The 120,325-nt window shown below is 35.3% G+C and overlaps 5 protein-coding genes and 2 long non-coding RNA genes across 14 annotated transcripts; 4 read left to right on the forward strand and 3 right to left on the reverse strand.

Moving 5' to 3' along the window:
• Window positions 1-1,942: 1,942 nt before the first annotated feature.
• On the reverse strand, window positions 1,943-4,131 carry LOC115959597. Its single transcript, XR_004084933.1, has 3 exons — window positions 4,062-4,131; window positions 3,395-3,448; window positions 1,943-1,965 (listed from the first exon to the last, which is right to left on the reverse strand). It is a non-coding gene; the product is annotated as an uncharacterized LOC115959597 (long non-coding RNA).
• Window positions 4,132-22,992: 18,861 nt separating this feature from the next.
• On the forward strand, window positions 22,993-23,544 carry LOC115961887. The gene has a single exon (XM_031080788.1). It carries the CDS (start codon window positions 22,993-22,995, stop codon window positions 23,542-23,544), a length of 552 nt encoding a protein of 183 aa, XP_030936648.1.
• A 7,198-nt stretch (window positions 23,545-30,742) lies between these two features.
• Window positions 30,743-31,663, forward strand: LOC115961888. Its single transcript, XM_031080789.1, has one exon. The coding sequence runs from the start codon at window positions 30,743-30,745 to the stop codon at window positions 31,661-31,663; it is 921 nt and encodes a 306-aa protein (XP_030936649.1).
• Window positions 31,664-43,921: 12,258 nt separating this feature from the next.
• Window positions 43,922-44,389, forward strand: LOC115961889. Its single transcript, XM_031080791.1, has one exon. The coding sequence runs from the start codon at window positions 43,922-43,924 to the stop codon at window positions 44,387-44,389; it is 468 nt and encodes a 155-aa protein (XP_030936651.1).
• A 15,094-nt stretch (window positions 44,390-59,483) lies between these two features.
• Window positions 59,484-60,664, reverse strand: LOC115960455. The gene is made up of 2 exons (XM_031079375.1): window positions 60,287-60,664; window positions 59,484-60,196 (listed from the first exon to the last, which is right to left on the reverse strand). The coding sequence occupies exons 1-2, from the start codon at window positions 60,298-60,300 to the stop codon at window positions 59,644-59,646; spliced, it is 567 nt and encodes a 188-aa protein (XP_030935235.1). The 5' UTR covers window positions 60,301-60,664; the 3' UTR covers window positions 59,484-59,643.
• Window positions 60,665-63,511: 2,847 nt separating this feature from the next.
• On the reverse strand, window positions 63,512-72,692 carry LOC115958841 (protein FAR1-RELATED SEQUENCE 5-like). Of its 8 annotated transcripts, none has more exons than XM_031077086.1 (4): window positions 72,495-72,692; window positions 70,455-70,490; window positions 69,461-69,995; window positions 63,512-63,868 (listed from the first exon to the last, which is right to left on the reverse strand). In XM_031077086.1, coding segments are annotated over exons 1-4 (762 nt in total). In that variant the 5' UTR covers window positions 72,497-72,692; the 3' UTR covers window positions 63,512-63,679. The 8 variants fall into 8 exon arrangements, with proteins under 8 accessions (XP_030932946.1, XP_030932950.1, XP_030932949.1 ...); XM_031077090.1 differs by having other exon boundaries at window positions 69,461-70,029; XM_031077089.1 differs by having other exon boundaries at window positions 70,455-70,509.
• Window positions 72,693-101,614: 28,922 nt separating this feature from the next.
• LOC115958866 lies at window positions 101,615-107,870 on the forward strand. Its single transcript, XR_004084700.1, has 2 exons — window positions 101,615-101,801; window positions 105,294-107,870. It is a non-coding gene; the product is annotated as an uncharacterized LOC115958866 (long non-coding RNA).
• Window positions 107,871-120,325: the final 12,455 nt, after the last annotated feature.

Raw genomic sequence — 120,325 nt, forward strand, 5'->3', positions numbered from 1 at the left:
TGTATACTCATGGATTGTCTCACCATCTCAACCTTCATGGGGTAGCATTGAAGTTTTATAGGTCAAACCACATACTGAGTAACCCCTTCCTGAAATTTGATATATATTGGAACCACACGCAAAGCCAAACTACAGGTTTACAAATGTCCTCATACTCAACTGCTTTAAATTTCAAATTCACAAATAATAATAAAAATTTCCAACCAAATTCAAAATTATAAACTACAAAATACAATCAACTCTAGAATACAAACCAAATTAAGAATTAATTATAAAGCAAGAAATAAAAATTTCATCAACACATTTTTAATTCCCTATTTCTCTATAATGAAGAGGCAGAAAGTTGGCATTTTAGGTAGCCAAATAATTATTCAACCAAACAGACAATTAAGCTAAGGTAAATCGGATATGCTAAAAAAAAACATAAATAACAAATAAAGCAGAACTTGAAGATAGAGCAAAACCTGTAGGATTGTTGTTAGATTTTGAGGGTTGGGAGGCTCTTCAATACTATCTCCACTATGAAACTGATTCATATCCAAAATATTTTCTTACTAAACCTATAGAATTTGATTTTCTATTAGTGTTTCCCTAACTTTAACAAAAAAGAATAGAGAGGAAAAAAGGGTTAGGAATTGAAATCCCTAAATTGACAGAAAACCTAATTGAAGACAGTAGGAAAAGAGATTAGTCATAGATTAATTGAAAAATACCTAGAGAGAATGATCTGATATGGCGGCCGGGTCGGAGATTGAAAACGTTGGCACCCATGGTCGAGCTTGGGTCTGTGTTTGAGAGAGGAACACCCATGGTCGTGCTTGGGTCAATGTTTGAGAGAGGATAGATAACAATCTTTTGCTTGATTTGTTGTTTCTTCGTTGATTCTTTAGTCTGGTAGCAAAATAGGTTTGTTTAAGGAGTTTTAATGGGTTTGATTTGGGGAAGAAAGAGAAGTTTTTTAATTAAGTTTGTTTCAGAAGTTTTATTGGGTTTGCTTTTGGGGAAGAAAGATAGGTTTTTTAATTAGTTTATTAATTTTAAAATCAAGCCTCATATTGTGTCCTGATCAACTTGAATCTACGGCCCACTATTAGATAATTAATTAATAGTTTATTAATTATTTTTTTACTATAAAAATATAAATAAAAAATGTTGATTGGAAAATTGTGGAAAGAGAGGTTTCGATTTTATATATATACTAGTCGATAACCCGTGCGATGCACGGAAAAGTTCTTAGAAATGCTATATTTTTTTTTTATTCAAATTAAATGCATTTTTTGTCGGGTTGAGAGAAATTTAGTCAACTTAAATGAACCCTTTCGCTTTGGATTTTAAGGAATAACTCACAAAAAGGAATATACAAATTTCATTAAGATTTGAGCTGGTCAACCAAGGTAGGTGTGTGTGTGTGTCTATATATATATATATATATATAGTGACCTTGTCAAATATTTCTTAATCTGCCAACAAAGCAAATTATTGCTCATTTGAAGCAATTTACAATGTTCATTCTAGGCAAAAGCTTACATACTATTTGTTGTTGTGATTTACAATTTGAGTAGATGAAAAATAATATGATGTTCAATCACTGGTTATTGCCTTCACAACAAAAAGGGTAAAATTTCAAATCAAAAGATTACATATCACATTTAAAAGAAACTAACAGAAAGTAAAATATATGATATGCACTAATAACAAATGATTATAATATTCAAAGAGTTTTGTAAATCAACAACAAAATCTTATTAAATTGCTAGTGGCAGCTTCACTAACTATATTTTATCAATAAAAATAATTTTCTTAATAAGACTTGTTTAAGTTATCATATTAAATATGAGAAATTAATATGAGAAAACAGGTGCAAGCATATTGTTGTTGACTCTACACTGTATCCCAAAGAGTCTCTCTTGGATTGCTTCATTCTTCTCAGTGCTATACAACTAAAGCTCCCCCATCTTAAGCTTCCTGCCTTGCAAAATTGTGCAGACAAAAGCAAATTTCCAAAATTTTCATTTCCTACTTTTGAAGCCCTCAACAAAAGTTAAGATTCATGATTTTATCAAAATCTTGCATGCCTTTATTATTAAAATTCTCAATATATACACCATTAGCATAGATACAAATTGATTCAAAAGCAGCCTTCTTTTAAAAACACCATAATGCAGAAATATCACCAACAAATAATCGTAATATTTGAAGAGAGATGAATGAAGCAAAATAAAAATAATTAAAATTCACAAAATGAAGAACCAAATATCAAGAACATAGAGGGAGATTGCTGGAAGTAGAATTAACAAACCTAACATAAATTGTTAAGATTTTAGACTCGATTGGAAAGGAAGTAACTCTAAAAGTTTTAGCTCACCAAGCTTTTTTGCATTGTTTTATACCTCCTAGAGCAAGGATATCAAGGGAGTTACAGGATGAGCAGATAACAAACCAAACAAATTGGCATGTATATCAACCACCAATAACACACCCAAAATTATAAAAATCTAAATAGATTAAAATGTTAGATTGAGAAAGAACTTAATTGTTTATTTATAACTACCAAAAATGTTTAAGAATTTCCAAAACTTATATTCCTTTATCTCTACCTCCACTTCTACTTTCTCCACCACTCCTGCACCTTTTAAAATGCCAAAATAACCCAACGACGTCGTTTAATGCAATATCTTTTAAATTAAAGCATGGACACAATAAAAATGAGTGAAAAAGATCATGAATTTATGTAAACATTCAAAAATTTGGGAACTTAGATTCAAATTTTGTAATAAGAACAAAACAGTCGGGTATATTATCTTAAAGGTGTTGTCTAACACAAAACAGATTGGGTTGCCGAGCTGTTTGGTTTTTCCTTTACAGATGATGTACGGTAGCTGTTTTTCGTTTCTTTCCCATTAACAAAAGTAGTATTGTTTATGAGAAAAGTTTGAGTCGAAGCCAAGAGAAGAATTTTTATAGATACAAAATATTCAAGGGCAGGTTGTATGATTGAAAACAAATATTTTACCTTCCAACCATTTAAAAGAAATAATGAGTATAACAATCGCAATAAACAATATGTTCCAACCGTTTAAAAGAAATATTTCTTTTATTTTGTATAACAACTCAGCTGAGTTAAATATACTTTTTAAAATGAAAATAGTCTAAAAACAAAAGAGTCAATTTTTCTTTTGTTTCTCTTTTTTCTTTTATTTAGCAACTAAACAGAATAATGAACAAATATAGATTCCATAAACAAAACTATCTACATCAAACAAATAGTGCAATATATGTATTAGTAGCAAAGCAGTAAATGATTTGACTAACGGTTTTATATTGACTATTTATATATAACTTTTATGCAACAGGAACTTTTTTAAAATTTTTTTTACAGAAATTGTTAACAAACCTTGAGTCGATGCAATTAAGTATGCAGCTCTTTATCCAAAAATGAAAGTAGAACCTACAAAATAAGTATTTTTTTTAGTTTTTTTAATTAAAATAATTTGTAAAAAACAGAATAACGAAGATCAATAATAGTGCAGTAAATGACCACCTAAATCAAGTTAATACCTACTCACAAAAACAACAGCGAGAGAATTAACTCCTACATCCTTTGTAACTCCAAGCATGCAAAAAAGAAAGTAACATAATATATATATTTCTAAACCTAGACATGGATCAATGTATGTCTGTCTGTGTGTAGTACCAAAATGTTCAATTTCTAAGAGAAAAGAGGTACTGGCTTTGCAATCTTTAATAGTCGGAAACTAATTCACATGCTCAGGTGCATTATGATTATAAAGGTACAGAACTACAGAGATTGCAATCTTTAGGAGGCAGCAAACAAATGTGCAAGATCTGGAAGACAGGATCAAAAACAGGTCATTCTAAGCTTTAGTAGTTGGAAACAGATTCACATGCTCAATAGCTAATGTGATATTGGAACTAAAATCAAAAGTCATATCAAGCATAATTTAACATGAAATAAAAATTGCAAAGTGGAAACGACATTAGAAATTAAGATACCGTAAACAAAAATGTAATCAAAAGAAATCATAATACCATCATTTAACTGTGAAGAAGCCCAAGTTTGAAAAACCCCACTAAAGTATTCGATTTGTACCACAATAAGACAGAAACAATAAATATATTATTAAGTATATGAAAAATTGATAATCACAATCAAATTCAAAAATCAAATGGAAAGACATGTCAATCTCACTGTCCATAGGACTATTTTTGTAAAGAAAAATGCAAGTTTTAATTTACTATGTAGTTTTAGAGAAACAAAAAAGAAAAAAATAGTTCTTGACAATATCTGAGGACCTTAAACAATCATATATTATGAACATTCTCTATTAACAAAAACAATTTTTCTTTCAAAAAATCACATGTCCAAACATAAGCCTAAATTAAAACAAATTCAGATAAAAAACGATATTAAAAACTCCAGCAACCCGAAACTGAAACAAACCCTAGTAGCAACCCAAAATAAATTAATTAAACAAACCCCAGCAGCAGCCCATAACTATCTACAACACACAGCCCATACATATCACTGAAAATTCTGAAACCACAATCTACAACAATATGAATTAATTTTTCAGCCAAAATAAATTAATCATTAGGCCGACTCTTAGGCCTTTCAAAAACACAGGAAAAAAAAAAACCATTAAATCGATACTATCTCCACTATGAAACCCATCAGCGATAGTGTTTATGGGCGAAGGAGATTACCTTTTGAAAGGAAGTAGGCCACAACCCCGAAAATCAAAGAGAATGGTGAAGGACCCTCAAAATCAAATTGCTATCTCTGTCTTGGCATTTCACGGTTGATCTGTGTTTCTTTTTTTTTTTTTTTATGCGGCAGTTCTGTGTTTTTTTGTAGAATAGAATCTGTTTGACAAATCCGTAGATATGAACTTTATTGAACCCAATAAATTTGGTTATATCCTATAGACAAATTTGTAGCAGCCTTACCAACTCTTCCCTACCCCTTAATTTCAAAACACTTCCTAGTATCTTTCAGTTTCAGACCACTATGACAAAAAAACTCCTACTTTGCAAACAGCCACAACTCCGCCCTTAAACCACTGCAGTTCCCTCAAAATTTGAACTTTTCAGAGTATATTCCACGCGGCTCTTGCATAAACAATCAAGAACAGTTTTGTAGGACAACAGTACAATGATAAAACAATCTTCTTGCTCATGAAAAACACAAAACAAAACTACAAAGAAAATCCAAAATTATCCAGGTTTTTAACTTCCAATCAGAGAATAACCCAAAAATAAAAAAGTAAAAAGTAAAGAAATATCAGGGAGAAAGAAAAGGATTTTAATAAACCAAAGAAGAGAAAAAAGATTTATAAGATTCTCGTGAAAACCAAAAAGTCTTTACAATAATAAGCCCAAAAGAGTGAAAGAGAAAGAAAGAGAGAGACCGAGAGAGAAAGTGAGCGTGAATACCAGTCAACTATCTGAATTTGCTATGAAATTTACCAACTTTACACCACGGTTTCACCAAGTCTTAGACTTCGTGCTCGTCCACGATCAGATGAGAATTGACGACTCGCTAAGACAAAACAGTCAATAAAAGAGAATTACCAAACCTGTAGAATTTGAAATCCCTAAATCAATAGAAAACCTAATTGAAGACATATAATTAAAACATAACTTTGAGGCTCTGTTCCATTCAAACCAATTTCAATTTGAATTTTAACCCATATCAATCAAATAAAATTGAAACTTGAAAAAGATCAGATTGGAATTTTTCATACTTGAAAAATCGTCCAACATCAGAAACGGAAAAGGATCCAAATTCCTCCAAGATCAAAAACGAAAAAAGATCCAAATTCTTCAATTCAGTCCTGAAAATCAAATGCCCAAAAAGGGGGCCAAAAAATAATCAATGCCTAGATGATAAAAACTCAAGAACAAAATAACCATGAATCAAAATTGACATCAGCCAGAGGAGTTGTGGCTGAGAAAAGGAGGGAGCTGCATTGAATGAGAGAGTTGAAGAAGAAGAAGGAGATGGAAGTGAGCTTGAAATAGAGAGAGTTTGATCGAGGGTTTTGTTAGGGCTGAGTTTGCGTTTGAGAGATAGGTTTAAGATAGTTGCAGTTGAAACCTATAGTTTGTATTTTGTATTTGGTGGAAAAAAAAAAGATTTATTATTATTTATTTAAGTATTGGCTGAAACTTACGGTTTATAATTTGTATTTGGTGAACACAAAATTTTATTATTATTTATTTAGGTATTGCTGATGTGGAAAATTATGGGGGCTTAAAAAGCTTCGGTTTTGTATATATTTAAGTATTGGCTGAAACTTACGGTTTATAATTTTTATTTGGTGAAAAAAAAATTATTATTATTAATTTAGGTATTGCTGATGTGGAAAATTGTGAGGGATTAAAAAGCTTCGGTTTTTTATATATATATAGACTAGTTAAAGGCTCATGTGTTGCACGGTTTTATCATAAACTTATAGAATATACATTTTATTTGACAAACAATAATCTCCCAAATAATTATTATAATAAAAAAAGGGAAAAAATTGGTATAATAATTATCAAATATAAAATGATAACACCTAATAAAATTATTATTTTGTAACCTACCAATTGTGCTTTAATGAGAATTTTGTATCTTTGGGAGAAAGTTGAATACTTCTTTGTACACTATATCCTTGTTCTTGTTTGTCATTGTTCTTTATTATAAAATTTTATGATTGGTAAAAAATCATGTCAAACCATATTTAATGATTGATAAAAAAAAATAAAAATAAAAACTAAATGGATAGATTGACTTCTTTTATAGATCAAAGTGTACAACTCTAATAGTTAGCCAAAGCTATTTCAATTAGGAAAAAAAATCAAAACGTTATAAACAATTTATAATCAAATTCATATCAAAACATGCTTAATTGTAAGATAAAAAGAAGATTTTTCTCTAAATCAAAATTGAGAGGATGAAAGAAACATATCAACATTAGAACCCATGTCATAGAACAAAAAATAATTTAAAAAATCATACCGAAGCATATTTAATGATTAATTCTCAAACCATAATCATATAAATTGTATAAATCATAAGCAAATTAGGTTAAATGAAAAAAAAAAAAAAACACAAAACCTATTCGATTTAATAAAAAAACATTAGAGCAAACAAATATATACCTGAAAGGTTGGAGGTAGATGAAAAGAAGTATAAAGAAAAAGAACCGTGAAGTACATATTCATTATAAATTATTTAGTATATATACACTCCACATTGAAGAAATTGATATGAATAAAAAGTCTAATGTTAGTCTAATTTGTGGGAGTGTAAAGCTGAAGTCTAAATCTTAAAAAAAGTGGCAAGAGGAAATTCAAAGAATTTAGTGTTTTATTTAAATACTAAGAGTAGTTGCTGTTTTTTTTTTTTTTACATGTACTACCTTGCTGATTTTTTAAAGTGTACAGCGTTGCTTTTTTTTTTTTTTTTTATTTGTACATAAGTAATAATAATTAAATTAAAAAATAAGGATAAGTTGAAGATTTTGGATTGTAATCAAATTGATATTATTTATCAACTTATAAATTATAATAAGAAAATGATTAGATGAAGAATTTGGATTGTAATCAAATTATCAACTTAGAAATTATAGGAGAAGAAAATAAAACAAAAAAAATATGTCTATTTTTTTAAAAAAAATCTAACAAAATTTCTGCAATTTGATGGAGAGTGAGAGAATTTTCAATTGTGTGGAAATTAGATTTCTAATCATTTTAGGAATTATAAGAGAAGAAGAATTAACATAGGATGTATGTTTATCCAAAATCTTCATCTAATACTTTATTTTTACGTGTACTATGTTGTTTTTTTTTTTTTTTTACACGTGATAATATAATTTAAATAAAAAAAAAGGATTGGATGAAGAGTCTATTGATTTTAGACTTTGTTGATAACATTTTAGATAAACACAACTACTATAGTTGAAGAAATTGATATGAATAAAAAGTCTAATGTTAGTCTAATTTGTGGGAATGTAAAGCTGAAGTCTAAATCTTAAAAAAAGTGGCAAAAGGAAATTCAAAGAATTTAGTGTTTTATTTAAATACTAAGAATAATTGCTGTTTTTTTTTTTTTTTTACATGTACTACCTTGCTAATTTTTTAAAGTATAGAGCGTTGCTTTTTTTATTTTTTTTTATACGTGTAGTAATATAATTTAAATTAAAAAACAAGGATAAGTTGAAGATTTTGGATTGTAATCAAATTATCAACTTAGAAATTACAGGAGAAGAAGATAAGAACAAAAAAATATGTCTATTTTTAAAAAAATCTAACAAAGTTTATGCAATTTGATGGAGAGTGAAAGAATTTTCAATTGTGTGGAAATTAGATTTCTAATCATTTTAGGAATTATAAGAGAGGAATAATTAACATAGGATGTATGTTTATCCAAAATCTTCATCTAATACTTTATTTTTACATGTACTATGTTGTTGTTTTTTGTTACACATGATAATATAATTTAAATAAAAAAAAGGATTAGATGAAGAATCTATTGATTTTAGACTTTGTTGATAACATTTTAGATAAACACAACTACTATAGTTGTAAATCAAATACTATTTTATTTCATTACTTGATTTGTTATATTTATCTAAAAAATATGTATATATCTATTCTTAAAATCTAAAAATTTATTAAAATTTCTACAATTTGGTAAAGTCACTTAGCGCAACTACGACATCTAAGCCCAACTTTTATTATATATAATACTAGTCGCTAACCCGTGCGATGCACGGGATAATTAAGAAATGTTAAATAATACACTACAAAATTCTCACCAAAAAAAAAAAAAGAGTCCAAAAACTCTCCAGTCTCCTCCCCTCCATCGACTTCTCTCATGTTGCTACTCATTAAGCCATGCTTTCCACACGCCCAAAACCTTGTTAAACTCCTCAACCTCTATTTATAATAAGTTATTGTCTCTCTTATTAATCATCTGTCAATTGCATATGAGGATTGGATTTCTCAACTAACCCATGCTTGATAAACCAATTAAAATCTCAACTTGATAATAAAAATAATCAAAGCTGACATTGAAGACTCTCTCAAATTTGAATTAGAGGCTAAGTATTACCTATGATGCTATATACTTTGTACCACAAATTTCATGGGAGCTAAACAAAGACTAAAACTAAAGAAAAGCACAAAAAAAAAAGAAAAAAAGAAAAAAAAGAAAAGAAAGATAAGATATTAAGAAAATTACCTGTATGCATATATTTCAATGCACGTAGCATCTGATAAAGAAAAAACTAGTGATGTTCACAAGTCAAGTCATCATTAGCAACATGATGCGCTTAATTTCAACAATATCCAGATGCCGTAAAAGCCTGAGCAACTTGACTTTACATAGGATCCATATGGTTTAATATAAATATATATATATATATATATATATAGATAATGATTTTATATTATATATTTGTTGAAATTTTTGTTATAGAATTTTAGTTGAAGCAGAATTTTCAAGCTCTAAAAACATATATCTAGTAGAGTTTTATTTAAACTAAACTATTGTAACATTACAGGTTGAAGAGGAATAATAAATATATAAGATATAAAACCTAAAATAAAAAGAATCTAAAATAAAATAAAAAATAAAATAAAAAGTGGTGATGTGGAAAATTGTGGGAGTTTCGAAGGCTTCGATTTTATATATATATATATATATATATATAGATGATATATAGATGATATATATGTATATATAAATAAGACCACTGCAATATATACACAGGAGAAGAAATGGCGTAATAATTGCAGCGGTACGTCCACTTTTTTTTATACACTTTTTTAATAATTTGATAATTTGGAGTATTTATTTATTTATTTTTATTTATTTATTATTATTATTTTTTTTTTTTTTGCGTTAAAAGGATCTGCATTAAACAAAAACCAAGTAACAAAAAGAGTTTCTTGCACAGGCCAGCTAAATCAAACTCTAAAACATTTGCTACGTCCACAAGGGGACTTTCAAATAAACTAATCTGTTTCTCTCCCATCCTAACCGAATTTGGGGAGCTAGAAGCCTGCAATCATCCACCATAGAAGATATATAATTATTAGTGTAGCTCAAAGAAGACAAGACATCAATAATAGATTTAGCATCTAATTAAGTTACATTTATTACACAGAGGCCGAAGTTTAAACCACAAATATAGATTAGAAGCAATGAGAAATGCTTACTAATTAATTTACATAACTCTTGATTTCATTTGAAAAAAAAAAGTCTTGTATTGATGATATGATTGAAAAATAGATACTCTAAATATATATATATATATATATAAAGCCAAAGTTCAGAGAAAATCACATTTGAATCCAATTGTACGTCTTGTGTCTTATTTAATTTTTAATTTTTGTGCCGAGTAAATTATTGAGTGTAAAAATCGAAAAGTCCAAATCCAATTAAATTCTAAATTGGAGTACAATTCTACGCCGCATATCCATTTAAAGATGTGAAGTAGTACCATGTATAATTTCAACATCTTCTATAAAAAATGTATAATTTGAGCTGTATAATTGTGATTGTTTTTAATTGTACACGTGTATATGCGCAGGGTTACATACTGGTAAAATTAAATTAAATTACAAAGCTTTAAACTTAAAAGGAGGCAATAGGCAAATAATTGATAATAGCAAAATAAATTAAGTTTTTGGGAATCAATTATCAAATGGAATAAATTATGAATGTGAGGAGTTCATACATTGGAAGAGCTAGATTGCGTAAAATTCAATTCTTCAATATCCAAATTCCACTTTTTTCTTATTTCTTTCAAAGCAAATCTAAATATGGAACATTAATGTTCCCATTTTTAATTTGGAATTTGATTGTTCAAGATCCATATTCTCTTTATTCTCACTCATATTTATTCTATTATTATTATTACAAATGTATTGACACACACATATATATAATTTTTTTAATTAAATAGTTGAGAGAGTGGGCCTTTGAAAATTGAAATCTAGGCAACACTTTTAAACCACCAAGAAGTGTTAGTTGAGTTGCAAGACTCTTAATAATTTTTATGCATGATTCGCTCTAGACCAAGACCTAAGCCTAAGTGCATTAGCATCAGGTGTACCAAATACCAAATATTTGACATTTGACACACCAAACACCAAAAAACCTCTCACATGAAATGTTTCAAAATATTTGGCATAGATGAATAGTATCATTCCAAATTTAGAACAATACGGATAAAAATGCTAAAAAAATTATAATTCATTTTCTCTCTCCTCTTTATGACTTTTTTCTTCTCTCTCTTTCTTTTTTCTTCTTTTTTCTCTGCCTCTCTCTTTTATCTTCTATCACTCTCTTTTTGTTTTTTCTTATTTCTTCTTTGCCTCTCTCTAACACGACCCATTTATTAAACAGGTCAGTCTAGTCGACCTGTTTATCAGATTTTATCAAAATGAAAAAAAAAAATTATGAAAAAACAAACAAATAAATATTTGTAATATAAAATTTAGAACTAATGAGTAACTGCATCGCAAATAATCATTCAAAAGTAAAGTATATCTCAATATCACAAATAATCAATCATAATATGTCAAAGAAAATAAACCACAATAACTAATAAGTTTATATACCTGGGGTTTGAAGGGTATATTAGTAAAATGTTATTTAATTAAACGGGTAAATCAAGTCAAATGGGTTTCATAGATTGAACACTAACCCAACTCATTTATTAAATAGATCAGTCATGTCAACCTGAATATGACACGAACCCATTAAACCTCAACACATAACCTACTTATTTTGTGTCATATCGGGTTCACGGGTCGTGTCCAATTTTGCCACCCCTAATTGTGGGTGGTGGAGGATCATATTTGATTATGGGTGAGTTGGTTTTAGTGGTCATGATGGTGTTCTGGTTTTTTTTCTTCGATGGTGGTAGGTTTCAAACCCAGATAGTGTGATTGTGATTTGCTTAGGATTATGATTTGTATTGGTGGTTGTGGGTTGAAGGTGTTGATGGTGTTTTTTTTTTTTTTTTTTTAATTTTAGTGGTGGGGAGAGAGAGAGAGAGAGAGAGAGAGAGAATTATTATGGAGGAACAAAGAGGAGAGAGTTTCAGATTAGAGATAGTGAGAAACAAAGACTCGGAGAGGAAGAGAGAGAAAGAGAAAAATGAATAAATAAATGAATAAAACATGAAATTAGAACATGTGATATAGAGTGTATTGTCAAATGCTATATTAAAGTAGAAAAGGTTTTGGGTTTATGAAAATAGATTTTATTTTAAGAGACCTGATGCTAGTGCTCTAAGGGCCTCTATCATAAAAAGGCCCCAAAATTTGTGGAATGCTAGTTTTTTTCCCCCCCTTAAAGTAATGGTAGGGACACAAAATTTTCCACTAATTTTTCATGACTACTGTGATTAGATTAACATTACTTTCATATGAGCTCATTATTAACAACATATTTATTAATACTAATTATAGAATTGTACTTGTTATAGTTGTTTTTGCATAAACAATTTTTTCAAAATTTAAAATTGTAAAAAAAAAAAAAAAATGTTAGCAAAACCTAACAAAATAATCTAATTAGTAATTTTAAATCTCAAAGGCATGAAAAATGATTTTTAAATACAAAATTATAATCTAGAAAGTTAATTAAATGTTATTTAATTTATATTAAATATTTTTTAAAAATCACTTGAATCGCCTTAGGCCTCAATCTAGATCAAGCTGCCTTAGTTTTATGTCATGTTAACACTTCGTCTTTCTCTTGTAATAAGCCATGTTAGCTGCATCTAATATATATCTAGGGTTGTTCAATTTGAACCAAACTCAACAAACCTGCTCAACCTGAGTCCATTCGATCCTAAATTTAACCAATCGTAATGGATTCAATGAAAAATGTTGAGACCTTATGATATTGGATAAAAAAAAAAAAAAAAAAAAATTCATACATTAAACCATAACAGCAGAAGTAACCTTGAATAAACCTTTTTTTTTTTCTTTTTTTTTTAATCTTTTAGGACATATTTGTTTCACTTGTTAGGAACATATGTCACTATTTTATGTAATTGGCTTATCCTTTGACAAAATGCACTTTACTTGTATTTGGGTAGATTTAGGATGTGTTCAAATACTTCAAGAAACCATGTTTCAAGATCAAGTGTTGAAGCCTTCAAGTCTATCCAAGAAAACAAGCTAATAGTGCAAATTCATTAAGGCTCGACAACTGTATCTATCGAACTTAAGAAAGTTGTTCAAGCCCCGTACGCTCGACACCTGCTCAACACCTCCTATCTGTCGAGGTTTAAGAATTTCAGAATTTTGATATGATTTTCTTGGGATCCATGAATGTCTTTGGGCTTTCTTTTCTCCTAATCCTAGACATATAAAAGGATTGTTTTAAGGGCCGTCAAATAGTTCACAAATTGCACAAGCATTGAGCAAACTCTGTTCAAGCAAATTGTGACTAGAGACGAAGTTCTTGCCCTAGTTCATCTCTTTCTTTTGAAGAAGTTGCTGTGTATGTGCACCATAGGATTTTGTAACCAAGCATCTTCTTGATCTTCATCGTGTGGATGAACTAAAAAACTTTACAGCCAATAACCTTCTTAGTTGGTGATTGAAGTCGCATATTGGGATCCGGGCAACTCTAAGTTGATAAGGTACTTGGGAGTCCTTTACTTATAACCGCTTGTTGTGATAATAGTGGAGTTTCGGGAGTGGTGACTTGAAAATCACCCGGTAGGGTTTTTGCCATTAGGTTTTCCCCATTCGTAAACAAATCACCGTGTTATTTATTTTCCACTGCATAATTAGTTTATTGGTGATTTGTTTGTGCTACCATGCGTTTGCATGATAAATTGATTAATTAATAACTTGGCTAATTAATTAATTAATTTCTATCACAAAGGGTCATTTAGTTTGTGGCCTATCATTATCCAATACCATTTACTGGGACACATTAGATATCAAAGTGAATGCTCTTAGATTTGGAGGAAAAACAAGTTCAGTTTGGGTCAAAGTAAACTCAAGAAGAAACAAAAGTGAATCAAAGGTTTTTACTTTTCAGATGTTTCCTAACTTTTGTTCTCTGTCAAAGGCCAGGACAACATTAAAATTTGATTTCGTTCCTTCTCATGGTGGACAGCTGGAATCTGCAGCAATGCAATAACTAGGAAGGCAACAAAGTGGGGCCAAAGGATTCCTTGACATCTTTGTACTTTTTCTTTTATTTTAGGTTAAATTGTAAAATTTATTTTCTATGTTTCACGTTTTGATATTTTAGGAAGGTTTTTGCATAATTAGCTGTAGACCAAGACCTAAGGCTAAAAACACTAGTGTTGGTAGTGTAAAATTCCCAAGTTGCTATTTTACAACCAAATTCACTAAAAACTCACTTCATTGGAGTATGTAGTTGTAAAAATAAATGCCACCTTGCTCCAATAAGTTGGCATATTTGCAACTTATTGTAGCTAGGTGGTAAAGTTAAATATTAGGGTAAATTCCAGAAACCTACCTCGAGGTTTGAGGAAATACCAAACACGTCCAAGAGTTGTTGAAAATGACCAATTTGCTCCTTAAAACAGACGGCGTGTAAAGCCGTTTGAGCAAAATATATCAAACCAAATTTTCTCTCTCTTCTTCATGAATAACACCAGAAAATCTCTCTCTCCTTCACGCCCAGAAAATCTCTCTTCTTTACACCAAAAAATATCTCTCTCTCAAGTTCAAAGCCAAAATTTCAGACTCGGGAGCAACAACTCCTCCACCGGAATGGTTTCAAAGCCCATTTAACCACAAATCTCACACCATACTCCGTCATTAAAAGCTTTGTGATTGGGTTATGAATCATGATGAATTGTAGATGGCGATTGCTGGGTCACAATGAGTGGAGATGGTGGTTTCAAGGTCAGTCTAATGGAGTAGCCGTTGTGGGTATGGGTTTTTTATTTTATTTTTTAATTTTTTGATTTGGGTCTAAGGTGTGAATCATGTGATGTTTGGTTGGAACGGGTTGGGTTTGAGGAAGATGGGTGGGTAGTGATGGGTGGTGCCATGCTGGACGGTGGTGCTGTGATGGATAGTGGTTGGGTCACACGATGCTCAACAGTGGGTTTTTTTTTTTAATAAATAATTTTGGTTTTTTTTTGGGTTTGAGGTGTGAATCATGTGATGTTTGATGGTGGGAACGGTTGGGGTTTGAAATTGATGGGTGGGTAGTGATGGGTGGTGCTGTGGTGGCCGGTGGTTGCTGGGTCATATGATGCTCACCAATGGGTCTGGGTTTTGTTTTGAATTTTATTTTATTTTTTGGATCTGTTTGAGGTGTGATGTAAATGGGTCTGTTTGATTGCCTTGTGTGATACTGGATCTAAGTGGGTTGATCTTAGTTTGATGAAGGAAGAATTTTTGTTTTTGGAATGTAATGTAAATTGTTATTTTTCCTAATGAGAATGTATGGTTTTGATTTGAAAAATGGGTATTGGTTTAGTTATTTTTTTTTGTAATCTTTCTCGAAATACATGTTTTGTGTATATCTTTTGGACTGGTTTGAGTTTCAGAGATAGGCGTTTATGTTATGGCGCAAAGAAGAAAGTGAATAGACAGAGAACATGGAAAAAAAAAATCATTTGGAGAGAGTGAACAAACGGCAGTACATGCCATCTGTTTTAAGGAGCAAATTGGTCATTTTCAACAACTCTTGGACGTGTTTGGTATTTCCTCAAACCTCGAGGTAGGTTTTTGGAATTTACCCTAAATATTATTATTTTAAGTAGTATGTAGGTTTGGTAGAGAGAGACAAAAAGGTAGAGAGATGGAAAAGTTGTATTATTTTTATATTATTTGTTAGTATAATTTATATTTTTTTAATAAATTATATGTAAAAATAGAAACTGAGATGTTAAGTGGGTTATAAAATGAGATAGTAAAATAAATAAAATAGTATTTGAGGATGTAAAATGGGTATTTTTATTACATCCTCCATTGCTAGTGCTCTAAGAACATTAGCATCAGGTGTGCCAAATGCCAAATATTTGACATTTGACACACCAAATACCAAAAAGCCTCTTAGAGCATCACCATTAGGTATTTCATAAAAAATGCCATTTAGACACACCAAAGACCTACTTTATTATTTTGACACACCATTGTACAATTCACCAATTATCACATCTTCTATTCTTTGAGTCTAAACATTAAAATAATATATCCACACATTAAAATAATATTTAACTAAAATTGCTACCAAATCCACAGCACCACACCACTGCCCACAACCACAAATCTAAAACCCATTGGCACCATCCCAAATCTCGCCAAAAACCCCAACCTAACTGACCTATCTACTACATTAACAAAGCCCTAGAATTTCAACACACACGAGCAAAGTATTTCAGATGCAATTCCATCAATCAACATGTAAGAGCTCATCGATCGAAAATGGAGAGAGAGAGAGAGAGAGAGACTTATGCAGATATCTCGGGAGAGAGGATGCGAGCAGAACACACCAGTGCAAGTCCGATCCAAAATCAAAAGTGCCTCAACCCCATTTGCCAACTTCTCCGCTCCATTCTATGAATCCGCTGCCGCCGTCACCGCCCCTGATTTCGACGAAGTCACATCTGCCTTTCCTCCTCTCTTGGCCGCCGCCACCTTCTTTTGTGCCGCCTTTTTCTTTCTCACGTCCAATTATGAGAAGAAGAAGAACATGAGTTGGGAGAGAGATAGAGAGACAGACTCTGAGAAGAGAGAGAAAAAATCAAATAAAGAAGTGAGAGGAGAGAGAAAAATCGAATAAAAAATCATTTTTTTTGGTTTGGCACATTTGAAACACCTGCTGTGAGGTGTTTTTTGGTGTTTGGTATGCCAAATGCCAAATATTTGGCATTTGGCATACCTGATGGTGATGCTCCAAGAGATGTTTCAAAATATTAAGCATAGATGAATGGTATCGTTCCAAAATTAGAACGATATAGAAAGAAATGCTAAAAAAAAGTTTTCAATTCGTTTTCTCTATCCTCCTTTATGACTTTGTCCTTCTCTCTCTTTCTTTTTTCTTCTTTTTTTCCCCACCTCTCTCTTTTATCCTCTATCACTTTCTCTTTGTTTTTTCTTCTTTCTTCTTTGCCTCTCTCTCTCTCTCTCTCTCTCTCTCTCTCTCTCTCTCTCTCTCTCTCTCTCTCTCTCTCTTTTCTTTCTTCTTAGACCGCCTCTCAGTTTCTTTCTTTCTTCTCTTTTCTTGGTTTCTTCTTTCTACTCTCTCTCTCTCTAGGTGTCCCACAACAAAGACCCACCACTATCTCTCTCTTGTCCCTTTCTCTCTCTCTCTCCTTGCCACAGATCTTCTCTCTCTCCTCACCTTGGAGATCGGTCATTGTCATTATGATTGTGGGTAGGATCTTTGTACCTTTTCTTTTATACTAGGTCAAATTGTAAAATTTATTTTCTATGTTTCACGTTTTGATATTTTAGGAAGTTTTTTGCATAATTAGCTCTAGACCAAGGCCTAAGGCTAAGAACACTAGTTTTGGTGGTGTAAAATCCCAAGTTGCTATTTTACAACCAAATTCACTAAAAACTCACTCCATTGGAGTATGTAGTTGTAAAAATAAATGCCACCTTGCTATAGTAAGTTGGCATATTTGCAACTTATTGTAGCTAGGTGGTAAAGTTAAATATTATTATTTTAAGTAGTATGTAGGTTTGGTAGAGAGAGACAAAAAGGTAGAGAGATGGAAAAGTTGTATTATTTTTATATTATTTGTTAGTATAATTTATATTTTTTTTAATAAATTGTATGTAAAAATAGAAACTAAGATGTTAAGTGGGTTATAAAATGAGATAGTAAAATATATAAAGTAATGTTTAAGGATGTAAAATAATATGTTATTTGACAGCCTTCTCTCCTCTAGGGTAGGAGCGCTCCCTCTCGTTCCCGTACGAGGTTCTTCCTCCCTTAGTTCCTCTAAGGGTTTGCTTTTTTCTTTCTTTCTTTTTTCGGTGCCATCTTCGTTGAATCATGGAGGACGATGTGAGTAGTATTCTGGAAAACTTGAAGCTGACTACTGACGAGGAGGAGGTTATCCCTATATCGGATGAAGGACGGATAGCGGAGATTGAGAGTTGCTCTCAGAGTTTGCTGGGAAAGTTCCTCACGTGTAGGTCTTTTAATAAAAGGGCTGCTCAAGGAACTATTAAACGGGCATGGGGTTTGGAGAATCGGGTACAGGTGGTAGAGGTTGGGGCAAATCTTTTCCAGTTCAAGTTTAATTCTGAGTTTGATATGAATAGGGTCTTAATAGGAGGGCCATGGACTTTTGATAATCAAGTGTTATTATTGGTTCGGTGGAAACCAGGGATGACTGCTGCCAATGTGAGGTTTGAGACGGCCTCCCTTTGGGTGCAAATATGGGGGGCGCCGTTTGACATGGCTTCTCCGTCAGTGGCCGAGGCAGTGGGTGGACGGCTAGGTGTTGTGGAGGATGTGGAAAAGCGACGGCAGCAGGACATCCCAAACTTTTTCATGCGCGTAAAGGTTGCTCTTCCGTTATCGAAACCTTTTCGGAGAGGGGCCTTTTTAGCAGATTCGAATGGACAGAAGTATTGGGTTACTTTCAAATATGAGCGTCTTGCTCTGTTTTGCCATTACTGCGGATTGCTTGGGCATGACCTTCGACATTGTGCCCAACATTTTGGTGCAACTAAGAATGGCGAGGAGGCAGATTGTCAATATGGGGATTGGATGAGGGCTACTGGGAGCAGAGTACGATCACCAAATAGTCGAGGACGGTATCGGGACGAAACTGAACGCGCGACGGAGACTGAACCGGTTAGTTCGCAGCAGGGGAGTGGCAAGGCACGGGATGAGGATGACGGCGGCGGCGGGGGCGCTGGTGGTAGGGTTCACATGACACAACAAGATGCTGGTCTGGCCGGGAAACACGGGATGCTTCCAGAAAGTCTGCTGCCAAATTCCGTGATTCATGGAGCGAAGCTTACGGAGATAATGGAGCTGGAAGGGATGGTTGGGCCTACGGTTGGGGTTGATGATCAAAGCCCAAGTATGGAGGGGCTTGGGGATTTCTTTGGGCCTACAAACAAGCTTGATATTAAGGGGCTTATGGACCAAGTTGATGCTCAAGGTAATAGGCAGCAGATTAAAGTTAGTGGGCCTCAAAGAATAGAGAAACAAAGCAAGTGGACAAGGCTTACACGTATGGAGTTGGGCCCTGTGGATTTATTCAAAGAAGGGGCAAAGACTATCTTGGGGAAGAGAGGCAGTAAGGGAATGCAGCCGAATATGCATGACAAAAGTGATGAGCGTGCAGAGAAGAAAGTAAAGGGTTGGGATGATTCTGAAATTGTTGAAGCGGCGGGGGTGTTGCAACACCCTTGCCGAGAGCAATGAGGATTTTAAGCTGGAACTGCCAAGGGCTTGGGAACCTTTGGACAGTTCAAAGCCTTCACAAATTAGTGAGGGAACAAGATCCTGATATTTGTTTCTTAATGGAAACAAGATTAGATCGAAGTGGTTTTGAGCAACATTGTGGTGACGTGCCTTTTAGAAATAAGTTGATAGTGAAAAAGCCAAATTCGGGCGGAGGTTTGGCCTTGATGTGGAAGGAGGATGTGAATTTGGATGTGGTTAATTTTACTGACAATCACATTTTGGCTAAAGTGGTGGAATCTGATGGTTTTGTGTGGCATTTGACTGGATTTTATGGGTGGCCTGAAGCGAATGAAAAAAGGAAGTCTTAGGCACTGTTATCTCATTTAAAGACTTTTGTTGAGGGTCCTTGGTGTTGCATTGGGGATTTCAATGCAATACTTCATGCTTCGGAAAAACAGAGTGTTAATGCGCCTTACTTTAATCAGATGGAGGATTTTCGAGTTGCGTTGGACAATTGTGAGTTGAAAGACTTGGGTTTCACTGGGCATAAGTTCACATGGACAAATAGACGGCCAGGTTCAGCTCATACAAAGCAAAGGTTGGATAGAGCTACGGCTAATGAAAGCTGGTTTGAAAAGTTCCCTGCAAGTTTGGTTTCCCATTTATTTAGCCATGCTTCTGATCACATTCCTATTCTATTAGCAACCAGGAATGATAGGCAGGTAAGGGGTAGAGGGGCTAGTGGTTTCAAGTTTGAGGAGTGCTGGTTAATGTGGGATGATTGTGAGGAGGCCGTTTTGGAGGCATGGACAAAAGGAGGGCATGGTAGTTTGGGGTTGAGTGGTTTGAGGGACCAAATCCAAAGTTGTGGGGCTGAGTTGCATGCATGGGGTTCTTCTAAAACTAAACCTGAAACAGAGGAGATTAAAAGATTACAGAAGAAGCTGGAGCTTTTGAATGCTAGCGAAATGACTGAAGAAAGCAGGAATGAATTTCTTTTACTGAGTAAACAGTTGGATGATTTATTATTAAAGCAAGAGGTTTTTTGGCGTCAAAGATCCAGGGTGTCATGGTTAAAGTATGGCGACAGGAATACTAAATTTTTTCACTCCAAGGCTTTTCAACGAAGGCGTAGGAATTTTATTGAGGGAATAAAGAATGCTGATGGGGATTGGGTGGATGAGGTGGAGGAGGTAGCAGAGGTAGCTTCTAACTATTTCATGAATATTTTTAAAGCAGGTACTTGTGACAGAATGGAGGAATGCCTTGATGTGGTTCACTGGAGGATGTCTGCTGACATGTTGGAGGTGCTATCCAGGCCGTATAGCAGTGAGGAAGTTAGAACAGCGTTGTTTCAGATGGGACCAACAAAGGCTCCTGGACCCGATGGTATGAATGCCCTTTTCTATCAAAAATTTTGGCATATTGTTGGCCCTGAGGTGACTGAGGCTGTGTTAGATTTTTTGCATATTGGTCATATGGTATCTGATATTAACTATACTCATATAGTTTTAATTCCTAAAGTTAAGAAACCGGAGAAAACGGCAGATTTCAGGCCTATTAGCCTTTGCAACGTGATTTATAAAATTATTTCTAAGGTTTTGGCGAACAGGTTGAAACTGATTTTGCCACAGTTAATTTCCCCTACTCAGAGTGCTTTTGTACCTGGACGCCTTATCACTGATAATGTGCTGGTTGCCTATGAGACATTGCATGCCATGCATAGTCGAAAGAAGGGGAAGAAGGGGGCTTTAGCTCTTAAACTAGATGTAAGTAAGGCCTATGATAGGGTGGAGTGGGGTTTCCTTAAAGGCATGATGCTTAAATTGGGGTTTCCGGAGTTTTGGGTTGATAGGGTCATGAGTTGTGTCTCTACACCCTCCTTTTCTGTCCGAATAAATGGGAAAGCTTATGGGAATATCACTCCTTCTAGGGGTATTCGTCAAGGAGATCCGCTATCCCCTTATCTGTTTCTGTTATGTGCTGAAGGTTTTACTTCACTTCTTACTAGAAAAGAGCTTGAAGGACGTCTACATGGGGTGGCTTTATGTCGAAATGCGCCGTCTATCTCTAATTTGCTCTTTGCTGATGATTCTTTGATTTTTTGTCAAGCTAATAACGATGAAGTGCAGGTGGTGTCTGATACCCTACAGTTGTATGCTGAAGCCTCGGGCCAATGTATAAATCTTGAGAAGTCCTCTGCTTATTTCAGTAGTAATGTGTCTGTGGAGCAGAAAACATGGATCATTGACAAATTAAAGGTTAAGGAAGTGGCGAGGTTTGATAATTATCTAGGGCTGCCTACTTTGATAGGACGAAGAAAATATGAGACTTTTGCTTTCCTGAAGGAGAGGGTTTGGAGGAAATTGCAGGGTTGGAAGGGGAAAATGCTTTCTAAGGCTGGCAAGGAAGTTCTTATAAAAGCTGTGGCTCAATCCATTCCCACGTATACCATGGGGGTGTTTCAGTTGCCGGGGAAATTATGTGATGAGTTGGACTCTATGTGTGCTAGATTTTGGTGGGGCCAGGTTGGGGAGGAAAGGAAAATCCATTGGAAAAGTTGGAGTTTTTTAACGCAGCCAAAGACAGAGGGCGGAATGGGCTTCAGAGACTTAAAATCATTTAATTTAGCTATGCTAGCAAAACAGGGTTGGAGGTTGTTACAGGATAACGGCTCTTTGTTGTACAGGTGTTTTAAAACCAAATATTTTCCACGGTGTGATTTTCTTGATGCTACGGATTGCCAAAATAGCTCTTATGTTTGGAAAAGTTTGTTAGCAGCTCAACCAATTTTGAAGAAAGGGTGTTATTGGAGAGTAGGAAATGGGGCTTCAATTCGGGTGCTTAAAGATTGCTGGCTACCAAACCATCCAACAAAAAAAATATTGTTTCCACCTGAGGAGGAAATTTGGGAATGGAGAGTATCTGATTTAGTTGATTGGCAGACTCATCAGTGGGATAGAGAAAGAATAATGGCCTTGTTTCACCAGTTTGATGCGGAAGCGATACTTCAAGTTCCTTTAAGTAGGCGGGTTGCTCAGGATGGGTTGGTTTGGTCTTTTACAAAAAGAGGCAGATATACTGTCCGGTCTGGGTATTTTGTGGCAAAACAATTAAGGAAGGATGAGTTAGATGCTGGGGAGTCTTCAAAGCACAGAGCACTTGGGTTCCTTTGGTCACGTCTGTGGAAAGCAGCTGTTCCAAGCAAGATAAAGATTTTTTCATGGAGGGCGTGTCTTAATATTCTGCCCACACAAGATAATCTTATTCGAAGAAGGGTGATGGAGAATGCACGTTGTTGTCTCTGTCATCAAGAAACTGAAACGGTTCTGCATGTTCTTTGGAGTTGTGGAGCGGCACAAGATGTTTGGGCTGGGAGCTTGGGTAGACTTCAGAAATCTGGTACAGCACAGAATGATTTTTTGCAGTTGGTCACAGGGCTTCTGGTGAAGCTTTCTGAGGAGGAATGGAATCTGTTCTGGATTACTTGTTGGCTGATATGGCACCAAAGGAATACGGTTATTCATGGAGGGGTTTTCCAGCATCCCTCAAGATCAGCCTAACGTGCAGTTGACTATTTGAAGGAGTATATGGATGCACAAGACTCTTTGCATGTGCCTATTCCGAATCATGGTCCAGTGCAGCAGACATGGCAGCCTCCACCAGAAACGTTTTTCAAGCTGAACTTCGACGGTGCTTGTTTTGATGAGGGCGCTGCATCAGGTTATGGGGCGGTGATTAGGAATGAAAAGGGTGAAGTCATGGCTGCTTTAGCAGCACGAGGAGGAGCTGTGCGTGACAGTGAGGAGGTGGAAGTGATGGCATGCCGTAAAGCGCTTGAGTTTGCCATTGATGCGGGTTTTACAGAGATAGTACTCGAAGGCAATAATGCTTTGGTGATGAAGATGATTTCTCAGGCCCAACCAGACCTATCACGACTTGGCTTAATCTACGAAGACATCTGGTGTTTGGCTGCAGGTTTCAGGTCCATCTCTTATAATTGTATTAGGCGTAGTGCTAATGGTGTTGCTCATTCTTTGGCTAGGTTTGCTAGATTACTTGACAATGAAATTGTTTGGTTGGAGGAGGATCCTCCACCTGCTGTGGACGCGTTGTATTTGGATTCTTCTTTTCTAAATTAATGATATTGGTTCCGGTTTCAAAAAAAAAAAAAAAAAAAGGATGTAAAATAGGTATTTTTTTTACATCCTCCATTGCTAGTGCTCTAAGAACATTAGCATCAGGTGTGCCAAATGCCAAATATTTGACATTTGACACACCAAACACCAAAAAACCTCTTACAAGAGATGGTTCAAAATATTTGGCATAAATGAACGATGTCGTTCCAAAATTAGAATGATATAGAAAGAAATGCTAAAAAAAAAGTTTTTAATTCATTTTCTCTATCCTCCTTTATGACTTTGTTCTTCTCTCGCTTTCTTTTTTCTTCCTTTTTCTCCACCTCTCTCTTTTGTCCTTTATCACTTTCTCTTTGTTTTTTCTTTTTTCTTCTTTCTTCTTTGCCTCTCTCTTTCTTTCTTTTTTCCTGTCACTCTCTCTCTCTCTCTCTCTCTCTCTCTCTCTCTCTCTCTCTCTCTCTCTCTCTCTTCTCTCTTTCTTCTTAGACCGCCTCTCACTTTCTTTCTTTCTTCTCTTTTCTTGGTTTCTTCTTTCTACTCTCTCTCTCCCTAGGTGTCCCACGACAGAGACCCACCACTGTCTCTCTCTTGTCCCTTTCTCTCTCTCTCTCTCTCTCTCTCTCTCTCTCTCTCTCCTTGCCACAGATCTTCTCTCTCTCCTCGCCTTGGAGATTGGTCGTTGTCATTATGATTGTAGGTAGAGGTGGCAATTTGTGTTCGTGTGTCGGGTTCGTGTCATGTCAATTTATAAGTATTCAACTATATGAGTCAACACTAACTAGACATGTTTATTAAATGGGTCAAGATTCCTTAACTCTAACACGACCCATTTATTGAACAGATCAGTCAAGTTGACCTGTTTATCATATTTTATCAAAATAAAAAAAAATTATAAAACATAAATATTTGTAATATAAAATTTAGAATTAACGAGTAACTGCATCATAAATAATCATTCAAAACTAAAACATATTTCAATATCACAAATAATAAATCATAATATGTCAAAGAAACTAGACCACAAAAACTAATAGGTTTATATTGAGAGTTCAAATAGTGTAAAAACACTCTTGAACGTTTAGACCCCTAATTTACAAATTAATCAATTCAAGATTTATGTCAAACAACAAGTGTGCGGAAAATGAACAAAAGCTATAAAACAGAATTGGTAAACAATCTAAGCCAATTTAAAATCACAACCCATAGCAGATAATAAAAGGCAAAGATAAAAGGAAAGGAAGATGCAAACACAAGGACAACACGCAATGTGTTATCGAAGAGGAAACCGAAGCCCTCGGCGTAAAACCTCTCCACCACCCTCCAAGCGGTAAACAATCCACTAGAAAATATAGTTGGGATACATAGACAGCAATAGACCCTCCAAGCCTAATCTACCCAGTGCACCTAAGCCCTCTAAGCTTCTTGCTCCAACGAGGTTGCGTCGAACCTATTACTTTTCTAGCTTCCCGGATTTCGCTACTTGACCATAGCATCAACCAATATAAATTGGTTCCTTCTTAACTGCTTCCCAGAACACCAAACAGCCCTCTCACAGTAATGGAAATGGTGAGAAAAAGGCTTTGGCAAAAATGCCTCTCAAGGATTTGATAATGGAGAGGAAGAGAGTTAAGGAATATGAAGAGACTCTTATGTAAAGATTGTGGATGATTCAATCTTGTTTTTCTCTAGGGTTTCTCTCTCAAAATTCTCTCTGGAAGCTCTCTTTCTTTTGTAGGTATGAGGGGTATTTATACTAGGGTGAGAAAAGAATGTGAAACGTCAGGTTTTTCAAAACAGTGGTGGCTCACGCCTTGGACTCGAGGCTTGACTGAGTCGCGAGTTCCAACTGCGCGATAACAGAACGGTCAGTTGTCCTATTTTGTTCTGTAGTGCTCTAACTAGCATGACGCTTCAACTTCTGGCATGCTTGGCACGTGTGCTGCTTTTGGCGGCTTGCAGTCGCGAGTCACCCGCAAGATCAAGTAGCGAGACTCTGTTTTCTTGCACACTCTTGAGCATTCAATCACTCTATCTCACTCACTACCCTTACAAAAAAAACCCACCTAAATACATGGTTAACTAAATACTGAAATACAAACAAATTTGGCATGGAATAAAGTCAACAAGATGGTTGACTAAATTCAACCTTACATGTATACCTAGGTTTAAAGGGTATATTGGTAAAATGTTATTTAATTAAACGGGTAAAATAAGTCAAACGGTTTTCATGGGTTGAACACTAACCCAACTCATTTATTAAATGGGTCAGTCATGTCAACATTTTTTTTGTTTTTGTAGAAATAATTACAACATTCTACTAACCCAGCAACTCGAACCCTTTCCCCCAGTAAGTCTCAACCCATAACCTGCTTATTTCATGTCATGTCATGTCGGAATCACGGGTCGTGTCCAATTTTGCCACCCCTAATTGTGGATGGTGGTGGATCACATTTTATCAGGGGTGACTTGGTTTTGGTGGTGGTGATGGCATTCTGATTTTTTTTTTTCTTCGGTGGTGGTAGGTTTCAAACCCAGATAGTGTGATTATGATTTGCATTGGTCATTGTGGGTTTAAGGTGGTGATGGTGATGGTGTTTTGTTTTTCTTTTTGTTTTTTTTTTTTTTTTTTTAAATTCTAGTGATGGAGAGAGAGAGAGAGAGAGAGAATTATTGTGGAGGAACAAAGAGGTGAGAGCTTTAGATTAGAGATAGTGGGAAATAGAGATGAAGAGAGAGAAAGAGAAAAATTAATAAAAAATTGAATAGAACATGAAATTAGAACATGTGATATAGAGTGTATTGTCAAATGCTATATTAAAGTAGAAAAGGTAAGTTTTGGTGTATGAAAGTAGAATTTTTTTTTTTTAAAAAGACCTAATGCTAGTGCTCTAAGGACCTCTATCATAAAAAGGCCCCAAAATTTGTGGAATGCTACGTTTTTTTTTTTTTTTTTCTTTTCTTTTTCTTTTCTTAAAGTAATGGTAGGTACAGTGGTACAAAAAATTTCCCACCAATTTTTCATAACTACTATTATTAGATTAACGTCACTTTTATATGGACTCACTATTAACACCATATTTATTAATACTAATTATTAACAATAATTATAAAATTGTACATGTTATAGTTGTTTTTGCATAAACAATTTTTTCAAAATTTAAAATTGAAAAAAAAAATCTTGGCGAAACCTAAACAAAATTATTTAATTAGTAATTTTAAATCTCAAAGGCATGTAAAATTGTTTTTAAATACAAAATTATAATCTTGAAAGTTAATTAAATGTTATTTAATTGATATTATATATATATATATATATATATATATATATATAAAAATCACTTGAATCGCCTTAGGCTTCAATCTAGATCAAGCCGCCTTAGTTTTTTGTCATGCGAACCACCTCGTCTTTCTCTTGTAAGCCATGTTCGTTGCATCTATATATCTACTCAACAAACCTGCTCAACCTGAGTCCATTCGATCCTAAATTCAACCCATCGGAATGGATCCAATGCAAAATGTTGAGACCTTATCATATTGAATAAAAAAAAAAAAAGCTCATACATTAAACCATAAATGCAAAATTAACCTTGCATAAACCTACCTTTTTTTTATCCAATACCATTTACCGGGACACGTTTGATATCAATGTGAATGTAGTTGGATTTGGAGGAAAAACAAGTTCAGTTTGGGTCAAAGTATACTTAAGAAGAAACCTACGTTAATCAGAGGTTTTCACGCAACAAAGTGGGGCCAAAGGATTCCTTGAGATCTTCGTACTTTTTCCTTTATTTTAGGTCAAATTGTAAAATTTATTTTCTATATTTAACGTATTGTTTTTTTAGTCTTTTTTTTTTTTTTTAGTTTGACTTTCGTCATTTTAATCTTCTAAATTTCAATTATACTCAATTTAGTCATCCATTTACTATCCATTAAATTGCACCATAACTTAACCAAAACGATGCTATTTTATAATTTAATTAATATTTAATTTTTTTATTTCTGAATTTTAGAAAAAATGCTAATTAAAAAAAAAAAAAAAAAAAAAAAAAAAAAAAACCCATGAAGAACAAAGTTTGAGAAACCCCACTCCCACTTAATGAGAGAGAGTGATCATCCTCCACAATTACCAGGGGCGAAGCCAGAAATTTTAGTTTGGGGGGGGGCCAAGTTATGATATTAATATATTAGTTAAGACAAACCTCTACACACACACATATATAAAAATTAGTTTACTAAGAGAATTTATAATCTTCTAAATTTTAATAAGCATACAAGAGTCATGTATTTCTTCTATTAGACATATACAAAAATTTATCATTTTTTACATAGTTTAATTTGTTAAACCTCTTAAATTATGTTATTTTAATATAATTTCTCTCTCTTTTAAGAGCATTGTAGGGATAAGAGCCCAAAATTATATATTGGGCTTTGGCCTTGGCTAAGGACGCTGATTGGTCCGAGGATGAATAAACAATAATAAAGGTGTTAAGTTTAGAGTCTCATGAATAGGTTGCCAATGGAAAGGTTGGGGAAGGTGGTCCAGGAGGAGTATCTCCTTAGATAAACAAAGCACAGATCAAATGTATATCCTATCGTTCAAGGTGACCTTTCAGGAAATTCCACGGATAGGGACGTGCATTGCGAACGTATAGGGGAGATGGGAGCTTAGAAATATCTAAGCGAAAACTGCTACCACCACATTGAATGCTCTGTAGCTAACTGTAGGAGGCATAATTTTAAGCCAATTATAAAATGCCACATCAAAATTTAGTGACAAATTTTAAAATAATAGGTCATTAAATTAATTAAATCAAATGACGACATGTGTCATCCAAATTGGCATCACATTGGCATACCAAAATTTGCCATATGTCATTTGACCCAAAAGATAAAGATAAACTTCCTATTCAAATTTTATGGGAAATTATCTTTATTAAAATAAATAATAAATAAAATAAAGATAAATTTTCTATTCAAAATTGGTAGATAATTATGTTTATTAAATAAATTAAATAGAGATAATTATTTATCTTTGTTGATTATTATCTTTATCAAAATAGATAAATAAAGATAATTATCTCTAAGAAGAATTTGGGCCAATCAAAAGTCTACTACATACTTCCAAGTATATCAATTCGAAGTGGAGCTTATCCTCTAAAATCACTATAAATAGAGGACATCCCTTCTCATTTTGAAGACAAAGTTTTCAAGAGGCCTAAGCTCTGGAGAAATTCTGTCTCAAGAAACTTTGAAGAATCCTTGAAGAACTTGAAGAACATTCGAAGAACTAGAAGAACATTCGAAGAGCTTGAAGAACTTGAAGGACAATAAATCTCTAATAAGCTCGAAGCTAGAGATTTATTGTGAAGACCGATCAATCCATCTTCCAATCAAAATCAAGAAGATTCTTGTTCGAGTCAAATTCAATGAAGATAGAATCAGAGGGTATTCTTTTGTAAAAGAATCAAAATAGAGATTGTACTCATTATACATCAATACAAATTTATATTTGCAAACCTATTTCTTTTCAATTGTTTGATTTTCTACAATTGAGAAAATTTTGTGTTTAAAAATTTTTGGCACGCCCGGTGGGACCATCTCTGCCTCTCATCTCTTCTTCGTCAAATTGTAACATCTTTTAAAGCCCTATGGCTTCAAAGAAGACTCAAATCAACAACCCTCTTTTTGGAACAAGTGAAGTCGATCCTACAATGGATTCAAACTCTTCATCAAGTTCTAACACTTCCTATGCTGGACCTATGACAAGGAGAAGAACAAAAGCTCTTGCAAAGGTCTATGCTTAAACAACACCCATTCCCCAGCCCTCACTTGTTCTCAACACTTCTAAAGTTCAGAAGTCACGAACAACTTCATCTACGCAGGGGGCAAGCAAAGACGTAGTTGGTCTTGTCAAAGAAATGTTATCTTAACCAGCTTTGTCCCGAATTTCGGAATCAATCCAAGAAGTTCCAATAGCTGAAGAAGAAAGCAAATCGCTTAATGGCTCTGAATTCTCTTTTTCAGACGATGTTCTTGCTTCCAGGCTTAGGGATTCTCCTCGCTCTGTTAGCTCATTTGCCATGCCAGTCATGATGACTAACACAACATCTTTGGAGGAACAAGTCTCTACTATAGCCCAGACTTTAGAAGAATTAATGAAGTCTATGAAAGAAAGGGAAGCAATGAGAGATGCACAAATAACTCTCCTAATGGATAAGATGGGGAATACATCTGGACTGAATCGTGAAGATGAAAGCTCTAGGCCAAAAAAAACCCATAATGACAAACCCGAGAGTTCAACAAAGGATCTCAATTTCTCTACAGAAGGGTCTATCTCTCCTGACCAGCTCATGGAGTTAATCAAGGAAGCTATCAAAGACCAAGTTGGGGGTGGAAGTCAAGCGTCCATTACCTATGCTAAACCATACACTCAAAGGATAGATCTCTTGAGGATGCCTCAAAACTATCAGCCACCGAAGTTCCAACAATTTGAGGGTAAAGGCAATCCAAGGCAACATGTAGCTCATTTTGTGGAAACTTGTAACAATGCTGGAACTTATGGGGATCTCATGGTCAAGCAATTTGTTCGCTCTTTGAAGGGAAATGCGTTTGATTGGTATACCGATCTAGCGCCTGGCTCCATTGATAGTTGGAACCAAATGGAGCGAGAATTCCTAAACCGTTTCTATAGTGCTCGACATACTGTTAGCATGATAGAGCTCACCAATTCAAAGCAGTGGAAAGAAGAGCCGGTCATTGATTATATTCAACGGTGGAGAAACCTTAGTCTTAATTGCAAGGATCAATTATCTGAGTCGTCTGCAATTGAGATGTGTATTCAAGGAATGAATTGGGCTATAAGCTACATCCTTTAAGGAATAAAGCCCAAAACATTTGAAGAATTAGCAACACGTGCTCATGACATGGAGCTTAGCATTGCTTCCAATGGTCACCAAGGTCCCCCTGTGCAAGAACCCCACAAGGGGAGAGAAGGGCAAGATACTCGCAAAGGGGGCAAATTTCCTCCTAAGCCAGAAAACAAACAATCTTTAATTGTAACTACTACTCCTCTCAAAGTTCCAATTAAGCCCAAGATGAAAGAACAAACGCCTAATTTCACTCAAGATAAGGGAAGAAGAAGACCAACGTTACAAGAGATGCAAGAAAAGCAATATCCATTCCCGATTCTGATATATTCGAGATGTTAGATCATTTACTTGAATTAAATTTGATTGAGTTACCAGAGATGAAACGGCCTGAAGAAGCTGACCAAACAAATAACCCTAAGTATTGCAAGTATCATCGCCTTGTAGGCCACCCTATAGAGCGATGCTTTGTGTTGAAAGACAAAATTATGGAGCTAGCCCACCAAGGACAAATCACATTTGATGATGAAGCTGTGACTTCTAATCTTGCCATGGTGGCCTCAACAACCACTTCTACTTTTCTCACTAATCAATTTGGTTCATTGGAGCCTATTGAGGTGAAAGTACCTTTCTCTACAGTGCCAATTCCCGAGAATTATATCTTTTCATCTTTTACATGTTATCAAGTAAGTGGTGAAGAAGAATCTTCAGATAGTGAGGAAGAGACAGAACGAGCTATCGTGTATAGGGCATACTGGTCTTCAATCATTTTTACTGATGATGATCGTTTGCTGGGCTCCAAGATTCACAATCGTCCCTTGTTTGTAACTGGGTACATTCGAGAACAACAAGTCAATCGTATCCTTATTGATGGTGGATCTGCAGTCAATATCCTTCCACTCAAAATACTGAAAGAACTTGGAATCTCCTTGGATGAACTACTTCCTAGTAGGTTGATGATTCAAGGCTTTAATCAGGGTGGACAGAGAGCTATTGGGAAGATTAGACTTCATATGCTCATTGAGGAAATGGAATCAAGCGCACTCTTTCATGTCATTGATGCGAAGACCACTTACAAACTGCTTATTGGAAGACCATGGTTGCATGAGTATGGTGTTGTGCCATCTACGTATCACCAATGCCTTAAATATTTTCAAGATGGACAAGTAAAGAAGATAGTAGCTGATGACAGGCCCTTTACCGTAGCTGATCACACTTTGCTGATGCAAAATTCTACTTGGAAGATGATACAATAGAAGAAACCCAAGTCGTGGCTTCACCATCTAGCAAAGAAGAAAAGCCCCACTCCAAAGCTCCAAGGATTGATTTTCCAATTGTGAAGAAGGAAACCAAGCAAACCGAGACTTCCATGGAAGAGAAGAGGCATCATACTTCAAAAGTAACTAGAGTAGCCCCTGTGCTACACTATGTTCCAGTCGCCAGAAGAAAAGAAGGCCAATCCCCATTCTCAGGAGATGAGGAGCCAATATCGAAGGATTTGCAAGGATTAAACTCGCCAGTTACCAAAATCACAAAACCAAGACCCTTAAGTCAACCATTGAAAGGGTTTACAAGACCGTCCCAAGGACCAATTGTTGAACATGGGACTTTGCCCACCAAAAGAACCGAAGAGGGTTTTGACCCCAATGCGTATAGACTCATGGCTAAAGCTGGTTATAACCATGAGAGGCCAAGTGGTTTGGGTAAACTCATCCCTGAAGCCTCTGGAAAAGAAAGACAAAGGACATTGAAAACCAAGGGTGTTGGGGCACCAAGTTCTAAGGCTGGAATTGGATACACTCCACCAACTCCCATTCATATCCCCATTCGGAAAGCTAGTGTTTTGATGATTTCAACAGATGATAAAGAAGAAGAACAACCTTCAAAGCCATCAAAGAAACTATCTGTTTTTGATCGCATCGACCGACCCACTCCCTATATCTCAGTCTTCGACAGGTTGGGGACACAAGAAGATGATAACTTTGTTAATGGCACTCGAAGCTCTGTTCTTACAAGACTTGGTCGTTCAACTTCTTCCCAAAATGGCACTCGAAGTTCTGCTCTTACAAGACTTAGTTATGCAACTTCTTCTCAACTCTCAAAGGATGAGAAGTTAAGACAAAAGCAAAATAAGATGTCAAATTTCTTTCACAAAGATGTTAGCAACACATTCCTCATGGATCAAGATTCAAATGAGGTGCGAAGCTCCATTCCATCTCGCATGAAGCGTAGAAGTATTTGGGAAGTAAATACTGGAGAAGCCTTGACTGCAAAAAGGCGTACAATGGTGTCTACAAAACAGAAGGTGGAGGATGAGGTTGTTGCTTTAGTAAATCATATAACAATCACTGAAGTCACAAAGGAGGAGTCCCCTATTGAAGACGATGCTGAAGATGCTCCACCCACATTTGAAGAAGGTGTACAGGCTACAATTGATGAATTAAAGGAAGTCAACATTAGCACTACTGAAGACCCTAGGCCAGTCTTTATAAATGCAAATTTGTCCCTAGAAGAAGAAGATGCTTATGTTGAACTCCTCAAAGAGTATAGGGATGTTTTTGCCTGGACATACAAAGAAATGCCAGGTCTAGATCCAAAGGTTGCTGTTCACCACTTATCAGTAAGGCATGGGGTGCGACCAACAAAGCAAGCACAACGTAGGTTTCGGCCTGAGTTAATCCCTCAGATTGAAGGTGAGGTCAACAAACTTATTGAAGCTGGCTTTATTCGTGAAGTCAAGTATCCCACATGGATATCAAACATTGTCCTTGTAAGAAAGAAGAATGGACAAATTCGTGTTTGTGTAGACTTTCGTGACCTTAATAGGGCATGTCCAAAAGACGATTTTTCTCTTCCTTTAACAGAAATTATGGTTGATGCTACAGTAGGCCATGAAGCTCTTTCATTTATGGATGGGTTCTCTGGTTACAATCAAATTCACATGGCTCCAAAAGATGAAGAGCTCACCGCTTTTCATACTCCAAAAGGAATATACTACTATAAAGTTATGCCTTTCGGATTAAAGAATGCGGGCGCCACTTATCAAAGGGCAATGCAAAGAATATTTGATGACATACTTCACAAAAATGTAGAGTGCTATGTTGATGATTTGGTTGTGAAGTCGAAGAAGAGAATGGAACATCTCCAAGACCTTCGTCAAGTCTTAAGCGACTTCGTAGGTACCAACTTAAAATGAATCCCATGAAGTGTGCATTTGGAGTTACATCCGGAAAATTCCTAGGATTCATAGTTCGACACCGAGGAATTGAAATTGATAGATCGAAGATTGATGCTATTCAAAAAATGCCAGAACCTCAAAATATTCATGAGCTCAAAAGTCTCTAAGGAAAGTTTGCCTACATTAGGAGGTTCATATCCAACTTGGCCGAACGCTGTCAACCCTTCAATCGCCTTATGAAGAAAGATGTCCCATTCAAATGGGATGAAGCATGTAGAAATGCTTTTGAGAGCATCAAAACATACTTGCTAAATCCCCTTGTTCTACAAGCACCCATACAGGGGTGGCCACTTATTCTTTACATAGCAGCACAAGAACGATCTTTAAGAGTGCTTTTGGCTCAAGAGAATGAAGAAGGAAAGGAGAATGCCCTCTATTACCTGAGTAGAACCCTAAATGGTGCTGAATTCAATTATTCGCCAATTGAAAAGACATGTTTAGCTTTAATGTTTGCCATTCAAAAGCTAAGACATTACCTGCATGCCCATTCAATACAACTCATTTCACGAGCAGATCCCATCAAATACATCATGACTAAGCCAGTTCTTTTAGGAAGGCTAGCAAAATGGGCTCTCTTACTCCAAGAGTTTGAGATAATATATGTTCAACAAAAAGCAATGAAAGGACAAGCTTTGGCTGACTTCCTTGCCGACCATCCTATTCTTGATGATTAGGAGCTGTCTGATGACCTTCCTGATGAAGAAGTAATGGTCGTTGAAACTGCACAACCTTGGAAGATGTTCTTTGATGGAGCTACTCAACGTTGTGGTGCCGGTGCCGGAGTAGTGTTTGTAACTCCAGAAGGGGATATACTCCCGTATTCATTTACTCTCACAGAATGTTGTTCAAACAATGTTGCTGAATATCAAGCACTAATCCTAGGTCTGGAAATGGCAATGGATGCAGAAACAACTGGTTTGGAGGTCTTTAGTGATTCAAAGTTAATCATAAACCAAGTGCTTCTACACTATGATGTGAAGAAGTAGGAATTGATTCCTTATTGTAAATATGCCGAGAGGCTTCTGGGATGGTTTGATCATATTAGCATTACACATATCCCAAGAAATGAGAATAAACAGGCGGATGCCTTGGCAAAATTAGCAACAACTCTTGCTTTACCAGATCCTAAGATAAAAATTCCAATATGCCAAACATGGGTAATACCTCCAAACTTTGATGAGGATGAGATAGAAGAAGAAGTTAATGCAATTTCAGTTTTTGAAATAGAAAGAGAAGATTGGCGGCAACCTATCATTGATTATATAGAACATGGAAAATTGCCCAATGACCCTCGACATAGAACAGAAATCTGACGACGAACTCCACGTTTTGTTTATTACAAGAATACTTTATATCGTCGTTCTTTCAATGGTCTTCTCCTTCGTTGCTTGGATGATGAGGAAGCTGCCAAGGCACTCGAAGAAGCTCACCAATCAGGTCCTAAACTTCATTTTCAAATTAAACGGATGGGTTATTATTGGCCCACTATGGTCAAGGACTGTATGGAGTATGCGAAAAGATGCTCAGCATGTCAATTCCATGCAAACTTCATTCATCAACCTCCAGAACCCCTACACCCTACTGTGGCTTCATGGCCATTTGATGCTTGGGGATTAGATGTGGTTGGGCCATTGACGCCAAAATCCTCTGATGGACACTCATATATCCTCGTTGCGACAGATTATTTCTCCAAGTGGGCTGAAGCTGCTGTATTTCGTGAAGTGAAGAAAGAAAATGTCGTGAACTTCATCAAAAGGAATATCATCTTTAGGTATGGTGTACCCCGTTTCATCATCACTGATAATGGGAAGGAATTCTACAACAAGCTGCTGGAAAAACTTTGCAATGACTTTGGTTTTAAGTAGCATAATTCCTCCATGTATAATGCTCTAGCCAATGGTCTCGCAGAAGCCTTCAACAAAACTCTATGCAATTTGCTCAAGAAAGTTGTAGGGAAGTCGAAAAGAGATTGGCATGAAAGAGTTGAGGAAGCCTTGTGGGTGTATCGTACAACATATCGAACACCTACCCAAGCCACACCCTATTCACTTGTTTATGGGGTAGAAGCTGTTCTACCACTTGAACGTCAAATTCCTTCATTGAGGATTTCCATTCAAGAAGGTCTTTCTAATGAAGATAATGTGCGTCTACGACTTGAAGAATTACAAGCTTTGGATGAAAAAAGGTTGGAGGCACAACAACGCCTTGAGTGTTATCAAGCTCGCATCTCTAGGACTTTTAACAAGAAAGTTCGTCCTCGATCTTTCCAAGTTGGAGATTTGGTTCTTGCTGTACGAAGACCCATCATTGTCACCCATCGTACTAAGAACAAGTTTCTTTCAAAATGGGATGGACCATATGTTGTTCAAGAAGCCTATACAAATGGAGCATACAAGTTGGTTGCTGAAGACAGTTTGAGAATTGGCCCTATCAATGGCAAATTCTTGAAACGTTACTATGCCTAAAGATTGAAGTGCTCCTTGGTAAGAGTTTAAAACTGCCTACCTCAACACTCAAAGGGTACATGATGTTCTCCCATTACTCTTGAAAGTGTCCATAAAAAAAAAAAAAAAAAGGCCCGCTAGGTTGAAAACCTTTTTATAAGGTAGCCTAGGCAAATATTAGGGTAATAAAAGCTCGCTAGGTTGAAAACCTTTAAAAAGGCAGCCTAGGCAAAAGTTAGAGCAACAAAAAAAAAAAAAAAAGCCCGCTAGGTTGAAAACCTTTTTATAAGGCAGCCTAGGCAAAAATTAGAGTAATAAAAGCTCGCTAGGTTGAAAACCTTTAAAAAGGCGGCCTAGGCAAAAGTTAGAGCAAAAAAAAAAACCTAAAAAAACTTTCCCCCTTCTGAACTATGTGTTGACTTGATCCCTTTTCGGGTACGTAGGCAGCTTGGTATCATTTACTAAGTTCAGTCACATCTTCAAAAAAAAAAAAAAAAAAAAAAATCTCTCCTTCTGAACTACGTGTTGACTTGATCCCCTTTCGGGTACGTAGGCAGCTTGGTATTATTTACTGAGTTCAGTCACATCTTCAAAAAAAAAAATCTCCTTTATTGTATATATTTAACAATTATTGAAGCAAGAGCTAGAGAAATAAACAATCCATTGAAACAAAAAAAAAAAAAAAAATTTACATGATGGAATTCCTTTATTGTTCAAAAATAAATAAATAAATAAATAAGAAGAAGGAAAAGAGAAAAGAAGAAGATGGTTATAACGATGATCTATTACAAGTCAATATTTCCAATTGTAATTTTCTAATTCATCATGGGCGGTCCTTAATTCTAGTTCTAACAACTCCAAGGATTCAGTGTTTGCATTGCTTAAAGTATGAGAAGTCTCTACGAAAGAAATCTCTTCTCGGATGTTTGAAATGATTACTTTCTGGCTTGACAGCTTTTCATCATTTTCAAGGGCAGAAACTTCAAGTTCTTTCTTATGGGTGAACAATCGTTTTAGTTCTTCTTGAAGCTCTGTTATTTTAGAATGGGTGTTCACTAATCCATCCTTAAGTGCCTCACCATGTGCTAATAATTCACCCTCTACCTTTAGTTGATCATCAAGTTGAATTTTATATCTTGCCAGCTTTTTGTCACTTTGCTCAAGCGTCATACATGAGGAAAAGGAAGACTGTAGAGATGTAAAAGTATTGGCCTTATCAAAATATTCCGCAACCAATGTTTCTAATGGTGAAGGATCAATAGCTTGATTGGTTGTTATGGCTTCAAAAATTTTGTTAGCCCCATCAAGGAGTAAATACGTCTTGTTGAATGGAGTTCTAACAATCTTTTGTTGAAGACTTTTCCAAAGATTCAATGCAAGATCAATGCGGCGCTTCAAAATTTCATCACTAGGATTATATTCAGAAATTTCAGGAGCACAAGACTTAGTTCTTTGAGGAGATCTTGTAACATTCTTCCTAGAATCGGTATTAGCCACCTCACCAATGCTCCTTGGCAATGCAGTAGATGACCGTGGGCCGGAAATTGAACTTTCACTATCATTTGAGGCCACATCATTATCAATGTCCAATGGCAAGGTTTGCTGATCGGACTAAAAAAATAAATAAATAAATAAAAATAATATAGTACATAGTTCATAAGGAGTAACTTAAAAAAAAAAAAAAAAAAAAAAAAAAAAAGCAAGAAGAAGAGTTAAAGACTAATCTTGAATACCTGAACTTTGTTTCTAGGTGATGCGGCAAGAGATTGTGGATTGGAATTATTTTCAAAAGTCGCCTCATTGTCAACCTCCATGTTCAAAACTTATTGACCAGACTGCAATCAGATACACATTGGTCATGTAAGTTATACTTTGCATAAACAAAAGGAAAGTTTCTTCTTAAAAAAAAAAGATTTAAAAAAAAAAAAAAAAAGACCTGATCCTTTGCACCCTCAAGGTTTTCAGAAGCACTTGTAATGCCTCTAAGGGAATTTGGGTTGCTAGGTATTGTCAATTTGGGCTTTTTAGCCCGATTCCAATGATGATCACTATCGTTATCATCGCTCATTTCTTCAAGGACTGGATTTGCTCCTCCCTCAAATGCATCATGCACTTCTAAGGATCTTTCAACAGATAGGGCCCTTGGAGGAGGCTTCTTCAATTTAGTTGTGACACCTTGAGACTCCTTGGACTGAATATGGTGATTCACAGATTTTGAGAAAGTGTTTGCCACATGAACTTTGGGTAATCGAATATCCTTATTATTATTTCTATTGACAGTGATAGGCTGAACTACCTTACTCTTAGGAGGAAGAGGATGTGCACTTGCAATCAAAATATCTACACCATTATCAAGATACTTCCCATGAATATGATTCCACCATTTTTTGTAGCCACTCATAGTATGAAATTTGAAATTAGCTAGGGTAGGAGTCACTGGAAAGAATGCTTTGCAACCAGTCTTATAGAGAGTACATAATCTCCAAAACTCCACAATTTTATCCAAAGTCCCTTGACGAATGTCCTCTTTAATGGTACCTGGAATGTCTTGGCAAAGCCCAAATTGACGGCTAAACCGAAAAGGACTATAAGGTTCCACTATGAGATGACCATCTTGACGCATAGACAAGTAAGAAGAACAGATACTTATAAAATATGACAATGAATTACGAGAAAGTCCTCCATCATCAAGAAAAGTCTCCTCCCTATTCCTGACATACAAATTTGCGTCCCATTGCATAGAAGTACCTTGTATCAACTTTCTTGCTTCGTGTTCATCAAAGTGCTTGGCCCCTCCTTCCCCAGAATATACAACCATCTTGGGTCCCGGGTCATCAATCTCATAATGAGTCCTAAAATAAAGACCTAGCCAGCCATAAATATAATGAACAGGGAAGCAAGCACCCGAACGACTAATCATTGGTGAAGAATGAGCAATCTTGTTTAGTCCTCGGTAGAGACTAACTAAAACTGGTATTGCTAGACAAAAAGGGCGACCTGTTGCCATGAAGCTTGCAATCTTGAAGGTTCCAGGGCGAATTGTATTGGGATCTTCACTTGGCAAAACAAAGGTGCAAAGCCAACAAGAAAGTAATGCAGCTAAGTAGGTCTCTTCCCATAGCCCATCCTCAATCTTGAGTTCAATAAAAGGATTTTTCCCACATTTAGACCAACCTTGAATTTTATTCAGCGAACCATCAGGATTATGAGTCTTGATTGAACGACTTAACCTTTTTGTCCTTCGACTGGGTGGTTTTGAATATTTCATTCCATATCTACACCAAAAGTTGACCCAATCGTTCGCCAAAACACGTGGGTCTTCTCCTTCTTTTTTAGAATTAAGGAGATGAAAGGCTGCAAATAGGTGCTCACAACTCTTTGGGATGAACCTCTCTGTCTCGTCACTTCCTGTCAATTCCTCATAGCAAGGGATGGTTTCATCATAAAGACGACCAAAGATAGGAAGCCCACCAAGTCGATGCAAATCCCAAAGTGAGATAGACATCTCACCAAGTGATGTGTGAAGAGTGTTGGTTTGTGGACACCATCCTTCGCAAAATGCTCGCATTACATCAGCATTCCGATCATATGTGTACAGAGATGCTGAAACTGCGTCATAAATATGGGCCTTGTTAAGAGTCTTCCTACTTCTGAAAAGAACATCTTCCAGCCATTCCCAATATAGAGGTATGTAACTCCACTCTCCATTGATCTTGAAAAGAGTGCCCCAACGTGTTCCGCCTGAAATTATATGACGGCCAAGAGTCACTAGATAACGAGATTCTGCAGTGTTCTTATGAAGAGAGCTATGCAAAGACCACGCTCTAGAGGGGAGATTAGAATTCCGAGAGACATCATAGGTCCACTCAACAATGTCTCTTGAGTCTTTAAGTTCAGGCCACTTTTCCGCAAATCGGCCAATAATCGGCCTTTCAACGAGCATTGATATGTCTACTTCCTTAGTGTCATTCGATTCTTTAGTAACAACAAGATACTTCTTGCCGAATGAAGAGAAGTCTTTGAAGAGCACCATGATGATAGGGCAAACCTAACCAAAACAAAAATTGTACAAAAGAATATAAATTACGGTGCAAAGAAGGTTAAAAAGAAAAAGAAGGGGGCATGGACATGCAATAATAAAAATAAATAAATAAATAAATAAAGTTATTATATCCTCATATGCGAGTATTGCTCCATTGCAAGATACCAATGGACACACATCCTTGCATAGACAATTTTCATCCTCAAAGTAGCCTTCTTCTTCGATGCAATCTTCATCTTCAAGGAAGTCTTCGTATCACAGATAGACTTCCTTGTCAAGATTGTCTTCGTCTCCAAGGAAGTCTTCGTATCACAGATAGACTTCCTTGTCAAGATTGTCTTCGTCTCCAATGAAGTCTTCGTATCACAGATAGACTTCATTGTCAAGATTGTCTTCGTCTCCAAGGAAGTCTTCATATCACAGATAGACTTCCTTGCCAAGATTGTCTTTGTCTTCAAGATTGTCGTTCAGGTCATTGTCTTGGTAGCTACTTGGCTTGAGGAACAAAATAAACTCTTGCAAGTTCTTCATAGTGCCACTAAGTCATCATATTACCTATTCTAAATGGAGGTGGAACAATACAAAACACTTGCAAGAAAAGAGATTCACAAGTAAGAAAGCTTTGTACAAGAATGTACCTCCAAAGATTTCGATGATGGAACTCTTCCAAAATTTGAGGCTAAAGTATTCCGAGATGGACAGTGGCTGCATAAAAAAAAAAAAAAAAAATGGTACCAAAGAATAAATTAGAGCCATATTAAAAATTAAAAAAAAAAAAAAAAAAAAAAAGAGCAGAAGGAAGATACTCAACCAATATTCGTATAGATTGATAAAACTTGGTGCAATCTATGTTATAGATTTGACGCAATCTACTCAAGTGGTGATGATGATTTTTCTTCTAATTAAAGAGATAAACTTGATGCAAGGCCGGGTACTACAAGAAGAAAAAGAGTAATGAGCACGGCTTAAAATATATATATATATATATATACACGAGGTTTGCTACTTGACTGAGAAAGAAGAAAGAAAAAAAAATATATATTATGCCTTTTTCAAGAATGGTTCTTGAGATTCCAGAACTTATGCTCTATGCGGGGAAAATTATGGGTCATGTGTGGCTGGAGCTGCCCTTTTATACTGCCAGACAGAGAGAGTTTAATTGCAATTAGGACTCATCTAGTCAAAACCGGATTGGCCAGGAAAAGAAGTCAGAATGAAGGAGAATTCTTGTATCTGATTGAAGGGATAAGGCATTGAGAATTCCACTCCTACTTGGAATTAAACTCTCAAATAGGTTTTAGTTGCAACAGACACTAACTCCTACTTGTCATAAAAAGATACGAAGATAAGAAGTTTAAAATAATCATCATTGCAAGTGGGGACTTCTCCAAAGGATAGCGTTTTAGTCCTTATATGGCTAGGACGTTGGTTGATTGGTATTAAGCTTTGTGTAACTCCATCTAGAAGTCATCTAGTCATAGTTAGACTAGGAAATGGAGTCCACCTCGGGTAGAATATGGTCCAATATCCATGCTCACGTAGACCTATTGGGAATTTATGTGCATGTGGAACTATTGGGAAGAAGATTTGGATGACTAGAAGTTCCTATGTATGTCACGTGAAGATATGGATATACATAAGTCAAAGCATTGTATACATCATAGCAAGTTTCCTATGCTTTGTATAACATGTCTGGGGGTACTTCAAGAAGAGCCAAAACTACGAGCTGGACATTAAAAAAAAAAAAAAAAAAAAAAAAAAAAAAATCTAATGGTCTGGATTCACAGTGGAAAAGTTTGGATCCTGAAACTAAGAGAATGGTGTATACAAAATTTGACACTATGCAAGTCGTGACTTCACCCATTTTCCACACTCAAAATTGTGGACATGGTCAAGTCTCGAGGGAGCATTTGTAGGAGGCAAAATTTTAAGCCAATTATAAAATGCCACATCAAAATTTAGTAACAAATTTTAAAATAATATGTCATTAAATTAATTAAATCAAATGACGACATGTGTCATCCAAATTGGCATCACATTGACATACCAAAATTTGCCATATGTCATTTGACCCAAAAGATAAAGATAAACTTCCTATTCAAATTTTATGGGCAATTGTCTTTATTAAAACAAATAATAAATAAAATAAAGATAAATTTTCTATTCAAAATTGGTAGATAATTATGTTTATTAAATAAATTAAATAGAGATAATTATTTATCTTTGTTGATTATTATCTTTATCAAAATATGATATTTATCAAAATAGATAAATAAAGATAATTATCTCTAAGAAGAATTTGGGCCAATCAAAAGTCTACTACATACTTCCAAGAATATCAATTCGAAATGGAGCTTATCCTCTAAAATCACTATAAATAGAGGACATCCCTTCTCATTTTGAAGACAAAGTTTTCAAGAGGCCTAAGCTCTGGAGAAATTCCGTCTCAAGAAACTTTGAAGAATCCTTGAAGAACTTGAAGAACATTCAAAGAACTTGAAGAACATTCGAAGAGCTTGAAGAACTTGAAGGATAATAAATCTCTAATAAGCTCGAAGCTAGAGATTTATTGTGAAGACCGATCAATCCATCTTCCAATCAAAATCAAGAAGATTCTTGTTCGAGTCAAATTCAATGAAGATAGAATCAGAGGGTATTCTTTTGTAAAAGAATCAAAATAGAGATTGTACTCATTATACATCAATACAAATTTATATTTGCAAACCTATTTCTTTTCAATTGTTTGATTTTCTACAATTGAGAAAAATTTGTGTTTACACTAACTCTCTGGCCGCATTAATGAGGAAGTGATCTCTGAACAGTGTTTGTTCAACCTTACAACTACCCCCAAAGACTTCAGGAGGGTGCTGATGGGACAAGGATCAAGATAAGCAATTGACTGTCCACATGTAAAGTGAAGATGAGAAGAGAGAGATAGTATAAATTAGAGGGGAGACCCTGAAAGAAAAGGATCAAGAAATAAAAAGAGAAACACTGTAACAATCAGGAACAAAATTTGTAATCAAACTCAGTAGGAATATATAAGAACGAATCTCCTCGGACTGTGCCGAGGATGATTTTCTTGGGTTGAATCAATCTATCTTCCTGTTCTTATCATTCGAACCCACTTTGTTTGTTGTCCAACTTATTTTAGCTCAGTTTTTCAACCCACTCTCTATAAATTCATTGTTTTGGGCTTTTTGGGTTTAAGTCCATCTATCTTTTAGGCTAAGCACTCAAATCTGGTTCTTACAATTGGCGTTGTCTGTGGGAAATTCTGGTGTTGAAGTGAGTCCAATGTCTGACTATTGTAGGTTCAAGTTCCCACTAGGCAGAATCTATGGGGTCTTAACGTCAAGACCATTTTTGTGATCTTGAACAGAGAAAAGACCAAGAGGAAAGTGTGCATACTACCCATACTAGTAGGAGCCATTCTCGGGGAGATAGTCACCTCTCTCATGAGAAAAATACCAAAGCCATGCAGCTGGAGATTGATCAGTTGAAAAGGAGTTTACACTACGAACGACGAAGGTGAACTCCCTCTATCTCTAACTTCTCTTCTAACGGCGAAGAGGATGGTAGCTATAGGCGCAGATCAAGGACACCTCCTAGTGAGTCTTTCTCATATGATGAGGACTACCATCACGAGCGCAAAAGCAGAAATTCATCTTCTAAAGGCCTGGAAAATGATGCTATGAGTAGAGCACTTAACCAAATTTCCAAATCACCTTTCACATGCAAGATTGAGGGAGGGAGACTTCCTCGGCGGTTCACTCAACCCATGTTTATCATGTATAATGGTCATATAGACGCTGTAGAGCACGTAAGTCACTTCAACCAGAGAATGGATGTACACTCCAAGAATGAGACCTTGATGTGCAAGGTATTGCCATCCAGTTTGGGGCCTGTGGCGATGAGGTGGTTTAATGGTCTGGGTGTATGTTCTATTGACTCCTTCAAGGAGCTCACTCGAGTGTTTGGGTCTCGTTTCGTTACGTGTAGTAGGGTTCCTCGGCTCTTAGATTCCCTACTGTCCATTTCCATGCGAGAAGGTAAGACTCTGAAAACGTACTCGGACAGGTACTGGGAGATGTTTAATGAGATTGATGGGGATTTTGATGATGTGGTTATAAGGACCTTCAAGGTTAGCCTACCCACCAAGCATGATTTGAGAAAATCCTTGACCAAGAAGCCGGTGAGGACTGTTCTTCTGCTTATGGATCGTATTAATGAGTACAAATGGGTCGAGGAAGACTAACAGCAAGTCAAGGGAAAGGGTAAGATTATCCTTCAGGAGATGAGGGATTTTAGGTTGGACAGATACAACAATAATAGATATCGACGGGATTTTGCTGGACAATCTGGATCCACGGCTCCTCAGGTGGTTAATACTATGTTCTGAGAACCAGTGCATCAAGTTTTGGAGAAGATCAAGAATGAACTATACTTCAAATGGCCAAACAAAATGGGAGGAGACCCTTTGAGGCGCAACCAAAGTCTTTATTGCCAATACCACTAGGAGCGAGGGCATACGACTAAGGATTGCGGAACTCTGTGGAACCATTTAGAGCAACTGGTTAGAAAGGGAAGGCTACAGCATTTTTTATAAAGACCTAACGGGCAAGGAGACCAATCAAGGCCGGGGGCTCAGGGGAACGCTTCTTCTAAGCCCTCGTTAGGCATAATTAATGTCATCTTTGTTGCACCTGGAAGGACTGGTTCTCATCCTTCCAGGGTAATGTCTATAGCTCGGCTACCCACTGAGGAGACTAATTCTGAATCGAAAAGGGCTAGAGTGGAGATTCGACCGACGCTGAGTTTTTCAGACGAAGACAAGATAGGAACCATCTAGCCACAAGATGATGCTTTGGTGGTCACCCTCAGAATAGGAGGGTATGATGTGAAAAAGGTGATGGTAGACCAGGGCAGTGATGCAGAGATTATATACCTTAATTTGTACAACGGGCTGAACTTAAAGCCTGAGGACCTGACAGCCTATGATTCACCTTTGGTGAGTTTTGATGGGAAAGTTGTCATCCTGAGGGGTCAGATTAGGTTGCCTGTGTAGGCAAGTTCAGAGGTGGTTGAAGTGGACTTCATTGTAATGGATGCATACTCTCCCTATACAGCTATTATGGCCAGACCTTGGCTTCATGCCCTAGGGGCCATTTCTTTAACTCTACATTTGAAAGTAAAGTATCCATCAAGAGATTGAATTGAGGAGCTTATAGGGAGCCAGTCCATGGCTAGACAATGCCTCGCGACTACAATTATGCATCAACCTACAGTTAAGTCCTCGACCTCTACTGATAAGGGCTTATAGTAGTCAAAGTCTCTGATGTTACCTGTCAATGGGCCAGCCGAGGAGCCAAAGTGTGAGGATTTGGAGAAATTTGTTGTAGGTGATGACCTGAAGAAGTTTTTCCAGGTTGGGACTCAGCTACCTCTTCAGGAGAATGAAGAGCTGGCAGAGTTTTTCAAGAGGAATGTTGATGTGTTTGCATTCTCTGGGGGTGGATCCAAGCTTCATCTTCCATCATTTGAATATCAACCCATCTGTCACCCCAAGGAAGCAACCACCTCGGTGCTCATCTAAGGACCATTCTGACACTGTCAAAGACGGTGATGAAACTTAAGCAGGTTGGGGTTATTAAAGAAGTATTTTATTCTGAATGGTTGGCCAACACTGTGGTTGTGAAGAAGAAAAATGGAAAGTGGTGGGTATGTGTGGACTTCACAGATCTGAACAAAGTCTGCCCAAAAGATCCTTTCCCCATGCCTCAAATAGACCAGCTAGTGGATACCACTGTAGGTCATCCTCGGATGAGCTTTTTGGACGCTTTTCAAGGCTACCACCAGATATCTTTAGCTTTGGATGATCAAGAGAGGATAGCCTTTGTTATTCCTATTGGGAATTACTATTACAGGGTGATGCCCTTTGGTTTAAAGAATGCAGGCGCTACCTACCAGAAAATGATGACCAGGATGTTCGAGCCACAGTTAGGAAAAAACATTGAAATTTATATAGATGATATGGTGGTAAAGAGTAAGGCGAAATCCGAGCACATTAGTGACCTCGAGAATATCTTTGAGATATTAAGAAGACACAAGTTGTGCCTTAACGCTTCTAAGTGTTCTTTTGGCGTTGGATCAGGAAAGTTCTTAGGGTACATGGTCACACACCACAGAAATGAAGTTAACCCTGACTAGATTAAAGCAATCAACAATTTACAGCCACCTCAGAATCCCAAAAAGGTCTAGAAGCTAACAGGGATGACTGCTGCTCTAAACCAATTCATCTCTCGGTCAGCAGACATATGTAGACCCTTCTTCTAGTTATTGAACAAGTGGAAGGGATTTGTATAGACTGAAGAGTGTGTCTTAGCCTTCCAGTAGCTGAAAGAGTATCTATCTCGGCCACCCATTATGTCTAGGCCTGAGGTGGATGAAGTTTTGTTTGCCTACATCGCAATGGCTTCCCATACGGTAAGCTTAATGCTAGTACGGGTTGATAGTGGTGTGTAGAGGCTAGTTTATTATGTGAGTAAGTCATTACATGAGGCCGAGATCCATTACCTACCACTGGAAAAGGCCATTTTGGCAGTGGTGCATGCTACACGTAAGCTCCCCCACCATTTCCAATCACACACGGTTATTGTCCTAACCCAACTCCCACTTAGATCTCTACTTCGGAGTGCTGATTACATAGGGAGGATTACTAAGTGGGGTACGATCCTAAGAGCCTTTGATATCAAGTATATGCCTCTCACCTCTGTCAAAGGTCAGGTACTGGCCAATCTGGTAGTTGAATTTGTCGAAACCTCATTCGAAGAGAAAGTAGAGAAGCAAAACACGGATGAAAAATCAGTTGCTGCAATCTCTTTCCAGGAACCTTTGTCTTGGAGGGTATACATTGATGGTGCTGCGAATCACAAAGAATCTGGAGTGGGACTAATTCTGATATCTCCAAATAGGATCACAATTGAGAAATCCTAGAGATTGGACTTCCCGACCATAAACAATGAGGCTGAGTATGAAACTTTGTTGGTAGGGATGACCATGGTTTAGAAAATGGGTGGAAAAGTAGTGGAAATCTTCTTTGATTTAAGGCTGGTTGTGGGCCAAGTTCAACGAAATTTGGAAGCTAAAGATCTCAGAATGCAGGAATATTTGAACCAAGTAAGACACTTATAGTCTGGATTTGAGTCTTTTAATTTGTCACAAATCCCCAGAAGTAGAAATACACATGCCAACTCTCCTGCCACGCTGGCAACATCCTCGGCACAAAGTTTACCTTGGGTGATCCTTGTAAAAGACTTGTGTAAACTTACTAAGGAAGGGGGAAATGGGGTTCATATTCATCAAATAATGGTAGGTCCAAGCTAGATAGACTCTATTGTGCTATTCTTTAAGGAAGATGTTTTGCCCGAGAGTAAGTCCGAGGTCGATAAGGTACAGAGGAAGGCTTATCAGTTTTGGCTGTCTGAGGACCGAAAGTTGTACAAGAGATCTTTTTCTGGCCCATATCTACTATGCATACACCCTGAAGTAGTTGAGCTACTCCTAGAAGAATTACATGAAGGGATTTGTGGAAGCCACACAGGGGGCAAATCTTTGTCTCACAGGGCCCTCACTCAAGGCTATTGGTGGCCAAATATGTAGAGGAAGGCACAAGAGTATGTGAAGAAGTGTGACCAATGCCAAAGATTTGCACCCAACATTCATCAACCGGGAGGAGTTCTTAATCCTCTATTCAACCCTTGGCCTTTCGCTCAATGGGGCTTGGATATTGTAGTTCATTTCCCTAAGGCAATAGGGACTAAAAGATATTTGTTGGTCGGTACGGATTACTTCACCAAATGGGTTGAAGCTGAACTGTTGGCAAATATCAAGGATGTGGATGCCAAGAGATTTGTTTGGAAAAATATTGTCACTCGGTTTGGAATCCCTCGTACCCCGATAGCAAGGCCTTTAGGAGGCATTGCTATGATTTGGGCATAACGAATAGATATTCCACCCTGGTATATCCACAAGGGAATGGATAGGCTGAGGCTGTCAATAAGGTCATAGTGAGTGGACTTAAAAAGAGGTTGGACAATGCAAAGGGAAAATGAGTGGAAGAGTCGCCACACGTTCTTTAGACATATTGGACTACACCTCGTAGGTCTACTGGGGAGACCCTATTTTCAATGATTTATGGAGCCGAGACTATTATTCCTCTAGAAACTGGATTCCCAACATTGAGAACAAGTTCTTTCACTCCGAGCAACAATGATGAGCTGCTAGAAAAGAGCCTAGACTTAATTGAAAAGCAAAGAGAAAATGTCATAGTCCAATTAGCCTATTATCAACACAAGCTCAAGTAATGATATGATGCCAACGTGAAGTTAAGGCCACTGGCGCTTGGACACTTGGTGTTAAGAAAGGTTTTGGGTACTACAAAGAACCCAGCATGGGAAAAATTGGAACCTAATTAGGAAGGACCATATCGCATTATATCAGTGACAGGACTAGGTGCATATTACCTTAAAGATCTAGATGAAAATACCGTACTCCATCCCTGGAATGTGAACAACTTGAGAAGGTATTATTATTAATGAAAGCAGTCTTTACCTTATTTCTAGTTTATCATGTTATATGTCATCTGTTCTACTACTTGTTGGATGTTAAACAAAACCTTAGTCATGTCTGGCTCCCCGAACCACATGCTTTAAGTAAATTAACACTCTATAACATCTTTCTAAATATTGAACAGAACCTTAGTCATGCTTAGCTCCCCAGACCACATGCTTTGGGTAAATTAATACCTAATGATGTCTTTCTAAATGTTAAACAGAACCTTAGTCATGTCTGACTTCTCGAACCACATGCTTTGGGTAAATTAACATTCTATGACATATTTTTAAATATTAAACAGAATCTTAGTCATGCCTGGCTCCCTGGATCACATGCTTTAGGTAAATTAATACTTAATAACATCTTTCTAAGTGTTAAATAGAACTTTAGTCATGTCTGGCTCCCCGAACCACGTGCTTTGGGTAAATTAACACTCTATGACATCTTCCTAAGTGTTAAACAAAACCTTAGTCATGCCTCACGCCCCAAACCACATGCTTTGAACCTTAGTCATGCTTGGCTCTTCATACTATGTGCTTTGGGTAAATTAACACTCCATGACATCTTCCTAAGTGTTAAACAAAACCTTAGTCATGCTTGGCTCCCCAGACCACATGTTTTGGGTAAATTAACACTCTATGACATCTTCCTAAGTGTTAAATAGAACCTTAGTTATGTCTAACTCCTCAGACCACATGCTTTGGGTAAATTGACACTCTATGACATCTTTCCAAGTGTTGGACAGAACCTTAGGTATGTTTGACTGCTCAGACCATGCGCCTTGGGTAAATCAACACAGTCTATTTATTTTCCTAAGTAACAGAATAAATCCCATATTATACCCAACTCCTCGGATCAGTGGCTTTAAATAAATTAAATTCTGCCCTTTTATTTTTTACAAGATATATTATTCATCTCTAAAAAATTTAGCATTCCTTGCAGAAGGCCCAACTCTCAGTACAAGTATGTGATAATTCTCTTTATTGCTGGCACTTGTTCAATGTATTTGAATTAGTAGTAATACAATACTATCAGCTTTTGTTAAAGTATGAGTAATAACAATCCATTATTGTTAGCAATCTTGGTTAACACCAATAAGAGAGTAAAGGTTACAAGGAAAAAGAAAGATTCATGAAACAAAAGGTAAAGTCTTTTCATTGATCAAAAGGAGAGTCTATTACAAACAGTGGTGAAATACCACAACCAAAAAAAAAAACATATATGTAGAAAGATAAAAAAAATAAAATCCTATAATTATGCCTTTGCTTGATGAAGGTCCTCTTTGGTATTAGCTGCCTTGAACTTAGACTCTACATCCTTAGCCTTGGAGACCACATCCCTAATCGTGAGAGCGTCCTCGGAGTGTTTGGCCTTGATCGGTGGCTGAACCTCCTTACCCTTTCCAGCCCTTATTAGGACTTCAGCATCAAGAGAAGGGGCTTGGTGGGGAGCTGCTCAGGAGGGGGAGAGGATCAGCAACAGGAGGAGGGAGCGTCACTGGAACTTCTCAGATGTCCTCCAAGCGGAAAATATTCTCAGCCCTCCTCAACTCTAAGTCAACAGGGACTCCCACCCGGTTGAGCACTTTTGCCCACGTCTCGGCACAGTAGTCCCTGAACACTCCGGCCACCTCTTCTGCCAATCGGGTCTCCATTTCCTACACCCCACGTTCATAGGATGCCGTCTCTGCGGCCTCAGTAGCTACCCTAGCCACCCAAGCTGCATCTTTAGCTTTCTGTAACTCAACCTTAAGATCTAGAACCAGCTGTCTCTGGGTGGCCAGCTCTATCTCAGGGTGGCCAGCTCTATCTCAGTCATGTGAAGCTGTTTGTGCTAGTCCTCGACCTACATCTCCACATTCTTCAAATCGGCCTTGGCACTCAAACGTGCCCTATCTACAACGATCAACTTGTTGGACAACTCTGTTTGCTCTTGCTTGAGGGCCCCCAAGGACTTCTCAGTCTCAACGCGGGAATGGGCCTCAGCCCGAGCCTCATTATAGGCGTCCTAGGCATACTCCTCGGCCACAAAAACTTGTTGAGTAATCTGCATAAAAATAACGAAGGAATCTCATATATATATATATATATATAAAAGAAGAGGAAGAATGAAAGCACAGCTTAGCATTTAATTCAAAGATTTGCTTGTTAACTTACCATGGCAAGGTCCCTCTTCAAGGATAGGAAGAGGTCTGGCTGCCTCATGCACCTAAAAGCTTTCATGTCTTTAGGGAGGAGAAGAGGTTGTTGCTCTAGGGCTTCAGCAATGTAGGCTAAATGCCCTCTCTGGAACTCCCGAACTGAAGCGTCCCATGGGATGGTAGTACCATCCAGCTCCAGCCAAAAAGCCTAAATGCATTGCTGTCGGTGCACCTCGACCCCAACGAGGCCCTCCCTACTATCTGCTGAAGAAGCTCGTTTATCTTTGGCATTTTTAGGCTGCTTTGCCCCCTTCGGAGGAACCACCTCACCTTCCTCCACTTCTTGCACTTTCCTCTTCTTCTTCAAGTCAAGACACGGGAGTAGTCCAACTATAGTTATAGGGAGAGGAGGAAGAGGGGGCAGATTGGCAGGAACTTGGGACTTGGGGACCTCTTTGGACGACACCCCTTTGTTCCTTCTAGTAAGGAGGCCCTTCAGTCCTTTCCTTGAGTTAATGTCCATCTCCTCGTCCTCATTGAAACTGCGGTCTACGTGGGCAACTATGAGCCTAGGAAAGTGGGCGGCAGAGTACCTGTCTAACTCGTCCTCAGAATTTGGGAGTTGGATTATAGGATCTGCCCGTTCCTCCTTGTCCTCCTCGAAGTGAAATTGATCAATCTCAACCTCAAGCGATAGGCGCGATGAGGCAGTCTCCTCTCTCGGGATTGCTGCTTTTGGTAGAATGTGCTGGAGGGGTAGTTTAACTGGAGGAAGGTCTTCTCGGGCTTGGAAACTGGGTAGTGATATGTCAATCTGGGCTAGCCGAGGGTCACCTACTCTTATCGCATTGCCTACTTCTTGAAACGCATCCGAGAGGGGCACAAAGTCCAAGATCAGATGGACGGCTTGTAACTGTCTGTCTTCACTCACGAAGATCTCAAACCTCAGCACCTTGTTAAAACCCACATTGACGAGGCTGAGTCTGGGAGCAACGTGCCTTTTATCTGCAAAGACATCCGAGGAGAAAATCTCTAGTCAGTATAATGTAATCATCATTGGAAATGAACAGCATACAAAAAGAATAAAGGAAAACGAAGCTGAGGGGCTAGTGCCCATGCTTCAAGGGAACAAAAAGAATAAAGGGGACATAAACCTAGGGTACCCCACTTGGCTCTCCCTCTCGGACTGAGCAATGAAGACCGTCATGCTATGCCCCTGAAGCTATTAGGAAGTCGTCCTTCATACCCTTATTGGATTTGGGGAGGCATGAGATGAGCCTAACAACGGGTGATCTGGACTTGAGGTAATACCCCAAGTCAGTGAGCGAGTGGCACTCGTACATGTGGACAATATTATGCCAGATGAGTCCCAAACTCATATGCTCGTTGAGAGCATCAACGCAACCTAAAACTCTAAACAGGTTGGGAGTGCACTGGTAGGGACAAAACCTACGGTTAATTAGGTAGTCTCAGGGCACCCTACCCATGGGAAGTGTCATTCCTCCTTTTATAAAAGCGATCATAGGAATGACAACCTCCCCTTCTTTCCTGTCAAAGTCTATCCGATTTAGGGGACAATACCGCAGGGCTACTCCCTACGGAACATGGTACTTACCCCTGAAACCCTCCATACCGGCATCTATCTCTACAAGATGTTTAAACCTACCCATTGGATTAAGCTAAAGAGGAACGAATGAAGTTTTCAAGGAAAAGAAATAAAGGATAAATGGCCGAGGAGACAAGCCGAGAAGAAAATAACCTAGAAAATAAAGAACTTACAAGAATGAATACGTTAGTTGCTTCTGGTACTTCTTAAAGGTTTGAATTTTTCAGAGAGAAAGACTTGGAGACTTTAGAAATTTGGGAAGCTTTGAAGGTTTGAGAGTTATGAATATCTTAAGAGCTCAAAGATTTGTAAGATGAGGAAAAATGATTTCCCCAGGGGCTTTATATAGAAGGCAAAATTGAGTGGGAGTTATCCCGCTCAAATTCCAAAGGGAAATGCCAACCGTAGGATTTATCTCTCACCGTAGGATACGGGGAACAGAGCGCCGCCTGGAGCACTAAATGAGACATCGCGGGCTCTGAAGCGTCAGGAGCAGTTACAGGGCACATGAAGCAGAGTTTTCACACATGTAAATCAAAGAAATAAATGGTCTTAACTTTTAAAAATCAAAACCCCACTTATTCTCCTCGGATAAGAGGAAAAAACTGGAGTTTTGAGGGACTATTGTAGGGATAAGGGCTCAAAATTATATATTAGGCCTTAGGCCTAAGGCCTTGGCCAAGGACGTTGATTGGTCTGAGGACAAATAAACAGTAATGAGGGTGTTAATTTTAGAGTCCCATGAATGGGTTTCCAATGGAAAGGTTGGGGAAGGTGGTCCGAGGAAGAGTATCTCCTCGGATAAACATAGCATAAATCAAATGTATATCCTATCATTCAAGGTGACCTTCCAGAAAATTCCACTGATAGAGGCGTGCATTGCGAATGTATAGGGGAGATGGGAGCTCAGAAATATCTAAGAAAAATCTACTACCACCACATTGAATGCTCTGTAGCTAACTCTCTGGCTGCATTAATGAAGAAGTGATCTCTAAACAGTGTTTGTTCAGCCTTACAGCTACCCCCAAATACTTCAAGAGGGTGCTGATAGGACAAGGATCAAGATAAGCAATTGACTGTCCACGTGTAGGGTGAAGATGAGAAGAGAGAGATAGTATAAATTAAAGGGGAGACCCTGAAATAAAATGATCGAGAAATAAAAAGAGAAACACTGTAGCAATCAAGAACAAAATTTGTAATCAAACTCAATAGGAATATATAAGAACGAATCTCCTCGGACTATGCCGAGGACGATTTTCTTTGGGTTAAATCAATCTATCTTCCTGTTCTAATCATTCGAACCCACTTTGTTTGTTGTCCAACTCATTTTAGCCCGGTTTTCCAATCCACTCTCTATAAATTCATTGTTTTGGACTTTTTGGACCTCAGTCCATCTATCTTTTAGGCTAAGAACTCAAATTTGGTCCTTACAAGCACCATTGAAATGACTCAAAATTTGGGGGGGGGGGGGCTAACTTCAATTTTTACATGCTATATTTTTTAAAATATAAGTAATATAAATACTATAAAATAATTTTTTTTAATTTTGGGGGGGACCTTGGTCCCCCCACCCTTGTGTGTGGCTCCGCCATGGACAATTACTCCAAACGGGTGAGAATCAATATATATAGTTGAATCTTATGTGTTTGTGGATGAAATAATTGTTTTTGTATAAATCTTATCACACCTCTAAGTATTTTTGTAATTGAAGAATATAACAACTCTGAATTATGATGAATGAAAATTACTAAACTTTAGGGGAAAAAAAATTAGAAGAGTTTGAAAAAATAAAAATTTATTGAATAGTGAAACATTTGTCCAATAAGTTGAGGTTCAAATAAGTCTGCTGATATTGTGGACCAGTTAACCTCATTCACCAGAACCGGTACACCTTCGCTCAGTTAATCCCAATGTGGTTTCCAGCAAATGGCAACCTCCCCCCACATGGTTGGATCAAGATTAACGTTGATGCAGCTACCACAAAATCCCTCACAGTTCTAGCAGCCGTAGCAAGAGATGAAAATGGCATTGTCATCAAAGTCTGGTCGAGAACATATCTCATTTGCTCACCCCCTCCAAGCCGAAGCTACTGCCATCCTATGGACTCTGCAACTCGCAAAAATTGAAAGATGGAGTCATATTGTTGTTGAGGGTGATGCAAAGTCTTGCTTTGACTCATTAGCCTCACCCGTGTCCGCACCCGATTCATCCATTTGCAACATTATTAGTAATATTCTATGTTCTTAGAGAGTTTTTTGCTGGTTGTATTTTTCTTTGGGTCAAGAGAGACTGTAATTTAGCTGCACATGCAGCGGCTAAATTCTTTCTTAGAACTCTTCAGTCTTCAGAGGCTCTTGCAGCCGCTTGTAAGGTAGACTGCTTTCCTTTCCCTTCTGAGTAATAATACATTGCGGCTTATCAAAAAAAATATAAAAATAGAGGAGGCCAGACGGAAACACTAGACAAGAATTTGGAGCTATTCTTGGTGACTGACTGCTCAAAAGTGCTGACTGGTCTGTTCTCTCTCCTCAAAAACCCAACGTTCTAGCTATCTCTATTTCATTGATGGCTTAGATCCAATCTTAAGTTCCATATTCATACCACCATCCAATCTTTTTATGGACCCAAGCCTTTCTTACTGCACTGTTTAGTCATTCGAATTAATATTTTCGGTTGCTTTAACTAACTTAAGTTATGGAGCTTCTTGACTCATGCTGAGATTAACCAAGGACATAACTTTTTTGATAAATCAATTATCACAACAAGTGGGGGTGGATACAAACTCATATTCTCCTCGCATGGGAGACTAGGCAATATCATTTAGCTACTTTTTGACAATATATAATTTAAGAAGGCCATCCCTGGCTAAAGAATACAAAACCAGTTTATGATTAACCCCCATATATGTTACTTCCCATCATCCACCATGTTCTTGAACTGCAAGATCATAATGCAGTTGCTGCTAGATTTGCTATGCAAATAAAAACAACCAAGACTAAGAAGTTTGGGCAGTTAGAAATGAGTTCAATAACATCTAGGACAGCTAGGCATTCGTTCGAATGATATAAGTAAAGCTGTCATATATCTTTGAGGGTGTTATTACAGATACGAATAATATAGATGATGATAATAAAGATATTCGGTATAACCATGTCGAACCCTGTAACATCAGAGCAACTTAATGGTATTCTTAAATTCTGAAAGGCCAGTATAAACCAATAATCCAATAGCCTAATATTTTTTTTTCTTAAAATCAGTTCCCAGGTTCCTCTCCACAGTTTGAACTAGACCCTCACCTAAGAAGCTTTTGTAGCACACAATGGTTCAGAAAAGTATTTGATCAAGCCACAGTTTCAACAAAACTCAACTGGCTAAGTAAACTAAGTCCACCTATTATGTGTTATAGAAAATTACCTAATTATGCCGTGATCATCATTCCATCACTTACTGCTTTCCTAGTTTCTGCATAACAGTGGACTTCACCGTGAGAGGGAAGACATTCAATAATACTGTCTTGCCCTTAACAGAGCAAAAACACCATACCTTGTTTCATTGAGTTGCCTTGAACCCAATGAACTTGTTTTTCTTGAGTTGACAAGTAAACGGCCTATTTCTTTGCTTCCAGGCTTTGTGCTCTAGACTTGAGATGGCTTCTTTCCCAAAAAATAAACAAAATAGATGGCTTCTTTCAAGCCATTGCTACTACATTACCTGTGTTCTGGAAAATGAAATTTGATAGAAGCCTAAAAGCATATGAAACAAAACCATCAGGGAGAAATTCAGGGTTGGCAATTTAATCAGATTTTTTTTTTTTTTGTTTGGGTCACTAGGAGGCAGAGAAACTCCTGTTCATTCTATCAAGTCCAGTCATGTAAACGTTGCTGCCAGAGCAAACTCAAAGCTATCAATCAAATTAATGAAAATTTTCTTTTACCCTCAGCAGTAGAGAGGCCAATAGGGCTAAATTGAGAAAACCATAGATATCACCTTTCTGTCTTCAAGGGCCCAACTATTTGTCCCATAACTTGAGGTTCAAACTTCAACGGGACAACGACTCCTGGAGGCACTAGTTTCATATTCTCGGTGACTGACTTCTCCAAGCAATCACCCCCCCCCTCTCTCTCTCTCCCCCTCCCTCTCTAAAACCATACATTTTTCCTACCTCTTTTTCATTAGGGGCTTAGATCAAGAAAGACTCGAATCCAATCTTTTATGGATTCAAGTCTTTCTTCACATCTTTTTGAGCCATTAAAATCCAATCTTTGCTGCTGCATTAGCTAACAGAAGGCATGGAGCTTTGAGACTCGTGCCATATTGAGATTGATCAAGGACTTAACTAACATTTAAAAAGGGCCTTCCCGGGTCAGGCAACCAGCTAGAGATGACTTCAAGAAAATCTAGGACAACCAGTCATTTGATTCGATGGTCTAAGTAAAGCAGCTATACATCTTTGACGTAGTTATTATAGATACCAGTAGCATCGATGACAAAATGAAGGTAATAACCATGTAGAACATGTAACTTAAAAGGAACTTCTCGGAACATAGATAAGTAGAGTCTCTGGATGAGATAGTCTTCCTAAACCTTGTTAAGGCCAATATAAACCAAATTGACTAAGCCAGGTAATTATGTAAAAAAGGTTTTAACCAAATATTGTCAGCCAATCATCCAATAGCCTAATTGTTTTGGTCAAAATTGCGTTAAGATCAATACAGTTTGAATTAATCCACACCCAATAAGCTTAGTAAACAAAAGTTCAGCAAAGTATTTGATCAAGCTAGTTTCAAAAACACTCAACTAGCTAAGATAACCAAGTCTAGCCAACAATGTTTTTCTCCAGTATGTGTAATAGAATATCACCATCCACATCGGTACAAGGGTAAGTCTAACCAACATTTAAATGTGATACCACAAAGATAAATTAAAAATAAGGTCAACAACATATCTAATCGAAGGGTAAAACTAAAGCTAACCAAGCTAGCTGATTATCCAAGTAAAAGCTAACTCATTTGCTAATCAATTAAGAAAATTAAAGTAAGTAATACTTAATATTGATGAGGAAGATTCTAGAGTATAGGTTGAATTCGGACCAAATCTTATCATGTAAATGTGTCAAATGGCAGATCAAGTTGGTCAGTCAATTTAAATAATACTAAGCTTGTCCCTAATGGGTTGAAATAGACATAAGTTAGCTAATTATTAACAGCAAGCTCAATTGGGCACAATTTCTAACCAATGTGCTTATTCATTTATAACAAATGAGGACTCCAAACCAGCACTAGTCCCAATAAAATCTTTGAAGGGGAAGATTTTGGTACCAATATACAAACTGATCAACAAATTATATAATCCAGCTGAGTATAATAAAAGCTCTTAACTCCTTTCCTAACCAAAACTCTCATATTGATGATTACAATTATTATAGATTAGGTTTTGAGCTGATTAAGGCTGCATTTGTTTCAGCTGAAAACGAATTCCGGAATTACTTTTACACCCTTGTGTGTGTCGGCCTCCAACAGAAAATATGGTCAAATGGAAAATCAATTACACTTTTGACCGTAAAATCACCCACTTCAGCTGTAAAACCAATGCAGCCTTCATTTTACCTTCAAACGAATTACAGTACTCATAGAGAGAGAGAGAGAGCTCGAGCACGAGCACACCCACAAAACCCAGATCACGCCTCACCTCAGCCAAGCTCCAACCAGCCTAGCCAAGCTCCGATCACGCTGGCCCACTGCCTAGATCAAGTGCCAGCCAAACACCCAAGACCCACAAACACTGGTCCACCCAGATCTCAGCCCTCCCCACCCTCATCATTGATCCACCTCTCCGATCGCCAACCATGCACCGACGAGCTCCGATCTTGACAACCGACCGCAGGCCGTGCTCCACCAGGCTCTCCAATGCACTAGCCGCCACCACCGATCGACGATCTGGTCGCCACTGACCACCAGCCCACTCCACTCCACCCCACTCCCAAACCCACCCGATTGGACCGCCGCCGCCTCCATCCACTCCGATTCTCTCTTTCCCAATCTCTCTTTCCCTCAATCTCTCACTCTTTCTTCCCCCTCTCACTGAGTTTGTGAATAAATGATGTTTTTGTTTTGATTTTTGTTTCTTGTGTTGTTTATATATTTTGATTCTGTAATGATATTTGTTTGGATCCTAAGAAAATGTGAGAAACATGATAAAAATGGGTTTTCTAGGGCACTTTCAGCAACACAACCAAACACTAGAAAATATTTTCCAAAGCATTTTTTAAAATGCAACCAAACACTTGAAAATATTTTCCTTACACTCGGAAAATATTTTACATTCAACCAAACACAGTCTAAGTGAATATCCTATCACATTGATAAAATTCTAACCAAATCTAATCAAATAAGTAGGTCAAATTCCACGTCAAGTTATTTGACATCCAAATCAAACTAATCTTATCCTTTAAAGGTTGCCAACAAACAAAAGTAATCTATTTACCAACAATAAGTTCAATTACGCAAACCAAGAGCCTTGTAGCTCAATGACCTTTATAAGGAGAACCAGAGCTTGAATCCCCTCTCCCCCACTTATCATGACAATAGAATTATCAAAAATAAGCTCAATTAGGCACAAGTTCTAACACAAATACAAGATATGCAAGATTAACATTTCCTACATAGTTAGAATTCTCCCATTTCATAGGAATTGAGACATTCACACAAAATATAATTTACTTGTCAACTGAACAACCAAATTTTCATGAATCTTCAAGAATTAACAATTCCCAAATTTCCCATCTCAAATTCGTCCTTAACCCACAAAGACTTGCCCTCATTTCAGTTATAACCAGTGAGGACCCTCAAACAGCACTAGCGAGGTAGGCACGGCATAAGTAGTCAAAAATAAACAAAGCTATCGATCCTCTCCATTTCACATGAAATGGAAATGGAAAGAGTCCATTAAGATTTGATTTCCTAGATCAAACATTAAACACAGACTGGCACATAATTTAATTTTTACCCCAATCATAAAATGGATCCATTTAAACAGAGAGATATCCTTTTCCCAAAATTTTGGGGTCGGCCATATGTATTCTTTTCCGCACACAAATACACACAGACATTAAGTACCAATACGTAATTTTGAAGCAACAATAACAACAAGATCAGTGCAAAAAAGCATAAATAGCAGTGGAAATATAAACAATAAGAGCAGAAGAAACCAAGATTAGCAAAGCGGCCACAGCATGCACAGCAGATTTACTCCCACAAGACAACATCCCCAACCTGATCTGAATCACATTCACCATTGACAGCATCAAAAACAAGCACCCCATCACCGACCCAATAGCCGACCCCATCATTCCAAGCCTCAAAACCTTCAAATTTATGTGGGCCCTGAAGGCCTCATCCACATCCTTACTATTCAACAAGTTGATAGCCAGCTTAAGCCCCTGTGCCACCAATGAAGAAAACAAGAAGAAGCTAAAAGAGACAACCTCAAACACCAAGAGTTTCCTCGCCACGTCAATGCCAGCATCACAGGCTGTGTTGGGTTCAAGGCTGCGTTGATTCGGTGTTGTTAGAGAAAGACCCACAAAAACTGCTATTGTGAAGAGTGAGTTTACATTCACCAGGCCATCCAAGGCTGTCACGTGTACACTTGTTGTTGTCTCCGTGATAGAAGTCGATGTCACTCTGCTGTAGTCTTTTGGAGATCTGCAAAAAGAAAACACATATATGAGCTATATATTTGATATGGGTTTTATCTGAATCAAAGCTAGAGAAAGAGAGAGAGAGAGAAAATACTCATCCATGGACATGGTGGTGTTGCTATATATTGTTGCTTAAGGGGTTTATGTTTTTCTTTGTGTGGAGAGAGATAGAGAGGATGTTGATGAAGGAAGGAGGTGTGGTTTTGTTTTGTTAATTGATTGTTGCTTGTAGGGTTTATGATGGTTTCTTGGAAGGAAGAAGAGAGAGAATACTTTGCTTTTTGTTTGTGGTTTGCTTTTGGGTTTTTGCTTTATTGGTGAATTTGGTATGGTCTTTTAATAAGGGTGTGAACTTTGAAGCAGTGAAGGTGGCAGATGGTGAGGACTGTTTCAAAACAAAAGTACAAATGTCTAAACATGATGTTGGACAAAGGCATTACAATACAAAATGACTGGAATGCCCCCAAATTGATAATAAATAAAGTGCCCCTCTTTTCATGAAATTTTTTTTTCTGATTTAAAAAGAAAAAAGAGTGTATCCTTTTTCCTTTTGTAATAATATCCGGTTTATAATAATTGTTTTTTTTGTTATTCAATAAAAAATATCACTCAATTTTTGGTATAAAATAAAGAGTCATGCTCTTAATCTTAAGGCACATATCAATCATCTGTTTTAAAAAAAAATTATTAAAATTTGAAAAAATTACAAAAAAATTAATTAATTTTTTGCTTTTCATTAAAAAAATTTCTAAAATAGTTTACTAGCTATTGCTCTAAGGGGTTACATTAATAAAACTCTTAAATAAAATTTGAACTTTAAATGTTTTAATTGAACTAAATTAAAATTTATTTACTAAATAATCATTTATTAATCACCTAGATCAAACCATATTTTGAAAATTATCAGAAGTGTTACTCCCAGTACGTCAGCCAAAAATTTATAAGGTATTAATTTTGGCATGACATTGTGAATAAATATATAAAATTACAATATTTTAAATTTTACAAACATATTTTATTAATAAAAAGCATATTTCAGTCTTTTACTTTATTTTATTTTTGGTCAAATAATCATCTACACTACCCTAATCATTATTTTTTTTGTTGGTTTAGACTTTAGAGGTCAGTCGGCATATAGAGAAATTTTTTTTTTTTTATTAATGACAATACAAATCAAATTTTAGTGATTTTAAAAAAAAAATTATTATATCATACATTTTATTGACTGAGTTGTTATATCATACTTTTAGTCCAAATGACATGATGGTGACCTGAATTTTCCACCGACAACTGAGGTATCTTCTGGACAAGATTCAGGGGGGGGGAATTTGAAACTTTCAGCCGAAGGACACGTGGCTGTAAATAATTTTCATTGCTTTCACTTTCTCTCTAAAATAGTAAAATTACAATATTCACCCCACCCCACCTAACACTCTTCCTGCAACTTTGCAAATATTATTTCTTTGGTAAAACTTAAAAGTTTACGCGTTATTACTTTTATTCAATGCTTAAACTTTACAAGTAATCTATTCATTGGATGAGAAAAGATGGCCACTCATCAAAAACAAAGAAAAGATGGCCAAGTTTACAACCTTTATTTATATATAAGAAAAAATTTACATCTTCCAGATGTACCAATAATAGCCATCTTCACATCTATAGAATATTGCAAATTTTAAGTTGGACAAAAACCAAGTTTCAAGTTTTTTGTGGGTTATAATTAGTTCAATTAGTAAAATTTTTTTTTAAAAAAAACCTAATTTCACATCCTGAAAATAAAATATTACAGGTTTCAAGTGGGACAGATTACCACACTCACATAGTTGACTAATTGCACATCCATAACATGTTGTATTGTTGTTGGCATAGAAGTGTAGAGCTTTTAAGAAGCCATTAAAGTGAGCTTCCACCCAACTTTCCTGAAAATATCTACTTTTACTGTGTTACGAAGATTCCTTTGAAATTCCTTATAGCAAAGCCAATACCATATCCAAATTCCTCTATCTTTTTCACATGGTTCTAACTTTTCTATATGCCCTTTTTTTTAAAAAATCTTCTATATGCCTTATTCATAAACCATTATCTACATAGTCAAAAGAATACTTATTTAAACTTTAAAGTAGATTTAGAATTAAAAAAATTATTAGTTTCATTCACTCTTTTCATTTCTTACTTAAAAAAAAAAATAATAATGTATTAATTTAACGAGAGCCAATTGATAATATTGGTTACCCTTATGCACTTTTGACTACTTACAATTTTTTTGGAGAGAAAGATTGACTACTTACAATTGATTGGCCATGACATCAATTAGATGGAGAATATGATGCTTGATCCAAACTTTTTGTTGTTGTTGTTGTTTTAATAAAATATGAGAGGATTTGTTTCTCAAAAAAAAAAAATGATAGTATTTAAAAACATGTAACATCAATTTTTTTAATTATTCTTGATTATCAAGTCAAAGTCAAAGACACCAATAGATTCTTTTTTAGTGTAGACGGAATTTGAATTTACATCATTTTAATTTAACAACAAGAAACACTCCAAATGAATTAACTAGAACATACAATATTTGGCCCAAACTAATAAGTAAAGGCTTGCAGTTTTTGCTCATAGACGATTGTCCATAAATCTTCTTATATTCCCAATTCATCAATTGATCTGTTCTAAATAACATTGCATAATCTTCAAAAATCCAATTATGCCTTATTAGAATAAATTTTTTGATCCAACCAGATTAGAAATTAAAGTCACGCACCAGCAAAAATCCAATTATGCCTTATTAGAATAAATTTTTTGATCCAACCAGATTAGAAATTAAAGTCACGCACTAGCATCCTTTTTCTATGTTCGCCAGCTAACACTTAAAACTAAACATAATGGTGTTTTGGAAAGAGTTGTGGTCAGTTTATGGCTTAACTCATATGAAATAGTGTCTGCGGATCTCTCAATCGAGACCCTTTATCTTGGGTCTATCTAAGCTTCTTAGATATTGGCTTTATAGTTTATAGTAGGGAGCGAGCTACTATGATTACCTAATGGTGTTTTGGGTAGAGTTAATGGTCAGTTTATGGTTTATCTTATATGAAAGAGTGTCTCTCATTTAAGACCCTTCATTTTTGGGTCCATCTGTACCACCCTGAATTAATTGAATAAAAATGAAGTTCTTCTGTATTTTACCTCCTAAAAATGCAGGCAACTTGGTCAAGAAGTTTTAACGTATCTACAAGAGTGAAATCCCACAAAAGAGATTAGTTACCACTATCATACCAAGATTTTCAAAGACAAATCCCAACCTCTTTTGGTTGCCCACAATATGTAAAACAAGATAGGCAACCAATTCATAAGGATATGCATCTCCAATTGGTTCACTTCTTGGGTGAATCATTTCCATTTTTCTATCATTGGCAACCTCATGAACACCTATTAAATGAGAGAAAATTACAAGAAGGTTCTATATGTTTGCTAACACCTACAAATCATATAGTTACGCTTGACCCTCGGCATCAACTTCTTTTACATTCTCAACTATTTTTTGAACACTTTTTGTAAGGTGGTTTGCATGTTGTTCAATATATTTCAAAATTATTTTTAGTTGCTCCTGGCACTGTGCTATTTGTTGGTTCACACGACCGAGTTCCGTGGACAGTTCCCGTATTTTCTTATCTTTCTCATCCTGCACAGAACAACCATGCATAAACGTAATTGTATAGCTTTGGCTAAAGCTTAATTAAGCCATGATACCTCCAAGATTTTCCATTAGAGTAAAGTAATAAATATGGAAGGAATTACACTATACAAACAATCCTTAGAAATCTAGATGTTGACAATTAAGCTCCAATAATTTTGTAGAAATCATTTACAGCCCAACAATTATAATTAACTACTTAAACAAAAGCAGTAGCTTTAGCTATTTTAGTTGGGCCATGATATTAGCCCTTTTTTTTTTTGCTGGAAAAAAGTACCATTGAATTAATGGCAATTCTGGTGATTTGATGAAGCCCTATCTATTTATATTATGAGAGAGAATGGTTCAAATTAATAGTTGATAATAAAGAGTTAAGATTTACACAAATAGTTCACTTCAAATGAAAATTAAATATGACACTCTTCTTAAGAAAATTATAGATATCTTTAGATTTTACTAATGTCATTCATTCATTTATGGAAAAAGACCTAAATTGAACTATTTCATATATATATATATACACATTTATATATAACACAAGTATTGTAATAGTGAATATTTCAAAAGAAGTATAAATTACAATGTCTTACTCAGGAAAATAAATAAAAAATAAATTACATTAATTGATAGTTAACGTCCAATTACTTTTATAATAAATAATAGTATTCATTTTTCTAAGAACTCATATGAATTATGACATATAAACATCCAACTTTTCAGTAAGAGTATAATTGCTAGTCTTATGACAAATGCACATTGCTCACAACTATATTAAATAAATAGTCATCAACCAACCAGTACAATAAAAATGCCAAACATATAAACATTTAAAATCAAATTGGCAACACAACAAAAAAACTTGCATGGTCAAATGTTATTAAATATTTGATATTTAGATAGTAGGGTTTTCCTCTCCTTCACCCACATCAATTTTCTGTTTTAAATCTTTTTTTGTTCTTTAACACAATTTTTTTAAGTAGGTGGCACTTAAGAAAAATAATCTTAAATTATATTTATATGAACCTAAAAGTTTTTCTAACTTCAGTAGGAGCAATTGCCCTCATTGATGACAATGTAGCTCTTGCTCTGCCTCTGTGGAAGGCAGCCTATTTTAATCAGTGTCAGACACTTTTCTTAAACACTCAAAGGGCCACAACAGAATGTACTTCTGCTGAACATATTAAAATACAATTTCCAAAATTTTACATATAAAAAAAATAAAATACACCAAAAAGATTGTAAAAACTATTTGCAAGCAAATGGTTTCCATGTAAACAAAGCTGAAATGAGGGTATTTTTTGTTCCCCCTCCTCCAAAAACGCATCATTCCTTTTCTTACATATGAGGATATATGGCAGAAAACTGATATGCCAAAAGCCACTACTAATTGTTTTGAATGACTTAACATTGATAATGAAGCTCAGACATGCTCACTGTTAATTCTACAGTGAACAAAAAAGTCATAAAAATTTACTCAAGGCTTATGAAGTAACAAATATAGAAAACATCCCAATCTTCTTATTGGGAACCAATCACATTTTAATGCATTAGTTATGACAAGAAAATAAGAAATAAGGTTTAGGAGCCTTGAGAGTTAGAAAACCATCTGTTTTATCTACCTATCCCTTTTTTTCCTCTGCTGGTGTAAATTTCCTAATACAGGCAAGAAAGGAAAATTGCTAGAGGTAAAATTATAATCAAGAGAAATGCTCTCAAAAAATATTAAACCATGTTTCCCATGATGCCATTCCTGACTCCAAGAGTAAACAAAGAGACAATTCACATATTTCCAGTGGAGTAACACATGGAAACGCTAAAATACTTTTGAACACCCCTGTTGGTATGCAGCATTGTGAAATTTGAAGCATGATACTTACTTTATTGATACCTTCTTGAGTGCTTTGATTTAATTCTGGCCCAATTGGCACAATAAATAAGAAAAAATGGACTTACAAGTCAAAGAAGAAATTTTTATTAGAATATCTGGGTGCTTCCAGCACACGAGTTCCTAGAAGATTTCTCCTACCCTGCTTTCATAAGATGAAATTCTAACAAAGTTGCATAACCTAGGACTTTCTAACTCATTACCAAACAGATCTTCAACGGAAAGTCCTTTTAGAATGGTTGGAAAAAAGTATTCCTTTTCTTTGTATTTTATGGAGCAATAACAAACAACACCTAAGCAATCAATGTGATCTAAAAAAGGAGAAACAGCAAAGAAAAAGTCTATCATCCATGAAAGTGAAAAGTGAATAAAAATATAGTTGCAAGGAAAACTTACATCTCTTCAAACGACAAACTACTTACTTCATTCACAAGGACCAAATCCAGCCTAGAAGTCAGACTATTTCATTTTTTCCATACAGACAAAATCATCCATAAGATCAAGTATCAGGCCAAATAATCCAGACCAGCAAGCACCTCATAAATTTGGATTAAAAAAATATCCCTCATAAATAATAAATTAAGATTTGAAGGTACCAAGCCAATTCACTGACTCACTGCCTCTTGATGGATTCTGCAGCAACTAAAAAGCGAGTATCTTCTCTAAATAAGGTTTAGTAGATAAGAAATTTTGGTGTTTGTGGGTAGTACAACCAGGGACACAGGACCAGAAAGAAAACCTTTGAAGGGACCCCATGAGCAGAAACTTCCACGGAAAACTGGAGCCCTCTAAACCATGTAAAAGGGACAACCACAAATTGTTGATTCCTATTTATAAAGTCCAGGTCACCTCATCCATCCCCTTGCCCTCTCCCTAGCCCCTAGAAAAATACATAAAGCTCACAGAGATAATCCAATTCCTAGTCATAAAAAAATCTTATAAGGATATGACTGCAATAAAGTTGACACCATGCAAACAACTGGGAAGCAAAAGCATCATCCTCGTTGATATTGAGCAGAATAACAAAGAAAGACTTCATAACTTCCCAGACCAAACACATTGCTGAAAACAGTCTGGATTACTATCCTAAATCTTAAAAGTTTAGAACCTAGAAAAGAAATCTCAGCTGTCCTTATATCTCTCCAGAGACATACTCCATGAAACATCATGCCCGGTATACAAACTTCCAAGTCCAAAACCCCTTCACATTAAATCTACATTATGAACAATCTCTGCAAAGGGCAAGAAAACGCAAAAAAGCACCTGGTGCAGCACTAGATACAGAAGGGTATCACCATATAAATTTATTTTTTTACTTCTCTTTTAATTCTCGCCTTCATGGGTGACGCGCCTTGTCCATATATAGCCCGTTATCATTTAAATACAGAGATAACAGTTGATATTGTTTAAATTTTAAATGCATAGGCGTCCAAGATAAAAGTTGATGCCTTGCCTCACTGAGGCAAATGTCTTATGAAGCCATGCACCTCATCAGTTTGGAAACCTTAATTCCTTGAAGGCATTTTCTGGATTTCACCACACTGCTTGTAAAGTACTTTAGGTTGTGAGAGGACATTGTGCATGACCAAGAAACTCAAATTATTGGAGAACTTTGGACTGCACTCGTTAACTGATGGGTTTAAAGTTAAAGTTCTCTACTGCCAATCACCCTCGGACAGATGGCCAAATTGAGTGCATATTTTTACAGGAAATACCTATAACAATTGGGTTGCAACTCATAATAATTGGACAAATCTATTGGATCCAGTGCCTTTTTTCTACAACATACATTGATCCTCAACCAGGATGAGTGCCAGTACATTGGCAACCAGCCAAGTAGCCACTTACTCTCCATCAGTGGCAGTGCAGTGAACTGATGAAAGTGCTTCGCAGAGTATAGGTATATCCAGTCCAAGAAGGAATTACTACTGGAAGCTTGAGTTAGCTTCACAAGAAACAATGCATGAATTATTATGCTAATAAGAGAGCATGAAAGAGTATGCTAATAAGAGAGAATGATTGTAGGAATTGCGAGTTGGAAATAAAGCTTTGTTTAAACTTACTCCCCAAATCTAGAAAAAAGTTTAAATGGAATGTGGTGCACCAATAATGACAATTATATATGATGGCCCCTTTCAAGCTACAAAGCTAGTAGGGAATTACTCGTTGTGAATCAGTTGAAAATCTGGCCTACTTTTCACTCAAATTCTTCAAACCCACTGAAGATTTCAGGGGCCCTTCTCAAAGGAAGCAAAAAACATTTTCTGCCGCGTTCATAAGGACCTGGACCATGACATAGAAAAGATCAGTGCTGCAAGGTACTTTCCACCTTTTCACCATTGGCCTATTGCAAACTCAAAGGAACTCATCCTAATTGCTGAGCATTATTGTTGATTGGCAAAATCACATCAAATCAAACAAGTCTATGAAAATTCTTCTAATAGCAACATCAGGCCAATTGTAGTCACATGATGCCACAGGCATTCACTCGTTACACTTACCAAGCCATAACCAGCACCAACTATTCAGTAAACTACACATTGAAAACCAATATTATTTAGACATCAAAATAAACACAACTACACATTTATTTATTTTGTTGTAACTACATGTTTGCATACACTTGATCTAGCCACATTTGATGTACTTGATCCTGCCAGGTAGCAACCTATGCATATAATATATTTTTCCAATATGAAACTGATTAATTATAACAAAGAAGAAAAATTTTCTAATTCTCGGTTCTATTCCACCATAGCAACCAAATAAGTGAATGGGAATCACAATTTATTCCTAGGGATACCAATTCCAGTTCTATTTTAATTTTGTGTAGCAGATTTCACCTAAAATCTTTTTTAAATATTCAAATAATTAAGAGAAGACACAAAAGTGGAAGAAATTTCCTCTGAAAGAATGGAAAGAAACAAAGAGACATACTATATAGATTAAAATAGCATTCTATGATTTGAACACATAATGTATCCCCTAAACATAGTAAAATAGATGACCACTTCTTGGCTAAAGAAGGCATCTAAGTCAAGAGATATCCATCCTCCAGATAAGACGAATCCATGAGATTCAAAGGATAAATCTTGGCAAGCAAGTTCCAGCTAAGAGGAGTAAAACATTCAATTGAAAATGTATACAAAGATCAAGATATTGTTTTTAAGATCAGATGAATAAAATTAGATTCTAGTAGAAACCAATCAGTAGGCAAAGGGACAAAACAAATTTTCCTCTCCTCAAGATTTAGGTGGGAGAATATTTTATTAAGGGAGCTGGGAGGTAGACAAAGAACAAAAAACAACTTTATATTTTCCACTCGCATTTGTTGCATAAATCCTTTCATAAAAAATCTTGTTTCAAAAACTATCATCAGACCAGAGCAATATAAACTAAAGTAACTTGTCAAGGTTATTGAACCTCTTGAAAATTTTATGGGAACCATGCAATTCAATTTAATAATTTGGAGTGGCATTGATTTTATTGTATATTCAACTATAGTAGATCAAAGCAGAATGATAAGGAAAACCACTATAGTTGCAATGCATCTGATGAGTAGAATGGAAGCAAAACTACTTCTATTATTATATATGACTTATTAAAATCGGCATCAAGATAAAGTACTGTATGCACACGCACACACACACATATGACTTTGTCATAAAATTATAAACAGTTTATGTAAAACTAACCTGCGGTCTGGCCTGAACTGTACACCTACGACCCTTGCCAACAGATATCCCCATTGGGTGATTATGTTTTGTTTCAAGCTTTGTGACAACCCATTTTCCTGTCTTCTCTTTCCTCACCATAATCATAGCCTTGCAACCCTCCCTAGTAATCTGCCTTGGCTTCCTCACTTCGAGACTTCTTGTATTTCTTGTCTTGTTATTATTAACACGGAAACCTTCTTTGTTACAAAGAAACCTTCGACTGATAACTGATCCTTCACGACCTGAACGATGGCAATTACCAACTCTGATAATGAAGCCCAAACACTTAGCATATGCATCATAATACATCATAGCTGCCTCTTCAGATTCAAACTCCATCCCAACATAAGGTTCCACATTATTATCTATTTCATGTATACCTAACTCTCTCCCCTCATATAAATCAAGCATTTCTCCAGCCTCGGTAACACAAATCTCCCTTCCAATTGAGCAATCTATTATCTTGCTGTCCAAGTCCACATCAAGTTCCATCTCAGCAGAATCTGAAATCATTCTGTAATTCCAACATATATAAGCATTGAAATCCACTGTTGAACACAAACAAACATGTAGTCATGTACTAAACCCAGTGTAAGTATTAGACCAAGATATATAAATGAACACTCTTCAAAAAACCAAACTCTTTTAGAGGTACGTACAAATGTAAGATTCCAAGAAAAGTTCATACAGAACAGAAAAATGTTAACTATTTAACTTATGGTGAAACCGAGATATTTTATTTCTGTAAAGCCCCTGCACTGTTTTCTGCAGCTAACTAGTTTGGTACCTAGCTCCTTAAAATAATGTAGATTTCCAATTTCGCATATATTTTATAATGTATTTAGTCATTTAAGTAAAGTCTCCAAAATAAATTATGGGTTAAACATTAATCTTTGCGCCTTCTTTTCCTAGAAACTTTCTAGATGAAAACAACGATGGGAAACTGTTAATATATTTTCTCCCCAGGTATTACCTCTTTTTCTTGATATGCCTCTTCAGTATTTCCAGCCTTCATGCAAAACAGCAAACTGCATGTGTAAGATTACAGAATATCAATGCAAATCAATAAAGGTGGAAATAGTATTTTAAGTACTTGCAAAAACAATTCTTGAAATAACAGCCCTCAAAGTATTGGAGTAAGCTTCAAAAAGTTGAGAGTTTTTTAAGCAGTCTTTACTAGTAAGGTATATGTTTGTAAGAAAGGTAAAAGTGAGATAACAGCAAGCAGCCATAAACCATTTGATGCTGTAACAAAAAATTAGCATCATCCAGATGATTGTAGTGAAATTCCAAAACTTGAGTTAATTAATGATCTGACAAGCTAAATTTTATTGTAAAGAGGCTGTTAAACTTTCAATAAATTTCCTTTGATTTTCTTTTGATCTGGAGCATGTACTTCAAAAGATAAATAAATGGGAAGCACAAAGCACAAAGCCCAGAGACACAAAAAAGCAATGCTTGGTCATTCAACTGTTTAAGGCGTGAAAAGCACTTTACAATGGATCAAAGGTCATAATGAAACATGCACAATACAGACTTCATCGGTGCTAATGTGCAAATGCAAATTGATACAATTGAAAGTTCAAAAATCAAAGAAGCTAGAAGGCCATAAACCTCCAACCTAATTTCATACTGTGACCCTCAAATGGATGGAAATTTTCAAAATCTAATGAGTATAAATAGAAAATGAACAATAAATAACTTCATCATCCAACTCACTACTATCAATTATAATGGAAAAGGTTTTACTCGTATTACTCACGCAATGCATTCCATTACATTTATTTCCTTTCAAACCAATTTGAAAGGAGGCTTGTTTTGCAGGTCATTTGATGTCCAAAACTCAAAAAAAAAAAAAAAAAAAAGTATTACAGAAGAAACTACTACCATAAACTCTATTAAAGCTTTCTTACAAACCTTACTAAATAAAATTGTTGACATAAGTTGACATGACCTCACTAGCTTCCATTCTTGACAGTCAGTGTAGGGCTGAAAGTCTCTTACTTCATCAAGTTTCAGTGACCAATTTTGCCGAAAGTAACATGTTAATTGATTCCATTTGCACATGAAATCACACAATTTAAATTGAGTTCTTGTGATTTATTTTTGCATCTATTCAACAAAAAACTCCAATTTTCATGGGAAACACTTTAACTCACCCAGTTGACCAAAAAAGAAATTCAGTTTAACTTTACCATTGACCATATCATTGTTAAAAGGGTCATGTTAACGAGTGCCGTACGGTATTGGTTAAGAATTTATTTTAGTAAAGTTTTGACATCACTTTTATGGAAAATGAAAAAAATTGTCAAAACATTAATTGCGTTTTTTTTTCTTTTTCTATAAAAACTTTCTTTAATTAGATTTTTAATGAATGCCATACGGCACTCGTTAACATTTCCCTCGTTAAAATAATAACTCAAAACTCACTTCATGCCAATAAGGTCTAGCTTTAATTGGGATTAGGATCCTCTAGAGCTTTTAGGTAACTCCACTCTATGAAGTTCTTAAAATCTTATTTATCCATTTTGCAATTAGTGAATTGGATTTCACCATAGCATCAAAAATTTAAATAGATACCAAAATGATGATAATCAATGCTTTACATTAATGACGTGGTAAAATCTAATCTACTCATTTAAACAATAATTTATCAATATAAAAAAATGAAAAAAAAAAAAAAAAAAACAGTTTGTAATCATCTAATTTATTTCTTATTATCTATGTTATAGAAAATAAATGCAACAGGTGCTCAGGGCAGATACACATTCGGTTGACAAGATTGAATGATAAACAATTCAACAATTCACTTTGCTTTGAAACTAAACCCATTAGTCCAAGATTCCAAAATAGAAAATTAAAGCAAACTAAGCTAAGTATTTCAAACAGTTGGACAAAATAATTAAAACCCATCAAGGAAAAAGTCGTAAATTCCACAACCAAAACCCCGTATTAATCTAAACAAGTTTTACAATTCTATCTTTACTCTTTAGAGAGAGAGAGAGAGACTCACATAGCTTCCTTCTCATCATGATGATGATGATGCCCTCCACTCTCTCTCTCTCTCTCTACAGTGAGGAAAGTTTCAGTTCACAAGATTCTTTCCCTGTTCTGGGAAATCCACTGTCCACTCCAGACTCCAGTGTTCACGTAGGCAATTGAGTTCTCGAAACTGTTGTAAGTTTGTGCAGAAAAACTTTTTTTTTTTTTTTTTTTTCAAAATTTTAGTGAAGTACACTTTTGATAATAAAAAATAGAGGCTGTATTCACTTTGGGCCTTTGGCCCATTCATTTTTTTGCTCTGTTGTATTTTTGTTATAAATCTCATATGTTGACAATTGACATTATATGGGTGATATGTCTTAATAAACGTTGATGATATTTATACTTAATAAACAACACATATCTAAAACTTAAAAATCAAATTATTAACAAAAATTGACTTATATGGATAACGAGTCTCAATAGTCAGCATTTATTTAGCACATAATAGTCAAATTATTAATAAAAATGGATGACATTGTTAACATGAAAATGGAATCAAACATACAAGACCCAAATGAAAATAATCTCAAACTATAAGGGCCAAAAGTATATTTTCGTTTCTTTTTCATTTGGATGCAATAACCAATGTAACGCAAATATATTTTCTAATAAAAATTAAATTGGGAAAAATGCCCATACACCCTCTTAACTTTGGACTAGTGACCAAGATACCCCCTAAAATTTTATATTGGCCAATTTACTCCCTCAACTTTACACAGCTACCAAATCAATACTACACTTACTCTATCGTTGATGTACTAAATAATTGGTCATGTAAGACTCACTTGGAATTTAAAAAACAAACTCAATCCCATGAAATTGAAACCCAACGGAGAAAGAAGAAAAACCTAGGTTTAACCTACAAAGAGGAGAGAGAGAGGGAGAAAAAGACTTCAGAACCATAGACACCATGGCATGGCACCAAGTTCTGTCTCCTGCATTTTCTTGTTGTCCTTATCCGACCTCGCCCTCATGGTCCCATCACGTCATTCGACAGCCACCATTGTTACCACCTCTTGCCATTGTTATTTCTTTTACCATTGTCATCGTTGGATTGTATGTTCTTTATGCCTCTTAACACACATGTCAAATTTTGCGTTGATTATATAATATTTACTATATGATTTAGAAACTTACTTTTTATACATAATTTTAAACTACAAAAACTTTAAATTTAAACAATTGATTGGTGACATAACTATTAATCTTTGATCTTTTGAAGATTTTGCAAGCATAGAAAATATTAGAAGAAAATGTAATCCAACAATGGATTTATCAAAATTCACCTCCAATAAAAAGATATTGATTAAGTTATGGTTTTAGGTTATGACTAGGGGTGACAATTTATAACCAAACTCATTAATCCACCCATGACCCATCTAATTTGGGTAAATCATGACCTAACCCAATTAAACATTTGGGTTAAATGGGTAAAAACCTATTGGATAAACTAGTTAAATGAGTTTTAATGGATAAATCCACTGGGTCTAGTGAGTTACCCATATACATTAAATAAAACACACACACAAAAGAACTAACCTATTCCCAGTCGCCAACCTCCTTTCCTCTCTCCCTTTTTCCTCTTTTTTCTTCTTAATGATTTTCTTAGGTTTTGCTCTTATTTTCCCACCTCCCAAACACCAAGATCCACTTCTTGAGCTTTGTTCCTAGCTATGGTTTTTGCATTGTTGGGCACCTTTGATGAAGATGACAACTGCAATGATACCAGATTTTGATTTGCTACTCCCCCTCCACCTTTCCCAATAACAATGATATCAATCTGTCCCTCATTGTTCATCTGTTGAGTACTCTTCTCCTTCATGAAATCGTTTCCACTTTCCTAGCTCTCTCACTTTCCTATTTGGTTCTTGAGAAACCATAGGGAAGTAGATGAAAAAATTTCAATGTAGTTGTTGATGATTGATTTTGTTGTGATTGCTAGAGTAAATCAATTAATGATTTTCTTGGCTTTGGGCTTTGCTTGGTTTTTGAGAAAACCTAAAAAGAAAAGAAATTTTTTCATATTTGTTTTTCTTCTTAATTTCTCAAACTCAAAACTAATGCAATCTGAAACAGTTTTATGAATTTTTCATTTTTTATAAATAAGATACCACGTTTTAATTTGGACAAAGTTTAGCTATAAAATTAGTTGTAACGTTAGACTACAAATTACTCAATATTTTTTTATTGGAGGTGAATTTTGACAAATTCACCATTGAATTATATCTTCTTCTTATATCCTTCATGCTTGCAAAATTTCTAGAAAATTAAATATCAATAACTATGTCATCAATAAATTGTTTAAATTGCAAGTTTTTGTAATTTAAAATTATGCATAAAATATAACCTTATAGATCATATAATAAATAATATCCGATTAACACAAAATTTGATATGTCTATTAAGAGAGTAAAGAACATGCAATTCAATGGTTAGATTTTCAAAATATGGGGTAATATTTATTTTATTGAGTAAAGTTATAACCTTAGGCTACATTAAATTTTGTAGCTAATCTTTGTCATTTTAATTTTATGTATTTTTTATTTATTATGAAATTAATTTGGTGTTAGCACTTTAGCTTTAGATTAAAAAATAATCTAAATAATTAAGTTTTTATTTTTAAAGGAGAGTATATGTGAATTTAATAAATGGATTAAATGGCTTTAAAAAAAAAGATTAAATGGGTATTAAATGGGTTAGGTGACTAATGAGTATTTAATTTTTATTTAACTTGGTAGAAAATGATTAATTGGGTAATTATATACCTAACTCATTTATGATTCAATACAAAATCTACCAAACTTGCCTCATTGCCACCTCTAATTTCAAATAAATTTGTAACCAAACTTTGTGAGTTTTAGTTAATTTGACCCAAAAAAAAAAAAAAATTGTTAGTAAGTTAAAATATGACTGTATTTATCAGAAAATAATAATTTATGGGCAAGGTTCCTGTCCAGTGGCCAGTGGTCACTGGACACGTTGGATACGCGACACTGGCATCCCAATGATTCTTAGTCAATAAATTAGGGCTCAGCTTCTGTCTAATGGCCAGTGGTCACTGGACAGAAGCTGAGCCCTAATTTATTGGCTAAGAATCATTGGGATGCGGTGTGATTTTTGTCATATGACTAGCAATAATGACGTGTAAAACTGTAAACTGCTCTTGAAAGGGAAACAATGAGACAGTTTATATAATTTTGTAAAACTTCTCCAGAGAAGTCAAGAAATTGCCAGCCATATGCAGTAATGTACTGGGTATGGCCCATGAAAGAGATATAAGTCACCAAAACTGATAGCCCATGTCATGTCAAAAGGGCTCTTAGCTAATTGGCACTTTCGTCACTCTCATATCAATAGTAGAATAAAGTATGGAAAGAGATCAAAAATCATGACAATAAAAGTCTAGACCACACGGATATTGACAATAAATGTCACAATTGGTAGTACTCAAAATTTCGATCGATCAAATCATCCCCCATGTGAAAAATATTATGACCACAAATATTTATATAGCTTTTACCATAATTTTAACGTTTATAATTTGTCATGTGGCAAGTTGCGATAACAATTATATTATTGTTGGTGATGTCCTAATCATCATCAAAAGCAAGAACAAAGCCACACCCACCACAGCCTTGGTTGGGGCAAGACAATAATTGCCAACTTCCACATGCAGTACCACGTGCTGCACGTGGTGCTAATTACTGCATTGTGTCCCAATTTTGTCACAAATGTTCCTTTGTGACTTACAAACATTCATTTTTATATATGAATTCATTTTTTTATTTTTCAAATACACTCACATTTAACCACGTTCAAATTATAGCAAAAAGTTTTTGCACTAAAATTGTATCTTTATATTTTCTCTTCAAACGCAATATTTTACAATTTGTTCAAGTGAGAAGTTTTGATGAGCAACCTCACTTTTATTGTAAAGAAGAATTGTCGCTATAATTGTTTTTCCAATATGGTCAAGTGTCCTTATTAGCTCAAATCAAATGTGAATTTTAATGTTGTTGAATAAGGAATGTGGGTTCAAATCCTGCTTATGCTTCAAAAAAATAATTTTATTAATATCTTAACTTGATGATAAAATAATTATTATGGAGTGAATATTATAGATTTCAACTACTATGTATATATATGAAGTGTTTTTATTAGGCTCTGTGGCGAATCCTCATAGATGCCTAGGGCCATGACCCCAAACTTTTAAATAAAAAAAAAAGATTACTTATGCTAATATAGATATATATTTACAAGTGATATTTGAGAAAAATAATACTTGCCGCCTCAAAAAATTTCAATGTTTATATTCTTGTTAGTATTAGTATATTTATAGAAAATACCCCAAAAAACTATACCATAATCATCTCAAAATATATGTCAAAGTCCTTATGTTGTTAAAATCACATTTTTACAAGTTAAGAATGTTTTAATCACAACCTTTGTTTAATATGCTATCATGGCTTATAAATCATTGACCACATCATATGTGATTTATGAAAAAATATATTCACTTATATTATTTTCTTTAATATTTAAAAAAATCTCAAAATATGAACATAAAAAAATATAAATGAATCATTTAAATAATTTTAAATATAAAAAAATAATAATGATGACATCGCATACTTTGATTTGTTAGTACATTGATATATCAATGGATGAAAGTTGTGTGATTTAAATAAATCATAAATTAAATGATTCTAATTATAAAAAAAAAAAAAAAAAATTAGACAGTTTCAACTTATGGCGTCTGCTTCTAATGATAGTTCTTTATTATCAAACCAAGACACCAATTAGTTTTTGGTGTAAGTGAGAATTGAACTCCAGATTTCTTATTTAATTATCAAAGATTTTACCCCTTTTTTTGAGAGAGAGAAAAAACTTGAAATGCATTAAATTAACCCAGCTAAATTAACCGATAATACAGCCATAACATGTGGTGGAAAATCCTTCATCCATATAAAAAAAATCTGGAATGTATTGCATATCTTATCTAATTATGAGCAACACTATTACATTCTCTCCTTTTATGAGAGTACTTAGTAATTGAATAAAACTATTAGAATAGATCCTAGCATCTTCAATCCAATGGCTTATTGAGGACAGTGGGATGTCGGGTTTAGTTAGTGCTTTGATAACCACCAGAGAGTCACCCTCCAAGATTGCTTTGTTAATGCCAATATCAGCAGCAAATGACAAAGCCGAAGTAGCAGCTAGGGCTTCAACTTCAGTACTGCTAAAGGCTTGTTGAAATTTCTTGGAGCAAGAAGCAATTACTAATCCCGAACTGTCTATAATTACCACACCGATACCTGAATTGTTCTCACCAGAGAAGACAGGCCCGTCGAAGTTAATCTTCTCCCATGTCCGCCGGTGGAGCTTTCCAGAAATTTCTGCTTTGTGCGTCTCTCAGTCGATGTAGCTGTCGTTGTTGCTTGGCAGACTAGGAACTCGGCATACTTATCTTTGGACTGTTGGGCAATCTAGTGGACAGCGCTGGCAACTTGGTTCAGCCGGACTTGATTCCTTTGAGTCGGTGGCGGAGCCACATTGGGACCCAAGGGGGCCTTACACCCCCCCCCCCCCCCAATATTTGAAAAAATTAGTATATATATATAGTAGAGTTATTTTAATAAAGAAATACTATATCCACAATATTTTTACAATAAATTTTAAGTGACAAATAATTACTAGGTGTGAGTTTGGGAAACACGTTTTGCGCGTTTCTCAACGGGTGCGTTTTTTTAGTGGGTTTCGTGTATTATTTATGAGACCTGCAAGTATTTTTTTAACAAAAACAACTTTAAAACTGAGTTTCATTGCACTATTTATACATTTAAAAATTATTTTATTATATTATTTTCAGTTTTCAACAATAAACGGTATCCAAACAGATTCTAAATGTATAGTTACTCAAGATGTATTGTCTTTTATTCACATTTAAATGAAATTTTTTAGTTTCTTATAAATAATTAAAAAAATATTTAAAGTTTATTTTTTGCCTACACAAAAAAACAAAAAATTAATTAGCGTCAATATTAAAATTACTATCTTTTTTGTCCGTTTTTTTTTTTTTTTTTTTTTATCGTTGTTCTGTCCTCGTACAGTGTGTGGATAAGTATAATAATACCACTGTATAGATTTCCAAAGGACTAAACCTATTATTGTACTTTTGGTACCAAACAAGTCTGTAATATAAACCTCTCTCCATAGAAACCAGAAAGTATTCTCTTCCCCTCCCCATTAAAAAAGAAAAAAAAGAAAAGAAAAAGTGGGTGCTTTTTTCTACTCTTCTATAATTCTATCTTCTTCGTTCTTCCTTCAAATCCCCATTATTTTCTCTTGGGGTTGACTGTTGAGTTTATACTTCGTCTGAGGATTCGGGTCTAGATCTGGTATGGTCGTGGATGTGTTATATATAAAGGTTGTTTTTGCTAATATTCTTCTAATGCTATTTGAATCTTTCTTCATCTCTCTCTTTTTTTCTTTTTTTCTTTTTTTTCCCTGGTTTCATTACTTTGCGTTTTTATGCTTTGGATTATTAATATTAATTCCATTGTTTTATCATACCTTGTCTTTGTGACTTTATTTGCTTTAAAGGGTTTTCTTTTCTTGGATTTCTTGTAGTTTTTTTGTTAATTTGTTTGAGTTTTTTTTACCAGTATTTCAAAAAATGTTGGAGTTAAAGCACAAGGAAGCCATATAAAATGATGTGGGGGGGGGGGGGGGGGGTTTGGGGGGTTTAAAATGTTTTTTTTTCTATTTGTATTAAAGGAGCTATTTGCATGTCTCAATGGATAATTAGCCCAGGAAACTTACCTTGAAAAGGTCAGATTTTTTTTTTTTTTTGAAAAAAAAATTGCTTTGATTTGTCTATTAATCTCTCTCTCTTCACAACAAAAGACGAACTTTTAGATCTCTTTGGGCTTTATTATGTAAACTGATTTTTTTTTTTTTTTTTTTTTTTTTTTTTTTTTTTTAAATTTAAAAATGAATCCTTTATTTTTTGGTTGCAAAATCTTTAGATTTTTGAAGAGTTGGTAAGTATATTCTTTTTTGGAATATGGGTATAATTTTTTAGCTTGTCTTTGAGTTTATTATGCGGTTCATGGTTGAATTGGTACTGATTTGGCTTGGATTTCTTGTTTTAAGCTTCATGCTGGAAACATTAATTCTGAGATATCTGGTTTTGGTTTTCTACAAGGTTTCAAAGAGTTTGGTGGTTGGTTTTTTTTTTATGATGATTTACTTTAGTTCGAGGCTTGTATTCGGTTAAGATGGAGTCTAGTCTTTTTTGGTTGTTTCTATTTTTGGTAGTTTTGGTTTTTTAGTGTTCAAGATGTACTCCTAGTTTGGAGTTTCAAGGGTTTTGGTTAAGGTTTAAGGGTTTAATTGCATGTGATACTTCTTTGTACATGTTTGTGGCTTAGTGTTAGAAGGATCTTGTTGTTGTTGAGAATGGAATACTAGCGTGGGGTAAAGTATAGAGTAAGAAGTGTTCGGATTATGACCCTCTAAGCAAAAATTTCAATCTTTAATCTTTGAAGTTGAAACTTAAAATGAGTTGATGATTTTTACTTGAGTTTGGCATTATAATATAGTAAGAACATCAGGCTTAGAAATGATCCATTCTTGATGTATGAAAGTAAATAATTCAGTGGTTGAAGGGAAGAGTTATCAAAGTGGAACAAAGGGAAGAAACAGTAAAACCCAATTCCGGGAAGAAAAAAAAGAAAACCTTGTAAGTTAGGATATGAATAAGTTTAGGGATTAATTGAGATGCTTGGATTTTGTAAATTGGATAAGGTTTGAATAGGTTAAAACTTGAAAGAGTAGCTGGGGACTTGAGGGAATAAGTTGATGACAAAGGAAGTTATACTTATGGCTGGGTTAAAAGAGTCAGTTAACTGCTATATATAGGTTGTAAATTTTGTGGGCTTAGGGTGTTAGAGGTTTACTAAATGGAAAGGAACACTCAAATGATCATTGCTTTAAACTTCAATTTAGGACACCTAAAATTTAATGACGTCTAATAACATCTGAAAATATTACTTGCACTTTTTCATGTTGTAGTAGCTTCCAAGTTAATAGCTGGCAAGACTCCCAATTTTCTAAACATAGAAAGAAAAATTGTGTTAGACTCCAATAAATTTTAGTTTTGCTAAGGAAATTTCTTGAAATGGTGAAGACGAGAGATTCACATACTTAATTACTATTATAAGTGGAACATATGTTAGTCAAATAGATTTGGTCTTTACTTGAAAAGTTGATAGTAGATATTGTGAAGATTATAAGTTGATTTTATGAGAGCGAATAACCACAACACAAATTCATGGTACTAGACATTTGTAGAATAGCATGAAAAATAGGAGAAGTTAGATGGAGGAACTTCGGATTTAGGTGGTGGGATTTGAAGGGAGAGAAACAAATGTTTACAGATTTTTAATTAAAGAAGGCAAGGGGAGTCTAGACAGAGGTGTTGCATAAGATGCATAATGAATGACTAGCATTGAAAGGGGGCTGAAGAAGCACTTGGAGAATCAAAAAGATCTAGCCAACTGATTAAGGAGACTAGGTGGTGGAATGAGGTGGTTTAAGTAGTAGAGAGAGAGAGAGAGAGAGAGAGTGTCAAAAAGGCTAGATTTAAGGCTTATTATGGATTATAGAGCAGGTTAGTGACGATGGATGTAGATAAGAATATAGAATTGTTAAGACAAGGGAATGAAAGCAAGTGACTTGAATGTGTTCAATGCATTAAAAATGAAGATTAAAGTTTGTTAGTAGTAAAGGAAGAAGAGATTAAAGAGAGATGGGAGACTTATTTTGATATATTGTTTAATGGAAGCCACACAAAAGATTGGAGCATACCAAGTTTTACCCAATTGAGGATAGAAATCATAGGTTTGTTTGAAGAATTAGGATGATCAGGTAAATGGCGCATTGAGGACGATGAAAACAAGAAGAATTGTGGACCTGATGAATTAACCATTGTTGTTTGGAAGTGCTTGGTTGATGAGATGAAAAGATCTTTAAGTGATAAAAAAATGTCTAGTGAGTGGAGAAAAACACTCAAATATCCATATACAAGAATAAGGGAAATAATCAAAATTGTACAAATTAATGTGCAATTAAGCTTATGAGTCACACTATGAACTTTTGGGAGAATAAAAATAGTGAAGATTTACTTTGATTTTATTCCAAGGTGATCTATCATAGAAGTTATTTTATTATACATCTATTGGAAAAATGTAGAAATTTAGAGAAGCCCGTAAAGATCTTTATATGGGTTTTATTGACCTAGAGGAAGCGTATGATAGAGTACCTACGAGAGTTTTTGTGGTGGGTTTTAAAATAGAAATGAGTTCTTTTAGAATAAATTAAATTGATTAAGACTATGGAATTAATTAAGTTTTATATTTGATGTAGCTTAAACTAGTTATCTCATTGGATGAATTCAATATGAAGTCTTTTTGTGTATGCCTTTTGTAGATGATATAGTTTTAGTTGATGAAATTTGACACTGAGTTAATATCAAGTTAGAAATTTTTAGAGATGCTTTACAATCTAAAGGCTTTTAGAAAATTCAGATTACATGGAATATATATGTCTATTTATTTTAAGTGTAGATATCTTCTGCTGTCCCTTATTTTCTTGGTAAAAATGCCATAGTAGTTGGATTTATTTTGTCTATAGTAATTTTTGATGCATTGCTATCATATGTTCTCTCTTATCTTTTACAGATTCTTCAAGCTTTGACATATAATTGCTTGACAATGAGAGAGAGCACGCTTGTCAGCATTCATGAAACAGTCGTGACTGTGTACATGCGTGCTCTTTCTCATTGTCATGCAATTTCCCAACTGCAGCAGGTTTCTTTGGTCTGTATACATGTTATTGGGCATTTGGGTTGCAGGTGGGTTTTATCTCTTATGTAGACAAATTCAAATATAGAATACTTATAACTCTAGGTCTATAGAACCTATATGGAAATTAAGAACGTTTATGTGAATATACAAATTCAAAATATAGAGTACTCATAACTTTATATCTATAATGCCTACATGGCAATTAAGAATGTGTATATGTGTGTGTTAAGTTCATGTTATACCTAGTTTAAGCTTTGTCAGTGTTAAATTACTTTTTATTGTATGTTATTTTTGAAAAAAAAAAATCCATTATTGGATTGCATTGTTTTCTTATACACTAATGCTTGCTAAATATTACAAAATATCAAGATGATTAAATACTAATAACTCTTTCATCTATAACATTTAAAAAAAAAAAAAATTATACAAAAAATATAAGTCTATATATGCTAACTAACCAAGCTCTCTCTCTCTCTAATATTATTTTGAACTTATAAAAAAATGAGGTTATATATTAGATAGTAAATACTATTTGATTACCACATAATTTTGGTGTACATGCTAAACATGTAATCCAATAGTGGGATTTGAAAAATACCAATTCAATAAAAAATTATTTAAGTGGTGTAATATTAACAAAATCAAAATGTTACTATGGGTCCGTTTGGATTGAGCTTATTGTTGCTAAAACTGAAAACTGAAAACAGTGTAGCAAAATAATTTTTAAATGTGTGAAAAGTAACGTGGGATCCATTTTTAATATTTTTAATGCGTGAACAGTATTGCTACAGTACGTAAATAGTACTGCTACAGTGCATAAACAGTAATTTTTGTCTCTGCACAGTAAATTTACTGTTCATGCGCTAAAAAAAAAAAAAAAAAAAAAAAAAGAAAGGACAGAAACGCGGAAATGAAAACGTGAACATTGGTTTCAGCTGAAACCAAACGCTCACTATAGGTGTAATTAAAGATCTTAGAGGGATTTGAAAAATATCGATTCAATTTACGTAGTGTAACATTGTCAAAATGTTACTTTGGTGTAATTTGATCTTTACCATATACATATGGGCTTATGTAAGATCACTCACACGGTCACACCCAAGTGGCATTAAATCTGCCGCCACAGATGAAATCTCATTTTCGGCTACCGCTTGTTTATTGGCTTGAAATTTTCTAAATATTAATGTGCATTTTGTAATTTATTTTGTTATTTTCATTAATTTCATAGCTTCTGCATTGCACAGAACTTTTGTTGTTGTTCATAGCCTTTTTATATATTTGAATAGGCAGAAAAAGTGTTTTACCTGGTGATCCTTTTAAGAAAGATGCATGAATTTTTTAACACCACACTCCCCCCCTTCCCCCCCCCCCCCCCCCCCCCCCCCCAAAAAAAAAAAAAAAAAAAAAATCCTTTTTTACTTGTTCTTGTGGTGGGTTGGAATTTAGGTAATTTATGGTTTAGAACTTCAAAAAGAATATTTGATAGAAGCTTTAAAGGGCTCTGATATCTCTTGGGTTTTGCTTTAATAGTTGGACTTTATAGAGGACACACTCACACACATTCTCTCGAGCCATGCAATGTTTGTGTCATTATAATGTCTTAACTACTCTATAAAGCATTAGATGGGCTTTGTACAGTTTACAAACACAAGGTAGTTTTTTAAATATTTTATTTTAATACTAAGAGTTTACTAAGAAAGGGCAATTGGGGAAGGCACAATCCATGAAGTTCAGGTAAATTTAAAAAAGAATATCGTCTTGTGACCTTCATCTAGATAAGGATCTGGGGAATAATATCAGGTCGATCTAAAATTGGTTTTTCACATTGTTTGAAGTTCTGAGTGTTTCCTTTCCTCCAAATAACCACATGAGACAATGAGGGATTGCAGGCAATGAGAAGCTTTCAAGTTTTGTCTTGCCTATAGGGTTCTCTATAGACATAAGGCTTTGTTTGCCCATATCCTAATATTTACTACCAGACTTCCACTATTTTTATATTGATTTTTTTTTTCCATTTTTGTGCCTGTCATAGAATTATTTATGGACAAATCTTTCACTGTTTAAATTTCTTTCCTTTTTTCCTTTGTTTATGCTAGGGCATATAAGTGGTATATTAAACATTTGTTTTCAAGGTGTGGGTGTTGGGGGGCAAGAAACACAACAATTTCGAAGGGGAAAATACAAGTCATGTTGAAAATGGTTATGTTTGAGATTTAAATACTAGTATTAAAACTTTGGAGAAGGCTGGGGGTGGCACATCCCCTAAAGTTGCCATTGTAACTATTGATGGTTTTAGTCATTTAGATCATATTAGGTTTGTGATTTAATATCTAGAAATCTATCATTTTCATCTCATTTCCAAAGTCCTAGGGTCCATTTGGATATAACTTATTTAACTGAAAACTGAAAACAATATAGCAAAATAATTTTTAAATGTGTGAATAGTGTCGTGGAATCTTTTTTTTTTCCCTTCTGAATAAAGTAGTTGTGGGTCACATGAACAGTGCATGAACAATAACTTTGTCTCCCGCAATAGTGTAATCACATGCATGAACAGTACCAGTTACTGTTCATAAGCGTTGAAAAAAAAAAAAAAAAAAAGAAAAAAAAAAAGAAGAGAAAACACAAAACGTGCAAACGCACAAACATGAACACAGATCCAAACCGCACCCTAGTGTGTAAGAATTATTTCTTTCTAAGTTGGTTGACATAATCTTGTAGATAGCTCTAGGTAGTGGTGCTGGTCACTGTGACTCATTTGCATCATAGAAGGTGCTGCATATGCAGAGCTCAGAAATGATTGAATAAAATTGTCATTGAGGTGGAATGAAGCCAGTTGTTGTGTGAGTTATTGAAAATGGTTGACACAATTAGAAGGTGATAACCTGTTTTAGAGTGCAACTAATGGGTCTCATCTTTCATCTTCAAAGAGAGCATGCAATAGCAAGTGTGTAACAAGATTTTGTATGAAATAATTTATGAAACATCATAAATGGGAAATAGTTTTTCTTCTTTGGGGGTGGCAACAATTTGAGCCAAACTTTCATAGATTTCCTTTATACGTGCTCTATTCAAGTGAATCTTTTGTGTATCATTCATTTTTCTCTAGTTATTTTGGCCATCCTACTTGTTCTATGAAATGGTCCATATATTTAAGTAATAATTTTATTCTTCTTTGTATTCTCAAATTGTATATCTTTACAATGTTGACATTCATATATTCTTGCTACTCATAGGAAAAAGGTCTTGTAATGGTATGATTAGCTACAAGAGTAGCAGGATGCCACTATTAATTATAGGGAAGAAGAAAATAAAAATATGTAGAGCAATTGAACATTGCATTTTGTTTTTTTTGAAAGAAAAAAAATCACAGAACTTGAAAGTAATATTTAGAAATTTCTGTGGCCTTTATTAATTGATTATAAGTAACTTTTTCTTTTTTGAGAAACAATTGATTATAAGTAACTTGATTCTCTCATGGCCGCTATGCATCAACTTATTTCTTTTCATTGGTTTAATGGTTATAAGATTAACTATTCAAGATTATTGTAAATGGTTTGGTTGCTAATTTATTTGCACAAGATTATTGAACCCACTATCATACATTGTTGACTACTGTTTATTGCATGTTATAGTCATGCATTTCCATAGTATTGTATTTACAGGAATTAATCTATTAAGGACGGTATTTTGTTTCTTGTTATATTTTAAATTCAAATAATGTTGCTTACATAGCTACTATTTTAATTAAATCCATGTTTTATGAAAGATGCTTGTGTGGTTAGTTGAGATCTTCAAGAACTTTTAGAAAATGAATGATTGTGCTGAAAAGATATCAAGCCATAGGTGCACACACGGATGGATATAGCTATGAAAATGACAATATGCAATTTCCATTTGAGGAACAAACTAAATGATTAAATGTTCATTAAATTATTAGTAACTTGTGTAAGTCATCTTAATTATTGTTGTCAAATCTGTCTTCCTATTTTATTTAACTCACAAAACTGCTGTACCAATATTTTTTTAATCGTTGAATAAATTGTTCCTATTCATATTAGACTTGATCTTGACCACGACTAGAATAAACTACTTGAATGCAGAAACACACTCATTTTGTCATTTATTATGATTTTTTTTGTCTTCAATTTTCTCATAAGCATTTCCAGGTCAGTAATTACTACTATAAATTAAATAGAAAATGGAAGTTTTTTTTTTTTTTTTTTTTTTTTTTTTTTTTTTTTTTTTTTTTTTTTTTTTTTTTTTTTTCCATTTAATGAAACATTGATACATCAATCTTCAAGAATCTGATTTCGTTCCCTTCTGCCACTCAGAGTTCGCTTTAGTAGAATATTTATTGGCAATTTGGCATCCTATAAATATTTGACCCTTGTTAATACAATTTAGTAGAATCTATAAATGGCTTTTGAATTGTTTGAAACTTGAAAGTAATGCCTTTTTGTTTATGTTGGTGGCAGCTCCATTTTGAATGGAATACACCTTTTCTAATCTCTCAAGTGGTATTTGTTGAAATGCTAGTTTTGGCATAACTATCGATAATTTGCTTTGACAGCAACAATGGTACTGGTGGATCATAGATGTGCTATTATTTGATTCCCTAACATGGGAATGATTTATGACTTTCAATGTTATGTGGATTACCAGTCACGGTCTAAGTGGAATGGACTTAGCCTCATGTAAGAGTTGTTTCATGTAATGGTTACTCATAATACCACCTCAGTTTTCAATGCTATTATATTTAAAAAATCTCTGTTAAGTATTTAATTAATGAAAAAAAAATTGAAAGATAATCTCACATAAAAATTTTATATTAATTTTCTAAACTAATTCCAATTTAGAAAATTATATTTATAATTAACAAATTTTTAACGAAATTGGACGAACATTGTATTCACTGTTTTACTAATATCAATTCGTGTAATAATTTACTTGTTTTATTTTAAATCTTAACATTTGTGCTTACACAAGCCAACACAAACTCTTTCAATGCATAGGCGATTATAACAATTTTCTAACAAAACCTAATTAAATTTCTTGATATTTCATTATGTATAACAAGCCTTTTAAAAAAAAAATTTAATTGTAACCTTTTTTTCATTTTTGGATCACAAATATAGGAAATATCTTTACCTTTCAACAATTTTCTACCGATAATATTTTAATTTATAAATGTGTATTTGTATGTTTTGGGTTAAAATTACATAATTTATCGTTTTGTTATCAATTCTTTTGAGTTGACTGTTTTAGTTCTTATTACTTTCCAAGCGAAATGTAAGTCTATGGCAAAAAAAACTATTAATCCAAAAGAACTAAGATTTGGGATACTAAGTTATAAATTGGGACGATGTTGGTCAACTGCCCTAATAGCAATAGCCATTAGGCAAGATTTGACTTCAAAATGGAAAAAATATATAACTGACAAACGTGTATGTTGTGCTCGCTTAATAAAAACTTCAGATCAATTTGGACAATAAAATGTCACTCCTGTAAATATTGAGTAGTATTTTTATATTATTAAACTCATTAAAAGATAACATATCAATTATATTATGCTTATTTGTTTAGAATTTTATAATATACAAATGCATGGTGTTTATATTTTTCATAATAATATTCCACTTATAAGTTAAGGCTATGATTTTTAATAATTATGAGGGGTAAAATGCCTTGGCATCCCTTGAACTTTGGAGTCGTCGTATTTTAAAAACAATTTTAAACCAAGAGTTTTGTAGCTAAATTAGCATATCTCTATTTACAAAGTGCTTAGGAGTCCGGGGGAAGGGAAATGGCTTGAGGTGTCAGTTTTAAACCATAGACATAGAGTAACCATTTGTTTGTTTGAACCTTTTGAGGTTAATTTAAAAATAATATCAAAATTATGGTTTTATGATACAATTAATTTCAAATTTTATTAATTATATTTTCATTTTGATGAAAATTAACAAAATAATATAATGAATTAAAGCTTTTTTTTTTAAAGAAGAATTTAAGCTCTTAACGCTTTTTTAAATCATAAAATGTAACAGTATTGATGATGCCGAAAATAAATACCACCAGTGAGTCACACGTTCCTCGTACGATCGCAAATGACACCTGCACAACGAAAAGGAATAACCTAGCAGAGAGTACCGGTGTGGTACCGACCAAACACCCTCCGAAGGTCAAGTTAGAACTATTCTCATTGCTCTAGAGTGCTAGAGAGGGTAAATTATGCGTACCTTGGTTTGTGAGGGTGCTTGGGTTTTTATACTAGTAGAGGGTTGACCTCCTTTCCTTGGAGTAGAAGTCTTTTCCTTATAGGAGTCCTCTTGAGCGTATTTTACGGGATCTTTTCCTTATGGGGATCCCTTGAATATTATCTAGCGTGGGAAGCAAGACTTTTCCTAATCCGTAGCGTGGGTAGCAAGTAAACTTATTCCCGGTCCGTCAGCCTCAATTTACCTCCTTCACCTTTTTGGGTGATGGTCTAGTGATGCCGTCAGCCTTGGAGCCAACTGACCCTATGACTGTCAGCATAATCACCGTCTGTTACGCCCGAAGGAATTGCATTAAACTGTCAGTTTTATGTCCGTGTGGTTAGGTTCTTTTATCCTCATCAGTTGCCCCCTACTCTACATGTTTGACGCCTAAGACCGTCAGCATGTGGAGTTAGAACGAAAGGATGATTAGAAAAATCGATTATAAATGACTCCTCGATCTTCGAGCTATTAAATGCAGGGTCACGTGGCGCACAGTTGTTGGCCTCGTTCCTGGGCACGGGCGTCGCCTCGCTTTCCGTGCGTTTTCCTCTTATATAAATACCATGCCCCTTGCCTCATTTTGCCATTTCAACCTCGCTGACTTTTCAAGAGAGAATCCGTCACCCTTACTCCCAATTTGATCCGTCAGCAGTTATCAATACCGTCACTCCTAAGATCTGCTTCACCTGTAAGTTCTTCTTCCCTTTCCTTTGCTTTTTTCTTTTTTACTTTTGCCTGAAAATTTTTTTTTATTGAGAACGTCAGTCTAGGAACTTAGAGTATATCCGTCACTTGTAGGTAGTCAGATGTCAAGTGACGCGTCGAGTGATCAGTCGTCAATCCGCGATGGAGCGGGCTACGACGAATTCTTTGGCTCAGGTCAAGAGTCCGACGGCTTTTCTGAGTCGTCAGGAAAAGAAACGTCAGCCCAGTCCCCTAGTATTGACGTAGAAGACCATGTCGAGGGAGTTAGGGATAAAGTGTTAAGTGAGGTTGAGGTCGAGGGGAGAGACGAGGAAATTGTTGTTGATGGGAACGGGGATGAAGGCGACGAGGAGATTGATAGTGACGGGGATAGGGATGAAGGTGACGAGGTTAGTAGTGACGGAAATGGGGATGAAGGTGACAAAGAGTCCTGTGAGGGAACTTCAGGGAGTTCTGGAGGTAACCGTCCCTTCATCCTCCCGGAAGAGTAGGCCGTCAATAAATTCCTTCCAAAGATGAGCAATAGAGTTTTTAATGAATTGCGTACCCGTTTCCAAATCCCAGACCACATTCCTATCCGTCTCCCTAGAAAAAACGAGAGGTGTTATACAGGGAGGACTGCTGATGTGGGGATGTACGATGCCATGTTCGCAGCAGGCCTTAGATTACTACTGACGGCTTTACACCGTCGGCTGGCGGATTTTTTGGGATTGTCCGTTAGCCAAATTGCTTCGAACGCCTGGAGGATCTTCATTGGTGCTGAGATCCTTTGGGGCCGCTTGAGTGGGGGGAACCGTCACCTTTCGCTAGACGAGTTCTTTTATTGCTACAGACCCTAGCATAAAGTATCTGCCAAGAGAACCTACCATTTTGCTCCTCGTGAGAAGAGCTTAAGATTAGTGTCTGATATGCCAGACTCCAATAGGAATTGGAAGAGTAGATTTTTCTTTGTTAAAGGGATGGACTGGGTGTGCCGTCCAGATGAGTGGGATACGCTGCCCGGCGGTTATTTTGATAACACTTGGGCTTATATTAGGGAGTCAGGTTGCCCCCTTGTCTTTCTTTCTACCGTCTCTTCTTATTCATCAGGGGGTTTTCTCAAGACCGTCTCTTTTAATACCGTCTATTCCCTTTTATTTCAGCTAGCGCTCGCCAGGAGATATCTGACGAACAAAGGGAATTCATCCGTCGGATACTTGGCATACCGCTTGAGCAACGGAAGTGTAGGGATTTGATCACCCTAGACACTCTCCATTTGTATTGTGGGGGTCCAGAGCCGACGGCTGAAGCTCGGAGGTTGGAAGAATTTTCTCGGAAACGTAAGTCGATGCCTTACTTAACCCGTCGGTTTATTTATTTCGTCAGCTATTACTGATCCATCAGTTTATTTTGCGTAGAGATGGAAGCTGCGAAGCAAAGGGTGAGGGCCGCTGCTGCCCGTAAGAAGGAGGAGGAGAAAGCCAAGGGAAAAGAAGGAGTGTCAACCCCTCATTCTTCTTTGAAGAGTTCAGTTAAGAGGAAGGCTGACGGAAAGGACGATCCTCCTTCTAAGAAGGTAGTTGTCAGTCCAGGGGACGTGCCTTCCAAGAAGTCGCCCCCCAAGTCTAGTCACGGCGCTGGGAAAGGAGTGATGACCTCTTCCGGTCCCGTCATTGGGGGACCCCGTTACTTGTTGACTCACAAGGATTATGCTGTTGAGGGGGTAGAATCTCTCATAAAACAGACGGATCTGGATCCTTGTGCTCAGCTAGGGACGGAGGACCTGGGAGCGTCAGCTTTCTTTGACATAGCACGGGTATGCTTCTTACTTTGATCAATTTAATATTTGCCTTGCTTAATGGCTGACGGTTGTACTTCCTTCAGGCCTTGGTTCGTGTAAAAGCACTTCAAGACCGGTGCGTGGCCAAAGAAGGCGTCGTTTCTCGGGTTAGGAGGCATAACACCAATCTGATGGATCAGCAGGCGCAATATAAGGAGGCCGTCCGTCTCTTAAACTCAGATCTGAAGGATGTAAAGGAGAAGTTGGGAGAGGCTGAGAATCAGCAGAAGAAGCTTGAGGAGGAGGTTTCATCCTTACGTGCACAAGTAGAAACGGCTGGAACTGACGCGGTCCAAAAATTCAAGACAACCCAGTCATTTATTGATTCCTGCGCTGATTATTATGGCACAGGTTTCGATGATTGTCTGAAGCAAGTAGCGTCAGCTTATCCGGAGTTGGATCTATCCGGAATTACCATGGATGTCTCAGTGCCGATGACTCTTGCTGGCAACACTGTTGCTGACAAAGGTGACGAACCCCTCAATTTGGACTCTTTGCTTAATGATGCCGGAGTTATTTTAGCCCAGCCTGCCGTCACTACCCCTGCCGAGTCTTCAGATAAAGCACAAATTGCCAAGGATAAAGCTGACGGGGTCTCTAAGGACGTTCCTGCCACTTAACCCTGGCTTATTTATTTTAATTTTTGAACAATGTTTTTAAGTGCCCTTACGTTTATTGGGCTTTTTACTTGTAACTCTATCTGCCCCTTTTTATGGCACTTGGAATCCGTTGCTTTGAACATGTATACTGATTCTTTTATTGACTAATTTCTTATGGCCCCATTTATTTGATGAGATCGTTACCTTTTGATTTTTAGCCTTTTTTTTTCATTTCTACGGGCTTGTTGGTTTGAGAACCACGTTTATAAGCAAGGTCTTATTTTTTCGTCAGACTGTCATCTATTGGACCGTCAACCTTATAGGTCCGTTAGTTCTAGGACCTGGTCCATATGATGATATTTTCATCTATTGGACCGTGAACTTTTTAACGTTGACTTTATTGGACCGTCACTCTCTCGGTCTTAGACTTGTTGTTTGGCTCTTTGTTGGTCCGTCAGTTTATAAGGCATGGTCCATTTGATGATAGCTTCATCTATTGGACCGTCAGCTTTTTCGCTTTAGCCTTTTCGGACCGTTATTTTCTTGGCCTTAACCTTGATGTCTTTGACACCTTCATTAGTCCGTCAGTTTTTAAGGCCTGGTCCATACGATGATAGCTTCATCTATTGGACCGTCAGCTTTTTCGCTTTAGCCTTTCCGGACCATTATTTTCTTGGCCTTAGCCTTGATGTCTTTGACACCTTCGTTAGTCCGTCAGTTTTTAAGGCCTGGTCCATACGATAATAGCTTCATCTATTGGACCGTCAGCTTTTTCGCTTTAGCCTTTTCGGACCGTTATTTTCTTGGCCTTAGCCTTGATGTCTTTGACACCTTCGTTAGTCCGTGTGTTATGGACTTAGTCATTTTGGTCGTGAACTAAGTGGACCGTAGAAAAAATATACTTCAGCAATTTCTGAATAAAACTCCTCTTATTGTCATGCATCTAAATAAAAGTAATTAAAACCAAATCCTGCCCCTTGGGCTAAAAAGTATTGTTGCAAAAAAAAAACTAATGTAAATGATAAATCTGAGGAGTAAAACTATAATTTAAAATAGAAAAAAGGTTGGTCTTCATGCTGTCGCTCTCATTAGTAGTACTTTCGTAGGTGCTCGGTGTTCCATGGGTGTGGTAGTTTCTGTCTCTCCAACGTTTCCAGGTGGTAAGTACCTTTCCTTTGCCACGACGAAACTCGATAAAGATCTTCCCAATTGGGGCCGAGTTTCCCTTGGGTAGGGTCTCTAGCGGCGCCGATAACCTTTCTGAGAACAAGGTCTCCAACTTGGAAGTCTCTGTGTCGAACTCGAGAGTTGTAGTGTTTGGCCATGCGGTCCTGGTACCTGGCGAGCCTTTGTTCTGCTGCTGCTCTGATCTCGTCTACTAGGTCGAGCTGTAGTCGCATAGCCTTGTCGTTTTTGTTCTCATCGTGGTTGTGTACCCTGTAGCTCGTGAGTCCGACTTCGGCCGGGATGACTGCTTCGCCTCCGTACGTCAGGCGGAACGGTGTCTCTCCTGTGGGTGTTCTTGCCGTCGTCCTGTATGCCCATAGTATACTCGGCAATTCTTCGGGCCATATACCCTTTGCCCCCTCGAGCCGAGTCTTGATGATCTTGAGCAAGGATCGATTTGTGACTTCGACCTGTCCATTAGCTTGAGGGTGGGCGGGGGAGGAGTAGTGGTTCTTTATTCCTAACTGTGAGCAAAAATCTCGGAAATGGTCGTTGTCGAACTGCCTCCCATTGTCCGAGACAAAGACTCTAGGAATGCCAAACCTGCATATGATGCATCTCCAGACAAAGCTCCGCACGTTCTTCTCCGTAATCGTGGCCAGAGTTTCAGCTTCCACCCATTTCGTGAAATAGTCGATGCCCACTACCAGGAATTTCAGCTGTCGTACGGCTGTAGGGAATGGTCCCATAATGTCCAATCCTCATTGTGCGAACGGCCATGGGGCCGTCATCGGGGTCAGCTCTTCGGTTGGTTGCCTAATAACGTTGCTGAACTTTTGGCATTTGTTGCAGGCCCTGACGTAGGCTTCGGCGTCCTTCTGCATGGTGGGCCAATAGTACCCTGCTCGCACAAGCTTGTGTACCAACGATCTGGACCCTGAGTGGTTTCCGCAGATTCCTTCATATACCTCTCACATGACGTAATCGGCCTCTTCCATACCCAAGCATCTCAAATATGGTCGGGAGAAACCCCTTTTGTAAAGGACGTCTTTTATCAGGACGAACCTTGCTGCCTGGACCTTAAGTTTCCTTGCGGCTTCCTTTTCTTCTGGTAAGACGCCATCTTTCAGGTATGAAACTAACGGCGTTGTCCAGCTACTGTCGGAGCATATTTCCTGCATGTCGCTGGGATCTATTAGCGGAGAAAGCTGTACGAAAGAGAGTACATTACCAGGGATGACCATTTGTTCTGCTGAAGCAGCCTTCGCGAGGCGGTCGGCTCGCTCGTTTTCTTCTCTGGGAACTTGGACGACTTTGGCTTCTAGGTCAATCACCCTTGCCCTTACTTCATCAAGGTACTTTTTCATCTTTTTGCCCTTGCACTCGTAGTCTCCATTTATTTGGTTAGTGATGACCTGTGAATCGCAGTAGATGACTACCTTTGCGGCTCAGGCTGCTTTGGCAAGGTCGAGGCCTGCTATCAGAGCCTCATATTCTGATTCATTGTTGGTGGCGGGGAAGTCGAGACGAACCATACATTCAATGGTGTCTCCTTCAGGCGATTGTAGCACAATGCCGGCCCCTGCGGCTTGTCTGTTGGACGATCCGTTCGTATATATGCTCCATTGAGGGGACTCTGTTGCCCCCTTGCCTTCGTCATGAGTGAATTAAGCTATAAAGTCGGCGACAATCTGTCCCTTGATGGCGGTCCGTGGGCGGTACTGAATATCAAACTCGCTCAGTTCTATGGCCCATAACGCCAATTGTCCTGCGGCCTTGGGACTACTCATTGCCCGCCGTAAGGGTTTGTCAGTCAGGACGTTCACCGTATGGGCTTGGAAGTATGGTTTGAGCTTGCGGGCTGCCATAACTAATGCAAAGGCAAGTTTCTCCATGGGCGGGTATCTTTCTTCGGCACCGTGAAGCGCTCGACTTGCGTAGTACACGGGCTTTTGTATTTTCTCTTCTTCTCTGACCAAGGCCGCGCTAACGGCTGCTGGGAAGACGGCTAGATAGAGAAAAAGCTCCTCTCCCGGCTGTGACGGGCTCAGCAACGGCGGGGAGGAGAGGTAAGCCTTCAATTCTTCGAATGCTTGCTGGCATTCATTGGTCCATTCGAAAGATTTCTTCAATGTTCGGAAGAAGGGTAAACACTTGTCCGTTGCCCTTGACACGAACCTATTTAGGGCCGCTATCTTTCCATTGAGGCTTTGCACCTCCTTCACATTTCTTGGTGGTGCCATCCCCATAATAGCCCAGATCTTGTCCGGGTTTGCCTTGATTCCCCTCTGAGACACCATGAATCCTAAGAATTTTCCTGCCGTCACTCCAAAGGCACATTTTCCTGGATTGAGCTTCATGTTGTAGGAGCGAAGTGTGTCGAATGTTTCTTTGAGATCTCCTAGATGATCTTCCTCCCTCCGGCTTTTGACTAGCATGTCGTCCACGTAGACCTGGACATTCCTCCCAAACTGTTGTGCGAATATTTTGTTCATGAGCCTTTGGTACGTTGCGCCTGCGTTCTTCAGGCCGAAGGGCATGACCTTGTAACAGAAGAGGCCTTGGCTGGTCACGAACGACGTTTTTTCCTGGTCGGCTTCGTGCATTCGGATTTGGTTGTACCCCGAAAAAGAGTCCATGAAGCTCAGCAACTGGTGTCTGGCCGTAGAGTCTACTAGGACATCAACCCTCGGGAAGGGGTAGCTATCCTTGGGGCAGGCCTTATTAAGGTCGGTGAAGTCCACACACATCCGCCATTTCCCGCTCGCTTTTTTGACCATTACTACATTTGCTAACCAGTCGGGATAGTATACTTCCCTAATGAAGCTCGCTTCCTGTAGCTTTCTGACTTCCTCTGCTATGGCTCGGTCTCGCTCGGGGGCAAACACCCTCTTCTTTTGTCTGATAGGCGGAAAGGCGGGCGATACATTCAACCTGTGCACCATGAATGAAGGATCTATTCCCGGCATATCTTCGTGACCCCATGCGAATACGTCTCTATTGCATCTGAGGAAGGTTATGAGCTCCTGACGGACCGTGGGGTTAGCGAGCGTTCCAATTTTGGTTGTCCGGCCAGAATCGAAACTGTCAAGGGGTATCTCCTCTAACTTCTCAACCGGCTCCGTCACCGTCCGGTGCTCTTCTATGCTTAAAGCCTGAACCTGATCCTCCATTTCCATCATGGCTATGTAGCATTCACGCGCGGCCATCTGACTCCCGCGTAGCTCCCCTACTTCGTAGTCAGTTGGGAATTTGATCATCAGGTGGTAAGTTGATGTTACCGCCTTCCACGAGTTGAGCGTAGGTCGTCCAAGGATAGCATTGTAGGCGAACGAGCAATCAACCACCAAGAATGTCACGTCCCTGGTGATCTGTTGGGGGTAATCTCCTACTGTCACCGATAACGTGACCGCGCCCAAAGGGAATACCCTACTCCCTCCGAAACCAACGAGCGGGGCGTTTGTTGGTATTAACTGCTCCCTGTCAATCCTCATTTGCTGGAACGCCGGATAGTACAAGATATCGGCCGAGTTGCCGTTGTCGACCAACACTCGGTGCATGTTGTAGTCTCTTGCCCGCATGCTGACGATGAGGGCATCATCGTGTGGATGGTGTAGGTGCCGTGCATCCTCTTCCGAGAACCCGATAATGGGGCCTTCCCTTCTTGCTATCTTTGGCACGGTGCCCGTCAACTGGACATTCTGTACCATCCGAAGGTATGTTTTGCGAGCCTTTTTTGACGATCCGGCCGCAGCTGTCCCCCCGATTATCATCCTTATGTCCCCTAATGGGGGTCTTGGTCGCTCGTTTTCTCGGCAGGGGTGTTGCTCTTGTGGGGTTTGATCCATTCTCTCCTTGCTGACGAACTTCGCAGCTTTCCTTGCCGGATAAGGGCTTCGATTTGCTGCTTCAAGTCGTAGCAATCGGCCGTGTCGTGACCATGGTCACGGTGGAAGTGGCAATATTTGTCCCTGGATCTTTTGTTGGGATCACTCTTCAGCTTTCCCGGAAACGTCAAGGCCCCTTCGTCCTTAATCTGCATTAGGACTTGGTCTATCGGAGCGGTTAACGGGGTGAAACTTGTGAACCTTCCGCCCATAAGTTTTGGACGTCTCTCTTCCCTTCGGTCTCCCATCCTGCCTTTCTTCCGCCCCTGGTCCTGTCGGGGTTCTTCTTGTCTGTCTCTTTTCTTGGGTCTATCTTCTCGGGCTAATAGTGCGTCTTCAGCGTTCATGTATTTGGTGGCCCTGTAAAGCACCTCTGACATGGTCTTTGGGTCATTTTTGTATAGGGAGAACAAAAACTTGCCTCCCTTCAGCCCATTCGTGAATGCTGCTACCAGTATCTTGTCGTCGGCTTCGTCGATCGAGAGCGCTTCCTTGTTGAAGCGTGATATGTAGGCCCTTAACGTCTCCTCCTCTCGCTGCTTGATATTCATTAAACAAGCCGTGGACTTCTTATACCGATGTCCCCCAATGAAGTGCGTAGTAAATTGAGCGCTTAGTTCCTTGAAGGTGCTGATGGAGTTGGGTGCTAGCCGGCTGAACCAAATCCGTGCTGCGCCCTTTAGGGTTGTAGGAAAGGCCCTGCACATAATCGCGTCTGGCACTCCCTGAAGGTGCATCAGGGTCTTGAAGGTCTCTAAGTGATCTAGAGGGTCCTTGGCTCCGTCATAACTATCCATATTTGGCATGCGGAACTTACTGGGCAGGGGGAAGGAGTTGACGGTTGTCGTAAATGGCGAGTCAGTCCAGTTGACAAGGTCGTCAAGATCACTGGATACTCGCCCCTTGAGAGCGTTCATCATCACTTCCATCTGTTCCTTCATCGCCTGCATCTCCGCGATGATGGGTGGTGGAGCCGTTTCTGTCAGAAAAGGGATGCTAGTGTCCCGTCGCACTGGTCTGCTCGGGGCGTTGCTCTCCTGTGGTCCTTCGTGATTCCTCCTTTCAGCGCTGGTTTCTTCTTGATCCGCTCCTTGGTTATTGACCGCTGCATTTTTCTGGTTCAGCTGCTCTTCTAGGTCGTGGTTTTGTTTGGTGAGGCGCTCCACGGCTGTGGTGAGCGTCCTTACCTGTCTCTCAAGAGCAGTCGTAGGTGCTTCTTCTTCTTGAACGTCGTTAGTGGTCGCCATTGAGCGAGTGAGTACCATGTAACTCTTGTGTCTAGGAAGCGAGGATGTGCTACGCTTCCCACAGACGACGCCAACTGATGATGCCGAAAATAAATACCACCAGTGAGTCACACGTTCCTCGTACGATCGCAAATGGCACCTGCACAACGAAAAGGAATAACCTAGCAGAGAGTACCGGTGTGGTACCGGCCAAACACCCTCCGAAGGTCAAGTTAGAACTATTCTCACTGCTCTATAGTGCTAGAAAGGGTAAATTATGCGTACCTTGGTTTGTGAGGGTGCTTGGGTTTTTATACTAGTAGAGGGTTGACCTCCTTTCCTTGGAGTAGAAGTCTTTTCCTTATAGGAGTCATCTTGAGTGTATTTTACGGGATCTTTTTCTTATGGGGATCCCTTGAATATTATCTAGTGTGGGAAGCAAGACTTTTCCTAATCCGTAGCGTGGGTAGCAAGTAAACTTATTCCCGGTCCGTCAGCCTCAATTTACCTCCTTCACCTTTTTGGGTGACGGTCTAGTGATGCCGTCAGCCTTGGAGCCAGCTGACCCTATGACCGTCAGCATAATCACCGTCTGTTACGCCCGAAGGAATTGCATTAAACCGTCAGTTTTATGTCCGTGTGGTTAGGTTCTTTTATCCTCATCAAGTATACTTACTTTTCTTTGGTTAAAACTTTTGCTTCTTTATTTTCCTTTTGATTTTTGAATTTTTTTTTTTTTTGGTGCCTATCCTTGTTTAACTTTCAAAACTTAAAAGAACGATGATAAGATAGGAAATATATTCTTTATAATTTTTTCCGATGAAACTTTGTATATAAAATAAACATATAAAAATAAATTAAAAAATATAAAAAATAAAATACGAAGGAAATTTTCTTGGGACAAGAGGAAATTGTCCCCACGGTCCCTACTCCGCCATTATTTATTGGTCAATATAGTTAATTTACTCATCCAAATCATAAATTAAATATAATATTACTGTGAACTACAAAAAGAAACAACCAAAACAATGGAACAGTGACATATACTACACATCACATGCGAACAGTGTTGTAGCTCAATTATTATGCACTTCTTGAAATTTTCAAGACATATATATAGGGTTCAAATCATCTTTGCTCGTTGTAACTATCGAATTATTAAAAAATAAGAAATTAAATGGATGAAACATAATACGAAGAATATTGAAAGTAGATTCTAAATTAAGTTAACATATACTTTAAGTTAGAATTAGATGCAAAAATCTTGAAATGCAAAAACAAGTGATGATTTAAAAATGAATTAACATAGGATAATAAGAGAGTCTTTCAATATGTATTATGTGATAATGGATGATGCTTAAGCATGTGAAAATATTTTAATGCATAAATTACAAGAAAAATAACTTTTAGTGACAACCTTGTGGGGGAATGCACAAAACCCTTAAAAATATATATTTGGGTAAATTTCAAATTACATCCCTAAAGTTTGGAAATGTTTGGATTTTACATCTTGAAGTTTTAGAATTTAGATTTTACCACCTAAAATTTGGGGATATTTTTATTTTACACTCTAATATTTCAGAATTTGGATTTTATCTCTTAAATTTTAAGAGTATTTGGATTTTATTCCATAAAGTTTGGGAGTATTTTACACTCTAAAGTTTCAGAATTTAGGAGTGTTAAATCTAAACACCTCCAAAGGTAAAATTCAAATTTTGAAATATCAGGGTATAAAATCTAAATACCCTCAAACTTTAAGAGTATAATTTGTAATTTACCCAATATATTTTTGTGAGGGCAAAAAAATCGGAATAGGAGAAGGTTGAGATACTCCTTGCGCTTCTTCGAGATCTTAGCCGCAGGAGAATAGCTAGCAGTGAAAAGGGTAACATTCAAAAAAATATATACGTCAAAGTTAGATGGTTCAAACAAAAGAGTACAAAAGGGCTTTTACCAAAAAAAAAAAAAAAAAAAAAAAGAGTACAAAAGGGCCTTAGAAAGATCAACAATCAAAAATTACAACAGGTCTGGGTGCACCCAGCAATGCTAGGTGAGCGTGATCACGGCAATAAAGGCCAGACTACTCACTTTAGAGTGAATGAACCAAATCCCACGTGGTTTGATCTGCATGCGTTTTCTTTTTATTTATTTATTTATGAATTTAATATATTTATATTATAATAAGGTTATTATTATTGTCCGTCTCAAAAAAAAAAAGGGTTATTATTATTGTTTCTTTTAGGTTTTTTTTCAAAGGCAACCTAATTTACCCGGAAAATTTTGTCTGTTAAGAGTCAAACATTACTATGGGTAGTAGGATTTAAATCTCTAGATCTGTGTTGGCAAACAGGTGAACATAAATTTGTTTTTGTTATAATCTTTAGAGTCAATAGGAATGTCTAAAGAAGTGCTCGAGCTTCTGGAATTCAATATGTAAAAATAGGAATTTGACTTTTCAATCTGTTCAAGATTTTACAGTTTTGAGTCTTTCGACTGATAGAAACTTAAACTTGATCGATCAAATTACTATTATGGTCCAAAATAATATTTTACCATTTATATTATTTATTTATTTATTTGAGATAAAGATTATACTTTAGTCTAATTTAAATGTATACGTGTGTAAAATTCTATCTTGAAAACCTAAACCCCAACCATTGTTTTATCCATTTTATAAAAACTTGTACTTATAAAGTGACTATCACGCAAATAGTACGCAATGGTTGAAAATTTGTTCTAAATTAAAATGTTTTGCACTTTAAGGTGTTATTAACTCCCTGCTCAATCACACAAACTCTCCTCTAAGTACTTCACACAACATCTTTAGATTTTAGAAATATACAACTCTAGTAATTCTAAAGTATTCCGATATCCATATTTGCCACAATGGAAACAAAGCAGCTCATGTTTTATATATATATATATATATATAGCTCATGTTTTATATATATATATATATATATAGATAAAGCAGCTGCCTAATATGTTAGTGACATTTATGATTGTCACTTTATTTTTTTAAGAAGAATGATTTTGTCACTTAGGTAAAGGAAACTTCATATATTATCAAGCATATATAATTGCTTAAGAAATGTTTTTTTTTATTCTTATTTAAATGAAAATTTTCAATTTCTTATAAATAAAATAATAAGATTTGAGGTTTATTTCCCTGATTACATAGCAATTAATTATTGTCAATATTAAAAGTACTATCTCTAAAAAGAAAAAAAAAAAAACAACAATGATCAATACGTATAATACCTTCTTTTTTTTTTTTTTTTTTTTTTTTTTTTTTTTTTGTCTGTGTAGATGACGCATTTTATTGGAGAAAAAAAATATGTAAAACACCTAATCTAGGTACAATAGTCTCCGAAAGTTTTTAAACATAATTTTTGTGGGTCATTTTTAACGTGGATCTGTCCTCGTAGAGTGTGTGGATAAGTATAATAATACCACTGTATAGATTTCCAAAGGACTACCATTATTGTACTTTTGGTCCCAAACAATTCAGTAAAAACTTCATTGGCCCTTGCGTTCACTTTTCTCTCTTTCTCTCTCTCTCTCTCTCTCTCTCTCTCTCTAGAAACCAGAAAGCATTTTCTTCTTCTTCCCATAAAAAACAAAGTAGTGGGTGCCCTTTTCTACTCTTCTACAATTCTATCTTCTTCAAATCTCCTTTATTTTCTCTTGGGGTTGACTGTTGACTTTATACTTCGTCTGAGGATTCGGGTCTAGATCTGGTATGGTCTTGGATATGTTATTCACTTACATGTAAAGCTTGTTTATTTTGCTAATATTCTTCTAATGCTATTTGAATCTTTGTTTATCTCTCAAAATTGTTTTTTTTTTTTTTCCCTGGTTTCATTACTTTGCGTTTTATGCTTTGGATTTTTCATATTAGTTCTATTGTTTTATCATACCTTGTCTTTGTGACTTTATTTCCTTTAAAGGGTTTTCTTTTCTTGGATTTCTTGTAGTTGTTTTGTTAGTTTGTTTGGGTTTTTGTTTTTGTTTTTTTTGTTTTTATCAGTGTTTCAAAAAATGTTGGAGTTAAAGCACAAGGAAGCCATATAAAATGGTGTGGGGGGTTTTGGTTTGTATTAAAGAAGCTATTTGCATTTCTCAATGGATAATTAGCCCAGAAATCTTACCTTGAAAAGGTCAGATTTAAAAAAAAAAAAAAAATTTCTTTGATTTGTCTATTGATCTCTCTCTTCACAACAAATTAAAGACAAACTTTAAGATCTCTTTGGGCGTTACTGATTTTATTTTTTATTTTTTATTTATTTATTTATTTTTTTACTTAAGTGAATCCTTTATTTTTTGTATGGTAAATCTATAGATTTTTGAAGAGTTGGTAAGTATAATCTTTTTTGCAATATGGGTATAATTTTTTAGCTTGTTTTTTAGATTATTATGCGGTTCATGGAATGAATTGGTGCTGATTTGGTGGTTGGTTTTTTTATTAAATTTTTTTTTTTTTTTTATGATGATTTACTTTAGTTAGGGGCCTTGTATTCGGTTAAGATGGATTCTTAGTCTTTTTTGGTTGTTTCTTTTTTTGGTAGTTTTGGTTATTTAGTGTTCAAAATGTACTCCTAGTTTGGAGTTTCAAGGGTTATGGTTAAGATTTAAGGGTTTAATTGCGTGTGATACTTCTTTGTACATGTTTGTGGCTTAGTGTTAGAAGGATCTTCTTGTTGTTGAGAATGGAATACTAGCGTGGGATAAAGTCTAGAGTAAGAAGTGTTCAGACTGTGACCCTCTAAGCAAGAATTTCAATCTTTAATCTTTGAAGTTGAATCTTAAAATAAGTTGATTTTTACTTGAGTTTGGCATTATATAACATAGTTAGAACATCAGGCTTAGAAATAATCCATTCTTCATGTATGAAAGTAAATATTTCATTAGTTGAAGGGAAGTGTTATCAAAGTGGAACAAAGGGAAGAAACAGCAAAAGCCAATTCGGGGAAGAGAAAAGAAAACCTTGAAAGGTAGGATATGAATAAGTTTAGGGATATATTGAGATTCTTGGATTTTGTAAATTGGATAAGGTTTGAATAGGTTGAAACTTGAAAGAGTAGCTGGGGACTTGAGGGAATAAGTTGATGACAAAGAAAGCTATACTTTGGCTGGGTTAAAAGAGTCAGTTAACTGCTATAGGTTGTAAATTTTGTAGGCTTAGGGTGTTAGTGGTTTACTAGGTGGAAAGGAACACTTATTGTACGTTTGGATATAGCTTATAAAGCCAATGTCCAGCGTTTCACTTTTTTTTTTTTTTTTTTGGGAGATGCGTGTTTCAGTACTTCCAGTGAGTCCCGTGCACTGTTCACGAGATCCACAAACTTTTTTTTCGTAAAAAAATTTATTAAAAATGGGTCACACGGCACTATTCACACATTTAAAAATTATTTTGCTACAGTATTTTCAGTTTTCAAGAAAATAATTTGTATCCAAACGGACCTTTAAATGACCATTGCTTTAAACTTCAATTTAGAACACCCAAAATTTAATAAAGTATAATAACGTTTAAAAAATATTACTGACACTTTTTCATGTTGTTGTAGCTTCCATGTTAATAGCTAGCTAGACTCCCAATTTTCTAAACAAAGAAAGAAAAATTGTGCTAGACTCCAATAAATTTTAGTTTCGCTAAGGAAATCTCTTAAAATGGTGAAGAAAAGAGATTTGCACGCTTAATTACTATTAGAAGTGGACAAATACGTCGGTCAAATAGATTTGGTCTTTACTTGAAAAGTTGATGGTAGATATTGTAAAGATTATCAGTTGATTTTATGAGAGAGAATAACCACAACACAAATTCGGGGTACTAGACATTCGTAGTATAATGTGGAAAATAGGAGATGTTAGATAGAGGAACTTAGAATTTAGGTGGTGGGATTTGAAGGGAGAGAAACAAGTGTTTACAGATTTTTAATTAAAGAAGGCAAGTGGAGCCTAGACAAAGGTGTTGATAAGATGCATAATGAATGACTAGCATTAAAAGGGGGCTGAAGAAGCACTTGGAAAATCAAAAAGATGTAGCCAACTGATTAAGGAGACTTGCTAGTGGAATGAGGTGGCTTAAGTAGTAGTTAGATGAGAAAGAGAGACCTACCTAGATAGTGCCCTGCTTGTGAATATTATAAAGTGGCAAAGAAGCAAAGAAAGCTGTCAAAAAGGCTAGATTTTAGGCTTATTATGGATTATAGAGCAGGTCAGTGATGAAAGATGTAGAAAAGAATATAGACTTGTTAAGACAATGGAATGAAAGCAAGTGACTTGCATGTATTCAATGCATTAAAGAGAGATGGGAAAGTTATTTTGATATATTATTTAATGGAAGCCACACAAAAGATTAGAGAACACCAAGTTTCACCCAACTGAGGATAGAAATCATAGGTTTGTTTGAAGAATTAGGATGATCGGGTAAATGACGCATTGAGGATGATGAATCCTATAAGAATTGTGGACCTGATGAATTAACCATTTTTGTTTGGAAGTGTTTGGGTCATGAGATGAAAAGATCTTTAAGTGATAACAAACTGTCTAGTGAGTGGTGAAAAAGACTCAAACATCCATGTACAATAATAAGGAATATATTCAAAATTGTACAAATTAATGTGCAATTAAGCTTATGAGTCACTATGAACTTTTGGGAGAATAACAATATTGGAGATTTACTTTGATTTTATTCTAAGGTGATCTATCATAGAGGTTATGTTATTATATGTCTAATGGAAAAATGTAGAAAATGTAGAGAAGTCTGTGAAGATCTTTATATGGGTTTTATTGACCTAGAGGAAGCGTGTGATGGAGTACCTATGAGGGTTTTTGTGGTGGGTTTTAAAATAGAAACAAGTTTCTTTAGAGTAAATTAAATTGATTAAGACCATGGAATTAATTAAGTTTTATGTTTGATATAGCTTAAACTAGTTATCTCATTGGATGAATTCAATATGAAGTCTTTTGGTGTATGCCTTTTGGGGATGATATAGTTTTAGTTGATGAAATTTGACATGGAGTTAATGTCAAGTTAGAAATTCGTAGATATGCTTTACAAGCTAAAGGCTTTCAGCTAAGTATAACTTAGTCAGATTACATGGAACATATATGTCTATTTGTTTTAAGAGTAGATATCTTCTGCTGCCCCTTATTTTCTTGGTAAAAATGCCATAGTAGTTGGGTTTAGTGATGCATTGCTATTATATGTTCTCTCTTATCTTTTGCAGAATTCCTCAAGCTTTGACATATAATTGATTGACAACGAGAGAGAGCACGCTTGTAAGCATTCATGAAACGGTCATGACTGTGTACATGCGTGCTCGTTCTCGTTGTCATGCAATTTCCCAACTGCAGCAGGTTTCTTTGGTCTGTATACATGTTATTGGGCATCTGGGTAGCAGGTGGTTTTGATCTCTTATGTACACTAATTCAAAATATAGAATACTTAATATAACTCTAGGTCTATAGAACCTATATGGAAATTAAGAATGTTTGTGTGAATATACAAATTCAAAATATAGAATCCGTATAACTTTATATCTATAATGCCTATATGGCATGGCAATTAAGAATGTGTGTGTGTGTGTGTTAAGTTCATGTTATACCTAGTGTAAGCTTTGTTAATGTTAAATTACTTTTTATTGTATGTTATTTTTCAAAAAAAAAAAAATCCATCATTGGATTACATTGTTTTCTTATATACACTTATGCTTGCAAAATATTACTAAATTTCAAGATGATTAAACTACTAATAACTATTTCATCTATAACTTAAAAAAAAAAAATTATACACAAAATATAAGTTTATATATGCTAACTAACCAAGCTCTCTCTCTCTCTCTCTCTCTCTCTCTAATATTATTTTAAACTTATAAAAAAGGTTATATATTAGGTAGTAAATACTATTTGATTACCACATAATTTTGGTGTACATGTTAAACTTGTAATCCAATAGTGGGATTTGAAAAATGGAAATTCATTAGAAAAATATTTAAGTGGTGTAACATTAACAAAATGAAAATGTTACTATAGGTGTAATTAAAGATCTTAAGAGGGATTTGAAAAATATCAATTCAATTTAAGTGGTGTAACATTGTCAAAATGTTACTTTGGTGTAATTTGATCTTTACCATATGCATATGGGCTTATGTAAGATCAACCTGCCGTGAAAGATGAAATCCCATTTTGGGTACAGCTACTTAATTGGCTTGAATTTTTCTAAATATTAATGCTCATTTTGTAATTTATTTTTTTATATTCATTAATTTCATAGCTTTTTAATTGCACACAACCTTTTTTGGTTGTTCATAGCCTTTTTATATTTTTGAATAGGCAGAAAAAGTATTTTATCTGGTGATCCCTTTAAGAAACATGCGTGGTTTGTTGACACCAACACCCCCCCCCAAAAAAAAACCAAAAAAAAAAAAAAAAATCCTTTTTTACTTGCTCTTGTTGGAATTTTCGGTAATTTAAGGAATTATTTTATAGAAACATTAAAGGGCTCTGATATCTCTTGGGTTTTGCCTTAATAGTTGGACTTTATAGAGGGGTCACACACACACACATTCTCTCTAGCCATGCAATGGTTGTGTCATTATAATGTATAACTACTCTATAAAGCATTAGATGGGCTTTGTACAGTTTACAAACACAAGGTGGTTTTTTAAATTTTTTTATTTTTAATATTAAGGGTTTACTAAGAAAGTGCAATTGGGGAGGGCACAACACATGAAGTTCAGGTAAATTTTGAAAAAGAATATTGTCTTGTGGCCTTCATCTAGATAAGGATCTAAGGAATAATATATATCAGGTCTAAAATTGGTATTTCAGTGTTTCCTTCCCTCCAAATAATCACATGAGACAATGAGGGATTGCAGACAATGAGAAGCTTGTAAGTTTTGTCTTACATGTTTTTTTCCATGTTTGTGCCTGTCATAGAATTATTAATGGACAAATCTTTCAATGTTCAAATTTCTTTTCCTTTTTCCTTTGTTTTTGCTAGGGCATATATGTGGTATATTAAACATTTGTTTTCACATTTGTTTTCAAAGATGGTTTTAGTCTTTTAGATCATATTAGGTTTGTGATTTAATATCTAGAAATCTGTCCTTTTCATCTCATTTCCAAAGTCCTAGTGTGTAAGAATTATTTCTTTCCAAGTTGGTTGGCATAACCTGGCAAATAGCTCTAAGTAGTGGTGCCGGTCACTGTCACTCATTTGCATCATAGAAGTTGCTGCATATGCAGAGCTCAGAAATGATTGAATAAAATTGTAATTGAGTTGGAAAGAAGCCAGTTGTTGTGTGAGTTGTTGAAAATGGTTGACACAATTAGAAGGTGGTATCCTATTTTAGAGTGCAAATAATGTGTTTGATCTTTCATTTTCAGAGGTAGCATGCAATAGCGAGTATGTAAAAAGATTTTTTCTATGAAATAATTTATGAAACATCATAAATGGGAAATAATTTTTCTTCTTTGGGGGTGGCAACATTTTGAGCCAAACTGTCATAGATTTCCTTTATATGTGCTCTATTCAAGTGAATCTTTTGTATATCTTTCATTTTTCTCTAGTTATTTTGGCCATCCTACTTGTTCTATGAAATGGTCCATATATTTAAGAAATAATTTTATTTTTCTTTATACTCTCAAATTGTATATCTTTACAATGTTGACATTCATATATTCTTGCTACTCATAGGAAAAAGGTCTTGTAATGGTATGATTAGCTACAAGAGTAGCAGGATGCCAGTTTTAATTATAGGGAAGAAGAAAATAAAAATATGTAGAGCAATTGAACATTGCTTCTTTTTTTAAAAAAAAAAAAACCACAGAACTTGAAAGTAATATTTAGATATTTCTGTGGCCTTTATTGATTGATTATAATTAAGTAACTTGATTGTCTTTCATGTCCTCTATGCATCAACTTATTTCTTTTCATTGGTTTAATGGTTATGAGATTAACTATTCAAGACTATTGTAAATGGTTTGGTTGCTAATTTATTTGCACAAGATTATTGAACTCACTATCATAAATTGTTGACTACTGTTTATTGCATGTTACAGTTGTGTATTTCTATAGTATTGTATTTACAGGAATTAATCTATTCAGAATTGTGTTTTGTTTAATGTTATATTTTAAATTCAAATAATGTTGCTTACATTGCTGCTATTTTAATTAAATCCATGTTTTATGAAAGATGCTTGTGTAGTTAGTTGAGATCTTCAAGAACTTTGAGAAAATTAATGATTGTGCTGAAAAGATATCAAGCTATAAGCACACACTTAGATGGATATAGATATGAAAATGACATTGTGCAATTTTTATTTCCATTTGAGGAACTAGCTAAATGAGTAAATGTTCATTTAATTATTGGTAATTTTTGTATGTCATCTTTATTATTGTTGTCAAATTTTTCTTGCTATTTTATTTAACTCACAAAACTGCTGCACGAATATATATTTTTAATCGTTGAATAAATTGTTCCTATTCATATTAGACTTGATCTTGATCACGACTAGAATAAACTACTTGAATGCAGAAACACACTCAATTTGTTATTTATTCTGATATTTTTTCGTCTTCAATTTTCTCAAATTTGCTCATAAGCATTTCGAAGTCTGTAATCACTACTATAGATTGAATAGAAAATGGAAGATTTTAGCCATTTAATGAAACATTGATACTTCAATCATCAAGAATCTGATTTAGTTCCCTTTTGCCACTCGGAGTTTGCTTTAGTAGAATATTTATTGGCAATTTGGCATACTATATATATTGACCCTTGTTAATACAATTTGGAATAGATAGAGCAGTTGTGACTTTGGCTATAAATGGCTTTTGAATTGGTTGAAACCTGTAAGTAATTAATGCTTTTCAATTTATGTTAATTTAGAGATTGGTATTGGTGGCAGCTCCATTTTGAATAGAATACACCTTTTTCTGTCTCTTATTAATCTCTCAAATGGTATTTGTTGAGTGTTAAGAGTCTTGGCATAACTATCGATAATTTGTTTTTGACAGCAACAATAGTGGTAGATCATAGATGTGCTATTATTATTCAATGGGTCTCTTTACAGCTTCCCCAACATGGGAATGATTTATGACTTCCAATGTTATATGGATTACCAGCTACGGTCTAAGTGGAATGGACTCAGCCTCGTGTAAGAGGGCTGTTTCATATTCATCATAATACAACCTCATTTTTCAATGCTATTATATTTAAAAAATTTCTGTTAAGTATTTAATTAATGAAAAATAGTTGAAAAATAATCTCATAAAAATTCTATAAATATTTTTATTAATTTTCTAAGTTATTTTCAATTTAGAAAAATGTTATATTTATAATGGCAAATTTTTTTTTCAAAATTGTACCGAATATCTTAATTGAATAAATTTGAAACTTAAAGAATTTAATTGAATGAAAGAGATGTTCAGAAAACTAAAATGAATTTAATTCAAACTTAAAGGGTGTAATTTGTATTTTAGCCTAATCTTTTTTAGTTATTCGTTGGAATGATCTTGCAATAATTTGGCCTTCCAGGAGCTTTAGTAATTATGGCCTAATCTTTTCAACAGGAAAAAAAACAGTTATATTTGCAAAAATAATGTTATATGCATAAATTATTTTAAAATATTTTTAGTATTTTTACAAATTGTTGATTTGACTAATTTTTATAGGTAAAATCTGAATTTATTACTAACATCATATTTTATTTATCGATAACTACATATCACGATGGCAATTTGTAAAATTTGTAAAACAGTTTGTAAGTATAGCATTTTTTTTTAATTTACAAATGGTTTCTCCCTAAAATTCTAAGCTATAATAACTCAGTCACTATACATTGAATCCACCTATATTGTAGGGTAAAAACACATACTTGGATTCTGAAAGAGGGTTATTTACTTATTTATTTATTTATAATTCTTTAATAATTTTTTTCCAACGTTTCAGGACCATTCTTTTAATCATTTTTAGACTAAAATATTATTTTTGTCCTCAAAATTTACTAAAAATTTGTTGTCTTTAAATTATTGAATTTTTTTTAACTATTGAAAATATTTAACTTTCTATTTTTAAACTAATTTTTTTCCAAACGGTTGATTTTTTTTCTTTTTATTTTTGTCTCTAGACTATTGGAAAAAAAAAAAAATACTCTTTACAAAATTTAAGGATGGATTATTTATTTATTTAAGTTTTCGTACAAGAATAATATATTAGCCTTTTTTTTTTTTTGTAAAGAATAATATTTAGACTTTTAACACATTTTTGTTTCTTAATTGAAATTGTTTACAATTCTATGAATTGTTTAAGAAGCTAGGGGAGATATCTTTGTAATCATTCTTAAACTTATGCTTTATATGCTCATGTTACATCTACTTTGCTGTAGAAAATTATCTGGAATCACCATTTATCCTTTATTTTGGCTAAGATGGGTTAATTAATTGCAGAAATATAGTAGTGTTTAGTTATCACCATTTCGCAATATTTGAAAAAAGCAAGTTTCTTAAGCCAAATTGGGCTTAGCTTTTGCGTTTTGAGTAAAAAAGGCCAATGGAAGAATGCTGTGCTTGTTTAAAACAACATAACATGAAATAAGAAAAAGAAACATAGGGGAGAAAGATGGAAATGCAATCCTCGTAATAACAACTAATGGAACAAGAACCTTTATCATGAGTTTGGCTTAGTGTTCGTTTGAGAATAGTTTAATTAGATTTTTGCTAAATGTCTTTTTGATAAAAGTATGCTAAAGTATATTTGTACCTTCAAAAAATTTGAACAAATGAGAAAAGATGGGAAAAAGTAGAGTTTTAAAAAGTTATATATAAAAACTAAAAGTTCAAAATTGAGCTTATAAGCTGAAGGCAATAAAAACTCATAACGGTATCTAGAATTTTTAATTTAAATTATTTCAAAAAACTATTTGTAGGACAAACAACAATAAAGCCAAAAACATCTATTTTGAGATTGAGATTAAAATAAATAATTAATCCTATAAATTTTAACATTTTAACCTTCTTTCTCTTCTAGAATTTTTAAATTAAATTATTTCAACCAAATATTTGTTGCACAAACAACGATAAAGCCAAGAACATCTAATTTGAGATTGAGATTGAAATAAAAAATTATCTTAGAAATTTGAACATTTTAACCTTCTCTCTCTCATATTTGATTGTGTTTGTGTTTATGTTTATAATGCTTATGTGTATGTATTGTGGTACTGTTTATGTTTTTATATTTGCAATACTATCTTTTTTTCATACCTTATAGTGTTTATGTTTATGTTTATATTTATGTTATGTTATTTATTTTTTAAATTGCCTTTATGCTTGTGTGGTGCTGATTATATTTTCATTTTTTTTTTTGGTGTACTCCCTATGTTTGCATGAACTACTCCACTATCATTGCCATCACTATTCATTAGTAAGGAACAAGAAATTTATAAGTGGTAACCAAGTGGAAAAATTAGCCTAAACCTGAATGGAAAAATGGCTAAATAGCCTTAATTTTTAAACTATTTAGTCAAACAACCCTATTTTCAAACAATCTAGGAGAATGCCCCTCTTTTGCAGTTCGATATTGCTAATGTTGAGTTCTATGTGGAACTTGATATTAACATGTCAAGTTTGATATAGATCTGGCCCAGTGGCAATGCTGATGTGTTGTTTTTGAATTAAAAAATGTCACGTTGCAAAAATTTTAAAAAAATTAAAGTGAAACTCGACATTAGGAATGTCGAATTCCATTGAAACTAAAAACGTAGATAGTTCACATAACTCAATAGCCTTTTGGATGCTTTCGATCTTCCTAAACCAGATATTAGCAAAGTTAAACCACGGATGAAGCCAGAAATTTTCATCCTTCATCATTTGAACAATTATCTAGGTAAATTTTTGCATTGCCATCTACAATTTCAAGATATGTAAGATACTTATAACAAAGCTTATATACTTAAAAAGTTAAAACTCACTTTTTTTTTCTTTTTTTTTTTTTCAGAGAGAGAGAGACTTTGAAAGGCTCATTATCTATTCTAAAGCTAATGCTTGGAACATACTTCAACCAAACATAAAACCCCCTAAGACCAAAACAAAAAGCAAAAACAAACATCGTATTCATTGTTTCACTAATATCGATATTTGTGTATTAATTTAGTTGTTTTATTTTAAATCTTAACATTTTTGCTTACACAAGCCAACACATACTCTTTCAATGCATAGGCGACTGTAACAATTTTCTAACATCATGTATATACAAGCCTTTAGGAAAAAAAATTTAATTGTATCCTTTATTTCATTTTTGGATCACAAAATATAGGAAATTATCTTGCTTTTCAAGAATTTTTCACCAAAAATGTTTTAATGTATAAACATGTGTATTTGTATGTTTAGGGCTAAAATTATATTTATCATTTTGTTATCAATTCTTTTGAGTTCACTGATTTAGTTCTTATTACTTTCCAAGCAAAATGTAAGTCAATGGCAAAAAATACTTTTAATCAAAATTAAAAGAACTAACATTTATGGCACTAAGTTATAAAGTGGGGCGATGTCGGTCAACTGCACTAATAACAATGGCTATAGGATAAGATTTGACTTCAAAATGGGAAAAATGTATAACTAATGAACATATATCTTCATAAACACGTACATTGTGCATGCTTTGTATAATACTTAAGATCAATTTGGACAATAAAATGTCACTCATGTAAATATTTAGTATTTTTATATTATTAAGCTCATTAAAAAATAACATATCTGTGAGAGACTACAAACTTCTAATGAGAAAGGGTGCTCTCAAAAAAGAGATTTGGGTGCTTTTAAGGGAACTTTTTTTTTTTGGGTAAGTGGTGTAAAGTCGTTGCCATTTATTTTTTTTTTTATACAAAAAAAGGAAAAAAAAGAAAATACAAAATTACATGATCAAAATGCTTCATTGTCATTGATTGAATAGAAAAGTACAACTTTGATAAATTAACCTTATAAGGCTTTGGTTCCTAGTTACAATCTACCAAAAGAATATATGGCCTTTTGTCCTAGTTATAATCTACCCAAAAATAAAAGGAAAGACAAAGCACAGGTCTACCTATCCAAAAGAACTAAATTCGGAGGCTAGGTTACGGAATGGGAAGGTGTTAGGCACCCATTCCGCTTAGAGAGAGTCTGGTCTTCTAAACTCTAATGACTAATATACCCTTTTTGCACGATGTGAATGATATGTGAACATACATGACACACTTGACCAAAACTAACTTACATAAATCTATCTTATGAATGTATCCTCTTTTTTAGAAAAAATTCAGATCTATTTTTGTAAAAAAAAAAAAAAAAATTGATTCATTAAAAAGAAATCAAATCTGTTTTTGTGTAGATAAAAAAAAAAAAAAAAAAAGTTTTGTGAAGAAAATCATATATGTTTTTGTGTAAATAAAAAGAATAAGGTTTTTGCTAAAAAAAAAATCATATTTGTTTTGGAGCAAAGTTAAGAGTGGTGATTTTCATTAAGAAAAATTAGATCTATTTTGTGAATAAGAAAATCTAGATTTGTAGAGAAAAAAATCAAATCTGTTTTTTATGAATAAAATAAGAAAAAGACTCTTTTAGAAGAGGAACTACAGTCAAGAAATAAATCTATGTTACATGCATCAAACAGAAATCATCTCAACTTTTAATTTCCTCTTTTAAATTTCAAAATTTGCTATTTTGTGATAGAAAATTTTCTTTAAAAAAATCAAATCTGTATTTAATGAAAATACAGATAAGTTTTTATGGGTTAGAAAAGTTCAGATCTGTATTGAATGAAAATATAGATTAGTTTTTATATGTAAAAAAAATTAGATTAGTTTTTAATGAAAATACAGATCAATTTTTATCTGTTAGAAAAATTCAAATTTGAAAATTCAGACTAGATTTTAGTTTTGAAAGAATCAGATCAGTTTTTAGCTTAAAAAAAGATTTTTGATGATTGGCAGATTTTGAAATTTAAGAAAAAGATTACAACAAACAATCATCTAAAAACATATTTAAAGGAAAATTTCAAACCAAACATGGCGATTATATTTAAAAAAAAAAAAAAAAATCCTAAACCTATTCATGCATCATCAAACAAAATTAATAGAAAGGAACATAAAAAGAAAGGGAAAGAAATAAACTACCTCTTGCATGAGTGTGCTCTTCTTAGTGAAGGAATATTTTAGGATTCAAAGAAATTTATTCAATTCTTTGAAGCTAAAATATTTTGCTTACAGAAAAGAAATTCCTAAGGCAAGAGCCACTAGTTCATCTTTAACGTAAGGGAGAAAAGAAAAGAATAGAAGAGCCAAAAAGAGGGGGGGATAGAAAGCGTGAAAAAAGTGTGCTGAATTCTGAGAGACCTCTTCTATTTATAGAGGCTAGGATGTTCGAAAAATTAGCTAAATGATCAAAACACGAATTGGGACACGTCCTTATCTCTAAAAAATCATAAAATGTAAGATTTATCTCAATTCAAATGCCCTTGGGCTGTGGCCCGCGTTCATGCCAATTGGCACGCCAAAAGTGCCGAATGGCCCTTTTGGGTGCCAGTCCCATGTTTGAGTTTTATTCTACTTTATATTCATTTTTTGAGGTTTTTTGAGCCGGGACTTCCACTTAATGCGTTTTTATTCCATATTCTAAAAATTAAACTTCTTTTCTGGTGATTCAGGTCTCTACAGCAATAATTATCTTGTAGATAAACATTCCAAAGAGTCTTGATTATCCACAATTTTGTTGTTATCTGATTATCCTCTTTATTCCCATACAAGCAAGCCTATTTTTGACACTAATTAAGAACCAATCACAAAATTATTTAATTAATTTTAATTGTGGTGACGAAAATTGTTAACCCATGTTTAACAATAATTGTTAGATTATGTTTAACAAATGTTTTCAAATTATGTTAAACAAACATTGTCAAATTATGTTTAACAAGAATTGTTAAATTATGTTTAATTCATCAAACATAATTTTACCCATAGGCCTTTTGGCGTATAAGTTTTATTGATGTGAGTAGTGCCCATTCAAAAATAATGTATCTCTTAATTACAATCCCTTGTTTCAAGGGAAGACCATTGATTCCAACCACGTCATCTTTGTACATAAGTTTATTTATTTTCATGTTTAAGGGGATATGGGTTTTTATTTATTTGTGGCTACATCTAATAATTTATTTAGGTTGCCTACGTACCCTTGATTGGGATTAAGCCAATTCGTAGTTCTTAATTTGAGGTTTTAGATTTGAGATCCTGAAATTGATTTTGCCCAATTTAATGATATTTTGATTGAGGTTCCCAAATTTAATTAAGGGAAAGAAAACTTCTTTGAAGCAATTTTATTTTTTATGAACATGTTTTAGGAATTGAAAAATTTCCTCAAATCAAATTTTTATGGTCATTTTATTTTGGGCATTGTTAACTTCAATCTTGATTAAGAAATTAGGAATCCCCAAAAAATTTAGCCATGTTGGAATTTTAAGGAATTAGAATCATAACTTTATGAGTCAAGGACTCCATTGATTTGGGTAGAGTCTAGGACTCCATTGATTTGGGTAGAGTCAAGTATTCCATTAAAAAAATTAAAATATGGTAGAATCAAGGATTCCATTAATTGGGTAGAGTCAAGGACTCTATTAAAATTTGGTAGAGTCAAGGACTCCATTAAAATGTAGAAGAGTCAAGGACTCCATGGATGGATTTGATTTGGTAGAGTTAAGGACTCTAGTTGAGAAAACACTAAACCAAATTTGAAAGAATTTTTATTTGGTAATGTTCAAATAGAATTTACGAGTTAGGAACTCATATCTAAAGCTTCATGCATGGAGTTAGGAACTCCTCATGAAACCAAACCCTATTTGTTTTACCAAACAAAAAATTCATATTTGAAGAAGAAGAAGAGGGAGAGATTTATAGAAGAAAGGGACTGATAAAATCCCAACCTAATGATGTGTGTTTCTATTTTGCTTGTTGCTCTTTATCTCTGTTTGTGTCTCTCTTCTTCTTTTTTCTTTGTGTTTTTGTTGTCTGTGTGTTTGTTGTATTTTTTTTTGTGTTTGCGTGTCTTTTTTTTTTTTTTTTAAATTTTTTTTATGTGTTCCTCTCTAATTTATAGAGAAACTTAGAAGCAGTTTTTCCCTATTTTATCTCTTAACTAATCAGTTCATGGAGCAGTTTGCGTCAGTTTTTCCTCCGCAACTCCTAATTTCATGTTCAGCCATGCCCTTTTATTTCGAGAAAATACACCCTGTTACGGGTGTATGTTTCTCTCCTCTCATAGCTAGTAAGACCCACAATTGATGGGTCCCACCAGCTTATATGAGACCCACAACTGATGAGTCTCACTAGCTTGTAAGAGGAAGGAAACATGCACCCGTAACATCCTTTATTTCAACTTTTCAGGTAGTTGGCAGCTACTCGGCTTCTTTTGAGGTGTGGGGTTTTATAGGTATTTTGCTTTAATATATATATTTTTTGGACTCATGTGATGTCAGTTCCCTTATTTTCAGGTGACATGTTGCAAGTGCAACTAACCATTTCCTTATCCACGTTGCTTTCCTTCCATCTTTGATTTTTATTTTTATTTTTTAGAGGATATATATTTTTGACCCCCATAAACTCGTTCAAAACTTTACTTATTATTATTATTTTGATAAATTTTGCTTGGCAATTTTTAAGTAACCACTTTTTTATGTTGAAAATTTCATATTTCAACAAATTGTCTAACCAATCAGAATTAATTTAAATTAATCATGTGTGGTTGGTTCTTTCTAAACAAAATGCACGTAGATCGTGCAAACTTGATTATGCGATATCTTCCAATTTGACGGTCCGATTTGGAAATCGGACATACTGTTGCGACTATTAGAACCTCAAGATCATTTTTATGATATACAATGAATGAATTAATGTATGTAATGCAATCATGAATTTTGGGTATATGAATAGTCACTCTAGTCATATTCCTTGATTAAATCATGGGTGCAGAATCAAGTGTCTACAATATCAATTATATTATGCTCATTTGTTTAGATTTTTTAATATACAAATACATGGTGTTTATCTTTTTCAAAATAATATTCCACCTATAAGTTCAAGGCTATGGTTTTTAATAATCATAAGGTGTAAAATGCCACATCCCCTAAACTTTGGAGTTGCATTTGCACCCTGACTTTGGACTTTTATTTTAGGCAATTAAGTACATAAACTTTAGCACCGTAAAAAATAGACCACTCTAACTTTTATGTTGTTGCAAAAATTCATTTTCTTTATTTTTAATTATTTGGTGCGAAAAGAGGTTTTTTTTTTTTTTTTTTTTTTTTTTTTTTTTTTTGATTTTGTGCAAAAAGAGGTTAATTGGCCACATTTAAAAAAAAAAAAAAGAGTTAAAAAGGGTCTTATTGCTACAATATAAAAATTTATGCACTAATTTGGTTAAAGAAAAATTAAGGGAGACTATTTGCTATATGAATTAAAGTCCATGTATTAAATTGGCTATAATAAAAGTTTAGTGGAGTAAGTGCAACTATCCCAAAGTTCAGGAAGTGTCATGACATTTTTACATAGTTATGAATTTCAAGTATAGCTTATATCAACATTTGTTAAAGCAATAAAATATTTTAAAAATAATTTTAAACCTAGAGCCTTGTAGCTGAATTGGTACCTCTCCATACACAAAGTGCTTGAGGTCCGAAGGGTGAGAGGAGAAATGGTCCAAGCTGCCCATTTTAAACCATAGACATAGAGTAATCATTTGTTTGTCTAAACCTTTTGAGGTAAATTTAAAAATAATATCAAAATTATGAATTTATTATACAACTAATTTCAAATTTTATTAATTATACATTCATTTTAATGAAAATTAACAAAATAATATATAAAGAATTTAAGCTTTTTTTTTAGAAGAATTTAAGCTCTTAACACTTTTTAAAATCCTAAAATGTAATAGTATACTTTCTTTTCTTTGATAAAAACTTTTGCTTTTTTTTTTTTTTTTTTTTTTTTTTTTTTTTGGTGCCTATCCTTGTTTAACTTTCAAAACTTAAAGAACACTGATAAGATAGGAAATATATTCTTTATATATTTTTTTTTCCGATGAAACTTTGTATATAAAATAAACATATAAAAAATAAAATACAAAGGAAATTTTGGTGTGACAAGGAGAAATTGTCCCCTCGGTTGTGTATTGGTCAATATAGTTCATTTACTCATCCAAATCATAAATTAAATATAATATTACTATGAATAGCAAAAGGAAACTACCAAAAAAAGGGAACAGTGACATATACTAAACATCACATGTGAAGAGTGTTGTAACTTAATTAGTAGGCACTTTTTGAAATTTCTGACAGAGACATTTAGGGTTTAAATCCTCCTTCCTCGTTGTAACTATCGAATTATAAAAAAAATAAAAATTAAATGGACGAAACATAATATGAAAAATATTGAAATTAGATTCTAAATTGAAGTTAACATATACTTTAAGTAACAATAAGATGCAAAAATCTTGAAATGCATGAACAAGTGATGATTTAAAAATGAATTAACATAGGATAATAAGAGAGTGTTTCAATATGTATTACGTGATAATGGATGATGGTTAAGCATGTGAAAATATGTTAATGCATACATTACAAGGAAAATGGCTTTTAGTGACAAGACCTTCTTGAGGATTGCACAACACCCTTGCAAATATATGTTTGGCTAAATTACAAATTAGACCCTTAAAGTCTAGAGGTGTTTAAATTTTACACATTAAAGTTTCAAAATTTGGATTTTACCCCCTAAAGTTTGGGGGTGTTTGGATTTTACACCCTAATGTTTTAAAATTTGAATTTTAGCTCCTAAATTTTAGGAGTGTTTGGATTTTATTTCCTAAAGTTTGGGGGTGTTTGGATTTTACACCCTAAAGGTTTAGAATTTGGGGTTGTAAAATCCTAACACCCCCAAACTTTAGGGGGTAAAATCCAAATTTTGAAACATTAGGGTGTAAAATCAAACACCCTCAAATTTCAGGGTTTAAATGCCAAATTTTGAACCTTCGGGGTGTAAAATTCAAACATCCTCAAACTTTAAGAGTGTAATTTGCAATTTACCCTATATATTTTTGTGAGGGCAAAAAAATTGTAGTAGGGGAAGGTTGAGATACTCCTTGCACTTCTTCAAGATCTCAGCCGAAGGAGAATAGTAAGAGGTGAAAAGAGTAATGGGTTTATGTAAAGGGCAAGGATTTGTTGCAAACTAAGTTGCCGCAACTCTTGCAAAAATGCACATGTGTCAATGCCTCAGATAGACACCTGTCCAGACTTATATTTAAATGAAAACTTCCTTGTTAAAATTGAATTTTTCACAAAATAGTCCCTTGACATGTGTGCATTTTGTAATAGTTGTTACAACATAGTTTGCAGCAAATTCTTACCTTTACATTAAATATTGTTTAGGTATGCCAAAATAGAAGAGAAGAGAAAGGTGGAAAGAGTAAATAATGATGTCTCAATTAATGAGAGAGTCTTATGTGGAAGGTTGTTGAGAGAGAGAGATAGATAATTCTCCTAATTTGAGCCTTGGTAATAACATAGTCTCACTCTCATCTCCTCAAACACTCTCTCACCCTTAAATACTAAAGCCATAACGACCCAATTACTATGCCTTGCATGTAGGGATGGCAATTTTTCCCCGCCCCACTTTGACCCGCCCCTCCCCGCTTCGCCCTGTGCGGGTTTTCCCCGCTCCGCGAAGGTGGTGGGGCGGGGATGGGGCGAGATTTTAGACCCGCACCCCGGGGCAGGGTGGGGATGGGTTTATACTTTTTAGACCTACCCCGCCCCGCCCCACCCCATCCCCACCCCGCCCCGCATTAATAAGGATTAAATTGTAATTTTTTCATACCCTAAAACCCTACTATTTAAACAAAAATATCATCAGCTTATTTTATTCTACTTAACGTGGCTCTCTACCTCTTTTTTCTCTTTAGCAAAGTTGGAAATAAGGTACCAATTTTAACGTTTTCTTTTGTCTTTATTAGAAACAAATTTATATACTATTGAATTACTGATTTCATTTATGATTCATACGTATTTCTCAACTTACTTTTCATCATGAACATAATTTTTTTTTTTTAATGCGGTACAGGTCTGGGCCTGAATCTAAGACTCTAAATAGTTATGTCTGTGTCATTGTGTGTGTGTGGGCATTTGGCTATTATAACTTATAAGGTATAGGTTTGAGACTTTGTCCCATTCTCTATGAA

This window comes from Quercus lobata, chromosome 9 (assembly GCF_001633185.2).
Source record: "Quercus lobata isolate SW786 chromosome 9, ValleyOak3.0 Primary Assembly, whole genome shotgun sequence".
NCBI lineage: Eukaryota > Viridiplantae > Streptophyta > Magnoliopsida > Fagales > Fagaceae > Quercus > Quercus lobata.

Coding starts and splice junctions, on each gene's coding strand:
- LOC115961887 (XM_031080788.1), top strand. CDS start 22,993: ATGGATGCACAAGACTCTTTGCATGTGCCTATTCCGAATCATGGTCCA.
- LOC115961888 (XM_031080789.1), top strand. CDS start 30,743: ATGTTAGATCATTTACTTGAATTAAATTTGATTGAGTTACCAGAGATG.
- LOC115961889 (XM_031080791.1), top strand. CDS start 43,922: ATGTATAATGGTCATATAGACGCTGTAGAGCACGTAAGTCACTTCAAC.
- LOC115958841 (XM_031077086.1), bottom strand. Junction 69,996..70,454: donor AGGCATATCAAGAAAAAGAG/GTAATACCTGGG, acceptor TTGGAATTACAG/AATGATTTCAGATTCTGCTG. Junction 63,869..69,460: donor CAGTTCAGGCCAGACCGCAG/GTTAGTTTTACA, acceptor TGTTCTGTGCAG/GATGAGAAAGATAAGAAAAT.